General features: G+C 37.0%; 1 protein-coding gene and 1 non-coding gene across 2 annotated transcripts; both read right to left on the bottom strand.

Moving 5' to 3' along the window:
* Positions 1-45,656: 45,656 nt before the first annotated feature.
* Positions 45,657-82,006, bottom strand: LOC131161749 (probable BOI-related E3 ubiquitin-protein ligase 3). Its single transcript, XM_058117707.1, has 4 exons — positions 81,835-82,006; positions 81,629-81,729; positions 81,220-81,527; positions 45,657-46,416 (listed from the first exon to the last, which is right to left on the bottom strand). Exons 1-4 carry the CDS (start codon positions 81,954-81,956, stop codon positions 45,889-45,891), a joined length of 1,059 nt encoding a protein of 352 aa, XP_057973690.1. The 5' UTR covers positions 81,957-82,006; the 3' UTR covers positions 45,657-45,888.
* LOC131163158 (small nucleolar RNA R71) lies at positions 53,057-53,162 on the bottom strand. The gene has a single exon (XR_009138937.1). It is a non-coding gene; the product is annotated as a small nucleolar RNA R71 (small nucleolar RNA).
* Positions 82,007-144,179: the final 62,173 nt, after the last annotated feature.

Here is a 144,179-nt window from a genome sequence, read left to right as displayed (position 1 = left end):
ACACCATGAAGGTTAGTTCGGTAAGAATGCCCATGAAGAGTAGCTCAGCAAGAATGCTCATGACGAGCAGCTTGGCAGCTTGGCAAGAATGCCTGCCTATGAAGAGCAATTCGATAGCTTGGCAAGAACGCCCATGAAAAGAAGATCGGTAAGAATGCCCAGGAAGAGCTGCTCTGCAACTCGACAAGAATGCCCATGAAGAGTAGTTTAGAAGCTTGGCAAGAATGCCCATGAAGAGTAGCTCGACAAGAATGCCCATGAAAAGTAGCCCGGTAGCTTGGAAAGAATGCCCATGAAAAGGAGCTCGGCAGCTTGGCAAGAATGCCTATGAAAAGCAGCTCGACAAGAATGTCCATGAAGAGCAGCTTGGTAGCTCGGCAAGAATACCCATAACAAGCAGCTTGGTAGCTCAGCAAGAATGCCCACTGTTGGCCTAACATGGCTTACCAATCTTGTTTTGATAATAACAAATAAAAGGTAATTTAACATGCTTTGTTGAAAGTGATGATACTTTAGGAATCGAGTTTTTAAACTCAAGTTCAAGTAAACATGAAGCTCACTGCAAAGACTACAAAAAGGGAATAAAAGCTTAAAGAACACGAGAGCATGAAGTCTAAAAATGATTTGATGAAAGCTTAGAGAATTGAAGCTTAAAGGATAGTGGACTCAATCAAATGGAAAGCATGAAGACTCCAAGCTTAGAATGTGTTTAAAATCTTAAGAGAGTCTCTATGTAAGTACTTCATTCAAAAGATGATTTGATTGGATTTGAAACTCATTAGGAAAATCATTGACTTAGAGACCATATTTTGAAAAACCCTAGAAAATATTTTTCAAAAGTATTAAATTAATTTGGGGAAAGCAAAAGAGTAAAAAGAAGTTGGAAACAAAATGAAAAATCAATTTTTGGTCTGTCCAGGCAACTGACAAAGCTTACCCAGGTGACTGACATGAAAATAGACTGATTTTAAGAGATCCCAAGAGGACCCAGGCGATTGACTCATAATGACCCAGTCGACTAACTCCTTGCTGTCTTTGAAAGTCTCAGTGTTTTAATGATCTAGGCGACTGACTCCTTATTTCCAATCGACTGACTATTCGAGATTTCAAAATTTAAAACATAACGGGAAGTTTCCAAATTTGAGTTTTTGAATTCTAAACGTTATGAAAACTTAGGAAACACTCCAAGTCACTTGGGGAACACAAAATACTCTTGTTTAAACATCTATAAATACACCCCCCCCTAAGGCTAAGGATTCACGCACCAAGCAATACGCAGCAAACGAGCTCTCCAGCTCTCAAAACTCTCAAAGCTCTCTTGCTCTCAAATTCTTTGAAATTTTCTGCTGAGTTTTGCTATGAAACTCTCACAAATTCTAAGCATATTCTAAGTTCTTTCAATCAAGAAAGAAAGCTCATGGTGATATACTTTTAAGGCTTCAAATTCTTTCAATTATTATTTTGAATTGAAGTATATTGTAGTGCTTAATTGTTGTACTAATTAGCTCTTGTTGAGAGTGTCTTTGTACACCAAATTTGCTTTTATTTTTTTGTAGACGGTTTAGGTCTTTGAATCATTGTTGGACCAAGCGTGGGGTATCATTTGGAGAGGCGAACTCTAACCTATTGAACAAGAGATTGTAAGGCTGCTCCTGCCCGTCAAAGGAGTGTGTAAGGTTGCTCCAACCCGTAAAGAAGTGGTATGGTGGAATCCTTGGGTGTGTTTGCCTATGACAAGGACATATGCAAGTATAGTCAAACCTCGTAAAACTCGCGTCTTACTCTCTTCCCTACTCTCATTTAATGTTCAGCTCATATAAACTGCGTGGTTGGAATTTAATTTTTCTATTCATATAAACTAGCTACGTGGATTGGATTACAAATAAACTGAAAATTAATTTGACTTTGGGATTGCAGAAACCAAAAAGGGAGTACGTTGGTTGATCAATATTTATTGCGGAAACTATAAGGGAGCACGTTGACTGGTTAACACTCAAGACTCATTAATTGAAAGCTTATTTAAATTCTAAGTTTTTGGAAGAGTGTTGGAAATTTCAATTGTTCTTCATATTGAGAAATCAAATTTACTAATACAAAGTTTTTTTTTATCAACTACATTCTTAAACTTTACTTTGAGTTACTCAATTGCTGAATCTTGGAAGCAGTGCTGAATCCATTCTATATTTGTGGATTGTGTTTTGGTTATCTTGGTTGGATTGAATTAAAATGCTGAAAGGGATATTCAAATTGGTATGTTCATTTATAAAGGTTTATAATCAAGTAACTTTTCCATTGAACTTGTGTTTGTAAATCAACTTTGTATGTGCATTTGCTGAAATCGAAAAGAGTTAAGAAAAAGTAAATTAAAAAGGGTATAAAAAAATTTTAAAATCCTAATTCACCCCCCTCTTGGGAATACACCTTCCTTTTCATCCATAAAGAGCAGGTCGACAGCTTGGTAAGAAAGCCTATGAAGAGAAGCACGACAGATCGGCAGCTCGACAAGAATTCCCACGAAGAGCAACTCGGCATCTCCGTAAGAATGCCCATGATAAACAGCTCGGCAGCTCAGAAAGAATGCACATGAAGAGCAGCTCAGCAACTCGACAAGAATTCCCACGAAGAGCAGCTCAGAAGCTTGACAAGAATTCCCACAAAGAGTAGCTCGGCACAAATGCCCCACAATGAGTGGCTCGGTATAAATACCCCACGATGAGCGGCTCAACACAAATGCTCAAGGAAGGCCTGATTGGCATCATTGGCTCAGGTGAGTTGAAAAACCCGGCTTGGAAAATCAGCTCGGCAAAGTCGTGCATGCCTCCACCTCGGCTTGGACTAGTCGATGCCCCCTCGAGTTTGGCTCCGCAATGCCAGGAGCGCTGCAAGATGGGCTCAAGCAAGCCGAGCATGCCCCAAATCCAGTTTGACAAGCCGAATATAATGAAATAGCTGAAGAGGATGTTAAAAAAAAAAACACCCACGCAACGTTATTTCATATCAGGTCATCATCCGGATAAAATGATATCAGACTCCATAAAATCCCAACAAGAATAACTTTTGAACTTTGGAAACGAATTTCAAAATTTGAAACTAAAGGGGGGGGGTGCAATTGATATACCCAAAATATATCACCTACCTAGAAAAGACCAGAGCGCAGCATTAATGAGAGGATTTACTACCCAAGTCAACTGCCACACCGGAGCAATTGACGCCCGCCTTATAATGGCTAGAGCGATCCCCACCAACGGGGTAATAATGGGAGCGATTCACTCGTATGCCATAACTCACCAATAAATGACATATCACCCTCGGGTCAAACTCCTTCATTATAAATAGGGGTTCGAAGAAGAAGCTAAGGTTTCTCATTCAAAACCATACTTTACTGTTGCTTCATACCTCTCAAAGTTAATCCCTGACTTAGGCATCGGAGTGTTCCCCCAAAGTATACCCCAATCCTCCAAGTCTTGCTTCTTCTTTTTGTCCTTTTCAAGGGATCGAGATCGGAAGGTCCATTAGAGGTTCTTCAACTTTTTATCCTGCAATAGTTAGTCTCAATCCTCTTAATTTTCTATATATTTTAGAAACCCATTTGTCTCAATTTTACAGTGATGCAAAAGTGATTTTTATTGGAGTTGAGTATATGGGTGTGCTTCAATTGGAGGGAGATTCTCTTGTCTCATGTTGGTAGGGTAAAAATTTTTCCCCCATTTATATATATAATGCAAAATGAGAATAGATATCTTATAAATATAGACTAGCTAGAGAGTAAGGTTAAATGTGCTTATGGTCTCACCTTACGTGTGCACTAAATTTTAAATTTTTGAAATTTAGGTTGAATTATCAATGTAAAAATTTTAAAGTCGTTGGTTTAATGTGTAGCTTAATTATTAGTCATCATATGTTGTCGAATCTTGCAAATTTGACATTAATTAAGCACCTACTGCACCAATATTGAATTCAATTCTAGGACATGCTCTAATTTTCAATCGTTTGATTACAAAAAATTTTAAGTTCCCCTTTTAAGTTCTCAACAGTCAGAATTCTATTTTTAATTTCCAACCAGTAGAAGATACTAACAAGGGTGAAGATGTTCCACAGTTTGGTGGTAGGAATGAGGCAGTTAAAAGGGATTTTTTGATAGAGAATTTTGTAGAAACTAGTGACAGTGAAAATTTTGGAGGTATTTGGATCCCAAGAACAAGAATCATAGATTCCTCTTTTGACTGAATTTTTGTAGATCAATTTCAATAATCCAACAACATGATTCATCTCCTTCCCTCTAATCTGCCAATTAAAAACAATGTCCCAAAAGGGTTTATTGTTGGGGAAGCTCATAACTTCTGCTATTTTGGCTATTTTCTGAGACACCATAGAGTAAAGGTTCAGGTAAAGGTTTTGTAAGGTGTCCTTGGCAACCCATTTGTCTATCTAGAAGTTTTTTTTGCACCCGTATCCTACAAGAATTCTCATATGATCCCATATAACCAGATTGAGATTAAGGAATTTTTTCCAAAAGCTCCACTTAATGGATCCTGAAAGTGAAGGAGAATACCAACTAGGGATGCTAATTATGTACTTTATGCAAATCACCATTTTCCATAAACTGTTTTTGTTAGAATTGGTGTATTCCCAAAGAGGGGGGTGAATTGGAATTTTAAAATTTATCTTCTAGGTTAAGTGAAATACTCGTATAACACAACCTAGGGTCTTTCTATGTAATTCCAAATGCGCCAATAATATAATGTACGAAAATTTAAATCAAGCGCATCATTCACATCATAACATACATGTGCGGTAAATATAAAGTGCAAAAATATAAACAAAGACACGATATGTTATCGAGGTTCGGCCAACTATGTCTACGTCCCCGCCTCTAGCTCGCAAGCCCGAGGCTTTCACTAAAAGCTCACTTAACGGGTAGAGTGACACCGATTATAATCAGGTCAATTAGCACAGGGCTAACCTCAACCTTTACAACCAGGTCAATTAGCGGGGCTGATCTCAACCAACACGCCTTAACAGGATGGCGCACCTCGTTTTCCTAACCAGGTCTAAGTCAATCCAGGACTATTCCACAAGGCTAATCTCCCTCTTCAATCCCATGCTTGGAAATACAACTGTATGTTCACAATCAATGAAGTTGGTATAGTGATTATGCTTTCATGTAAAGCAGATATGTACCCAGTTACATGCAATCGCATACACCACCAATAAGATATAATGAGTAAGCTCGATGTGGTTTAATATATCTACTCTCAAAAATATATTTGCTATCGATGTAATCAGTGCATGAGAGTGCAAACCAGTATGATCTATGTATCACAAAATGTATTCAATATAAATGCTTAAACAAAGATATCAATCAATCCTCATATATTTCAACCAACAGATTTTCTCAATAGTATAAAGCTTAAGCAATGTATAAATTTGGTTTGCAAAAAGAAATTTAATCTTTGTATTCAAAAAAAGATATAACTCAATGACTATTGCCACACAAATTTTTAACACATAAACAAATATCTCTTCAAATATTTTTCAAGATAAAACACAATAGATATTTGAAAATGATTTTGAAAAGATTTTGCAACCAAAATAAAATACGAGCTTATTAAGATGTTGCAATGAAGGTACAATCTCAGAAGATCTAACAAAGTCTTCTTAGGATAGACTTATTAACAAAGTCCCCTAAGAATACTTAAGGGTTTGACTCTCAAGAAAAATCGTATCAATCAAGCCTAAAACAAATGAGAGCAAACCTTTAGAGTAAAACAACACTCAAATCACACATATGAAGAATTTTGGCAATGAGAGAAGGTAAGTATGAGTGTATGGAGTTTTGAAATGAGTATTATAGATTTTGGGAATTTCATAGAATTTTTCCTAATCAAAATTTATAATCTCATGCTAATTTTTCCAAATGAGGGGGTATTTATAGACTTCCCCTGAAATATAACCGTTAAGGACATGGTTGGAATAATTAGAAAAGATTTAATGATATTTAATTATTTTAACCCTATTTTAGTAAGTTAACCACGGTAAAAAAATAGGTCAAACCCGAGAGCACCGGTCGACTAGGACAAGTTCAATTGACTGAAGTTCTTGGGGTTCGGTCAACCAGGCCAAAAATGAACTACTGGTTTGGTCGACCGAACATGTATGTCCGAGGCAATTTTTCAATATTTTCGAGGTTCAGTCGACTAGGGTCATTTTGAACTAAACTGGTTAGTCGACCACACCGTTGGGTTCCACACGTGGGAACTCAATCGACCAGGTTGGTGGTACACAAAAATTTCTCGGTCGACCAAGAGATCAAAATGTTGACTTCCTAGGAGGTTCGATCGATCGGGGCCAAATGCACTACATAGTTCGGTCAATCGGACTGTGGTCAACTAGTTGACCCAAGCTAGGTTCGGTCGACCGGGGCCATTTGTACATAGATGTACGGTCAACCGAAAGTGCACATTTTGTACATTTCAATCTTGTTTAAACTTGCAATTCCCCTACCCAAATGAACAACATATATATGTGCATTAGTGAGTGTCATAGGGTCATTTTTAGGTCTTTTTGAAGACACCAAAAAAATTCGGCATCGATCGACCGTAATCCCTAAGATTTTTCTAAGGTCATTTTCATTTTGAACTTAATCCTTTTTTGTTTGAGCTTACCTATTGTATCATGCAGGTGGTGCATATGATTATTACAAACCAAGTCCTATTTACTATTATAAACCCTTTGAATGAAAGTGAAATAAAATACAACACTTAAATATTGGGTCTTCAACTTCACTCTCTCTTTGTGCTATCATCATGATCTGCCAATTTGAATACCTGCACATAACCTCAAACATGCATTAAATACAATGAGTATTTGTCATTATCAAAACTGAGCGTGTCCTATAAGGTCAACAGTTTTCTTCACTAGAAAATCTTCAAATCCATTTTCCTAGAAAAGTGTTATTCATGATATCCAAGCGTTTGATTCCAGGACCACCCTAACTTTTGGGTTGAGTCACTAAACTCTATCTAGCTAGGGGAAATTTGAAATTCTCATCAATTCCTTTCCAAAGGAAAATTCTTTGCAATCTTTCTAGAATAAAAACAACCCTCTTCTGGATAGGGAATCTAAGCACAAAAAACAAAAAAATTGAAAATGTCAAAAAATGGACTTTTGAAAAGTCGGTTTTTGACCTGCACGCATCACACAAAATTGTCTTCTTAAAATATATATTTCTTTTAAGAAATATATTAGGTCAAGGCTCATCAACTCGCTGACCCTTTACTTCTACACGTTTCATTCATAAAACTGGCGTGCTCTATCTTTCTTCTCTCTTGGTCTCCCTGTACGAGTCTCTCTGCTTTCTGAAACCCTAGCCCTCTTGATTTTCCCTCCTCTCTGTGGGAAGTTTCCTTACCATGGAATTCAACTTCCGCTCAAACTCTCAAGGCTTTCACCCCCCATGATCCCCCACAATACTCCGCAAGTTCTTGTTAGCACCGGAGGAGTCCAAAGGTGGACTTAATACACATGGGTGAACACCAACTTGACCCAAAAGTTTAAACCTATAGGGTCTTGGGGTATACTATACTCACTTTTTCTAATGTGGGACAAACTTCACAAGTGGAATTCTCAACAGTTCCAACAATTTCTTCATATAAATTGAAGCCCTGAGCTAGCTCGCTCGACATGTTTATTTTTTTTTTATTGAAATTACTTTTGACCTATGTTTATTTATTTTTTAAATAAATTTAAAACTATCAATAAAACATTACAATAAAATTTTTGTATTACGGATTTAAAATAAAAAAATTAACAATTTTTTTTATAAAAAAATAATAATGATAATTAAATTTATTAATTGTTAAAATTCAATTTACATTTTTACATATGCATGCAAATTTCTTTTTTCACTCCTGCAATTTATTTTGAATTTGTTGGGAGGAATTAAAGTTGGGTTACTTGTTTTTAGTTTATTGAATAATTATAAAAATATTACATTTTTTAAAAAAATTTTGTATTTTTTTTAAAAAAATATGTTTAATATTTCAAAATAAAAAATATATATGTTTAAATCCTCCCAAAAATTTTAAAAAAAAAAATTCTATTTTTTACCTATTTTTTTACTTCTCCTAAGCATTAAATGTCCGGCCCCGCACTCCCCTTCTCCTGCCGGTGCACTCTGTCGCCCACCTCCTTTTTTTTTTCCTTTGAATTATGGCTGACATGACATGATTCCTGACTTTTTTTAAAAAAAGAAAAAAGAAAAAACCTCAAATCGACTTTTGAAAAATCAGTTGGTTGGGTACATTTTGATATTTATTTCTCATTCCCTTCATATTTGTGTTTTTTGTTTTTTTTCTTTAATATTTTAGTAAAAAAAACTCTAGCTACATGTGTATTATATGTGTATATTATGTGCGTGTGTGAATGACTAAATTAAAATAAACATGATTAACTAAAAAAGCTATGGTCTCACGGAATGTCAATAAAATACATTGGAATGGTAAGTAGGTTTTTGTTGATTTTGGGGGGTAAAGGAATTGAAGAAGTCAAGAAGAAGAGAAAAGAGGAGGAGAAGAGGAGTGGGGGAACACAAAGGCTGTTGGATCACATGCACGCCACCTTTCTTTTTCGTCTTCTCTTCTCTTCTCTTCTTTTTATACCACCATCTCACCGTGGGGGTGGCGGTGGTGGTGGTGGTGGTGACTGCTGGTGGTGGTGGTGGCCGGCCGATAGATCAACGTGCAAAAGCATACGGAAAGGAAAGCAAAGGGTCCCATCCATGCATCAAGGCTGCTGCTGCTGCTGCTCCTCCTCAATCCAAGGGATTCCATCGATCTGATCTGATCTGATCGAGATCAAACCCATCAGGGCCCCACCCCCCTCTCCCCCTCCATCATTCTGGTTCATTTCATGTTCATGCATGGCTGGGCCCACCGACCTCTCACGTCCATTACTCCCAAAGCACCTCCTCTCTTAAAGCACCCCATTTTTTTTTTGAAAAAAATAAATTTATGAGTAATTGCATGGAGGGACGGAGTGGATGGACCCCGATTATTTATTTTTCATTGCGAAATTATTAATTAATTTGATTGGGTAATTAACTCCGAATCGGATCTCATCGAAATTTGGTGGGAATTATTTCGGATATGATATCGGATGGCGACCCGTTTATCATTAATTCCTCCTAGGGGAATGCAATGGATGGAGAACTACTGCATGTATATCATGCATGGAATCATTTGGTGGATCCGGGCTGTCCGGTATCCCGGGTTTTTCACTTCTCTCTTCTTTTTTTTTCCAAATTTATTTTTAAATTTAATTCAGCGCGCGCGCACACACACACACACATATATATATATATATATATATATATATATATATATAAAATTGATAATGATACAAATATTATTGGGATGCCAATATATGATATATGCCATGCCACCTAATTATCCACCCAGGGAAACCTTCCCTTTGCTTTTGGCCACCTCAATCATTTCAACCAGAAAGCTTTTAATGAATGTAGCAGTAGTACTATTGCCCATACAAATCGGGCTATAAGGGTAATTCTCACTCCGACGCTCCTATCTCCTTATATGATTAACATGCAGATGTCAGGGACCATAGTTTAATTTTATCAGAGGCCCTCTAAATCAATCACTGTTGAAATAAAATTTATATTAATTTTTTTTGCATTTTAAAATTTTAATTGTTTTTTTAAAATTATTTTTTTATAATTTTATATTTTAGAATTTTATATAATATTTTTACCCTTTTATTTATAATGTTATAATTTTAAATTCATGCATTTTCTTAATCGGTCCAAAATTGAAAGTGCACTCAACCTAGGCGAAGAAGGTGATACCATTTGAATGATTTTCAAACCTTAAACCTACAATATGATAGTTTCGTATCCCAATAATCGAAACATTGTCTTCTAAATTAAGAACTTAAATTCATGTTTTCATGTTAATTTGTGGTCCCTCAAAAGCACGCAAAGAGAAATTAATTTCATATTAATCGGTTTGCATATACAATAAAATGGGTTGGGAATAGAACATATAATAAATTAAAATAAAAATTTCACTACGAATATGAAGAACTTAAGTGATAAATTCCTATGTATTTAAACTTGTAGTAAGTTCATTAAAGGCCTATTGCCACCTATTTTTCTGTTTTTAAAAATATAGTAGGTAGAGACAAATAGTCTCTATAATTTCTTGTGTTTGACCATCCTTATCTCAAATAAATTATTCAGTAGAATTATTGCAATTGTCTTATGCTCCATTGTGCAGTGATTTTTTTTGTTAATTTAGTTTGTGATCAAGATCTCACATTGAACAAGCATTAGGGAGATCTTAACCATATAACGATGATTTCGGCTTCCTAAAAAATTCCTTTCGTTGAGGTTTATATTACACATTTCTTTAATTTCTTATAGTGAAAGTTACTTGTTACACATATTTTGCCAAAAAAAACATCATGGTACCAAAATTAATTCTAAATCAATTAACAATGCATTATTATTTTACCTTTGTAACTAATAATCCTAGTTTCATCTTATGCACATGATGCCTTTTTGGCATATGAATAATTACACTTGTCTTATTGGGTTGGCAAATCAAAGTGAAATTTATGTATTTACCAAAAATCATAAAAATTGATATTCATTAGCTTTTCTTACAAATATGTACATGTATTTACTTATTTATCCCTTAATAAAATGATTTCTGGATAATTGGATTTTTTTGTAATGATACAGCTTCAAAGACTATGACTTAATCATTTTAGTAGGGCATAAAAATAAAGGTGAGTGTTCTCTTGTATTTTTTCCTAATGTGGGAGGATGTTTTATCCTTGCTTTTTTCTGTAATCTTTTTTGGAGTTTCCAAGCATTTTGCTTGTTTTCTCCTTTGATAATGATATTACCTTTTCAAAAAAAAAAAATTTTAAAAATAAAAATAAAGGTGAGTGAAATGTAATATAAAATTATACTAAATTTTGTATAATAATATACAAATCAAAACCTAAGATTTAAGTCATTTGCACTTGAACACATCATATGAATTTACATATTATAAATTTTTCCATGATCGCCAAAATAAAAATATAAAAATTTCAATTTTGAGTTTAATCTAGGTTTAGATCGATGCTATTAAAATTGCAACGGTGCACATTTTTTAAAAATGAGATAGATATAGACTTCATATTCAAATTTTAGTGAGATCTTGAGATGGCTACCCATGGTCCATTGCCAACTAGCCTAGGACGAATCAAAAAGAAAAACAAAACCAAAAAAATTAAAACAAACAAATAAAAAAAGCAAGACAAAAATAAAAGAACAATTTTTTAATAAACATAAGAGGCAAACAAAGCAAAACAAAACAAGATCTTGGTTCTATTTGATAGAAGATGGAGATGGTCAAAGCCAAGAAGCTAGTCTTAGGAGAATCAAAAAGAAAAAAACAAAATAAACTAAGACCAAAAACACAAAGAAACAAAACAAAAATTGGAGATCTTCTATATTCTACATATGTTTAAACAAGGTGAGCTTTTTCTTGTCCTATAGTACTCCAAAACCAATTAAGTTTTTTTTTTTTGTCAATCGAAAAAGAAAACTAAAAAAATGACAATTTTTTTTCAAGTAGTGATGGACATTCCCGTAAGAGTCCCCATCCAATTATTACCTAACATGGCAATGGTATATATATATATGAGCAACAACTATTTCCCACTAACCCTTGATGAGCATTAGCAGCTAGCTGTTGAGGCCTTTTGGAAGTGAGTCTGAGCAGTAATAAGAAAGAAGAAACAAGAGAATGGGGAAAAAAGGAGATGAAGTTAAATTAGGGTTCTTTCTAGAACCGACAGCCATGTGCTCACAGTACTCACCTCTTTGGTTCAATATTTCTACAGAAGGTTAGCTAGCTAGGGTTTGTTCCTCCTACCTACCTAGCTAATCTTGCAACCTGGGATCCATGCATGCCAATATAAAAAAAATTTGCAAACATTTCCATCTTTCAAGGAAGAAGTATTAACATTCAATATCCACTTGTGAGTTATCTCACATATAAAAAGAGAGACAGTGAGTTGTTATGTGCATATATAGATGAAGTCCACATGTATGGTAAAAATTAGAGAAGGTAAGAATTGATTTTTGTTTGTATTATAGGCAAGCATTAAAAATTATTTCTCTTTACGCAATATAAGTGTATAGTATCAAATGTTGAAAATATTCAGTTGTAAGTTGTCCCTACTCCAAAAAAAAATGACTTGTATGCAAAGATGATTTGTGTAGATTACCCAACCCTAACAGTTAATTTAACTTTGTAATAATGGATATTTTACATAGCCAAACTTTTTATATGGTGAGGCTATGCAGATTTGAGAATTAATTAAATAGCCAAACTTTTTATATGGTGAGGCTATGCAGATTTGAGAATTAATTAAAAGAAGGCATAATCAAGGCCACTGTGCTCTCTATACAAAATTACAAAAAATGCATTTGTGTTGGGAACACAGCTTGCATCTAAGGAGCTAGGTCTCATATATACCGAGGTATGAGCTGGACCTATAACGTATTAGTCCAATTAAAAATGAAAATAACTTTTGTCAGAATATGTAAAATACACACACAGACACTGAAGAAAGAAGAAGAAGAAGCAATTGGAATCCAGTACATAATCCAGGGATGTACAACATTCTCCATGAAAAGCAAAGAGCCACGGAAAGAAAGAAATAATATATACTGTGGGAGAAGAGAATTGGGCAGATAAGACCCCACGAGAAAGAGAGAGAGAGAAGGAAAAATAGCTTTATAGGGAATAAGGAGGGAGGGGAGTGAGGATGATTGAACTGAAGTAAAGTCATTCTTCCTTAATTTGCATTTTAGTTATGTGAATATTGTGATAGAAAGGAAAGGGAGTGCTTTTCTTTCTTTTCTTTTCTTTTCTTTTTTTGTTTGGTTGAAAGGAAAAAGAAAAGAAAAGAGAAAAGAGAAAAGAGAAAAGAGAAAAGAAAGGTGGTGGGGTGGGAAGGAAAAGGGGATGACAAGACGGAGATCGGGTGGGGGTATGCGGTGGGAGGCGGAAGTGGAGGTGAAATAGATTGCAGATAGTAATAATCATGGGGGAAGCTTGTTCACTTTCCTCTTTGTCTTCCCTTTCCATGGCATGATTAGAAAAAAGTTGCACCAAAAAAAAAATAAAAGCATTCTCTCTCTCTCTCTACTTTTGTCCAAACTAAGCTTGTTTCCCAAGGCTTCTACCATACAAAACATGAATAATTAGAGCAGACAAGTTCAAGGTACTGATCACTATTATAATATAATGTAATTAGCTAGGCCACATTTCATCGGCTTTATGAATCACCAACTCCATTAACTGTTAGATTTAGTTTGAGTGAAATCCTAAAATAAGTTCCTAATACAAACTCTTTTTTATCTTTATAGTCAAAAAATTTTTAATTGTTATAATTAAAAAATATTAAATTTAAGATAATAAAATTTCATTGATTTTTTTTTCTTTTTATAGTTCAACTGTCTAATTGAATACAAAGAAGTCCACTAGTCGAGTTAATTTTATTACTTTAGTAATTTTTAATAGTCAATTTTTATAATATTTTCTAACAATAGCATTTTTTACGACTACATATTTTTTTTTAACTCATTTCTCTCATTAAAGTATATTTTCTCTTTTAGCAACATATATCTTATAGTAAATTTGAATAAGTTATTATAATATTATGCTTGTAAAATTTTTATTTTTATTTTTTTGGGAAGGTAAAAGAGAACATTAAGCACTAACATGAAATGAAGTAAAGGAACACCCAAACTACTGAGTTTTGGCTTAAATTTAGAGGGTATACACATGAACGATGTTACAACTTAGGGTCATAGTGCAATACGACTATATTTCATATATATTGTGTACGTTACAATATGTTAAAGTCATAGTACGTATATCATACGAGGGTATTTTGGGATTTCATATGGGACTATATATATATACACATTGTAGCCGAGAGTTGAAACTTGAAGGCAATTTTTCATTGATAGAGAAAATTGTGTAGGGACTCCGAGGAAGTAGACATATTGCTGAACCACATAAATTTGTATTCTTCTTATCCCTTTTGTTTTTTACTAATTTACGTATTTACTGTGTGGGTGCGCGCATATTCTTAGGGCATAATTTCTCAACAATTGGTATTAGAGCACTAGGTTCGTGCTTGTTTTTTTGTCTAGGGTTCGTGTCTATATCATAGCAAGGATGAGCAAGGTGAAGACTAGATTTGAAAAGTTTTGACGATAAAGGGAACTTCAACCTATGGCGGATGCGGGTAACCGATCTATTTGTTCAATAGAAGGTTTACAGGGCTCTGACATGAGAGAAACTGAAGAAGATGGATGATGACGATTGGATGGAACTAGAACAAATCGCCTTCAATACTATTCAATCTTGTTTGACAGATTATATTGTATTTGATGTTATGGAGGAGAAAATTGCCAAGGGTTTGTGGACGAAACTGGAGGATCTATATATGTCAAAGAGCAATACTAATAAATTGCTCTCGAAGAAGCCCTTGTTGTTCCTTCGTATGCCTAAGGATGGATATTTGAATTAGCATATGAATCAATTCAATTAGATTCGCAGCGATTTGCTCGAAGTGGATGTAAGGATTGAAGATGGAGTTAAAGTGTTGATATTGTTATCTTCTCTTCCTTCTTCATTTGAACACTTGGTTACGATACTTCTTTACTGGAAATCTACTCTAAGCTATGAAGAGGTTTCTAGGGTTCTTAAGTCAAATGATGCTAAGAAGTCTCAACAAATAGGACCATGAACCAAAGGGCTTGGTTGCCAATTAAGCTAGGTAGAGCATAAGAGAGGGAATCCAAAGAAAAGTACAAGCAAAGGGTCAGATCGAAGTTTAGATCAAGGACCAAGAATGTTGAATGTTTTAAGTGCAAATAGAAGGGGCACTATACACTACAAAAAAAAAAAAAAAAAACTAGTTTTTAGTGACAAAAGTATTAGTGACGGTTTGAATTTTGTCACTAAAAGTGCATATTAGTGACTATTTTTTAACGCCGTCACTAATAGTGTAAGTATTAGTGATGGTTCTAACAACCATCGCTAATATGGCACTTTTGGTGACGAAATTTAGACCTTCACTAAAAACCAGTTTTTCCGCTCAAACTATCACGGTGTCACCCATTATATTAGCGATATTTCTTAGGGTATTAGTGATGATTTAAAGGTGTCACTAAAAGGAACTTAGTAGTGACGGTTAATTAACCGTCACTAATGGTATTGTATTAGTAACGGTTCTATAAGCCGTTACTAATAATGCATGCTGATTGGGAAAAAGTGAACAATATTCGTGACGGTTCCTAAAAATCGTCCCTAATAATGCATTATTAGTAACGGTTCTTCCGAACCGTCACTAATAGTCTTGTACTAGTAACGGTTTGTAGAACCGTCACTAATAATACATTTGTTAACTGAAAAAAGTCAACAATATTAGTGACGGTTTATGAGAACCATCACTAATAGTTTTGTATCTGTAACAGTTTATGGAATCATCACTAATTATGCATTTGTTGACCGAGAAAAAGTCAACAATGTTAGTGACGGTGTATGAGAACCGTTAATAATAGTCTTGTATTAGTAACAATGTGCGAAACAGTCACTAATAATGCATTTGTTGATGAGAAAAAAGTTAATAATATTAGTGACGGTTTTATGAACCGTCACTAGTAGTCTATTATTAGTAACAGTTTTCAGAAACCGTCACAAATAAAGCATATGTTGACTGGTAAAAAGGGTAAGAATATTAGTGACGGTTTTATGAACCGTCACTTATACTATTTTCTTTATTAAAAATACATATAAAAAATTTTTAACTACTAGTGATGGTTTGTAAGAGTATTTAGTGACGCTTAGAAACCGTCACTAATACTCTAAAATGTTAAAAACCCTAACCCCGCACGGATTTCCTTGATTTTTGCCTTGAAACTTCTTTCCCTCCTTTCCTCGGCCTCCTCCTCCTCCTGGCGGGCGTCGTCTTTGGCCACCTTCCGTCATTCTTTCCTCTTCCTGCCACCGCCACCCCTGCTTGCATGAGCTGCTCCTGCCGCCGCTAAGCCTCCCTCCTCCCAAGTTCTTCTTCTTCTTCTTCCTCTTCTTCTGCAATTGGTTGTGTGTGTGTGTTCGTGTATGCGTGTGTGAGTGTGTGTGCGTGCATGTGTGTGTGTGTGTGTGACTCTGTGTGTGTGCGCGCACGCGCGCGCATTTATGTGTTGGGGGGATGCATGTGTGCAGTTTTCTGGTGGGAAGAATGGGTTTACCATTCCTCAAAAGTATCAAAAAATGATTCTTCAACAACAGCACATGAAAGGGGGAAAGTAAACAAATATTAGGAACAAAAAAGAAGGAAGGAAGGATTACTTCTGCATGCTCTTTATTTTTTACTACTCCCATTCATCGGAATCGGTTTTTCACCTTTTCTCAGGTAAATTCATGTTTCCCAATTTGCTTTTTATTCTTGTGGGAGTAATATATTGGGCTTTGTTGTCTGTTCCTAAACTGTTTTTTTTTTTTTTTGGGTGTTTTTGGGTCATCATGGGGCACATGCTTCCCATGTGCTTTCCAACTCAATTGCTTGCGCACAAACAAACTAAACCAACATACATGCCTATGCCCATGCCCATGCATGTGTGTTCTTATTTATTTATTTTTGGGATTAATATGCTTAACCCACGTTATATTATTTGTCCATGGTTCAAAAATAATCATCTCTATGAGTACGAAATTTGGTTCTTTAATTTTGATTTGTTTGGATTTAATTACATAAATTTTCAAGTTTTCGATTTCAATTTGAGTATATTTGGATAGAATTCAATATAATTTTGTACTCTGTTTTATTTAAAATTTCATGCAAATCTAAATTCAAAGCAGTTTCAAAACATTGGATTAACTCATACATAATTTAGGTTGTTTTTATTATTATTTGCTTGTGGTTCAAAAACATGCATTCATTTTTTAAAGTAAAGAATTTCAATCTTAAATTTTTTGTTTGTGAGGGTTTGCATGAATAGTAGCCAAACTCATAGTTTCTCAATTGCCTAATATTAAACTAATGTTGCATTTTAAAAAAAAAATTCTTTCGGCAATTATTATTGAGTTTTATTTGTTATATAGATATTGGTTTGGTTTGTTTAGTTTTGTTTATTCAGGGGTAATGGATAATTAACTTGAGCATTATTTTAATGTGACGCAACAAGTTGAAGTTGTGAGTGAAGATGGAGATGGATATGGAGATTATTATTTTTTTAATGTGACACAATAGTTTTCGTCCAAAGCTTTGTCTCGTTTACTAGTTGTTATTAATTTTTTTTAAAATTTTTAATTAATTCTAGTGTGGTAAAATATTGTCGTTCAATATTTTTTTACATTTGTGTTATAGTTATGTTGGATTTGCCATAGGATTATCCAATACTACATGTCTTCGCAAGTAAAATCTTGCATTGTGCAAAAAGGTTTCATAAATTTAATTTGGTCCAGTCTGCAGGCTAAATGTAATATAAAAAATCTATGGTAATATAGACTTAATGATGGATATCTAATTACTAAAATTTCTATAGTCATATGGTATACTTTGATACTTAAAAGAGTAAGCTTTGATAGAAACCACTATCTTATCTTGATCGTCAGTTCTTATACCCCGCGTGGTTTCCTTCTTTTCTTAAACCCCTTCTCCTGTACACATGCAATTCTTATCCCTTGCAAATTCAACAACAGTACCCTAAAATTTTCTATACAATTTTATACTAAATTTTTGTTCATATCTATGCAAATTCAAGTTATGTTGACTTTTTGAGTCCTATCTCGTTTTGATTATGACAAATACAAAGTATCTTACTTGTACACTGAACTTCTTGAACAAGTTCATTCTTAGCGTGCACTGATGGTAAGAACACGAGGAAGTAATACAGTCCATAAAGATCAAGCCTCATATGACTCTTGAAGAAGCAAAAGGAATGAAGACCACATTTTCTAATTGTAATTGCATTCAATTTTAATTGGGTTTGTAATATTATACGATTTGTAATAATGCATCTGCATGCATGATAGGACTTAATGCTCAAGATACAAAAGACCATAGACTGACCACTAGGACCCTAAAACCTTAACACAAAATGCTATAACTTATTCACACATGATTGAATAAGTTTAAGGTCAAAATCAGGGCTTAATTTAAAAGCCTAGACTTAGGTCCCCAACCATTTCATGAAAAATCTCCTATATCTTAAAAGTTATACATATGTGAACAAGGGGTGATTTTTAAACAAAATCAAGACCTAACTTAACTTTGATAAAGCTTCGGGCGACCAAACCTTGGCATTATAAATGCCTTGGTCGACTGAACCAACCTAAAGTCAAACTGTTGACTCGACTCGGGCGACCGACCCAGATTTGAACGTATCTTCCACAGTCAACCGAACCCTGGTCTTGACTTTTTCCAGCTTCAACGAGCACCCAAACTTTTAGTTCAAAATCACCTCAGGCAACCGAATTATGAGGTTTGGCAGACCAAACAGTTCACCGGGCGACCGAAACCATGAAGGGTTGGAAAATCGCCTAGCTCAACCAACCGTTCATTGCCCACGGTCAACCAAACACGAGAAATTTACTTTTCTCCTTGTGTCTGTTCGGTCGACCAACCCTAAGGGTCAGCAAACCGAAACTCTCAAGTTGCCTTATTTTTACAGCGGTTAATTGAGATTATTTTGGGTTAAACTTTAATTTAAAATTTTCAAAATACCCAATAGGTCCCTAGTGGTCATTTTTAGGGGGAATTATATATATACCCTTCATTTGCTTAGATTAGAAACTAATTAGCAAAGTGATTAATCAATTTTTCTCTCAAATTTTTTATACTCTCTTTGCTATATACTCCAACTTTTCAAACATAATTTCATATACTCTCTTACATACTTATTTGCACATATCATTTTGAAATAGAGAGTTCCTTTTTATTGTTCTCCAAACTTGCAAATCAATTACAAGGTGTAAGGAGATTTAATAGTGTTATTTTGCATCATTTCAAATCATTTTCTTGGCATTACTTTCACATATTCACACATATTTGAAAAATATTTTTGAGAGTCTTGCTTGATTGTTTATTCCCATTATATTTAGTATATAAATATTTGATTGGGAATAACTCGTTTTAGCTTCCTAGTCTTGGCATTTAAATTACAATAATTGAGAGTTTGCATACTTCATTTGAAAAATCTTTTGCAAGCATAAACCCTAAGTATATATTTGTTGTGATTATATTTGATAAAATATTTTTATGATACTTGATTAGGGTTTTGAGGTAAACTTGAATATTCCTTTGTTGAATATATTATTTTGAATTAAATATTCAATATCTCACTTGAGCATTAATTCCTTATCACACGTGAGTGTATTGAGCATATTGTAGTATACATCTACTTGTGTAAGAAGCAAATTTATTTATACGTAAATCTTTATATCCATTACATGTATTCCCGATGTGTGGTCAGAAGAGGGATACTAGCCCTATGAATAGTCTCGGACTTGCTCAGACCCGGTTAGGAGAGCACCGGACTAGTTCGAACTTGGTTAGAAGAACTAGGTGCACCATCTTGGTAAGGTATTGTAAACGGTGTCGCTCCACCCGCAAGTGAGTAACTAGTGGAATCCTCTTACTTGTGAGCTTGAGGCGGGGACGTAGGTAATATTGGCCGAACCTCGATAACATATTGTGTGTCTGCTTTTAATTTCCTGCACGTTATCTTCCTGTGCATTTATGTTATATTCAATATATTGTGAATACTGCGCATGATTTAATTTCTACAAATTATACTTATCTGCGTAATTAATATTCATTTAGACAGACCCTAGGTTGAGCTATACTGAATGTGGATTTGAATTAAACCTAGGAGAAAATTTTTTAAATACCCAATTCACCCTCCCCCTCCCCCTTCTTGGGAATACACCAATTCCAATATCATATGTAAAATAACCCATGGGAACAAGTCTTGCATCAAACGAGCCAACAGTTCCCAAGTTTGAACCGTGTAAGTGTGTGTGAGTGTGTGACTGTGACTCTGTGTGTGTGTGTGTGTGTGTGTGTGTGCGCCTTTGAGTGTGTGAAAGTGTGTGTGTGTGTGTGTGTGTGTGTGTGTGTGTGATATGTAAATTGATAATGATATTGAAGCAGAGGTATGTTATTGAAATTTCCATTTGTTATACATATCATTGAAATAGTTGCTCAATCTCTTCAATTGATTTATGTGCCTAATCATACATGGGTAAATTTTATTTTCATTTTCAATTATTAGATCTTTTGTAAAATCTCCATGGGTTAATTATTTATATAATTTTTTTATTTGTTAATAATTACATAAATATATTTATTAACAATATTAGTTTGTCTTGGGAGCATAGGATTGTTGGTGTTTAATTAAACCAAATTCAAATATCTCATATTATAAGACTATCGTTGCTACAGTCTTATATATTTGTTTGTCAATTGTACTCTATTTTATTATACCTTTTTATTGCTGGAGTCTTAAGAAATATTTTGTTGATGTTCATGATGTGTTTTTCATTCAAATTTTTGGTTTATATTTAGAAGGAATGATGCATTATTAACTAATTATAAATTTATTTGTTTTTGTGTTGTAAATTAAGAGTGCACTCATTTGTTGGTGTATGCTGCAATTTTAATATAAATAAGATAAAATATTCATTTTGTGCTTTCCAAAATACTGTAAATATTTACACAATACATCAAATTAAAAAATGTGAATATGAAAAGGATTGATAAAAGCATCTCAAGAGCAGGCGCATAAATTATACTAGGAAAGGTAACTAAGATGCATAACCTTTGGTGGAGTTAGTTATATGAATCATTTTCTGTCAATTCACATAATCAAGAACCTTTCCCTCATTTAGCTCAAGAACTATTATATCCTTTTTCATTACCTTATTCCAATTTATTTTAGGTCTACTTCTACCCTTCAACCCTTAAACCTTCACTAATACTCTAACTTTGTAAAACCTTAGAATCCGCGTTGATTTCCTTTTTTTTTCCCCAATCTCCCACCTCCCCCCTCCTTTCCCTCCTTCCTCCTGTCCTCCTCCCTCCTTTCTTTGCCTACGTGCATAGGTGGGTTGCTCGTGAAGATGATTACATTTCAGCAGGGTCAATAGGAGACTATCGTTATAGCAGTTGACAAATAAAAATAATTTCTAATATTAGCCAGGAAGCAAAATAGAATAGAAATAATGTTGTGGTTAACCTTGCTAGTGTGCTTGACACCACAAATGAGACTCTAGATGAGTTGAAGATAAAATACAACGAGCAACCCATATCCTTTTAAGTAGAATGCTTGAAAAGAAAGACCGTAACTAGTAATCTTATATTAGTGACAATTTTTACAACTGTCTCTAATAATGCATTTGCTGATGAGGAAAAAAGGTCAATAGGTTACCAAGTACAGATGACTCTTCTTTGCGTAGTCTCATCGAGAAAAAATTATCCTCTAACTTGACCTTTATAAGTCGATTCAAAATCCCTAAAGGGGTGCATTATTATTGATGATTTTTAAAATTGTCACTAATAATGTAAGTATTAGTGATAGTTTTTAAAATCTGTGTCATTAATAATGCACCGTTAACGAAAGAACAATCTGTGTTTGATTGGTTGAGTTTAGAGTATGGTCTTTCGTTAGGTGCTTGTGTGCCTGTGAGCTAGATGGAATAGGTTGTGTAGCGATGTATCTGCCACATCTGGTGCCTATGCAATTCGGAATGGATCAATAACTTCCGGACAAGGATGAATTCTTGTTTGTCCCGCCAAGATCATTCCAAGCAGGTGTTCCCATTAGGTACTACACTTGGTGGAAGAGTTATATGTTGACTCGAGCAAATGTAATGAAGTATGCGTTTATGAAGATGAGTAATCCTAATACTTACCTTCTAATCAAGCAAGAATGCACATGGTAGATTGTGATTCCTCTCCATCAAGGAATCCTAGCAATCCTAGTGAAGGATCTTCCAAGATCAAGGTAGATACGGTAAGTGAATGGAGCACTGGGGAGCATGATTTCCTTCCCGATATGGAGGATCAACCCAATGATGCAAGTGAAACTAATGTGAAATCAAAAGTGGCACCAATGGTTCCACCCGAAAAGAGTGAAAGCAGTTGTCATGACCCAGTCGCATGAATGGGTACTCTAAAACCGTCACTAATATAAGACTACTAGTGATGGTCTTTCTCTCCAAGCATTCTACTTAAGGAGACTATCTTCAACTTAAATTGATTAATCAACTTAATTAACAAATTAGATTTAAGTTTGATTGATTGATTGGTTTAAATTTGATTAGTTAATCAAATTCAAGTCAAGATTCAGAAACGGATCTATAAATAGAGATTTTAGAAGGGTAGAAGGACACAAACACACAGAGTTAGAAGCTGAAATCTAAAAAGAGTAAATAAATTATTTATTGAGAATTTTGAGAAGGAATTGTGATGATATAAAAGAATAGATGGAGAGCTTGAGGCTCAAAGGATAGAAGTAGAAAGGTTAAAGGAAAGGTACTTTAGAGGGCAGAATAGTTCAAGAAGACTCAAATAATATAAGGAATTGTAGAGTGAAGAATTCAAAACAGGTTCAAAGGAGAGAAGTATGTCCTTAAGTAGAATGCTTGAAGAGAAAGACCACCATTAGTAGTTTTATATTAGTGACGATTTTGGAGTACTCCTTGATGTGATTGGGTCATGACAACTAGTCTCACCCTTTCCAGGTGGAACCATTGGTGCCACTTTTGACTTCACATTAGTTTCACTTGCATCACTGGGTTGAACCTCTGTATCCAAAGGGAAATCTTCCTCCTCTTTGCTCCATTCACTTACCGTCTCTACCTTGATCTTGGAATGTCCTTCGTAAGGATTTCTAGGATTCCTCGATGCAGAGGAATCACAACCTTCCCTGTGCATTCTTGCATGATTAGATGGTGAAGTCTTAGGATTACTCATCTTTATAAACACATACTTCATTACATTTTCTCGAGTCAACATGTGACTCTTCCACCATTTGTAGTACCTAATGAAAACCCTTTCTTGGAATGATATTGGTAGGACAAGCAACAATTTAACCTTGTCTAGAAGTTATTGATCTGTTTCGAATTGAATATCCACCCCAAGTGGTAGATACTTTGCTACAAAACCTATTCCAACTAGCTCACAAGCACACAAGCACCTAATGAAAGACCGTAACTCGTTGTCTAAACTCAACCAATCAAGCACAGATTGTTCTTTTGTTAACATTGCATTATTAGTGGCAGTTTTAAGAATCGTCACAAATAATGCACCCCTTTGGGGATCTTGAATCGACTTATAAAGGTCAAGTTAGACGATAATTTCTTCTCAGTGAGATTGCGCACAGACAAATCCTCTAAACTTGGTAACCTATTGTGTAAGAACCCAACCCGAGGTATGTAGATTGAATAAATGAAAAAGGGTAAAAAGATAAATTTTGTAGGCTTCGTCGACGAAGCCATTGTTCTCGTCAACGAAGGCCCTCATACTCTTCGTCGCCAAAATTCAGAGTCTCGTCAACGAAGAGATACCAAACGTGTTGTAAAATATTAGAATAGGGTTCGTCGACGAAGGTGCCATCTCGTCGATGAGGTTGGCCGGGTCAAAGGGACCATAAATATCTGTTTCATTAGCTTCTTGGCTAAGTAAGCCAAAATTCTCTCTTTCTCTCTCTAGAACCAGCAGGATCTCTCTCTTTCTTCGATTCTTCGTTGTTCGTCGCTTGATTTGTCGATCTGACATTACCACGTAGATCAGAAGGAGAAGCTCTACGTTTTTAGCGGATCATAAAGTCGTTTTGGGGATTTTCGGGTTTTGACCCAAAACCGAGGTAAAGGTCTGATTTCAATTTCGTTTCAGAATATGTGTAATAGTAAGAATTGTAAGGAAGTATTGTTCTAGATTGTTTAGGTTTTGGTGTCTCGATTCATAGTTTTGGATTCATAGAGTTCGTAGTTTAGTATTCAGGAAAAGGTATGGGGATTCTGTTTATATCAGTTTATTTTTTAAATCAGGATCGATAAACTTGTAGTTTACGATCGTATGTATGTTTTGGCTACTTATTTGGGAAAATCTATCGGGTAAAAATGTGGGATTTTCGGGTTACAGTTTTTGGGAAAATTTAGGGGTTTCGGATATCATCTTTATTTTGTTGGAGAAATCATATATTGTATTAAAACTGTAGTATTGAGATGATCGCACCCATATTTGTATTAAACTGTATTCTTGAACTAAAAAATGATATGATTTTTTGTATACCCAAATAAGTGTGGAATGGACTGTTGTATGTAAAATGTTCCAGGTTTTGTAAAAATAGCTAGTGGTATCTAATTACTGTACGCTGATGAGTATAGGGACATGAGTTTCAAAATTGTTCCAAGTTTTGTGAAATCAGCTAGTGGCGACTAATTACCGTACGTTGAATCAGCTAGTGGCGGCGTACGCTGACGCCATGTCTTGGCTAATTACCGTGGGTGAGAGTGTTCAGCTCTATATCCGAGAGTGTGAAATATCACTTGTTCTTTCCAGCTAGTCACTGATGGGTGTGAGCCGTACTAGCAACGATATCGTTGTGAGGTTTCGGTTATTGCAGGGTATCGAGTGCTTGAGTGTGACGATACTAACCGCATGTTTGGTATCGTATGTACTGGGACAAATTTTTGAAAAATACTGTAACTGTATTGAACTATATGGAATTATATTGTATTGTATTGTATTGTGTTATGTTTTATGCTGAAATAACACTCGTATGTCACACACTGATATAACTTGTTTTCTTCCTTACTAAGAGGTGTCTCACCCCGAATATACAAATATTTTTTAATTCCTTCGGGTAGGCGAAACTAGCATCCTAGCGTCCGGAAGCGAGAGTGTCATTTAGCTACGTTTAGTACCTGTGTAAGTACGAGTTTTGTAACCGGGTTGTTATTGTTGGATTTTGTAGACACTCGGAGTATATATTGTATTTTGGGAACGTATATTCTAGTTCTATATAGACTCAGGTATGGTATGATGTAAGTATAGAAAGAACATTTTTCGCTGCGTATTTGATGAGTATAGATATGTATGTGAATGTGTATAGGATTCATGAGTACCCCACGGGGTCGAACCCTCATTTAGTATTGTATCATGTATGTTTAATTGATATAGAGACAGGTTAGGTTATTATATTCACACTTGGGACCCATCCGTGGGTTCGGGGGGTGACATATTGACCTTTTCTCCCCGTCAACAAATGCATTATTAGTGACAGCTGTAAAAACCATCACTAATATATGACTACTAGTGATGGTCTTTCTCTTCAAGAATTCTACTTAAAAGGACATTGGTTTCTCATTGTATTTTATCTTCATCTCATCCAAATTCTCATTTGTGGTGTCAAGCACACTGGCGAGGATAGCCACAACATTATTTATATCCTGTTTTACTTCCTGGATAATATCAGCAATTATTTTTATCTGTACACTACTATGAAAATTGAAATGCCCCGGTCCTTTATACGAACCCAGAGTGCTACTACAAAAACTCTGTTATACCTGTATCTGATAAGCATATATAAACAACCCGCCCTAAACAGGGACAAACGGGTGTAACTCAGACATATTTGTAATCATGCACAACGGAAAACATAAACATTCTCATTCGAGGTTCTATTAGACATATACCAGAGTCCTATCTGTATTTTTCAGTACATAAGATCCATGTTTGAAACATAAACATATTACATCCTCTTACATTCTACTAGGCTAACAACCCAGTCCTAATACAAAAAAAACTTACGTCTGCTAACAATACTATACGCGCCAAAGTCCCTCTAGAAGAACTAGGATCGACATCTTGTAGAACCTAAAATAGAGGTTGTAAGATTGGGGTGAGACACTTCTCAGTAAGGTGGAAGATATTACAATAGCACGTCACTACATGAGTTTATTCCAGTTAAAAAATAGTTGCACAGTATTACATACATAGTACAGTACTATCAGAGATATATAAACATAATACGACATCATTACAAGCGAGAGTCCTCGAGGTTAGGGTAGGGTACAGGCTCATACACTGTACGATTCCTTCCACACGGTACTCAACCCTGTGACTTTGCCCATTTCAGTTTTTAAATCATGTATATGAAAATTTAGGACAATGACCATCTTTGGAACTTTCAGTATTAAGCCTAATTACCCCGTGGCACGGATTGTGCACTGATAACTCTGATAGAGCCCTATTCGTGCAGGCACCGTCAAGCATCACAAATATAGTCTGGCTACCCCACCTGGTCTATTATTTCACCAGTGGCTCCATACACTCCCGCAAGCCAACTATCTCGATACCCACACTGATTCACATGTGTGGTTGCACTGTACCTCAGTCAGCAATGGAACCACGCCTCTTGCTATTTAAAGTCTCAGATAACCTGGAGTATCTTTCAACTCCTTCGGAGTGTCTTTCAACTTCTTTAGTAACAAGTTGTGGTCCCAATCAATCATATATACAATTTATAATAAAACATAACAACCTCTGCAGTTCCAGTATTTTCACAACCGTAATCATACTATCTTTCATGCATTTTTCTTTTCTGTCAGTGAGTGGTGTTAACCGGCACAAATGCTCTCAGTTCAACCTTTTTTACATTTTAAAGCTCGGTGATTAACCGGCACCTATTTTCAACATTTTCAGATAATAGAATGGAATTTCAGTTTTTACAGTTCATTCACAAATATAACAATTCAGTATGTTCCAGTTCATATCACATGTCACGTTCGTTTCGTCAAAAATTGCTTCAATCAGTGTATAATTTGAAAAATACCATTTGGACCGTAAATATGGGTATCAAGCAGTTCCTACCTTAGTTTTAAAGTAGTTTTAGAAAATTTGGAGTTCATATGCCAAAACCCCTATTTTTATCAAAAACCGTAAAACCGTAAGAAACAACATTTATACCCGATAAAATTTTACAGATAAGTAGTCAAAATGTACAGTAAGACATAAGCTATCTTTCTAGCGATTCAGTTTTCTAAAAATACTGATGTAAACAAATCTCCTTACTTTAATCCCAAAAATAGAAATACGAACGGATTGGTCCAAAACAACAACCCGGGATCCCTGAAACCTAAAAATCGAAGAACAATACTTCACTATAATCTCGACCACTATATAACTACTGAATTAGAAACAAAATCATATCCTTACCTCGATTTTAGGGAAAAACCCGAAAATCCTTAGATCGAAAATCTAATCCATTATAACTATAGAGATTCTCCTGCTAATCTACATAGTGATGTCGGATTGTTTATTCCCGCAATAGACGGCATGAAATCCTAGAGAGAGAGAGGGTTGGTTCGAGTTCTAGAGAGAGAGAGAGAAAAAATGGAATAACTTAGTAAAGAAGAAAAGGATATTCTATTTATAACTAGGTTGACCCAGCCAACCTCGTCAACGAGTCGAAGTTCTCATCAAGGAGCCGAAGAAGGTCGCTCATGGCCAAGTAAGTGACCTTGTTGACGAGCTTGAGATTTCAGAATCTCTGAGAATCCCCGGGTATCTTCTCGTCAACGGGTCTTTGCGTCTCATCGCCAAGCAACAGAAGAGACTTCGTCGACGAGAAAGGGAGCCTCGTCAACAAGCTATACTTTTTTATCCTTTTTAATTTCCCTTCTCATTTATTTATTTATTTATTGGATTCGGGTCCCTACAAAGATAGTCTCCTATTGACCCTGTTGAAATATAATCATCTTCACAAGCAACCCACCCATGCACGCAGGCAAAGAAAGGATGGAGGAGGACAAGAGGAAGGAGGAAAAGGAAGGGAAAGTCCAAACTGATTGAGGTTAGTACCGACACCTCCATCACAATGACTTGGACATGTCAGAGCTAACAGTGCCCAAAAACTCCTCCTAAGGAGCTTTTTTCCCACTTAGAAGCAAAGTTAGAATATAAACATAGTAAACTTAGTTCATTTTAAGCACCCAAATATCCAATTCAGGCATACGAGGTCCAAACTAAATGAGGTCAGTATCAACACATTCGTCACATTGACCTAGATGTGCCGAAGATAACGCTGCCCAAAAACTCCTTCCTAGGAGTTTTTTCCCCACTTAGAAGTAAAGTTTGAATACAAATAAATTTAGTAAACTTAGTTCATTTTAAGCACTCAGGTGTCCAAATTGGGCTTACAAGGTCCAAACCAAGTGTGGTTAATCCCGACACGTCCGTGACATTGAGCTTGACGTGTAGGAGTTGACAGTGCCCAAAAATTCCATGTCAACTGAAAATTATGCACTTAGAGGAGAACTTATTAAACTTAGTTGATTTTAACCACCAAGGGTCCAATTTGGGCATACGATATCCAAACTGAGTTGTGTCAGTCCCGACATGTCCGTCACATCAAACTGGACATTTCAAAGCTGACGGTGCCCAAAAACTCCTCCTTGGGAGCTTTTTCCCTACTTAGAAGTAAAGTCATAATACAAACAAACTTAGTAAACTTAGTTCATTTTAAGCACTTAGGAGTCCAAGTCGGGCATACGAGGTCCAAACCGAGTGTGGTCAGTCCCAACATGTCTGTGACATTGAGCTCAACGTGCTGGAGCTGATGGTGCCCAAAAATTCCATGTCAATTGAAAATTATGCGCTTAGAGGTGAACTTAGTAAACTTAATTGATTTTACCCACCCAAGTGTCCAATTTGGGCATATGAAGTCCATACTAAGTTGGGTCAGTCCCGACACATCTATCACATCGAAATGGATGTGTCGGATGTGACGGTGCCCAAAAACTCCTCACCGAGAGTTTTTCCCTACTTAGAAGTAAAGTTAGAATACAAACATACTAAACTTAGTTCATTTTAAGCACATATGGGTCCAATTTGGGCATACAAAGTTCAAACTGAATGGGGTCAGTCCCAACACATCTATCATATTGACTTGGACATATTGGAGCTAACAATGTCCAAAAACTCCTCCTCGGGAGCTTTTTCTCCACTTAGAAGTAAAGTTAGAATACAAACATAGTAATTAAACTTAGTTCATTTTAAGCATCCCAAGTGTCCAATTCAGACATACGAGTTCTAAACTGAATTGCGTCAATCCCGACACGTCCGTCACATTTACCTAGACGTGTCAGAGCTGACGGTGCCTAAAAACTCCTCCTCGGGAGCTTTTTCCACACTTAGAAGCAAAGTTAGAATACAAACAAACTTAATAAACTTAGTTCATTTTTAGCAGTACTTAACTTACACTTCAGGCATACGAGGTCCGAACTAAGTGGGGTGAATTCTGACTAATCAAACTTAGTTATGTGCAGTTGTATTATTTTTTTTTAACTATGTCTAAATGTCCAATCATTTTGCTATCAAATCATTTTTTAATTATAGTATATACATATATGTTTAAACATTGTATACTAATTTTTTGTATAATTATCATTTTGTAGGATTTGCGACTATCACAACACTATGACAATGTTAGGCACTATAGTCATATGCAAGCAACTTTTGAATTTTCATGTATTTTTTGTTATCTGAATAGAATTATTTATTTATTTTAATTTGAAGTTTTATTTTTATGTATTTGAATTTTGAACAATTTTAATTTTAATTTTAAATAAATTATTAATGTTTTAGTCATTTTGCTTTAATTTTATGTATGCTAAAATGTAATTACAAGTTTTTATAGGAATTTTCAAAAAAAATTAATTATTTCAAAGGATTAATGACGGTTTGAAAAAACATTACTAATAATAGCAGGAGGAAGTATTAGTGACAGTTTTTAAACCATCACTAAAAGACTAAGGCCATCACTATATAATCTACATTTTTTCAGCTCAAAATCGTCACTAAAACCCAAATATTAGTAACGGTTTTATAACCATCACTAATAGGCCATTATTGGTGACAGTTATTAAAACTGTCACTAAAAGGGGAGCATTAGTGACGGTTATTAGAACCGTTACTAATACTTGGGTTTTAGTGACGATTTCGAGCCAAGAACATGTAGATTTTATATTGACAGTCTACGGCTTTTAGTGACGATTTATGGATTTGTGACTAATATGTATTAGTCACCGCAGATCTAGCTAGTAATTTAAAACTGTCACTAATACTGATTGAACTATCACTAATAACCATTAGTGACGGTTTGGTATTATTAGTGACGGTTTCAAACAGTCACTAATAACCTTGTTTTTTTGTAGTGATAAGCGAGATTGTCCTCTTTAGAATAATGGGGAAGATAAGAAAGACAAACCTTCAAGCTCTACAAGTGTTGTGGCAGATAGTTCTGATGATGAAGAGCTATTGCATGTTGGTTCTTTTAGGTAATGATTCTTTTTAGGATACTTGGACTATAGATCCCAGTTGCTCCTTTCATTATTGTTCACATAGGGAGTGGTTTGATACCTACAAGGAATGTGATGGTAGGTTAGTAGTTCTTGGGGATGATTATCCTTGTCCTATAATTAGAGTTGGTACTATGAAAGTTAGAATGTTTAATGGCATTGTTAGAACATTACAAAATTTTATACATGTTCCAAAATTGTAAAAGAACTTTTTTTCTCTAGGTTACTTAGAAACGACTCTATTTAGGCTTTTAGAAACTCTTGGAAGTGGAAACCTAAAGGTGTCAAAGGAATCTATGGTTGTTATGAAGGGTAAACAATAAGTCAATAACAAATTGTATCAGCTAATAGGCAATACAGTTGTAGGTAGATCAGTAACCACTTCATTGGATATTGACATAGTTGACACCAAGTTCTTCATATACGCATGGGACATATAAGTGAGGGAGGTATGATGGAACTCTGTCAAAGAAAATTGCTAAAAGGGTTGAAGGAGTGCAAAGTCAATTTTTTTAGCTATTGTGTTTTGGGTAAGCTATGTACGTAGAGTAAAATTCAAGTTATATTCCCAAAAGAACAGAGGTATTCTGGATTATGTTCACAGTGATGTTTAGGGCCCTGTAAAGGTACCAGCTAGGAACGAAGCTCATTATTTTGTTAGTTTCATTAACAATTACTCTAGGAAGCTTTGGGTCTACTTTATGAAGGAAAAGTAAAAGGTATTTTCAAAATTCAAGTAGTGGAAGGCAAAGGTTAAGAAATAAATGGGGAAATCAGTGAAGTGTCTCAGATTAGATAATGGGATAGGGTACAAGTCTGAAATCGTCACTAAGTTGTCACTACTAAGTATTAGTGACGGTTTTCTAGTATTAGTGACGGTTTGAAACCGTCACTAAAGGGCTTATTTTTTTGTAGTGAAGGATCTCTTACCAAAGTGGTTGTAGACTAAAGGCCTTTTTTTTTGTAATGAAGGATCTCTTACCAAAGTGGTTGTAAAGGTTCATGTCTAAGATAAATTATTATAAAGGGAGCTTATTGCCACTAAATATGGCCTTCATCACAATAGTTAGGTCTACAAAGAAGTTTTTAAAGCTATGACACAAGTGTTTGGAAATTCACAAATGAGGGTGAGAATTTTTTTCTCTCTCACATTCATTTTAGTGAGGAAAATGAGCAGAATGTGCCTTTTTGGCATGACATTTGGTGAGGCGAATCCCAACTTAGCTCTTCATTCCCTTCCATTTATAAGCTTGCCTGCGATCAAGATGCCCTTACAAGCCAGTATCGAGAATGCACTAATCATGGGACCTTATGGAATTTTCCCCTAATTAGGAATGTTTATGATTGAGAGTGAAATTAAAATGTATTCCCAAAAGGGAGGTGAATTGGGTTATTAAAAATTAATTTGCAAGATTTTAATTTATATTAACCCTTATTTAATTTAACCTTCCACAATCACTCAATCAAAATATCTAAGCAACGACCTTACTATACCAATCGCGAATCCTAGATATGAATATAAATATAAAATCTAGTTTTGATTAATTCAGTTGAGCAATTTATCAAAATTTGATTTTCAACTAAAATTAATGATATTTTCAGATACAATTTCAATAATAGAAGTAGGTTTGTCTTAGTATATATATACTTCAATAGAATGATTAAACACCAACCCTTTTACCTCAACTTATTCACTCAAAGATTCAAAAATTTAAGCTATTCTGAATTTGTCATTCAACAACACAATCAGCAAACAACAAGTGTTCTTGATTCAACCAAAATCAATTTCCAATCATTCAGCAAATTCCTAATATACACCAAGTATCAATATTCAACTAGTTCTTAAAAATATGAAATCAAGCACGCAAGTTATATCTTGTAGAAATTAAAAAGCTTAAGGGAAGAAGAGCTGAACACCGTATTTTTTATAAGGTTCGGCTAGCAGCCTACATCCTTACCTCAAGCAACCCATTGTGAGGATTTCCTTTCCACTTTGTTACTAGGTGAATCAAGCCTCTCTTAGTTCAAGGTTGAGCCACCTCTCTAACGAGAATCTCGTTAGGCAACGATTCAAATACCCTAAATCGTCAAAACAAAAATAAGAAACAATTTTTGTTCGTACAATGGAATACTCTCATAATAGCATATTTGTACAAGTTAGTTTCACAATATACTTCAAAGAAATCAATAAAGAAGTAGAAGCTCAAGATAATATCACCAGTATTCTAATCAGAGAATGTGTATTTCGAGAGTTTGAATCAGAATTTCGTGTAAGATTTCAGTAAGAACACAGCAATTAGTTTAGAAAAACATTGAACAGTATAACTGAAAATTTTGAATTGTATGTATGTTGTGTGTTAACCTAATTTGCAAAAATATAAAGTATATATAGTGCAAAAAGGTTTCTTAATGTTTTTCCCAAGTTTTTTATAAGTTTGGGAACCAAATAATCAATTTCGGAAACAATATCAATGCTGTTAAAAGTTTAAAACATAGATGTCAGTTGACCGGACATGAGGGGTCAGTCGCCTGAACTCTTTTAAAATTAGCGTATTCTGAAAATTAGTACTAGGTCAGTCGACTAGTCATAAGAGGTCAGTCGTTTGTTCCTATACTGTTCGTTTAAAACCAAGGTCAGTAGAACATCAGTCGCCTGACAACCTGGCTACTCTTTGTTTTTCAAAGTTCGGTTCCAAAACTTTGCTTTTTACTTGAAAAAACTTATTTGAGACTTTATGAAAATATTTTCTATGATTAAAAATAGGTCTCTAAGTCAATGATATTTTCTAAGAGCTTCAATCATCAATATTGCAATTTGAAGTACTTACATGAGACTTTTACAAGATGAATCTATCTAAGTTCCTAAGTCTTCATGTGATGGAGCTTCTAATATCCTTCTGAGCTTTAAGCAAATCTTCAATAATCTTCATATCCCTCATGACTTGAAGCTTTATGTTCATCATGGCTCATAGCTTTAGGTGTAACTTTCATTCAATCTCTTTAAGTTTGCTCACTTGATTTCACAAAAACGCTTAAGCTCTGAAATTTAACTCAAACAAACATGTTAAGTAACATTTATTTCTTATCATCAAAACGAGATTAAACCTTATTAGGCCAACAATCTCCCCCTTTTTTATGATGACAAATAAGGAGCAAAAATGAGAAAGTCTTAATAAGGTTTCCCCTTACAATAAGCATATCCTTAACAAGTCATAACATGAATTGAAAATTTTTGAAAACTCATATCTGAATATATCAAGCTTTCAGCAATGTCAACATATATCATGGTATATCAATTATAACTCTCATAAGATATACTTCTCAAAAATCAGAATATTCAAATCATGTATTAAGCTAATATCATACCATCATGTTCAATATGCTCAATTCTCAATCTCAATTCTCAATTTTGCTATATGCATCTCCCCCTTTTGACTTCATCAAAAAGGATTAACAAAGAAGAAATAGCATGCATATCAACTGGGGACCAAAAGTTAGCATTCAATCTTCAAGAATAGGATCCAAATACAGCATGTAATTCTCAAGTTAATTATCCTTCACAATGTTCATTCCAGATATTCATCATTTAACATGTAAATGATATTTAATATAATCAGCATGCAAGATAAAATATCCAACATAAATAGTCAAAAAGAAGTAGCAGTCAAAATTAAATACCAGCCAAAATTATGAGTTTGCCATGATCCAATGGGAATAACACCTACAAGCTTGTGTCACAAGTTAACTTGCATTTCTTATAAAAATTTACATAAATAAAAATTTATTTATTTTATACAATAAATACATTTTTAACATGTGTAACGATGCTTATTTTAGGTGATAAATACTAAAAGTATTTTCCTCAAGTGCCGAATGAAAGGTAGCTATATTTGGAAATTAAGTTCCATAAAATAAGAGATTGGTTCCAAATTAAGTTCTCTTACTTGTCTGCTTAGAAGTCAAACTCCTTAGATATATTATTGTTATTGAAAATATAACAATCATATTCAAAGACAGCGACCCAAAATCAAAAATTCCACACATCTACGTTTCTAGCATGCTACTAAATTAATGGAGGAGAAAGTATCAATACTAAATTTTAGTGGTACACTAGAAAATGTGATCATGCCAACTCATGTAAAAGGACTAGGAGATCTCTAAAAAAGAGGCAAGCACGAATTCAAATGCACTTGGCATCTAGGGATATTTTTTGAGGGCAAATTTCTAAATGAATTAAATCACATTTTGTACATAGCGGAGCCTATCGAGCTTATTACGTTTATTAGGCTAGTATTTAAGAATATAGATTTTAAATTTTGAATTTAGATTGGTGTGAAATTTAAAAAAAAAAATTAATATATTTTATTTCAACTCACACGAATCTAAATTTAAAACCTAAAATTTATGTTCCAAATCCAATAAGAGCAGAGGACAAAGACAACTAAATAAAGGGTAGTGGAAAAGTGTCAAGCTTATTAGTTATTCTCACACTGATTATTTAATACCTTAAGATTTATATTAACTTAAAACGAAGAGCAACCTTCGAGGTTTCCCCAATCTTAATTTTAGCTATCATGATTTGTTGTCTGCATTATGCAACAATGTCCTGTTATTATTATCTGACAGATACCCTTGCAAGAATTAAGTTACTTGGGCATCAATATTCTATTATTATTATTATTGTTGTTGTTGTTGGTATTATTATTTTTTTCAAGGTTATGAATAGAATCTAACTATCTAAGACAATTTGTCTCTCCCAAGATATAAATACTCTCTTCGTTTGTTGGGAGTTCCTCATTCCTAATATATATATTCACTCTACATGTATTGAGCTTTTCAATATTATTTTAATAATTATATTTTTTTTACTCTCATATCCTTTGTCAATTGTTATTGTTTCTTATTTGTTATCTATTTATTTTGTCATTGCAGTGGATCTAAGTAAAGAGAGAGAAGAAGCTGAACAATTAGAAGTCACCTTTTAAAATCTTTTGATTAATGATTCGGGAGAAGCTTCTACAAACAATCATGACTAAATAAGTTTTTTTTTTTTTTTGTTGTTTGTAATCTTGTGGATTTTTATGGTTTTCATACTTTTTTTTTGAAGTTAAATTATGGAACTCATTTAAATTGAGTTTTGTATGTAAATATTTAACTATTATATTTTTAAAATTATGTTTTATTGTGGAACTTTAATATTTGATGCATGTATTATGCATAATGTATGAATTAAAAAAAATATGAATGATAAATGAACTTATTAAATATTTTACATTTAGCTTTATATGTAAATATGGTGGAACTCATTTAAGTTTAGCTTTGTATGTAAATATTTTATGCATGTGTTAATAGTATTATGCATATTTTTATAGGTATTTTTTTTAATTATACATTTTTTTAAAAATTATCAATTGAAGAGATGTATTATTTCTTTACATTTTATGTTATTTTTATTTAGATATTAATAAATAAAATGGAGTGTTTTTTTAATAAAAAAAATGTCATTTTATATGAAACTTTTTTAAAAAGAATTAAAATAAATTAATTATATTTTTTAAACGTGTAACCCATGACCCGCTCGTTTATTAGGGTTCGCATGTCTGTGACCCGTTTAATATTGATCCGATGACTCGACCCATTGGCGATCCGCTCGGACTCGACACGCGAACCCATTTCGCCACCCCTACATAGATGCAACCTTCAAAGATTCTCTCTAACTAAAGATGCAAAGATTTATCTCCCACATGCCGATAAAAAATTTGTCAAATGAAAATTAAAATTTTTCTCACATGTTGTTAGTCATAAATAAAAATTTCAAAACTTGATTTTAATTGGCATGTATTTAAATGTAACCCAATATACTTTTATATTATATATTATTTATATTTATCAAAATTTAAAATTAAATCCCAATTCAAGCTCCCAAATAGGTAATTAATCTCAACATTCAACATTTGTTGCCTACACAAAAAGGAAAAAATATTGGGTACCAACCATCTACTACTGTCAGTGTCCTTGACACAAAATTTTAATTACACAACAAACCATTACTCTTTGGTTCACACTATTTTGACATTTCCAAAATATCCTTTTATAATATTAAAATTTCAATCATAAATCTTATTACCTCTAGATCATTTACGCCTAGTGTAACGGTTTTAGACCTAACTTCAATGAGGTATTGTCTGTTTTAACCCACTAACCTCACAAATTTGTCCTATAAAAGGTGTTTCATATAGTTGGAATCCAATCCATCCTTATAAACCTGGCCAAAATCTGCATAGTATATATCTAATGTGGAATCGTTACATACTCTCTCGTTTGATTTCTGACGCACTCGTTACAATGGCTTACCATCAGAGTGGCTTATACCTCTTTGCAAAATCCACTCACATGATAGCAATACCCCCAGAGTGGCTCTAATACCAAATGTAATGGTTTTCGACCCAACTCTGGTGAAAAATTGTCCGTTTTAGCCCTCTAACATCACTGATTTATCCTATAAAAAACGTCACGTAGTTGGAGCCCAAACCTACTTTATAAGCCCAAGATCTCCCTTATAAATATATGACGAGGGACTGCGACATGCATGCTTAATCGTTTTGGCCTAGTAGCTTCATAGATTTGTCCTACAAAAAAACGTTTCACATAGTTGGAACCTAGATCATCCTTATAAGCCCAAAATCTCCCTAAAACACATCTAATGTGGGACCATGATATGCTCTCTTGTCCAATTTCTAACACCTTCTTCAAAATGGCTTACCTCTCTATGTAAGACCCAGCCACATAATAGTATCTCAGGGTAGCTCTAATACCAACTATAATGGTCTTAGACCTAACGCCAATGAAGTATTATCCATTTTGCCCCACTAATCTCATAAATTTATCCTATAAAAGACATCATATTAGTTGTAGCTCAAATCTAAACCTAATATCTCCCCAATACACATCCGATTCTGGACACTGGCACCTAACAAACTTATAATAATTTTTATTAAAGTTGGAAAAAGTAAACTCTAAAGAGTAAAAAAAAAAAAAAAAAAACAAATAATTTAAATTATAAAAACTATATAAAAAAAAAAATACCAAATGCACTAGTATCTCTAGTTTCCCCTTGCAAGACCTCAAGTATCACCTCTTGTCAATTTCAAAACCCTAAAAATAACACAAATTATAGGGACGCCCCAAGACCCAAAGGACGAGTTGGGTTATTCCCAACTAGGCTAGGCTTGGCCTCAACCTTAAATACCCAAAGGACCAGGCTCAGCTCGGGTTAGATAGAACTAAGTGGTTTCCTGTAAAATAAATAAATCCATTTTAAAGTTGGGTACTTCATTCTACAATCTATTTTTCGGTCTATATGTTTGCTTGCATAGCTAAAATATTAAGTCATCAAAATTGTTAGGTATGCACTATGGAAGATTTCACTAGTCCAGTACCTCATGGAATGTCTCAATAGCATTGAAGCCTCTGAAGAAATCAACTGTTGCCACATGACGCCACCACATTAGGACACAAGGGCCATTGAAGCATTAAAGCAGCCTAAGCAGAAACTCTTTTTATCATAGGACGACCAATGGATGTTGTCGCTAGATGATATCATGTGATCGGTTAAGACCCTGTGAAATTCAGTAGTTCAACCAAGCAAGCAAAGGATCTCAAGTTTCTCGCAATGGCATCCCAGTCGCCCCATGATTTGGGATGGACACTAGCTGTTGGGGGGGTACCGACAGGGAAAGGAAGATGCACCTGATAATTTTTAAGGATAATGGCAGGAAAAAATTTGGTATCACCCGTTTAATATCCTAGTCAACTACCTTAGCTGAAGGATCCAGGAACCCCTAATGACCCTTTCAGATTCACAGCATGCTTCCAGACACAGCAGCCAACAAATTCAAACATCCAATGTTGGGATACTGACAAACATATGCATCCCACCTAAATTCTGCCACATTAACAAATGGAAATACTGAATCAGCAGGCTAAGTTTTGTCATCCATAATGTACTTCAAAAACAAAAATAAAACCTTACACATGATACATCAATCCCCCCTCTGACTAAAGCGAATCACAAATCCATTGATGAGAATTACTCTAACTAAAAAATAAAACAAGACTTTTATTGTTCAATGTCTAAATAATAAAAGAATGTCGTAAGTTACACAGGAGAAGAAGATACGACAAGCATGGATGTTTTAATTCTAAACATTTTCAAGCCATCTAACTAAAACCAGTTTCTAGCTTCTGAAGATCATTAAACAGAAAACAGAGGCTTGGTTGACATCAAGATGGGTTATCATAAACCTGAACCCAGGTAATTCACAATCCTGCAGTGCACGCCTGTCCACAGAGAGCACAAACAAGAAAGAGGCAAGAACCAAAAACATGGGACTACCGAACCCTTGCTTCACAAGGCATCTCTGGAATTGAAATACTCCCACGGTTCTTGAAAAGAAATATAAGTCTTAAAAAGATTTATACCACAGAAACTGCTGACCTATATGCATGCAGCTGAATCTTAAGTAATGTTTGTTTCAAACATGACTTTCAGCTGCTATATACAATACTGAAACTCATAAAGCAGAAGACAGTTATATTTCTTGTGAGTCACTAATCCATCAGTTACAAACCAAATTAACCCTCTTACATCTTTGAATAGTTTTCGATCACCAAGATATGCGACAACATAAAATTTCAGAAAACAAAGATTAATTCTGGAAACTATGCAATAAAACAAGACAATCCTCCTATATCAAAGATTAATACTCATAATTGCTTTGCCAAGAGAGGAGCAAATAAGTAAACTAAAAAAGTCAAAACGGATATCAAATAGTCTGCAATTGAAACTGTTATTACAGAGTAAAATTTAAACACACATTCTCAAAACAAATCCCAATTGCTGGGTAATTTATAGAGATATGTCAATTACAGAGGCATCAACTAAAATAAATCAATGGCCATATCTTCTGACAGAGCCTAATAGCTAGTAAAGATTAAAATACAATCAAAAGAATCTGGTTTTTTAATACACTTTAGATAAGCTAGAACTCCGAGACTGCAGAGAATCATAACGATGAGTATAAAAAATACCAGGATCCCTTGTTCTTCCATCAAATAGTCTACTTTTTCCTAGATACTCAGGCTTATATTCCAAATATATAGATTTTCTAAAGGGGGGGTTTTGCTCATCTATCCCAATGAGCCGTCTATCAAATTGTTGCTAATTTGATGCAAAGTACAGAACCTTACCAGGGCTTGCCACAGCTACATTTGATCAACAAACAAAAAGGAGGATGCTTGAGCAGAAGCTCCAATACAGAAGCTAATACAAGCATTTTTCGGGAAATGTCATCAGATTTTAGCCCCAAAATGGTGTTTGCAACCTCAATCTAAAACATTACAGCTTTAAATACACTTTGTTCTCACAATTTCTATTGGTAGTGAACAATATTATAACAAGAACTTCGCCATTCAATTAGAGTTACTGAAATTTTACAGGGTCATACTTGCTTTAAAAGTTACTTTTGACTCTTATCAGGTACTTCGTCGGTCATGGTTGTGTTTAGAAGGTCCTTGATTGCCTACATTGGCTACAAAGTTCTGGTGAAAATATAATTGTGCACAGCATACGAGCACATACAATGCCTGCTTACTACTTTGAACTTTTCAACAATTGAATGAAAGGATACAACAACCAACAACAGATTGAGCAAAAGCCAACATATTGTTGAAGAGAAACCCACATGTGTACACGAACAGAGCTTGAACCTAGATGTATAGATTTATGTGAATCTCTGATAAGAGCAGAAATATATACAATAACCAACAGGAGGTGGACACCAGACATGACACCTCATGGTTCCAAGGCCTTGATCTCAGCTCATTTTACCACCAGGGTAAGGCCTCATTGGCTGGACTAATGTTGACCAGACTTGCTATTAATAACATTTTAAACTTCTAACATTAGCTTCAGTGTCACTACAATGCAATGGTATGCAACAAATGTCAACTTAATCTCTTGTTTGATTCAGGGGTTATTAATGCATTACATGCTCATTAATGACAGTAACATTCATAAGAACATAAATGACATGTCATTGCATTAACGGTCTTGGACTCAACTCTGGTGAGGTATTGTCCACTTTGGTCTACTAGACCACTCGCCTCACAGATTTGTCCTATAAAAGGCGCCTCACATAATTGGAACCCAAACCATCCTTATAAGCCTAAGATCTCCCTAGTACATCTAATGTGGGACCGTGACAAATTCTCCCGTCTGATCTCTGACGTCCTCATTAGAGTGGCTTACACCTTTGTGTAGGATCTACCTGCATGATAGTATCCTCAGGGTAGATCTGATACCAAATGCAACGATCTTGTACCCAACCCTGGTGAGGTATTGTGTCTGCTTTGGCCCACTGGCCTCACGGATTTTTCCTATAAAAGGTGTCTCACATTCTTGGAGTCCAAACCATCCTTATAAGCCCAAGGTCTCCCTAGAACACATTCGATGTGCGACCGTGACACTATAGTGCTACTACAATGCAATGATATGCAATAAATGTCAACTTTATCTCTAGTTTGATTTAGGGGTTATTAATGCAGTACATGCTCATTAATGACAATAACATTCATAAGAACATAAATGGCATGTCATTGCATTACAATTACTCAATTCACGAAGTATTCAGATATAATTTCACTATTATTGGCCACATCTAGCCAGCATTAAGCCCTATAAAAAGTTTTGACTTAACTAAAATTTCAAGCAAGAAGACAACAAAAGTTTTTCCTAAAGAAGGATACACCCCACTTCCACAACATGAATTCAAAACAAAGATCATAATAGAGATACGATTAAATGAGTTATTTATGCCTCCTCTTTCTATACATGTGCAGGTGTCATGGATGCTAGAGCTGGCTCCTCCTTTGGCCAATCCCATGCAGCTGACTAAGATAAGCAATCCCTATGTCATAGCCAGCCTTTTCTTTTTAACAAATAAGTCATCCCAGCAGGGGCGGGGAGGAATTTCATAAAATACGGTGTAGCAAAAAAGAAAAAGAATTCACCATCATGTAAGGAAAGATTACAAGCTTCTAGTAGATGATTACAAATGAGGTGGAGACCTTTTTTATGTTATCCATGCCAAACCACCTTCCCCAGGGTCTAGCCACCTCACCTTGTAATGGATGGCTAATATCAAAGCTCCCAAGAATAATCCCCAAATATTCCGCCCAGAGAAATATGCCAAATAATATTCCATCCAACAAATATGCCATTAAATGTTCCCCCTTTGTGTCAACTCACAAGAATACTCTAGCTGCATGTTTGATACGAATGAATGGGATGGAATCGGAGGGAATAGAATCACATTTATCACTTTTATTTCATCGTGTTTCCCATTTAAATTTTTATACCATTCCTTTTCTACCCATTTCATTTCACAAACCAAACATGATGTAGAAGTTTCACTTCTACATGGGGAAAAACCTAGATTACTATAGAAAAATCCATCCCTTGTACAAGCATTGTCAACACAAGCTGCCTACTTGTCATCTAGTCACCAATATGGTTCGCCATGTATGGCATGAGATCATCACTTGTATGCTTGGCGTTGACATTCTCCCTCACCCATTTTCGTAGCGCCCTTGTTGTGGCGCTTTGGAGATGTCTTTCTACATAAAATTCTCTTGCCTAGCTCCTTGCTTGTCCCTGCTCGCCCGCAGCCTTCCACATATATTCCCCAATAATTGAAGCAACAATATCGACATGGCATGGATACCCTTCCCCTTTTGTGTTGACATCTTCACTATACAAGCTCCCCTCATAGGAACACTAGTAGTCAACTTCTCAGCATAATCACAACCTTAGACTCGTCCAAAGAAATCTATCATGAACACAACCACATGAGTCATATCCACGATGGTGAAACCCATAGTGCCATTCCAATCACCAATGTAGAGTTTCTCCTTATGCAAAACCCCATGTATGGACACCCGCTCCAAATTCACAATTTCAAATACCTATCTTCCTTGGAGATTTGTAATCCCAAGCTCCTTGCTTCCATTGTCGGTGGCTCTTGTTTCAATCAATGGTTGGGTGGTTCACCCAATATGCCTCTCACCATGCCTCTCAAAGTCGCAACATCGTGCCTCTCACCTTGCCTCCCTTGTGCCTATAGTTTTGAGAGCTGAAGGATCCCATTCGTATGTGTTCTTCTATGATGCATTTGGCCTTGTTCTCCTCTTCCTCCAAATGAGACATCATGGCACTCAATTTGCTTCATTTGGGGGCATTCCCTTGTTATGAGCAACTCCTCACACAAACGCAACTAAATCCAACCCAATCCCTCCCTTGATTCTTACCCCTTGAACCTTTCTAGTGCTTTTCCCATCCAGTTAGGTGAGTGATTCCTTCCCCCATTACAATCATGCTTATTACCCCTTTTTTGAGGTCATTACCAATCAGCTAAATGATATGATGATGTGTTATCCATGAATGACTTGGCAACAATGGTGGCACTTCTGACATCTTGCACCCCCCCCCCCCCCTTTCACCCCCACAAACAAAAGCTGCAGCTTGATCTTTGCATGCGGTTGGAGTCCATCAATGAACTTGAAGAAGAGCTCCTCCTCGGAAACATTCACCGAAGTAAGGAGAATTCTTCATGTATTCCTGAATAGTTCCCCTTTGCTGCAACTCCTCCATCTGCTTTCCTCGCATACTAAGCAACATTTTTGGGGTAAAATTGCCACTTGTTTTCTCTTTTCAAATCTTACTAAGTATCAATTTTGCTCAAGCCCTTCGCAATATCTTCATGCATCCGTCCCACAATAGAGCAATTGTATCCATGAGATTAAGTGTGACTCTCTGCACCTTCCCCTTGTCATCCACCACCCAATGGCCTCAAAGTACTGCTCTATGTGCCTAGGAAGCTGTCCAAACCCTTTGCATCCCATGTGCTGCCATAAGGTTCTAGTTTTCGCACCTCCACCTTTGGAGTATATCAAGTATCAATTATCCCATTACCCACTGCAGTTAAGGATTTGATGTTAAAAAGTTGGAGAACTCTTTATTTGCCATAGAACAATACTTTCGTGCAATTAAAGCCAAATCAGAGGCGGCGAAAGTATCCGTGGCTACTATGTGCTTAAGTGTGGACATAAGTTGAAATGGCCTACCAAGTACAATGAGATACAAAATGGTTGGTGTATAAATGATACTACTTGACGAGAGAGCGCCCAATTCTTTCATGAGAATGCTGAGTATGCTAGATGTGAATTGCAAGATTTTAATAACATCAAAATAATCAGAAGATATGTTCAACAATTCTCTACTTTGATGTTTGATATTCAGGACATGTTAGATAAAGAGTAGTTCTATTTACTTGAAAGTTTGAAACCATGGGCAAGGGTTGAACTTCATATACAAAGAGTTCAAACTTGCATACCATACAAGTTGACGTGAAACACTTGATTGACTACACTGGAGAGAATTTATCCACACCTAAAAAGAGAGCCTCGTCAGGTGGAAACAACAGAAAGACTTTCAAAAAGAACAAACCCAAAAGTGGAGAGTAGACACCAACGCACCAACTTCAAAGGAAGCCTCCTCGTCTTAAGCTTTCAATACACATGCTGGTATAGGTAAGTTACTGGGTTCTTATATTGAGGCACTCATAGAGTTGTTGATTACCCTCACGAGTCATCACTCAATGTCGTTCAAGCTTCCGTTGCAGAGGGGACAAAAGGATAGGATAAGTATAAGAAAGAAACCCCAATTATGAATGCAATGTGGTTACTTAATACGTTGGAGAGGCAGACGAATGAACTTAAAGTTGCCCAAGCTAAAGGGTTAAATGTTTGTGAATCTACGAGTCAATGGGAAGAGCACTCATCCTATAGAAAACCTACCCACAGCTTTGTCCCATATGAGGAAGCGCAGAGACTCAACTTGAAGTTGAACACCTTCTACCATGTTATCTGAAAGGTATTCTTCGGATGGATAGGTGGGGTCTCGTTTTCGTTCGTCATTAATTCAACTCTAGAGTTTCTTTTGGTGTATTTTGTTTTTATTTTGGTTGTATTTATGTCTTTATCTTCTTTGTTAGTTATGTTTAGTTGTTTTGTCCTAATTTGGTTGGTTGCTAGTGTTGGTTTTTTTTTGGGAGGGTTTTTCTTTACTCTCCCTTTTGTTTTATCTTGTAACCACGGTATTCCTCCGCCAAAAGTGAGGGTATATTAATAAATAAATGGAGGAGCCGCCCTCTTTTGTAGAAGAAAAAAAAAAACTTGAAGTTGAACAAAAACACAGGAGCATGAAAGCAATTAATTCCGTAGCCCAACCTACACTAGGATATTTGTGAGACTTATAGGCTTGGGGAAGCCTACTACTGAGCATGTTGGGCTAGTTGACCAAAAACTTTTCGAGCCCCAAAATGCTTGAGCCAAATTGCTAGGTAGTAGGGTTGTCCAAGCTCATAAGCTGCATAAATATCCCCTCCACAACTAATGCGGCACTAGGATTCTAGGCAATGAGATCATCCCAAAGGCACAAACCTGCACATTCACACCTAAAAGCCTGATATTTTCAACACTACACTAATGCGGGACTAGGACTCTGGGCATTGTGATCATCCCAAAGGCACGAACCTGCACACTCACACCTAAAAGCCTGATATTTTCAACACTACACTAGCCACTCGCCCTTAATTTTATTTAATCCAGAAACAAAATCCCACAAATATCTTTCCTATATTCAAAACCACAAAAAAATAAATTAAAATAGAATCAGCCAATACATGTATAAAAGCAGAACCAGCCGAAAACACCTTAACTGTAGGAGAAATAAAAAATGACCACTGCACAATCTAAAAATTCCACACACTATTAAAACAATATACACACCAAATCAAAGGAATACAATTTCTGCACTAGTCAGATCATTTCATAGGAATCATCCCTAAGACAAAACCTGCACCTTCACACCTGAAAGCCTGATACTTTCACCACTAAACTAGCCACTAATCCTTAATTTTATTTAATCTTGGAACAAAATACCACAAAATCTTCCTTGATTCAAGATCGGAAAAAACAAATACAGAATCTGCTAATAGATGTATAAAAGCAGAACTAGCTTAAGGCACCTTCAGAGTAGAGATATAAAAAATTGACCATCATGCAATCTAGAAATTCCAGACACTACTAAACCAGTCTATATCAAACTAAAGAAATACAATTTACACCACTAATCAGATCATTCTCGTAAGTGATTAACAGAACATCTCACAATGCGCAATGCTAAAAATGTCGAGCATACAGAAATGATAAATAAGCAAAGAATAAATAAAAAAGCAACAGTAAACAAATTTTGACTACATTTCATATAACTCTAATATCACGTCAGAATGTTCCATCTATCCCTTTACAGGTAGACCTCCATGCCAGCTAATTTAGATGATTGACACAGGGGACAATAACTAAGCTTACTTTCACAATCTTTACACAGGCAAAGATGATGGCAAGGTATCAAAAGCATGCATACTTCATTGACCCTGCAGCACTTGCAAGTCATCAACTCTTTCATATCATTGGTTTCCTTGCAAAGCAAGTGGAAATCAACAGCACGGCCATTGCAGCAAGAAGCTGTATCATCCACCCCACTGTCCCCACACCCTTCTTTACTATCTCTACTCTGAGCATAGACTTGCTGGAGATTGAACTTCAGGGTCATGATCAGGTTTTCACTGTACTTGGCCTGCTGTTGCCAAGCACCAGCTTCCAAAGACAACTGTTCCGCTTGCTCTTCAAGCTCCATATTCTTTGTGTTCAAGGTCTCCACTTGAATTTCTTTCTCACGGAGTTTTTGAAGAACTTTTTCTTCCAGAAATGAGATAATTTGAAGTTGGCTGGGTTGAACCTTCTCTAAGACAGCCTGCCGCATTCGATCACCCTATTACAAGGAAAACAAGTAAGAAATAATTTAATAACAGAAACACTGCAATGCTGCTAATGAAAGCCAAAAATGTCAATTAAACAATGCAAAAAATAAATGAAATTACACAAAGAAAAGAGAAAAAGAGAATGTAATTGTTAATCATAAGATTTGCTTTCTGCTGAAGGAGTGGTAAACGGCCTAATCGGCCCTGAGTCGGCTAACCAAAAGAAGAGACTGTTTTTGGAGTTGTATAATCAGGAGGAAGATTTGATGAGACAGAAGTCCAGGATTGACTGGATAAGATTGGGTGACAGCAATAGCTTCTTCCATACCTTTGTTAAAGGGAAGTGTTTGAAAAGCCAGATCAAGTATATTCAAAATGAGAGAGATGATTCAGTAAAGGAGGATGAAGATATAACTACAGTTATCCTGCATTACTATGAGAACTTACTGGGAAGGGTTGATGATAATGTTTCAGACTGCAATATTGCTTATTTGAAAGAGACCATTGGTTTCACCTAGCAAAAGGAGCATAAGCAAAAGCTGAGTAAGGAGATAACAGGCAATGAGAACAAAGAAGTTATGTTTTATTTTGCAGATCAAAAGGCCCCAAGGTCTGATGGGTTCAATACAAAATTCTTTAAGTTGCGCTGGCCGATAGTTGGGGAGGATGTTGTTGAAGCAGTGCCCGTCATTTTTCAAGGAAAGGAAGATTTTGAACCACATCAACACTACTTTCATTACTCTGGTTCCTAAGGTTAAGAATCCTGCCAACATGAAAGATTTCAAACCCATTTCTTGCTGTAATCTTACTTACAAATGTATTACCAAGCTGATGGCAAATAGATTGCAGACTTGAATTGGCGATTTCGTGGGTTTGAATCAATTTGCTTTCATTAAAGGGAGGAGCATCAATGATAGCTTTCTCCTGGCACAAGAGCTGTTGAGCAAATATCATCTGAACTTAGGGACACCTAAAATGGCCCTTAAGGTCGATCTTATGAAGGCTTATGACTCTGTTAGCTGGAGGTTTTTCTTGCGGGTTTTGGAATGCCTAGATACCCCCTTGGAGATTGTTCAATGTATTGGGGAGTGTATTTGGTACTCAATTCTCACCAATGGGACTGCAAGGGGTTTCTTTACAGGGGAGTAAGGGTTAAGAGAGGGCGACCTTTTTATCCCCTTACCTGTTTGTTATGGTCATGGAGGTTTTCAGTATAATGTTGAGGAATGCCGGTGCTAATCATTTCCTCTCCTTCCATGCTAAGTGTGAGAAGATTCAGCTGGTAAATCTGTGTTTTGCTGATGATTTTTGATTTCTACCAAAGGGGACCCTATTTCTGCCAGATGAGTTAAGAGGCTTTTGGGTATTTTTTACGGGATGTCTGGGCTTTGTTGTAATGAAGCTAAATCTGCGGTTTTCTTTTCAAGGATTGATCATGCAGAGGTGGAGCAAATGACTACTTTGTTGGGCATTAAAAGGAGAATGTTACTAGTTCATTACCATGGCCTCCCTCTCAGCACAAAAAGGGAGTAAGGCTGATTGTCAAGTTCTAATTGAAAAGATTGGGGGCAAGCTTAATCACTAGGCCTACAAACTTCTCACCTATGCAGGTAGGCTTCAACTGCTGAAATCGGTACTACATAGTATCCTTTCTTTCTGGGCTGGAATGGTTAATTTTCCTTGTTCTGTCCTCAAGGAGGTTGAAAGGAAGTTTAATTGTTTCTTGTGGAAGGGCAATGATTAGAACTCCAAGGCATGTAAAGTCAGCTGGGGCAATGTTTGTAAGTCTGTTACAAAAGGAGGTCTTTTTCTGAAATCTCTTTCAGATTGGAAAACAACTGCAGTTATGAAGCTTTGCTGGTTTATTTGTAATTCTAAAGCCTTCTTATGGGTGATCTGGATACACACATAAAATCAAGGAAAAATTTTTTTGAGAGTTGCAGATCAGGCAATATGACTCTTGCTGCTGGAAAGAAATCTTGAACTGCAGGAAAGACATTATAAGAAAATCAAATGGAAGGTGGGAAATGGTAGCCCCATTCAGATCCTTTTTTATAACTGGCACCCTTGCAGCCCTTCAATTGATCACTACGGCTGCAAGCTGCAGTATGAGCTGGGATCCAGAAATACACCACTGTACAGAACTTTATCTCTAATTCCTCATCGAACTGGCCAAGGAGATCCGGGGGCTGCTCCGCAAACTTGATTCAGAAGGTAAGCTTTCACTCTCTTAGTAGTACTTCAGATAAACTAAGATGGGAAGGGGGTTTGAATGATGAGTTCAGTTTCAGATCAGCTTGGGAAACCATAAGACAGAGGGGGCAGACAGTGAGTTGGAGCAAAGTAGTCTGGTTTAAGCAAGCTCAACCGAGACATTCTTTTATCTGCTGGTTGGCAGCTTTGAACAGGCTTTCAACCAAGGACAAAATCCTTTCTTTGGAAAACATAACTAACAAAACTGTGTTCTATGTTAAGAACCATAGGGAGACTAGAAATCATCTATTTTTCCAATGTTCAGTCCAGAGGACTATTTTGGAAAAACTTTTGGAGGGCACCTCCTAGAATACCAGGAGCCATAATTGGGAGGATGTTCTAAACTGGATTGAAGGGATGCGTGGCGATGTGAGACAAAAGGTCAACACAATATGGGCAGCCACTGTATATTTTGTATGGAAACTCATGAATGAGGTAATCCTTAGAAGTAATGAGGGTTTCGATAGTTTGATTAACAAAACTATTATAGAAACTAGAAGATACAGGGTAGAGTAGCGGTGATGTAAAGTTTTGGGTCTGTGTTTGTATAGTTGCCCGTTTGGTTTATATGAAACTTTAACTTTTTCCAAAGGAAAATTTTGTTAATCATAAAAGGATAATGTAATCCAAGGGCATCACCATAAGTACCAAAGTGGAATACGAATCAAGTAAATTATTAAACCGTAAAATGACCTATTAATCATTATTGATAGAGAACTGCATTTGCCGCCTTCTAAACAGTCATATAAAAGGCCTAGATTTAAGAAATTAGGTATTTTATATTAGTTTCAAGACATCAATTTATTTAATTCAATAATTTTTAATTACTTTGGGGGTTAGTTAATGATTTTTTATTATTTTGGGGTTATTTTGTAATTTTATCTCTAGGGTTTCTTAGTCACCTATAAATACAGTCATGCGATGTAAGAATAAGGAACTTTTAAAAGATTAATTAAGTCTCATGTTTGTTGAGATTTTTGACTAAAGACAATGATCGGTCCCTCCTCTAATTACAATATGTATCAAATACATTCTAGTGACCATAAAACCCTTACTAAACCTCACTTACTAACATAACCCTTAACACACTAATAATACTAAATGACAGCTAACTATATTCTAATGTCCAAAATGCCCTTACTAACCCTTACTCGTTAAAATAACTTTTAACGCACTAATAATACTAAATGACAAATAACCATTAACACTCCCCCCTCAAGTTGGAGCTTAGATATCATATGCTACTAGCTTGTTACAAATAAATTTAACATGAGCAACCCCCACAAAGCTTTGGTAAACAAATCATCAAGCTACATATCAAACTTCACATTAGTGGTGGTAATGAGCTTCTGCACAAGTTTCTCCCGAACAAAGGGGCAATCAACTTCAATATGTTTTGTTTACTTATGGAAGACCGGGTTGGAGGCAATATGAAGAGTAGCTTGACTATCACACAACAACTCCATAGACCAAGAATGTGAAAAACCCAATTTTTCCAACATGTTTTTCAACAAAATAAGCTCACATGTAGTATGAACAATGGCCTCATGACTCAGCACTTGATCTGACTACTACAGTTGGTTTCTTACTCTTCCAAGAAACCAAGTTACCACCAACAAAGATACAATACCTAGTTGTAGATCTTCTGTTTGAAGGTGATCCAACCCAATCTACATCAGTATATCTCCTAAATATTAATGTGACCTTGGTCTCAAAATATAAGAGACCTCTCCCAGCTGCACCTTTAAGATATCTCAAGATGCGAATTACTGTTTCCCAATGACATGTCATGAGAGAATCTAGAAATTAACTCACAACACTTGTATTGAAAGACATGTCCAGCCAAGTGACTATAAGATAATTCAACTTTCCATCAAGTCTCCAATATCGTCCTACGTTAGGCAACAAATCACCCATATCCAACACTAACTTGCTATTAGGATTCACGACCGTATCAATTGGTTGAGTCTTATCCAAAAGATCAAGAATATGCTTCCTTTGTGATAAAAAAAATTCCCAAACAAGATATAGATACTTCTATACCCAAAAAGTATTTCAATGGTCCAAAATCTTTGGTCTAAAACCTAGTCTATATAAAATATTTCAGGCTCTGATATTGATGAGTCTCTAAAATGCATGATTTTAGACCCTCATTTACCTTTGTTTATTCTCACTGTATTATTTATTTACCCATTGTTATCATTATTCGGAGCTATGCAAGGTTTATTCGTCTTTTTAGGAAATACAGGTTAAAACCATGGAGTTGGGCATTTCGAGAAGCCAAAGGAGGATTTGGAGGACTCAAAGCTCAAGTCAGATGCTCGGTCAAGCTCCTGAAGCTTCAGATCATCAAGGGACAAGAAGATGGTGTGTGACCATGTGGTGTGACTAGCAGCATAGGGGGCGACTAAGTCTTTACTTGCAAATTCCAAGATTCAAACTGAGATCAAAATGCTGCAAGGTTCGACCAAGTCCTCGCCCAAGTGACTCTCCAAGGCGACCACATCGAGATATTGAGCCAAAACTAAGCACAGAATTACCGAGAGCCTCGACGAAGTGTTCGACCAAGAGACCTTAAGGGGCAACTATGTCGAGGTTTTGAAATTTCCTGAAGATCGAGATCCTGCAAGTCTTGACCATCAACTCGACCAGCAAGACCCTGGGGAGCAACACAGTCGAAGACATCGAAGATTCAAATTATTGATTTCCTACGAGTCTCGACCAGGGCGTACACAAGGGAAGCATGGGAGCAACTTGGTCAACAAGGACGATCTTCTACGCAATATTTGATGCAAACAACGAACTTTGTAAACCCTAGAGCCTATAAATAATCACTTCAAAGATGAGCTCTAGGTTCTTCTTTGGCCTCTCTTAGGTTAGTGACAGACTTAAGATATCATTAAGAGCCAAATTAGATTAGGAGTAGTGCAGATTTCTGGATTGTGCAAGGTGTATTCGACGGCCTATGACAATTTTTCCAGTGTATATTTCATGATCATTCAGTTGTATTTTCTGGCATTAGTGACAGACGTTCTGATTACAAAGGGATGATCTTTTCACATGCTTTCTCTTTACTACTTTCATTTACTACTTTCCTTTACCGCTTTCATTTATTGTTTGGATGGTGATGATGTTTAGAGACAAGATTAGCACCTTTATTGCTTCAGTCAGGTACACGTACTAGACTACAGTCTCCCATAGAGGTTCTCGTGATTGTTTATGATAGAGTATACTACAATTCCCGACCGTGCTCCGGATGGCTCATGCACCTTTACTACTCTATGCCATCAAACGGCTCCTTGGATTGTTTAGCCGGGTTTCGGTTAGTTTAGTACGGTAAACTCACTGAACTTAGATTACGCAAAACGACATCCTAAACTATACTCATGTCCAAACACTGCTTTGTAGGAGTAAGGTTAACTTAGATTTACTTGCTTTCTTTTACATGTTTTCCAATATTTGATAAAAAACAATTCAAAAATATCATCTTTTTACTATCTTTTACATAAGGCTATGATAAACTAGATTGGAAGTGGTTTGAGAATTGCGCTTTAAGTCCCTAAGGATCAACACCCGACTTCTCCACTTTCTACTGAAATTGGGATTGTTAGGTAGTATAAATTTTATCTTTACTAGTTAAGGACTCAAGCCTTGGCGAGCCTACCAAATTTTGGCGCCGTTGCCAGGGACTTGGCTACGGTTATAAGCCAACTTCCACTTAAGAGTATTGTTGCTTTGTGTTTTTTATTTGCTCTCCTTCTATTTTCATCTTTCTTTATTTATTTTCATTTTTGTTTGTTATCTCTGAAGTCTTGATTCTAGGTGCTTCAACTGTGTATGTTTGGTTTGCACTCTCGAGACCTAAGATAGTTCCTATAAATCCCAGATTGAAAGATCCCGTAGGTCCGTTAGGAAACTTACCTCCAATCCAAAGATCGCTGAGTGGTCTGAGCCAAATGTTATGGCCGAACGAAACCCACCAATTCCCTCCAAGCAACTCCCGGAACCCCAAGCTCCCCACCTACCCATGGTGGGAAAGCAACCACTTCTGCCGCTTAGGGACTACTTTATGCCTAACGCATGCACATCGCCATCCTGCATCCAGTTCCCAGATGTTTAGGCGGCACAATTCGAGATTAAGACTTCAATCATCTCGATGCTGCCCAACTTTCATGGGAAGTTGAGAACCCCATTGAAAATCCTTATCAGCATCTGGATGAGTTCTTGGAGATTTGCTCCACCATCCGTATACCTAATTTTAGTTACAACGTCCTTCTTCTTACATTCTCTCTGAAGGATAAGGCCAAATATTGGCTGACGTACTTAGAACCGAACTTGGTAACCAACTGGGCCACCATGTAGCATGAATTCCTTACTTCCCAATCGGGAAGACTAACCAGCTGCATAGGGCAATCACAAGTTTCACACAGACGGATGGAGAACTTTTCTTTGAGACATGAGAGCGCTTTAGGGACCTGCTTCGTAGATGCCCACATCATCAAGTTCTCAAGTGGCAATTAGTTCAAACATTTAACGAAGGGTTAGCTAAGAGGGATAGATCCATGGTAGACGCCTCGAGCGGAGCTACTTTCCTCACAAAGCACGAGAATGAAGCATGGATCCTCTTCGAGAATCTTGCCGACAATTCTCAGCAGCACATTGCTGCTGCTCGTAGACACTCCAATCCATCAATCTCTAAACCTAAGGGAGTTTACAAGTTGACCAGAAGCCAGGACCTAGCCCTTACCCTGCACGTCATATCTAAAAAACTAGACGAGTGCTTGTCCTTGAGACTGCAAACAATGGCGTGTGCAGAGGTTTGTGCAATTTGCTCTAACCCCTCCCATACATGCTAGAATTGCCCACATGCGCCTTCCCAACCTGAGCCTGTGCAAAAGGAAGTGAAAGTCACCCACAACTGGTATGATAGGCCGTCCAACAACCCTTACTCTAATACCTACAACCCTGGGTGGAAACAACATCCCAACTTCTCCTAGAGGCCACAAGCTCCAGGCTTTCAAAACCAAAAACCTCAAATATCTTCCAATGCAACATCCTCACACCCAAACCAAAACTGTCAAAATCCCTCCGTGCTCACCCTTCGACCATCTCCTTATCGGCAACTAACGTCTCAACCTAAATATGATCAAACTTTCCAAGAAACGGTGCTAAGAGCGGTCAAGGGCATTGAGACCGATAACTAGGTGGACAAGTAATTACTTTACTCTCACTCTCAATCTATTGCGAAGCTAGAAGCTTCTCTAGGCCAACTAGCTCTTTCTGTGAGCTGCAGAGATGAGAGTAAGATGTCAAATCAGCCTCCAGTGCATCCTAGAGGACCAGACACTGGACCATCATCGTGTAATGAGCAAGTCCGGGCAGTAATTACTTTGCGAAATGGTGGGGTGATAAACTCGAGGGTAAAAGAAAAGTCAAGCAAGGGTAAGGATGAGAAGATAATAGAGGTAGAACTTAATGCTGAATTATACTCCTCTAACTCGGTGAGCAATCCCGAAATTTCCATAGCCTCCAATAGAGAAACATTGCCACACTTTGCCTCTCCAGCACCATATCCTGCTGTCCTGCAGGCAAGTTCGAAATCTAAGAGGGAAGAAGTTGAAGATTCCATGATGAACACCTTTAGGAAAGCAAAGAATAATCTTTTCCTCTTATATGTTATCAAACAAATGTGTAATTACAAAAAGTTCCTCAAGGAGTTGTGCACTCAAAAGCGTAAATCCACGGTGCACCCGAATCAAGGAGTCAAACAAACCGAAATTGTAAGCTCAATTTCTCTGGGGTCTGCTCCTCTCAAGCTCAAGGACCACAGTGCCGCCACTGTCTCCTGTATAATAGGTGCATACGCTATTGATAGGACCCTTTTGGACAAAGGAGCAAGTGTGAACATACTACCCTACTCAGTTTATCAGAAAGTTGGTTTAGGAGATTTGCAGCCAACCACGGTCACGTTGCGTTTCCCTAATCAATCTCTTAAGCAACCCCGGGGTGTGATAGAAGATGTGGTAGTCAAGGTGAGAGATATCCATTACCTTGTCGATTTCATCATTTTAGATATGGAGTCTTCCCCAAATTCGATCTATGTCCTTCTAGGACGACCATTCCTAGCCACAGCCAATGCCTACATTCAATGTAGGACAGGGATTATAGACATATCATGGCACCACAAGCAACTGAGGCTGAATATATTTCATGCTCCCCAACATCCAATAAAAACTGTTCAAGCTGTGGATGAGGAGGTGATTGATAAAATTGTTGGAGACGCGTCTCTCTCAATTCTGTGGAGAGACCCGTTGGATTATGCATTTCAACCTGAAAACCCCCCCACCGCTAAACTAGAGGAAACCTTTTGAACAACTTCCGCCGAATCATGATCGGGTCCCTAGTTCTGAGAATAAGTTGGGCGCATGCAACTCCGAGAATGAGGAAAAGAAGAGAGAAATCAATCTTAACTTTGAACCAGGTTGAGTTTGACATGAGCTTAAGTGCGTCTGGCTGAAGACGATTAACTTAACGCTTTCGGGAGGCAACCCGATAATTTTTCTTTCCTTTTGTATCCTTAAGAGTGTACATTGTAGGGTAGCTTGAGTTTAGAATCTTTAGAGTAAGCTTTAGAAAAGTTAAGGGTTCAACTATAGGGGTGACTAGCGTACACAAGGACGACCTAGTCCAGTCCTCAATCTGTTCTGCAATTGGGAAATGCCGAGAGATTCGACCATGATCACAACCAGCACTCGGTTGGCGGGTGACCTAGTCGAAAGTTATGTTTTTCTGCTAAAATCCATCGGTGCAACCAAGGACGCATAGCACAAGGACTAGTGTGACATGGTCAAGAATTGTTTAAAAACCAAACTCACACCCGACTCTTTTTTTCTCGCCTCCTGTTTCTCTCTGGTCGCTTGCCCTCATCCTACTCCGTGCTTTTGACTATCAGGGCATCCCTGGGTTTCTCCCCATTATGCCTTCTCGATCACCATCTGGTGCTCCTTCCGCACACGGTCGTTCCACACATACTGATGCACCGCCACTTTCACCCCCTCCTTCGATTCCGCAACTATGGGCTGAACTCAGCCAGGTGCGTCAGGAATTTACACTCCTCCAATCCTTCATCCTTGAAACATATGCTGCATTACGGGAACCATTTTATCAGGTGTTCAGATGATCCTTGCTACCATTCCTCATATCGCCAATGAGGCCACCTTACACCGCTCTCAAGCAGCTATGACAGCCCCGTCGGTCCCTTATAGGGTACCACCATCTACCCGCACTTCGCCGGGACCACCCGCATTGGTTTCCAATGCCTTCGCGAGATTGGAGGGTGCTCCGCGCACTCATGCTGCAATTTCCGGTGATTTCGGTGACAGTGATTCCAGCAGGGCACCCGAGACCGATTAGGCTAGGGTGGGATGACCATTTCAGCTACTTTTTGTATGACCACCTTATGTGTTGTGTTGTTGTGGGCCTTGTGGCACACTTTTGACCTGTTCTTTTTGGCTTTCTCCACCATGTTTTTGAATTCCACTATAATGTAACCTCAGTTCAAAAGCAATGAAATGCATGGTGTTGTTGATCTTCTGGTTTTTTGTGCTACAGTGTATTTTTGCATGCATGCTATTTTGGGATTCTATAATATGCAGGTACACTGTTTGATATTACTAGAACCATGCACTGTCCTCTCCCATGCCCAGGTTTTGTCTTTCTTTCTACACTTCAATGAGAATACTGAAGTTCTAAGTTGGGGGTAGGGGGTGACACATTGCATGGCACATTTCATGCACAAAAATGATAAATCTTAAATTTTTGAAAAAATTTCCAGTGAACTATATCTGTCCAAGCCATGTTAACATATATATTACACCCTCTACATACACCTATATAACCTAATGTTACATGCATAGGCTTCTCAGTTACATGATTTTATGCTCACTAACAATGTAGTGAATTAGTTGTGTAAAATTCGCATAACATGGCCGATACCTTGATATTACTCCAGGTAGTTATACTAGCGGTTTGTTTGGGTTAATACTGCTATGTAAACTCTTGTATTTACATGGTACTTCATAAGGCTAAAAACATACTTACACGTGATTTGTAGCACTCATGGTCTTAAATTTCCACGAAACTGTCGAAATTTCCGATTTCCGTCACCTTCGAAATCGAAATGGCAGTCGATTTCCGTCTTGCATAATTTCCGTCGAAATCTCAACGAATCATCTGAAATTTATCGAAACCTCAAAATTTTAGCGAAATTTGTCGAAATTTATCGAAACCTCGAGAGTGAAGTGAAATTTCTCTTTTAATTTATTTTATTTATTTTATTGAAACAAAAGGTTATCACAAGTGCTTTTGAAATTATATGAAAAAATAAACTCATAGTAATATTTTATTTAACCATTCATGTCTAAATTATCAATATTTGTATAATAAATAATATTTAAATGATTTATGAATTTCATTTGCATTAACTGAATATGTTTAATGTACATTATCTTACAAACATGTTTGATATACATACTATTTTACAACTTTTCCACCTCATACAAAACATAGATGTATTCAATTTGTAATATATTAGTCTTAAAATTGTTATCCATTTCTAATGTTTCACAAAGAATTCCATGCTTTACTACTAGTTTCCGTTATTTTTTCAAATCGACATCGAAATGTCCGCACTTTTGGAGCTTCGAAATTTGGGTCGAAATCGAAATTTTAGACCTTGGTAGCACTTAGGGTTCTTTGAGAACACTAAGGGAACACTTGTGACGACTATGACACCTTGTGAGGTACCGTTAAGCCATTTGTTCATTTCTCGAGTTGCTAACATCAAACTCTGAGTTTATAAAACTCAACCTTCCTTCTTTTGCTGGATTTCTTTAGCCAACTAGTCTTTGCTTTTGCATTTGCTAGCCTAAAGGACATTAATTGGGGAGATATAGATCTAGGTCTTGTAGCTTACTCAAGACATGAAGGTTAAGCCACCTCTAGAGACAAACTTTTTCCATGGACTCTTGTTCGAGCTACATTCCCATTGGAGATATGAAGACAATATAAGAGTGTAATGATTGTCTTAACTGACCATGCAAAGAAAGAAAATGAAAAAGAAACAAAATTTTGAGCAGAGGAAATGAAAAAAAAAATATACACCTGCTCCAAGCAAATATAAAGAGGTCAAGTTAAGGACACGACACCACAATTCTACACGTATGAAGAATCTTCTGCTAACCAATGCACTTGCTGAATTCACACTTAGTCTTAGGAATAAGTCCATCTAAGGTGGTCTTAATTGAATGTGGTGAGTAAGTGAAAAGATGCTAAGGTGAAGGACCCGACACCTTAGTAAAGGCATGATTTCTTTCCTATAAGACTAGTCCACTCCATATTTTTAGCGTTAGTTCTTCAAATATGTGGAACGTTTGATCATGACACCCTTCCTCACATATGAGAGTGAACCCATTTTCTTGAGTGAATTTTGAGGGAATAAACCAGTGAGGCTAAGTCAAGACGACCGTTCTGTAGGTGTCCCAAGGCACTCTAAGTGAGACAAATCATATACCTTACACATGCCTTGTGAAGTGGCCTATTCATACCTGGAGTTACATGCTACTATTAACTCTGAAATATAATCATGGTTTGATTCTCTGTGAGTTGTGTCTTGAGATGGCTGTGTATTGTTGAGATTTGCATGATTGAATTGCTGCGGAGAGTGTGTATAGCAATCATGTATAAAGGAACCTATATGTAATAAGGTTATATCTCTGTATGTAAAAATGGTATGATTATGCTGCATGTGTTCTCATTTTTTGCTCACTGAGCTGGTGTTTGTGGGCACCGCCCTGGAAACCCTCACGAGACTAGAAATCGTTCACTAGGATCAACCTAGGGGTTTAAAGTTTTGTTGCATATGGTAAATGCAACTGTGTTTCCCACGAAAGAGGAGGTAGATAAGCTTGTAGAATTTTCTTAGATTTTGCTTTGCTCGAAGACTAGCAAAGTGTAAGTTAGGGATTGTGATGAGTCTGTAAAATGCATGATTTTAGACACTCATTTACCTTTGCTTATTTTCACTTTATTATTTATTTACCCATTGTTATCATTGTTCAAAGTTATGCAAGGTTTGTTCGTTTTTTCAAGAAATACAGGTTAAAACCATGGAGATAGGCATTATGAGAAACCAAGGGAGGATTTGGAGGACTCAAAGCTCAAATCAGATGCTCAGCAAAGCTCCTGAAGCTTCAGATCAACAAGGGACAATAAGACAGTGCGCGACCATGTGGTGCGACTAGCAGCATAGGGGGTGACTAAGTCCTTACTTGCAGATTCCAAGGTTCAGACTGAGATCAAAATGCTGCAAGGTTTGATCAAGTCCCCGCCCAAGTGACTCTCCAGGACGACCACGTCGAGATACTGAGTCAAAACTGAGAGCAAAATTACCGAGAGCCTCGACGAAGTGTTCGACGAAGAGATCTTAAGGGGCGACTATGTCGAGGTCCTGAGATTTCCTGAAGATCGAGATCCTGCAAGTCTCCACCATCTACTCGACCAGCAAGACCCTAAGGCGCGACGCAATCGAAGACATCAAAGATTCGAATTTCTGACGTCCCGCAAGTCTTGACCAGGGCGCACACAAGGGAAGCATGGGAGCGACTTGGTCAACAGCGACAATCTTCTGCGCAAGATTTGCTGCAAACTTTCCTAAATTATAAAACAAACCTTGTAAACCTTAGAGCCTATAAATAATCGCTTCGAAGATGAGCTCTGGATTCCTCTTTAGCCTCTCTTAGGTTAGTGACAGACTTAAGATGTCATTGAGAGCCAAATTAGATCAGGAGTAGTGTAGATTTCAGGACTGTGCAAGGTGCATTCGACGGTCTGTGACAACCAGTGGAGCTCTTGTGTTTTTCAGTGTATATTACATGATCGTTCAGTTGTATTTTCTGGCATTAGTGACAAACGTTCTGATTGCAAAGGGATGATCTTTTTAGATGCTTTCTGTCACACCCCGAACCCAGTAATAGGACCCGAGGGTGAATAAGTAACCTAATCCTGTCCTTGTATCATACAAATCACCAATGATACAGTACAATGAATAAGGGTCCGTCCCCGTGGGGTTTCCAAACACCCTATACACATTCACATATACCACGGGAACACAGCGGAAGATAAGTCTTTCTATACATGTACATTACCATACCAGAGTCTATACAACGGAATCTAACTCCACAAAATACAACACAAATCCGGGTGGTAGTCAAAACCCCCAAAAGACCACCTAGCATAAGCTTAGGATTCACCCAGGTACTTCTCGCAGTACACCAACACTACGCTCCTACACCAGGTAGCCCTAGTTACCCGAAGGACCTGAAAAATATGTACGTACAATAGGGATGAGACACCTCTCAGTAAGGGCAGATACGGGTTATATCGGGGTGTGGCATATGAGTGTTATCATGATACACAAAACATACACAGTTAAATGCAATTCCAATACAGTGCATACACGCACACACACATGATCAAGCAACCCAGTGTTGTCACACCCTTCGGCCCGAAGCCGGCTCACATTACACGGCGTCCCCGGCAAATCGCTAGTCCCAAACTCTCATGGTATCGTACCGGTACAACTGGTAGATCAACACCCTTCGGTGATCAGCCGGTAGGGCTCACGCCCTCGGATATAGAGCCGGACACTCTTGTTAAACATGGCCAGCGATTTCATAAGCCCTTGGATGTAGAGTCGGACACTCTTTCAGTACCTGGAACATTTCGGAACCCAGTTCCTATTGCATTTCCACAAGACACAACTATGCATGCTTATATAACCAAACAAACCACACCCATTTGGTAATCTAAAATCATGATTTTTCAAACACATACAGTTTAAACAAGTCAAGGCACGGCTATCCCTATAACATAATATATATATATATATATATATATATCACAATATATTTACAATTTTCTAACAAAACCACGGAAGCAACCCGTCGCCCCCTTTTTCCAAAACTGTAATCATGAAAAACTCATAGTTTTACCCGTTAGATCCCCTCAAATGAGTAACCAAAACGCACATAGGACCGTGAACCACAGTTCCACCGAGTCCGATTTCAAAAACAACCGACATAAATTGAATCCCCTTACCTTTTCCTGAATGACAAATCCTGAACTCCAAGGCCCCTAAACCGAAAACCGAGTTTCAAAGCCTACAACCCACAGTACAAAACTCGCTCACAACTCTGTTACCTACAAGACTACCAAATCAGAACTGAAAATCGAGCCTTACCTCTATTTTGGGCCAAAACCCAAGAATGCCCGAAACGAAAATCCAATCTGTAGAACTTGTACAGAATCCTTCCCTGGTCCTCGTGGTAACGTCAGATTCCCGATTCCCGCTACATACGGCGAAGAAATCTAGAGAGATAGAGTAGGTTAAGTTTCTAGAGAGATAAAGAGAGAATTTGAGTTTTCTTAACTAAGAAATAATTAAAATATCTAATTATAACCCTTTGATCCGGCCACTCCTCGTTGACGAGACTCTACACTTCGTCGCCGATAACTACAAAGAATTCGTCGACGAACTCTGGCTTCGTCGACGAAGCTTGCTTAATTACCAATTTACCCCTCTCTTAATTAATTAATTCCCTATATCACAGTTCGGGTTCTTACAACCTCCCCTCCTTACAGAAATTTCGTCCTCAAAATTTGCTATCTCTTATTCATAAACTCATTCATGAAATCAATTATACACTCGACTTTAGGAAGAAAACCGGCGACTACTATAACGCAGCCCAATCACAATATATACATACCCTCACTTATAGGGGTGGAACGTCCATCAGTTTGGGGGTGGAACGCAATACTGAAAGTAAGCTTCGTCCCCAATGCTTCCTGTAAGCTCGTCCAGAATTGAAAAGTAAACCTCAGGTTTCGATCTAATACAATGGACACCGGTACCCCGTGCATTCTAACTATCTCATACACGTACATATCTGCTAGCTTACTCAAAGGGTAGCTAACCTTCATCGGTAAAAAGTGAGCATATTTTGTCAGTCTGTCCACAATCACCCAAATAGCATTCTACCCGTGAAGTGCTGGCAGCAATCCAGTCACAAAATCCATAAAAATATGCTCTCATTTCCACTCCGGAATAGCTAAGGGTTGTAGCGGCCTGTCGGCCTCTGATGTTCAGCTTTCACCTGCTAACACGTTAGACACTACTTCACGAACTGAGCAATCTACCTCTTCATACCACTCCACCAGAAGATCTCGCGCAAATCGCAATACATCTTCGCACTACCTGGATGTACTGTATACAAGGAACGATGCGCTTCCTCCAGAATCATCCTTCTGATCTCATCGTTGTTCAAAACACATGGTCTGATCCCAAACCTCAACACACCTCCCCATGGTTTTAAATAAAGGCCACGACCATTACGTAATGTCGTTATGTAATGGTTTTTTGGGTTCTCGATATCGTTACACACTGCGAAATCGGTGGGGATAAAAATCACAGTCGTAAAGGCCGTTACGGACCGCAACTGTTACATAAAGGCCGCTACGGCCGTTACATAACCGCTATAGGAATATTACGCTAAAAAATTATTTTATATTTTACTTTTTCTTCTCACTTTTTCCCTCTCTTTCATATATCATTCTCAATATACCTAGTGGCAAAAGAGGGAAAAGATTATAATGAGGATGACAATGATACAAAATTTACTATTTCTTTAAATACTCACAATAGATGCATTAATTAACAATTTGAAAATACTAACTTGTAAGGAAAATATTTTATTTTGATAATATTAGTAATGTGATATTTATGTTCTATATTTTTCAACTTCAATCTTCTTTCTTTTCTAACTATTTTATATTTATATTATTCATGTCTTATGTGTCTAATGGATTAATGGAGTGTATAATGTATTTTGTTTTATCAATTGATTTAGCACACATAAGAATTTATCACAGATAAAAACAATGAGAAGTATAAATACGCACACACGTAATTTTTCTATCAATGGTGGTTTAAAACAAATGTAAACTTGTTGCCCTTCCCAAATAACTTAGTTACACGAACTAAAGGATCCAAAATATACTAAAACTCTTTTTAAGAAGGGCTAAAAGCTTAAAACATGCAAATACGCTGATATGCACAAGGGTGTACGTGCTTCAAAAAAAGTTCACGGCCGTTACACCCGCTTCCCGTTACACCCGTTACCGTTATGTTGCACTACCCGCTACCGCGATTTAAAACCATGCACCTCCCTCAGATATGTTAAATTCCCCAGCCAACTCCTGCCGCACTTTCTCCACAATCTCATCTAACTCCGCATCACTAATTTGCGCGACTTTAATACGCTCAAACAAAATCGGATGGATTACCAAACTAGCAATAAAGGCCTAATGATCACCAAATACCAACTCTAAACCCAGACTCTCCAGATCCTGTCTGATATGATGCTGAGCTACAACTGCAGATACTACTACATGATCTGACCTCCAACTCAAAGCATCGGCTACCACATTAGCTTTTCCCGAGTGATAACTGATGATGCAATCGTAGTTCTTAATCAGCTCAAGCCACCGTCTCTACCTCATATTTAACTCCTTCTGCGTGAAAAAGTACTTGACACTTTTGTAATCAGTGAAAATCTCGCATTGCACACCATACAAAAAGTGTCATCAAATCTTCAGTGCATATACAATAACAGCTAACTCCAGATCGTGCGTAGGGTAATTCTTCTCGTATTCCTTCAGTTGCCAAGAAGTATACGCTACTACTTTACCCTGCTGCATAAGCACACATCTCAAACCCTTCATAGAAACGTCACTATAAATCACAAAACTGTCATCCTCAGAAGGAATGGTCAAAACTAAGGCAGTAACCAACCAGTGCTTCAACTCCTGAAAGCACTGCTCGCAATCACCAGTCTACTCAAACTTCACCCCTTTCTTGGTCAATCGAGTCAGAGGCCCAGACAACTTAGAGAACCCTTCCATGAACCAACGATAATAACCATCCAATCCTAGAAAACTCTAAACCTCCTGCACACTCTTCGGCCTCACCCAGTCGACCACAGCTTCGATCTTGCTAGAATCAACTAATATACCATCACCAGTTACTACATGGCCTAAAAATGCCATCTGATTCAACCAGAATTCACACTTCTTTAGATTAGCATACAGCTTCTTCTCTCGCAAAATCTGTAATACTAACCTCAAATGGTTCTCATGCTCTTCCGTACTCCTCGAGTATACCAGAATATTATCAATAAAAACCACCACAAACCGGTCCAGGTACTCATGGAAAACCCTGTTCATAAGATCCATGAACACTGCCGGAGCATTCGTCAACCCAAACGGCATGACTAGAAACTCGTAGTGGCCGTATCTGGTACAGAAAGCAGTCTTCGCTACATCCTCAGATCTGACCCTCACCTGATGATATCCTAACCGTAGATCAATCTTCGAAAAGATATGCGTACCCTGCAACTAGTCAAAGAGATCATCAATACGAGGCAATGGGTAGCGATTCTTCACAGTTACCTTATTAATTTCACGGTAATCAATGCACACGCGCATCGACCCGTCCTTCTTCTTCACAAACAGTACTGAAGCTCCCCAGGACAAAACACTAGGTCGAATAAAACCCCTGTCTAATAATTCCTATAACTGTTCCTTCAACTCCCGAAGTTCTGCTGGAGTCATCCGGTATGGAGCTTTAGAGATCGGTGTCTTACCAGGCAACAACTCTATCGCGAACTCCACCTCACGATCCGGAGGTAAACCGGGTAAATCATCTGAAAACACATCCAAGAACTCGCAGACTACCCGAATATCCTCGAGCCTCAACTCATCCCGAGGTGGTTCTCTCACACAAGCCAAGTACCCCTGACATCCGTCCAAGAGTAATCTCCTCGCCTGCAATACTGATAGAATCTGTGGTGTCGAACGCACACACAATCCCACAAACTCGTACTCCTTCTCCCCAGGAGGTCTGAACACTACCACCTTCCTACGACAGTCGATCACAGCATATCTGGAGAATAACCAATTCATTCTCAATATAACATCAAACCCTGACATGTCGTATACTACAAAGTTTGCTGGTAGCAGCTTCCCCTGGATTACCACTGAACAATCCTCCAACATCCTCCTACAAAATGATATACCCCCAGATGGTGTGGCTACAGACAATTCCTCTTCCATGACTTGGGTCTCCACCCCACACAGTTTCACAAAATTAACAGATATAAAGGAGTGGGTCGCACCCGAATCAAATAAAATCACAGCTCTATTTAAAAGCAACATCATAGTACCTATCACCACATTTCCCGCATGCTCAGCATCCGCTAGAGTAAGCGAGTACACTCGTGCTAGAGCTGTGTTTGCCTGATACGTCCTCTGGGATACCAGATTACTTCCCCGATTTTTACTTGAAGAAGGCATACCCCTTTTTGGCGTGTGACAATCCCGAGCCATGTGACCTCACTGGCCACAATTGCAGCAGTTACCCCCAAACGGCTGGCAAATCACCGCTATGCCATCTGTGGCAACTGGTACAACGATCACCCGACTAACTCATCTGAGAACTCTGATGCTCGGTATTCTGACGATAACCCGAGCCCCTGTTCCTCTTCTTCCATGATCTCTAGCGAGATCCAGACTGAGAACCAGAAGGTACTGACCTCTTGTTTGGCTCCTAATCCACCTTATCCTCTCGAATACCGGTCTCGATCACGGTGGTCTTATCCACCAAAATTGAGAAGTCACGAATCTGAAGCATACCCACAAATCTACGGATGTCCTTCCTCAGGCCCTTCTCAAACCTTCGAGTCTTCTCGTACTCATTCAAGATCAAACACAGCACGAATCGGGATAGCTCTATGTACCGAGCTGCATATCCCTGCACTGTCATACTTCCCTGAGTTAGCGCAGAAAATTCATCTGCCTTAGCGTAACGTGTAGAAGCCGAGAAGTATCTGTCAAAGAACACCTCCTTAAAATGGCTCCACGTCATCTCCATAGGACCGGCCCTCTACTTCTCCAGCAGACTCACCGCAGTCCACCATCAACCTGCCTCCCCAGACAGCTAGAAGGTAGCATAAAGGACTCTCTGCCTATCTATGCAGTATAAGACCTCCGGAATCCTCTCGGTCTTCTCAACCCAGTCCTCTGCTATCATCAGGTCAGGTTCTCATGAGAACGTCGGAGGATGCATGCGTGTGAACCTCTCAATGGCGCACCCCGTAGACGTAGGAGAGCGTTCGCGTCTCCTGACACTCCGCCCGATCTCCCGCAAGACCTGCCTCGTCAATTCTTGAGGCACAGAAGGAGACTCATCACTCGCCGTCTCCTCAGAGCCACTCCCCAGGTCATTATCCTTGGGCTCCATTCTGAAAGCACAATAAGAATCTATCAATATCCCTACAACACATAGCGTTAACACAATCACCTACAACTAAACATGTTAACTACCACCTCACAGGTCCAGGTCTGTCCTATCACACCGACACAGAAGTCATCAATGGTTTGCCATGATTTTACTGAAATCGTCATTCCAAGAAAAACACGGAACACCGTCAATGAATCCCTGTATAGCAACAAAACAACCCTCGACCTACTCTACCCATTTTCCACATCCTATGCTCTGATATGTACACATAGCTACTCCTAACCAAGTCTACAAGACCTAACAACCTGGTTAGCTTTGATACGACGCTGTCACGGCCCCGAACCCAGTAATGGGACCCGAGGGTGAATAAGTAACATAATCTTGTCCTTGTATCATACAAATCACCAATGACACAGTACAATGAATGAGGGTCCGTCCCCGTGGGGTTCCCAAGCACCCTATACACATTCACATATACCACGGAAACACAACGGAAGATAAATTTTTCTATACATGTACAGTACCATACCAGAGTCTATACAAAGGAATTTTAACTCCACAAAATACAACACAAATCCGGGTGGCAGTCAAAACCCCCAAAAGACCACCCAGCATAAGCTTAGGACTTACCCAGGTACTTCCCGCAGTACACCAACACTACGCTCCTACACCAGATAGCTAGCACCAATTACCCGAAGGACCTGAAAAATATGTACATACAGCAAGGGTGAGACACCTCTCAGTAAGGGCAGATACAGGTTATATTGGTGTGTGACACATAAGTGTTATCATGATATACAAAACATACACAGTTAAATGCAATTCCAGTACAGTGCATACACGCGCACACACATGATCAAGCAACCCGGTGTCGTCACACTCTTCGGCCCGAAGCCAGCCCACATTACACAGCGTCCCCGGCACATCGCTAGTCCCAGATTCTCATGGCATCGTACCGGTACAACTGGTAGATCCACACCATTCGGTGATCAGTCGGTAAGGCTCACGCCCCCGAATATAAAGCCAGACACTCTTGCCAAACATGGCTAGCGATTTCATACGCCCTCAGATATAGAGCCAGACATTCTTTCAGTACCTGGAACATTTCGGAACCCAGTTCCTATTGCATTTCCACAAGACACAACTATGCATGCTTATATAACCAAACAAACCACACCCATTTGGTAATCTAAAATCATGATTTTCCAAACATATACAGTTTAAACAAGTCAAGGAACGGCTATCCCTATAACATAATATATATCACAATATATTTATGGTTTTCTAACAAAACTAGGAATGCAGCCCGTTGCCCCCTTTTCCCAACTGTAATCATGAAAAATTCATAGTTTTACCCGTTAGAGCCCCTCAAATGAGTAACCAAAACGCACATAGGACCGTGAACCACAGTTCCACCGAGTCCGATTTCAAAAAAAAACGACATAAACTGAATCACCTTACCTTTTCCCGAATGACAAATCCTGAACTCCAAGGCCCCTAAATTGAGAACCGAGTTCCAAAACCTACAACCCACAATACAAAACTCGCTCACAACTCTATTACCTACAAGATTATCGAATCAGAACTGAAAACCGAGCCTTACCTTTATTTTGGGACAAAACCCGAAAATGCCTGAAACGAAAATCCAATCCATAGAACTTGTAAAGAATCCTTCCCTGATCCTCGTGGTAACGTCGAATCCACGATTCCGCTACATACGGCGAAGAAATCTAAAGAGATAGAGAGTAGGTTGAGTTTCTAGAGAGATAGAGAAAGAATTTGAGCTTTCTTAGTTGAGAAGTAATGAAAATATCTATTTATAACCCTTTGACCCGGCCACTCCTCGTCAACGAGACTCTACACTTCGTCGCCAATAACTACAAAGACTTCGTCGACGAAGCTTGCTTAATTACCAATTTACCTCTCTCTTAATTAATTAATTCCCTATATCACGATTCGGGTTCTTACACTTTCTCTTTACTGCTTTCATTTACTAGTTTCCTTTACCGCTTTCATTTATTGTTTGGATGGTGATGATGTTTAGTGACAAGATTAGCACCTCTATTGCTTCAATCAGGTACACGTACTAGGCTACAGTCTCCCATAGAAGTTCTCGTAATCGCTTGTGATAGAGTATACTTCGGTTCCTAACCGTGCTCCGGACGGCACCGTAGTGTAGATTTCTGGACTGTGCAAGGTGTATTCGACGGTCTGTGACAACCAAAGGAGCTCTTGTGTTTTTCAGTGTATATTACATGATCGTTCAGTTGTATTTTCTATCGTTAGTGACAAGCATTCTGATTGCAAAGGGATGATCTTTTTACATGCTTTCTCTTTACTGCTTTCCTTTACCGCTTTCATTTATTGTTTGGATGGTGATGATGTTTAGTGACAAGATTAGCACCTCTATTGCTTCAGTCAGGTACACATACTAGGCTACAGTCTCCCATAGAAGTTCACGTGATCGTTTGTGATAGAGTATACTTCGGTTCCCGACCATGCTTCGGACGGCTGGTGCACCCTTGCTACTCTATGCCATCGAACGGCTCCTTGGATTGTTTAGCCAGGTTCTAGTTAATTTAGTACGGTAAACTCACTGAACTTAGATTACACAAAACAACATCCTAAACTATACTCATGTCTAAACACTACTTTGTAGGAGTAGGGTTAACTTAGATTTACTTGCTTTCTTTTACATGCTTTCTAGTAGTTGATAGAAAACAATTCAAAAATATCATCTTTTTACTTTCTTTTACATAAGGCTATAATAAACTAGATTGGAAGTGGTTTGATAAATGCGCTTTAAGTCCCTGAGGATCGACACTCGACTTCTTCACTTTCTACTGAACTTGGGATTGTTAGGTAGTATAAATTTTATCTTTGGTAGTTAAGGACCCAAGCCTTGGTGAGCCTACCAGATACCATGTTGAGATTTTTGGTAAAATGGATGACCTAACAAAATGATAGGTCTCTCCCCCTATTTACATTATATATCAAATACATGCTAATCACCATAATATACCTACTAACTCTCATTTATTAACATTACGCTAACACATTAATAATGCTAAAGGACTAAAATAAACATTAACACACTCTCTCTCTCTCTCTCTCTCTCTCTCTCTCACACACAGTAGTCTCTCTCTCCCACTTTGTCACATCTGGTTCTCTCCCTCCAACTTGCATCTCTTCTTCTTTCTTCTATCTTCTTCCTCTTCTTCTTTGCTTTCTCTTTCTATTCTCTATTTACTTTCTCTTCTCTTCTATTTCCTCTCTTTTATTTGTCTATTTTTCTATCTCTTCTCTCTCTATTACTGCCCTACATCAACTGGAATCATTGCATACTCTGTTCCAGCCACGTATAGCTCTGTTGTCACCACTGCAATAGCCCCTCCTTACAGTCCAGCCCATCTCCATCCCAGGCCATTTCATCATGGTTTTAAATAACGGCCGCGATCACTATGTAATGCCATTACATAATGGTTTTTTTGGATTACCGATGCCGTTACACACCGTGAAATCGGTGGGAAGATAAATCATGTATGTAGCGGTCATTACGAACCATGATCGTTACGTAAATTACGTAAAGGCTGCTATGGCCATTATGTAACCACTACAGGACTGTTACGCCAAATAATTTATTTTATTTTTTACTTTTTCTTCTCACTTTTTCCCTCTTTTCATAAATCATTCTCAAAATACCATGTGGCGGGAGGGGGAAAAGATTATAATGAGGATGGCAAAGATGCAAAATTTACTATTTTTTTAAAATATTCACAAGAGATGTATTAATTAACAATTTGAAAATATTAACTTGTTAGGAAAATATTTTATGTTGATAATATTAGTAATTTGATATTTATTCTTTCTTTTCTAATTATTTTATATTTGTATTATTCGTATGTCTTATGTGTCTAATAGATTAATGGAGTGTATAATGTATTTTGTTTTATTAATTAATTTAGCAAACATAAGAATTTATCACAAATAAGAACAATGAGAAGTATAAATACACACACACGCATAATTTTTTTATCAATGGTGGTTCAAAACAAATGTAAATTTGTTGCCCTTACCAAATAACTTACTTAGTCAAACTAAAGGATCCAAAATACACTAAAACTCTTTCTAAGAAGGGTAAAAAGCTTAAAACATGCAAGTAAGCTAATATGCACGAGGTTGTGCATGCTTGAAAAAAATTCAAGGCTATTACACCCTCCCGCTTCCCGTTATGTAACATCCGCTACTCCCGCTTCCCATTACACCCATTACCGTTACGTCACGCTGCCCGCTACAGCAATTTAAAATCATGCATTTCATCTACAAGTTCAATCCCCTCCAACCCAAAAGCATTACTTTTTTCAAAAAAAAAAAAAAACACAAAATGCCAGTTTAGTTGTGGGAAATGGATTTCATTTTTCATTTTAAATTTTCCCAAGAATTACAAAAAATAATAATAATAATAATAATAATAATAAACTTTTCTTCAATTTTGGGACATTTACATAGAAAATTAGCAAACAATAAAAAAACTTTGGTATTATTCACTCGCCTAAAATAGTTTTATTTTCCATTTCCAAATTTTCAAATAATTACAATAATGCCCCCTTGTTTTCCAATTTTCTAAATTTGAATGTTGGAAAACCGAAAACATCTTTTCCACTATGACAAAGCTCTTCACCTCGCTAAATCCTACAACTATAAAAAAACTCTCATCGTTGCAGTCGTTTGATCATAGCTAAAGCCCCTTTTGGTCTTCTCCACATTGCTGGCCCCTCCCAATCATGTTGTAATTCCTAGTAGCCCAAAGGCTAACATTCCTTACTAGGTAAGTCCCAAACAGCCCAAAGGCTGAAAATCTCCTAGCTAAGTCCCAACAACCCAAAGGCTGACACTCTGCCAAGTGGAGAGTGATCAAACAAAGGCTAAAAAAGAAGTACCCCCCTTCTCCCTATAAGAGAGAATTGTTTAGTGAGCTTTTGAACCATGGCCAAGCCACCACTGTAGCCAATTATATGGAACAATTTGAGGAATTGTTGCTTTAGAGTGGTATTGTAAAGCACATATATCATACAATCACTAGGCTAATTAATTCAAGAGGATACTACGAGAGCAATCAAGTCGTATTCACTTAAATTTTTGGCGGTAGACTACCAAAAATCCCTTGCCATATAAAGTACCTCAAAATTCCTTATAGGAGCGAGTCCCATCAATCCAATCCTTTCCTCGGACTAGGCTTATCATTCTCCAACCTTGAGTTGGGGCCCAGTCTACACTTGGAAAGAGTACTACTAGGTAGGCAAAACCCCATCTTCTCACTCATTCTGGTGGGTCTAACATTCATCAAGCTAGTACCTTATTTATGCAATGCCATCACTATGACGCTCAAAATCACTTATCCACTTGATATGCCCAATGGAAGGCTATTGACTTACCCAAACGAGTGAATTAGGCTTGTCAATGCTGCAAACTACTTTGGAGTTGAGGGCGAGTTAAAAGATGCTTTTGGTGGGGATGAATTAATATGGTGAAATGTGCTTTGTCCACCACTATGGACAATGTAAGATAGAAACAAACTCCTATACACATTTTCATTAAATGTGGCAGATGTTCATAGGAATAGGAAAAGGGGTTTTGTCCTTAAATTAGATTTTGAGAAAGCCTATGATAGAGTAAGTTGGAGCTTTTTGGGTAAGATTCCTGAGAGGAAGGATCTTGGTGAGCATTGATGTCAACGCATTAGGGGCTGCTTGTCTAATGTGTGATTCTCGGTAATTGTTAATGGCGAGCCAAATCTTAGTTTGGAGCTTCTAGGGGCACTATACAAGGTGACCCTTTATCCCCCTTTTTATTTGTCCTTGCAGCTAATGTGTTAAGCAAGATGGTGGATACGGCTAAGGAGAGGTGGTCGGTTAAAGGTCTAGAAGTACGGAGAGAGGGAGTGGTGGTTTCTCATCTTCAGTTTTCTAACATTGTTTTCTTCCTTGATGATCATAGCTGACCCTTAGGAGAATTTTGGGTATTCTTCAAATTTTTAAGACGGTGTCAGGCCTCAAAATTAATATAGAGAAGAATGGATCAGCGGCTTTGAATGTGCCCATGGAGTGAGAGGAAGGGCCACTAAAGTGGGGTGTGGAATTCTAGATTGGCCTATGTACTACCTAGAGGTCCCCTTGAGGGGTAAATCCTAGAGCAATGGATTTTTGGAATCCTATAGTAGGAAGGGTGACTTAAAGAGGTTAGACGGCTGAGGGAGCTCTTACTCTGTAATCACCTTGATCCAAGCTTTAGATCAGTAGATCTAAGCTGGACGAAGGAGACGAGGGGAAGAAGTAACAACTAGTGAAGAGAACCACAAAAAATGAAGCAGATTCGAGCAGATAAGGCGTCAGCAGCCGTAAAATGGTGTAACGGCCGTTATGGACCATAACGTTAGTGTAACGCCCATTACACGTTCCATAACGGCCGTTACAACTATGAATTTTTTGCTCACCACATTAGCGCCTGCAATAGTATCAGAGGCCTCATTTTCCGTTACGTAACAGTTGTTATGCTACGTAACGGCCGTTATTTAATACGATGGCGTAGAGTAATAAGAAGTAAGATTGGATTGGATGAGAATGGGTGGGATACCAAAGTTAGCATAAGATGTTCTTTGGATTTCCGTGGAGGTCCATTTCTTAGATTTATACTTCATTCCCTCTTCTTTTTCAATTAAGCCCCAAGCAAACTAGAGCTACATATTTCTTTCTTGGGGATTTGAGTAGCCCATTGGTTTCCTACAATCTCCATTTTAAGGGACCTCTTAATGATAGGGAGTTGGTGGAGCTATCTTCTCTATTATCTCTATCGAATGAGAGTAATCTTTCTATAGGGAGGGATGTTTGATCTTGGTATTTGTATCAATTGGGAGTGTTTTTCAATCCTTTTGAATTCTTGACTCAATCCATTTCCTCTTTCCCACTCCATCGTTTCATTTGGAAGGCTAAGGCTCCTACAAAAAATTACGAGGTTGTTTGGTATCACTATCAAAAATTAGAGGAATGAAAACCAAAAACCAAAAAACAAAAACTAAAAACTAGATTCAACAATGCAAATTAACACATTAAAAAAATTACTATAATAAAAATAAATTTTTTTACTATTGTTTTACTTAATTGTTCTACTTTCAAATTTTACTTTACAATAAAAATTTTATTGGACATGACAATTGAAAAATAGTAAAAGTATTTTGTAATTAAATTTATTATTATTTTTTGAAATTTATGTATAATTTTCTTTTAATTATATTTAAATTCATATGATCATTTAAATTTTATTTTAATTTAAAAGTATATATAAAATAAATATTTTAATCCAAAAAAATTATTTCCGGATATTAAACTTCTGGCAACAAGTTGCCAAAACAACTGAAAACCATAAAATCTGGTTTTCAGTTTTTTGGCAAACAGCCAAAAACTGGCAACATAAACAGAAAACTGACAACAAAAACAAATGCATTTTTATAATATGTTTTTTCACTGCGAAGAAACAGAAATAGATAGCAAAAAACAGCAATGATACCAAACAGGCCCTAAGATTTTCCCTTCATTGGTTGTGCTCAATAAAATTAATACTAATAACTTGCTAAAAATTACAAGACCTCTGTAGGCTCTCTCTACCAATGTATGTGTGCTTTGTTACAAAAATTTTGAGACAGCTTCTCATTTCTTTTGCACTGTGAATTTTCTTGGAGGATTTCGAATATGATTTTTGGTATTTCAGGAAAGCTAGGTTTGCCCTTCTTCGGTTGGAGACTTGTTAGCTATTTCTTTTATAGGGTTTGGTAGGAGATAGGATAAGCTGGTCCTATGATAGTGTGGAATACTTGCAGTTTTATAAGGGTTATGGTTGGAGCATAATATAAAGATATTCAATGAGAAGAAATTAAATTGAGAGCTGGTTTGGGATAAAATTCAGTATTCGGCCTCACTGTGATGTGCAAATTTGGGTCTTTTCAGAGGAATTAGTTTCCACGAGTTATATAGAGATTGGAGGAACATTTTAGCACATTGATCTTTTATTTTTTGGTATTTATTAGTGGTTTTTTTAATGGATTATTCCAGGCCTTTTTTGGGAGATGTCACATTATCCCTCGTATGAATTCTCTTCCTATTAATGAAATATTCTTTTGCTATAAAAAAATATAAAATAAAAAATCACCAAAGCTGGTCTAGGGAGATCGAACCTTAAGTAGAGCTAGACCCCACTCCTTTTAGAGTAAATTGGATAAACAAGACCAATAGAGGCGCCTTGTACCCATCCAAGTTGGATATTATGAAGACAGGGGTTTATTGTGATGTGGTACCTGTGGGTATGGTCCATGTTCACTTGGCGCATGTTGCTATATGACCTTGATGTAACAAAACATGGTCAAGAAACACTTGTGTTTAGGTACAAATACAAGAACATAATTTCGACCCCCGCAAGGCCCACAAACCAAAAGACCTTAAGTTTAGGAGCAATACAACCCCACATCCTTGCTAGGAAAAGTATCCAATACTTGATTGTAGGACTTTTGAGAGAGAAAAACAAGTGCGTCTTAGTAGTCATACCTAGAGAAATTTTGAGAGAGAGTTTAGAAAATAGGTGATCCTTAGTGGTCATTAGCTTAAGAAGATCCTATTAAGGTCATTTCCACTAGAGGTAGGAAAGTTGTTGGATGAATTCTCTAATGTAGTACTCAATGAGCTTCCTCGAGGGTTACCACCAATGCAAGACATTTAGCAAGCTACAGATTTTGTCCCACAGCCAGAATTGCCTAACTTGCCTTATTATATGATGAACCCAAAGCAGTGCTAAATTAAATAGGCAAGTAGAAAAGCTCCTTCAAAAAGGCTTTGTGAGGCATAGTCTCAATCCATGAGGATATGGTTGACATGCCAGCTAACTCAAGTAGGCCATCGATCTACATAGGGATTAGATTTGTATCAACCAAGAAATGAATAGAAAACTGCATTTAAGACCCAAAATAGCTTGTTTGATTAGCTAGGCATGCACTCTCGCCCCTCTAATGCTCCTAGAATTTTTATGAGGATGACGTATGTCTTACAACCATTCATAGGAAAACATCTCATGGTATTCTTTGATGATACCTTAGCATATAGTAGCTCTAGAGAGGAACAACTAGGTCATTTACCTCACATCTTCACCACTATTAGGGAAGCCAAATTGTATTCTAAAATACTTAAGTATACTTTCTTGCATATTGAAATGCACTTCTCACTACTTACGTATAGGAGCTGACCTAGACAAGATTAAAGCAATTAGAGAGTGACGCGTGTCTAAGAACATTTCCCATGATTGGAGTTTTCATGGCTTAGCTACTTTCTATGAGTGTTTCACTAGGGGTTGGTACTATAGTGTCTCCTATCACCAACTATCTTATGAAAGGAGAGTTTTGTGGGACCACTGAAACTACTAGGCTTTTGTTGAGATTAAGAAGAACATGACTCAAGCAGATGTACTTAGGCATCCTAATTTTAGTAAAGTCATTGAGGTTGCTTGTGATGCCTTCGGGTAGGCATAGGTAGTGTTTTGTGCCATGTTGAGACACCTAGTAGCATTCTTTAGTTAAAAACAATACGAGGTTAAACAAAAGTACTACACCTACTATAAAGAATTTTATGTCTTAGTTGGATCCCTTAACCATTGGAGATACTATTGTTACCTCAAGAATTTGTATTCTACTCTAATCATCGAGCATTGTGATGTTTGATCAAAAGAAATTGAGTTCTCCATATGCTAGGTGGGTGGAATTCACCTTTTTTCTTGAGCATGTATTAAGAATAATCTTTTTGGGACGAATAAATGATTTGTCCTCATTTTAAGAACATGGGATAATCTTTTTGAGAAGTAAGTAGTGGAAGTCATAAGAACTATGTTGATTTTGTTGTCTATGAAGGTATCCAACTGGATTGGCTCTCTTTGTTGGTTTAACTGGTGTCTTTGTTTTTACCTTTTTGTCTTTGCTTTTGTTTTTCTTTCCATTTTTTTTGGAATAATGTTTTATTCTCCATTTTTTACATTCCAAATCCTTCAATGAATCTTCTTCTTTTGCTATGAAAAAAAATGAAAGAAAAAAAAAATTTGTTGTTTATGAAGGTTATTTATTTAGTGGCACTAAATTATTTATCTGCGCACTTTGTTTCAAGATTTCATAGTTCAGGAATTGCATGCAGGTGGTTTAGACAGCCATTTAAGGATAGACAAGACTATTGCCCTCATTGGGGATAGGTTTTATTGGCCTTCATTAAAAAAGATGTTGCTAGGATGGTTTCCCAGTGTCACACTAGCCAATTAGCAAAAACTAGGAAGCAGAACACTAGGCTTTACACATCTCTTCCTTTGCCACACAATACCATGGTAAGAATTGAGTATGGATATTGTCCTAGGTTAGCCCAAATCAGCCCAAGGTCATGATTCTATTTTTTCGTTGCTCTCTAAGAGGACACAAATTATTTCTTGTCATAAGACTTATGATGCTTCACATGTCACCAAGCAATTCTTTAGAGGAGTTCTCAAATTATAAGGTTTTCATAGCTCTATAGTCTAATAAAGATGTAAAAAAGTGAAGAGGCAGCTTTTATTTTAGATTGACAAATTTTAGACACCGTGCTTGTGGCAAATGAGGTGGTTAAGCAGGTAAGGAGGGGAAGGAGGAGACTCTATTTAAGCTGGATTTCAAGAAAGCTTATGATATGGTAAACTAGGGCTTCTTGGATAAAGTAAAGTGGAGGAAAGGTTTTAGGGAGGTGTGAAGGAAGTCGATCAAAGGTTGCATGACCAACTTGTTAGTTATTGTCAACAACCAACCTAGAGAGTGATTTAGAGCTGCAAGGCAAGGGGATCTATTGTCGCCTTCTCTATTTACGCTGGTGGTGGACACCTCAAGTAGGATGCTCATATAAGCTCAAAGTTTGGGGTGATCAAAGGCCTCTATGTGGGGAGTGAGGAAATGGAGGTGTCCCATTTGCAATTTGTAGAAGATATCATGTTGTTTCTTGAGGACAATGTTGCCAAATTTCTTAAGGCCATTATCTTACTAAAATCTTAAAGATCTCAGGTTGAAAGATCAACTTGTTTAAAAGTGGGGTGGTTGGTGTCAATTTGGGAATTACGAATTTGGAAAGCTTCAAAACATTAAGGAGTCATGTTTACCTTGAGTAGCTGTTTTCTTATCTTGGTCTCCCTGTTGGAGGCAATCCAAACTCATTGGCCTTTTGGGACACTTTGATTGGGAGGGCGGATAGGATATCAGAGAGTCGGAAGAGGCTTTTGTCTCTTGGAGGTCATGTCACACCCATTACTATTTCACTTTCCAACATCCTTATATATTTTCTTTTCACTTTTTAGAGTGCCCTTGAATGTTGACAAGGCTTTAGAGAGGCCGATGTGTGATTTTCTCCTATCAAGTTCCAAGGAGAGTAACAGAGATCATCCGGTTAGTTTGGAGGTTGTTAGAAAACCAAAATCTGAAAGGGAACTAGGACTTGGCAACATATCCAAAAACATCTACCCATTGTGGAGGTTCTTTGGAAGTGGACTCCCTATGGCACAAAGTGATTAAAAGTAAATGTTGGCTCAATTGAAATAGGTGGGAAACTAGAGGAAATCATATTATTTCTCATGTGTCCCTTGAGGTTCGTGCCATAGATAGTGGGTGTATTCTTTCCTATCACTTTTTCAAAGTGGTTAATGGGAACAAGGTCCATTTCCAAGAGGACGTTTGGGTGGGTGAGCACGCACTAGAGGTTGGAGCTAAAAGTAACTCGGTTGTTTAAGCTTTCTTCTCTTCACATTGCACCTATGAGCTCTCTTTTTTTTCTTTTTTTTTGGCGGGGGGAGGAGAAGTGGGGATGCTCTCGTGACATTTTTCTTGAACTAGAGTTTGACAAGCTTACCACTTTGTTTCCCATGTTGGACTATTTTGTACCTTCCAAGAGAGGATGAGAGAGTTTGAGAATAATTCTTCAGGATTGTTCTCTTCAAAATCTTTTTTCTCACGTTTTTCCTCAAAGCAACATCATTTCGAAGGCCAAGGTTCACTTAGAGATTCAGACCTTCAACTAAGTTGTTACTCTTAATAGGATTAATTCGCGTGATATGTTACAAATAAGAAGGCCCTACATGTCTCTCAATCTTGACATGTACTTGATGTGTGGAAGTCCAACGCAACAAACATTCGCCCTTTTTCTACATTGTAAGGTGTCCTATCTTTGAAATGCTCTCTTCTCTTACCTCAAAGGAGCTTGGGTGGTGCCTTGGAGAGTGAGAAATCTCTTGTTCTAAGTTAATAGGGTTTTGGTCAAGCAAAAAGGGCTGTTTTTTCAGGAATAGTGCATTTTTTATTATCTTATGAGTTCTTTGGCTTGAGAAAAAGCAAGAGCTTTTAAGAGGCGCACAACTTGTCCCTGTTTACTATGGGATAGAGTGGTGTCCTTGGCCTCTTTAGACCTATCCTTTTGGTTTTGGGGTTTTTTTTTTGGGGGGGGGGGGGGGGGGGGGTGGGGTGTGTCCAATCTTCAAAGGAATTGGAGGGTAGCTCTATTGTGCTATTTTGGTTGTTGTTCATTGTTCTTCAAGTACACCATGTCCCCTTCCTATTGTAAGTTGTTTCGGCTCTTAATAAATTATTTGGCTTCTCTATGGTTTGTTGACTTCTGGTTGCTTTAAAAGAGCAAGCTTTCTAGAAATTCAACAAGATTGGAGAAATTTTTTGCTTTGATGTTTCAACGTATTTTTTTGTGTTTAAAGTTTCTTTCTTTTTATGGATTTTTCCAGAATTGCAATTGGGAGAAGACTTATTCTCTTTTTAATAAATTCTTCTCTTTCTAATGAAATCTCACCTAAAAAATTTAAAAATTAGAAATTAAAATAAATAAATAAAAGCTAACAAGAATTAAACATACTTATACCACCATAGAGCCGAATTTTGTTCCCTCTAAAATGCTAAACTTCTAGATCCTTCCCATAAATATCCTTCACATGGGTGGGGAAAATTCCATCCTTGCGTGTTTGCTTCTCATCCATTCCATCACTTTCAAAAATACTAACCCCCTCTCATCCTTCCATCGGAGTTAATGGCACATACGATTAATCTCCAAGCAAATCAGACGATTCATATTTTCATAAACATACCCATATTGTGCCCCATTTTCATCCAATAGCAATCCCCCCCCCCCCCCCCAAACCACAATCAAAGTCACCAAGGACACCACTGTCATTATTTGAGACCTCTCCCTAATTCTTTCTTTTCCTTACCCTTGCAAAACCCTCTCACTTGTATCACCCTTCTAAATATTTGGCATTTGGCTCTTCCCCTAATACTGATTTTCCTCTTACATCTCTGCTTAGAAATTTTTTCATTGATCCACCAAAATTAACTCACTTCTCTTCAAACTTTTTCTTCATTTCAACATCCATATCCATATGACTACCTGCCAATGGGCATAGACCTTTTGGCCCGTAAACTTATCGGATTTCCTTAGCACTATATTTTCCCCACAAAACAATTTTTTTCCCTTGAATCTCACCCAGACAGGCTCTTTGGTTCACCATAACCACCACCACCCTCCCCCCTTCATGAGCCACTGCTGAAGGCCCATTTGTAATTCTCTCCGTTATGCAAATTTCATCTCCAACAAGAAGTAAAAACATTAACCAAACTCCCTAAGTTGTCAGGGGCAAATCTGTAGCTGTTACCGCATTATTTCTTCAACACTAACAGAAATATTTACGAAACAGAAGTAGCTGCATGCTCCAGCTATAAAACAAGACTAAAATTGATCCCAGCACATTGCAAGGTAGGAATTGGAACTTGGGTCTGCTCTGGAGACAGACAAATGAGTATGTCATGTCCACGAGCTGCCCATAAAAAGGTTTTAGTGAACCCTGACTGGCTGACCATTAGCAGACATATCTTGTACAATCTAAAATGGTTAGGATTTCATATATGTTTGGGGATATTTGTTTATTTCATCAATTTTCAACTACTTTGTAGCTATAAGATGGTTTGGGATTTTAAATAAGTTTGGGAATATTTGCTTATTTCAGCAAATTTTAAATTACTTCAGCATTATTTTATCATTTTTTTCTTGTTTCGAGGATTTGTAATTTTAAAATCTTTAAGGTTTCGTAGTTGCCTAATAAAGGCTTATAATGTAAGAATAGGGAACTTTTGAAGAATTAATTGTCTCTCTCCCCCTCTCTCCCTCTCTCAACTGGCTACCTCCCTCCTCTTCCCCACCTATCTTCTTTCTCTCTCCCCTTGTTCCTTACTTTCTCTTCCTGTTCTATTCTATTCTCTTCGCTTCTCTATTTACTCCCTCTTTTTCCTATTTTATCTCTCCTCTTTCTCTGTTACTGTCCTAGTGCTGTACATCCAGACATCAATTATAAGCAATAGCAAGTAGCAAAGAAAAATATCCTCCTCAAGATGACATTAAAAAAAAAAAACAACAGATAATTTGAAATATCAGAGAAAACATAGTGCATATTTTTGACAGCTCATATAATTTTCTGTAACCTAGAAATATAAATTTATTGAGTACAAATCTCATAATCCTGAAATTTGTACATGCAATAAACTAGTTGTTCAACAACATATACTAGGAATACCTCATGCATTAAATTACAGTGTCAATGAATATCTGATGGAAATTGATTTGCTTTATTGTGCATTGTCATCATTTAGTGGGCAAATCCATCATCGTCATTGGACTACTGACGAAAGATGACAGTTAAAAAATATTAAGTCAATCTTACAAATAATCCTGGAACTGATGCCTAATGTATCAATTGTGAATTTAGTTGGTGTCTTATGAGATAAGCCCTTAAAAAAAATTAGCAATGCTGCGATCAACCTAATAAGCCAATTTTCAACCAAAGCTTATAAAAAAGGATTAAGTCATAGTTTTCTCAACCCAATTCAGATAAATCACATATTCACAATATCTCCAAAAGGAGTTAGCAAGTAAAACCCAACATATAAAATACACACTGCCACGAATTAGCAGGTAACCATCAAATACGCAAAAAGACGTGCACTAATAAACATGCAAAATAGTAAACTAACAAACAAGCACAAGTCTTTATAAGGAAATCGGACCTCAGTTTTGAGAAATCTATCAACCTCAGCATCCTGCCGCCGTAATTCGCGATCAATATCATCACCAATAAGAGCGAGCAATGGGGAATCGCCAGATGAAGTCATGCGGCTATTGTCGAGAGAGAGCCCTAACCCAGTTGAGACCGATCCCACTTGCAGAAAATCAAGGGACGATATCTGGGAATTGTTCTCCAAAAAATCCTGTTCCTTCAGCTTCTTCTTCTTTGGCTCTAAAGTGCAATAACTCCACAACATGTCGCCGCCCCCATCGCCGGCAACCGAACCGGGAGCTAACCCGACCACATGAACTAGAACAACGACAAACACGAACATAAAAAGCCATAAAATAAATTTCTAAATTAAATTATTAAAGAAAAAAAAGACAAAACGGTGGAAACGTGCTTCTTACAAGGAGGTACATAAGGAGGAGGATGAGACTGATCTGGGATATTAATGGTGTTGAAGTAGGCGAGAGGCGGCGAAATCGAACCATCGATTGGATATAAATTTCTGCAAGAACAAACAAGGTGGAAAATTTTTGAGTGAATACGAAATTGAAGACGAAAGGGTTTTCAAAATAACAATCTCTCTTTTCTTCTTCTTCCGGAAGATTACATGGAGGGTTTTGATTGTTGTTGTTGTTGTTGTTGCTGTTGTGGTTGTTGTTGTTGATGTTGCTGCTGCTGTTGAAGGTGGTGGTGGTGGTGGTGATGGTGGTGGTGGTGGTGGAAAGCCATGGCGACGGCCAACCGGCGAGAGAGAGAACTTGTGCCTGTAAAATATACAAAAGCAAGTTGGGCCGATGAGGAATATATTTTGTCTCTCTCCGGTTTTCTGGTTGCCCCTCGTAATATCGTGGATTTACTGATTAGTCCCTCATTTTGTGCAAAGTAATCTTTAAGGTCCTCGAATCGCGTCTGCTGTTGGTTCTAATTTGTTTTGACTGGGTGGTCGGTGACCAATTTCTCTCAAGCTCTTAATTCTTATTAAATAAAAAGAATTATCGTTATAAAAGAGGGAGGAAGAACTAAATTAATAAAAGATCAATACATATTCTTCTTTCTTCCCTTCTTTGGACCTCCATGAAGTTGTAAAAGGTAATCTTCTACTCCCACTATTATGTTGGTGCATATGTGTACGCCTCTCCGTCAAGCTCTTTTAGGTGAGATAGGATTTTAACCCACACAACAATATTTACTAGAAAGGAAAATATTTAGAGAGAGAGAGATGTCTTTGAACAAACTAGAACTTCTATTAATTTTTCCTCTTTGAACAATAGGGTCGGAGCGGATTCCTGTTTTCAAGAGATAAGCACAACCTCGCTTTCTTCTTGATTTGACTTTAAGTAAAAGTAAAAAAGAAAATATTCTTTCTTTAAAAAAGGTAAAGCTACTTTAAAAAAGAAAAGAAAAAGTAAAGGGATAGCACATCATGTTTGCTGACTCACTTTTAAAAAGACAAGACAAATGGAATCTCCTTTAATAAAGCTGATATAACCCTTTAAATCACCCATTCGACGAGACCTAAATATGACACCATTCTGGATGAGTATCTGATATTACCCTACCGATTAGTCCGATCAGTCTAGCCTGGAATTTGATGAAATTCTGGACTATCATTTAGACTGTACAACTGACAAAGATCCTATCTATTTTCAAAGATCTTTTAGGGCATTGGTGATTTCTTCATCTTTGTCCTTTCTTGCTAGTTCTTCTAAGACTAGCTGGAGATCACTCTTCATTGCTTGTGTTTATGAAAAATGACATTCTCAGACTCTGATTTGATTTACCACCTTTCTTGCCTCAATTGCATATTCAGCTAAATTGGCTTCTTCAAATCGTTGGAGATATTTTCCCTCTATAGCAATAAGGGTTTCAAAATTTGCAAAAAACACACAATCCAAAGCAGACTTTGCTTCAAGGAGATAGATTCCCCATAGATTCTGAACTAACTCATAGAACTTCCTATGTTTCTAGAAATCATCCCAATCTTGTTCTTCTTTTTGAAAATCTGAAACCTATCCATCTTTTCAATCCTCTGGAAAAAGGTTCCAAAGTAGAATTTTTCCTGTCTTTAATTCAATTGGTTCTATGTATTCTGTCCACTATAACCTTCTTGGATTAGTGAAGTTTAATACATATTTTACCAATACTGGTAGAAAATTAAAGGCTTGTCATGTTTTACTGAAACCAAATAATTAGACATCTCCTAGCCTTAAGGCTTTCTGAACTGCAATTAGATTCTTAAGGTTTAAGCTTTTAGGAATGTGTAATTTTGGAATACACAGTCCACATTTTATCCAATACTACTTTAATTCAGGGAACTCTGAAATACCAATTATCGCTCTAGTAGTAAACTTATATTTTTTAAGTTGTATATCCATTTCTAGTTTCAGGATAATTTGCTGATGAATGAGTGCTGTCATATTTTCCTTGTTGATTATTGTGTAGTTGTCTGAAATAATTGCCTCAAATTCTTAAATTATTTCAACTACTTCCCTAAACCTGATAAAGAATTCATTGTTTGCTGGACTTACTAGTTCTACTAGCAATCCTTCCAACGATCTCCTCTTATCTTTTGAAATCTCTAGAGTATTTCCCAGAAAGTCTTCAATACAGAGATCTACTTCTTTAACCTTGCTAGTTTCTAAGTAGTCTTCATCCTCACTAATTAAATTACATTCTTGTTTTTCTTTGATTGTCACTACTTCTTCCCTTTTAGTCTTTCAAACTTTAGGGTTCTAGGTACATTATGTGTTGTAATGCCCATACTGGCTACAAATAAAACCCTGAATATAACTTTTATCTTTTTTCACCTCCTTACTACTTTTCGCTACTTTGTGAATAGACTTTTCTCTTTTCATGAGAAGTACTACCTCTTCCCCTTCTTCTTTCTTCCCTCCTAGAAGCTGAAGGAAGATACTTCTTTTCCTTAACAAATTTTACAACCTGACAATCTGCTGGTTTGTGCATTTGTTGACAAAGAATGCATCTAATCTGACTGCTATCGCTAGCCATTGAATCTGCAAGCATTTATATATCTTGTTAGACAGTCTGCAATAATATTTTCTTTACCCTTTATATATTCTACTGAAAAAGATTAATATTACAATTCATTCCTCCATCTAACTAATCTAGCCTACGTAAATCGTGTCAATTTAATTTCCATGAAATTCTTAACATAGGAACTATCTGTCCTGACGATAAAATGTTTTCCTAAAAACAATTCATTACTATGAATGATTGTTACTACAGCAAGAAGTTCTTTTTCGTGTATAGGATAGTTTAGTTCTGAACTACTAAAACATCCACTCCAATATCTACTAAGATGTTCAGTTTTATCAATCTTTTTGATTTTTAAAACACATCTCCATGCTGTATTGGATGCATCCATTTCAAGAATTATTTATGATTCAAACCCATCTGGGTAATCTAACTTGAGTAGATTCTAAATCTCCTTCTTGAGGGTTTTGATTACTTCAGTGACCTCCTTCTCCCATTTCCATGGTTTCTTACTAGAAACTTTTTCTTGTATGGGATACGATTTTCCTGCAAGATTCTGGATAAACCTTATTGCATAATTTAGAACTCCTAGAAAGCTTTGGCACTGCTTTCTATCTGCAAGTTCATCTGGAAATTGCAATAACTTTTCTGCTATATTCGGCTGGAGCTCCTCTCCACTTCCTTGGATTTTTAAGCCCCAAGAAATCAATATGGGATTTCACTCATATGATTTTTATTTCTAAAAGAACCATTCCTTCTCTTATGAACACCTCAGCCACCTGCTTAAGGTGTTTATAATGCTCCTCTAAATTTCTACCGAAGACAAGGACATCATCGATATAGATTGCCACAAACTATGACATCCCTTCGAATGCTCTATCCATTCTTCTTTGGAAAATTCTTGGAGTGTTTTTTAATCTAAATGGCATAACTATCAATTCATACAATCCTATTGGGGTTGTAAAAGCTATGAGACCAATGGCTTATTCTTTGACCTTAATCTGCCAGTATCTTGACTTAAGATCAAACTTAGAATAAACCGTTGGTTGCTCTCTTTAAATCCTGTTCCTTAAGGATTCTTGATTTAGGAGATTATAACCATCATCCTTGGTGGCCTTGTTTAATTCCCTTTAATCAATAACCATCCTGGTCTGACCTCTAACCTTTTCAGCATGATTCATAACCATATAGGTTGCACTCCTGCACTAACTTTGGCTATGTCAATAAGTCTCAATTTTTAATAATTTTGGAATTTGCTTTTCAAATTCCTCTATCATTAACTTAGGATAAGCGATCCCTCTACTACGAATAATCGTGTCTGGATCCTGAAGAGCAATGTTAGCCTCATGCATAGCTTTCTGCCATAATGTTTGAGGATTATCTGACCAATTTTTTGAAAGCATAGCCTTGACTTCTTCAATCTGGCTATTACCTTCTATTGTTTTGCTAACACTCAAGATTTATCCTTCTACCAAAATTTTCCGTTCATCAAGCTTCTCTTGATCAACTTGAATATCCTTTTTCTCTTCCCTTTCTATCATTACTTGGCTTCTGCCAGTCCTGATAGAAGACAAAGTAGGAATAAAATAGTTGTCTAATATAATCCCTTCTGAAAATACCATAAAAGGATGGTATCTTTTAAGGATTAAATTTCCTAGGAGAAAATCATTTGGTGACTCTGGAATTAAGCAAAGTATTTGCTCCTTAAATACTTTACCATTTAGAGTTATCTGGACATTTATTGCTATTTCTCCAAAAGACCATAGAATGACTATAGGAATCCCTCAAGTAATTAGGTTAATAACTCACACTAATAGGGATTTAACTTGGATCTTTATTTGGTCCAAATATGGTTTGTGGACAATTTCAGTCGACCAAACCTTGGCAATGTAAAATCCCTTAGTCGACTGAACTGGGTGGAAGTCAACATTTTGACTTCACTCGGTCGACTGTATCCTTTTGAGCTTATGCAATCTATCATGCATGTCATGCAATTATATTACAGACCAAATTAAAAACTAAAAACAATACAATGAAAATCTTCTTCTTCTTCTTTTGCTTTTCAAATTCCCATAGATTATGTAAGGAGTATATGCTCTTTAATGTCTTTCTAGCAACCATGTTACTTTCATGTGTGTGTCTTGAATGATTAACCTATTCAAGTACTTAGGCACACACATTAGTAACTTGCGGTTTGTTATTATCAAAACCAGGGATCGGACTCAAAAAGTCAACAATCTTCCCTTTTTTGATGATGATAAACATGCATAAGAACCTATATCCACTATCAGCATGCAATTCACATCACTGCATCCACCATGCAGGAGACATTCAAGACAAGCATGCATTCAGTAGTTCAAACAACAGTTCATAAAAATAAACTATCCATTAAATAATATATTCACTTTTACAAGCAATGGACAGTGACATTCAGCTTAACTAAATGGATGATTATTTGTAATGTCTTCTTTTGTGATATGCTTGTGTTGCATTGTCTATACTTTTACATGGTGCATATTGTGTCTTTCATGTGTGTGTCTTGATGATTAAGTTGTTCAAGTACTTAGGCACACACATTAGTAACTTGCGGTTTGTCATTATCAAAATTAGGGATCGAACTCAAAAAGTCAACAATCTCCCCCTTTTTGATAATGATAAACACGCATGAGAACCTATATCCACTATCAACATGCAATTCACATCACTGCATTCGCCATGCAGGAGGCATTCAAGACAAGCATGCATTCAGTAGTTCAAACAACAGTTCATAAAAATAAACTATCCATTAAATAATATATTCACTTTTACAAGCAATGGATAGTGACATTCAGCTTAACTAAATGCATGATTATTTGTAATGTCTTCTTTTGTGATATGCTTGTGTTGTATTGTCTATACTTTTACATTGTGCATATTGTTAGGAGGAGCCTCTTCTGGCTATATCCATTTTGCTTTTATGTGTTTGTCATCATAAAAAAGGAGGAGATTGTTGGCTTTTTGAGTCTAATATCTGTTTTGATATTGACAAACACAAGTGTCTTATGTGTGTACTTAGTGCTTGAACAGGTCATAATTCTAGACACACATAAGGGACGGGAAGTGGATGCCAAGCCAAGACTTAAAGTGCATAAAACTTGGCGTATTCCATACAGTCTTTAGAGCAAAAGAAGAAGACATATTTGATTTGTATTTGCAATGCATTTAAGTTTTATTATTTTGGTCTGTAATAATGCATGCATGCATGATATATCTAAATGTTCAACCAAAAACCTTTTTCATAAAAAATAAAATCAAATAAAGGTTTTGGAACATCCTTAGGTGACTCGTTCGACCGACGTTGGATTTTTGGGTTTAATTAAAAGCCCAGTCGACCGAATCCTTGGCAGTATAAATGCCTCAGTACTGAACAGATCAGAAGTCAACATGTTGACTTCGCTCGGTCGTCTATTCTATTTTGAACATATCTTCCTCGTTCGACCGAACTCACACATGTCTAACCCCCAATAACTTAATTGACCAAACTTATAGTTTATTTTGGTCACGGTCGACCGAACCATATGAGCGGTCAACCGAACCTAAGCCACGGTCGACCGAATCCATGAAGGGGTTCAAAATCACCTTAAGATGATCGACCAAATCTATAGTTCAAAATTGACACGGTCAACCGAACCTTGAATATGGTCGACCGAACCTCTTGGGTTGGAAATTTTTTAAATAGTTAAAATGTCATTAACTTTTAATTAAACTTTTCCAAAATACCGAGTGTGTCCCCAATGGTCATAATTTCCGAAAAATCTATAAATACCCCCTTATAACTCTAGATTAGCAACTTTGATTAACTTCCAAATCCTGTCAAATTATTTTGTTAATCAAAGTTCCCCTGAACCATTTTTATTGCAAAAATCTTTTCTTTAGGGCAAATTTTTCATACTCTCCAAACCCTATTTGATTCTTTCATTGAAAATTTTTTTTTTTAAGAGAGTATTTTTATTGGGCATTTATTTTTGGAGTGTGTTTATTGCAAAAATGTTTTGAGCATAAATCCTATCTTCTCCAAACAATATTATTGCAAATCTTCATTGGAGAAAATATTTGTTTTACATTTGATCTTTTAAGCTCTTATTGCATGTTTCATATAACATCAAAGATCTCATATATTAGTTTTTGCAAAAATATTTTTAGAGCAAACCTTAGGTTCTCCGGTGTATTTGAAAAATATTTTTAGGAGAATATTTTATTAGGGTTCAAATCTTTGGAACATTTTAGCATATATATCTTTCTTCAAAGATTAGAATATTTATTTTGAAAAACACCCTTTCTCTATTGAGTATAAATCATATCATAAGAGAGAGCATATATTTGAGTTTAAACGTGTATATCTTTGCTTGTATTTTCAGAAGTACTATTATGTACAAAAATGATTTTTATTGTATCAGTTGGGTTCAGCCCGAAATTGAACTAGGGAGTCTCAGCCCTATAAGTGAGACCGGTTCAGTTCAACCCAAAAATTGAACTAGGGAGTCTCAGCCCCGTAATTGAGACAAGTTGGGCTCAGTCTTGTAATTGAGTTGGGGTTTACCTCGCCCCGTAAGGAGATGTTGTAACGGCTTCTGCTCTACCCGTTTAAATGAGCAAGTTTAGTGGAATCCTTGGGGAGTATGCCCAAGGCGAGAACGTAGGCTGGTTTGGCCGAACCTTGATAACAAATATCGTGTGTCTATCTCTCCCTATCTCATTTACTTTCTACACTTTAATTTCAGTATGTGTATGCTTGTTCATGTTTTGTTATAACCATATTGCATGCACACAAAATTAATTTAAATGAGATATGTAGCACACGTGTATGTATGCACACATTACTCACTTACTTTACATACATGTTTTATTTTGAATGGGATATGAGATGTGGTGAATTGGCGTAATTGTTTAAATTAGCAAAAAATTTTAAATGTCTAATTCACACCCTCTTTTTCCAACAGTAATGCATTGTTACCTACTATAACTTGAAGATTTGTTGATTCCTAATTCACTTCTGGAAATTTGATTCGTGTACACGATCAAATACATCTAGTGTCTATAAGGGCTATACATTCTATCCTGCTAATAGAAATGTTTACAAGTGTTGCCCATTCTTCGATTTTAGCACTTAAAATGGATGTTCCCATATATGCTACTTGGGATTGGTCTTCTTCCTCATCTACGTAGATAGGAATTCTCCTGGTTCTCTGACTAACTATCCTCCTACTTCTTGATGATCTTAATTCAGAAGGTCCAGATCCTTCTGACCTTACTTGTGAATTAATTTCTTCATCTCTGGATACACTCGCTATACTAGGAGTGTAATCACTTAAAGGTTCTGTTATTATCAATCTATTTGCCTCTTGTCGTACTGACTTTAGTGATAGATTTTTTAATCTTTCTTCTGTTCTTGGGGTTACCCATATCTGGGGCCAACTTAGTGCTCTTGGACTTACAACTTTTGGTTGCAATCCCCTGACCGAGTCAGTTTGATTCGTTTTGAAGAGTTGAGTGAATCTACTAACTCCCCTTCTAAGAGCTGGCTTCCCCGTGTCATAGAACTTTAAATATAATCTGGCAATAAGTTTAATGCACCTCCTATCTAGGCTACATTTTAACATATTCTGCCAGTCCCTTGTGTTAACTTTGATCTGCAGAGTTTTCTTCACACTTTTATCTTGAAGATCATGTAAATTTGGTATTACTTTTATCCAGGCTACTCTTGAATATAAGTTAGCCCTTGCTCCTCCTAGTAAGGACCTACCAAAATTACCAATGCTTCCGTCCATTACTACAACAAGAATAGGAAGATCTTGCCCTTTTCTTACTAATGGATCTATCCCAACCTGGATGATTCCATAGTGGACATATCTTGCCTTCTTATCCATGGCTCTCTGAACTTCTTATGTAGTGAGTAAAGGAACTATGAATGTTCCTGCATCTGTGCTAGATACCTCTACAGTTACCTCTTTTTTGATAACCTTTACAGTCTCTTTGTAAGGTATCCATGAGATTTGATATGCTTCGGCCCCATTGGCTTGAGGCATTCTTCATTCTTGGCAATCCCTACTCTTTGAAGGGATTTAAGTTTCTGCAGTTTGCACTAGATCCTCTTCTTCTCCTGTTAGAGAAATTAGTTTCAGTGCTTTATCTACTACTCTCATCATGGCTAATCTTAATTGACTTAGCTTACGATGAAATGGAGATTGATCTAAGACTTCTTATTCTGATTCATCTTCCTCAGATTCTGAGTACTCTGAAAAAATAGAGTAAACACTGTCATTATCTGAGTCAATTTCTTCTCCCCAAATTGGTTCATAAAAATGCTCTGAAGAGTTCTCCATCAAAATACTCTTGAGGCTACCCTTTCTTTTCTCTACTTTGGGGCAGTCATTAGTCTTGTGACCTTTCTTACCATAAAACCAACAACAATTACACTCTGAAAGAGATTTTCCCTATGGGCATATCTTCCATATTTCTTCTTGAAAGATTCCTTAACATCCTTTTTAACCCTATTAGGTCTCAGGTATCTCTTTCCTAGAGCTTTAGGTTCTTTCCTAGAACTGCTCACTTTTCCATATCTTTTCCAAGATTTCCTTCTTGGTTTCCTTATATGGCATTGACTTCCTATACAACTAGATTCTACCTTTTTTTTGGTTTCTAACTATTCTTTGGTCACATCCATATCTACCTGCAACCCCACTTGTCATAGGGCTGCATGCTGTATTCATGAATGACATACTTCTTACATCCTGTAAGACATGCCTCTGCATGTAGTAAAGCCTTATCATCTGCCTTACTGTTTCTGCTCCTACTCCGAGAGTATCTAACACTTCTGTCTCTCTCTCTAATCTTTGTTTTACAGCTTAGGCTACCAATCCTGGCCAACCGCCTGGTAGTTTCTGCACAAAGACCTCTTTGCCATAGGCTAGGTCCTCAGGGCCTAATTGATAATATCAGTGTTGAAACTCACAAAGGTATTCTTCAAAATAACACATATCACAAATTTGAATTTTTGTGATTGCCATTCTAGCTTTCTCCACTAATTCATCTCCCCTATCCACTAGCGAATATCCTACAAACTCCTATTTGAGGAAATCTGCTATAATGGCGATTACTTCATCTGGGGCTTTGATAGTGTTTAAGATTATTGCACTCACATCCGAGTTTCTCTGCAATATTTCCCAAAAATTTCTAGCATTTCCACTCAGGGTAGATATTGCAAACTTATAAGCTCGCTCTACGTTCCAAGTTTCCATACCATGACTTACGATATTGTATCTAACATCCATAGCCCAATCATCTATTGCGACTGCGGGATCCTTTTCGCAGTCTAACCTAAGTATTGTCCCATTCTAGGGTACTCCTAAAATACTTTTCTTAGGTCTGAATTCTTATTGAATTCTTCCTGGATAATTTAAAGCAGCATCCTGTTGTTTAATTATTGTCTGGAGCATTGAAAGATAACTTCTTTCGCTCCCATGGTTTTGGCTCATGTCTTAAGGGTTGCCATATTGGCTTTGCATCCCAAGATGAGACTTCACGAAAACTTACTGGTACTATTTCCCTTGGATATGATTGTCCTGCTCCTGCAACTCCACCTCTTGCAGATCCTCTACTAGTTTTAGCAAGAATTACCTCTGCATTAGCCAATTTTCTAGATCTGAGGTTTTCTACCTCATTAAGCCTATTTTTACCTTCTCTTGGATCTTTGATACTTCATCTTTTGTCCATTTTTCTTTGAGTAACAACTTATTCAACTCATCCTGAGCTTTTGGAATATCTTTTGTTATGTCTGACAAGACTTTCGTTTCATCAATGTCTTTAAAAGCACTTTGAACTTCCTGTTCTTGTGCATCCTCATAGTCTTTTGCAACATATCTTCCTGATATACTGCTTCTGATTTGAGATGATTGAGGCTCTTCTCCCTTACTGAGAGCTTGTATTTTGTCTTCTTAACTCCTTATTATCTTCCTTATTCTATTGGTGATAGAATGTTTGTCACTCATTTTTCTAGATAGATAAGGTCCTGACGGTTGGATTCTTTTCCTCGGGTCTTGTGGAGTGCTTCTAATTGCCACTCACACTGTCTGATCCTGGACTGATAGAGCCTAATTTGCTCTTCAATCTCTGCAAGGAGTCTTTCTACCCTTGCTTTAATTTTCCTTAGTTCAACTATCTAAGGATCTGAGTCAAAATTAGCTTTTAGATAAGACAATTGATGATACTTCTCGAGTCAAACCTCACTAATTGCTCTCTCGTACCATTGTACTCAAGAATTCAATTTAGCTCTTTGATAATATAACCCTTTCTTGTCTACCATTCAGGCTCTAATACCAATTAGGATATGTCATATGTGCAGGTCTAGAATTGTCTTTTTTAATTTTTAATTTTTTTAAGTAATTATAGAACGCATGTTATTTTTATTAATTTTTCAATTTTTTGTATAAGTTTTGAAAAATAATAAAATAATGCGATATTTATACAATTTTTCAAAAAATTAAAATAAAAATTATTTTCTAACTTTAAATTTCCTTCAATTTTAAGTCGGAAGGTTGGCAATTCGTTTTATGTTCTTAGCAACTTATAAGTAGAACTTTAATTTGTCAAATTTTATGTCCATTTATTGAGTATGTGAGTATAACAAGTTGGTCGTACAAACCATTTATGAAATTTAAAAAAAATTAAATTATTTATCAAATTATGTGCGGGCCAAATCAACACGATATTGAATTATTTGTTAGAAGAAGAAGAAGAAGAATTATAACAATGATCGTCATTAGTTTATTTTTTTATTTTCAAATTGAATAACTAAAAATAGACCACCTTTTTTGGTGAATAATTAATGTGTGTGCATGAGAGAACACTTAAACTTTTGCCAACCATTCTTAATAGATTGGGTCATGTCTAGTTTCATTACTAAAGTTAGTTATTCTTATAGATCAATTAATTAATGTTATCATTCATGTCAACTCAACTTTATTTCCTTTCCTAAATCAAGTGCTATAAACTCATTGAACTATGTAGGTTAATCTTTCCATTGATTCAATTTAGTCATTATTATTTTGTTTGTATTCATTCGATTGACTTAACATGAATAGTTCAATAAAACACAGGTAACACAGGTACTTTTAAGTTTTTCAAAAGAAAAATGTGAATTAAGAAAATGTCGAGATTTCAATGGTAAATTTTTATTTTTTTTCTTTTTATTTCAAGTAGCAACAACATTTTAGAGTCATTGCATACTGAATTTGAAGGCTAAGTCTTCATTTTATTTTTTATTTCTTTTTGCAATAATCAATATAGTATACAAAAGTTCTATCTCAAACAGTTTATTTTGTATTGACTTGAGTGAAATGCACATGTTCTTATAAATTGTTTAAAGAGACAACTAAACTCACAATTTTACAAAACTATAAAAAATGGGCAAAATTTTGTTATGTAAGTGTATGACCATTCCTAATACAATACAAAGGATATATAAAATTTCAAGTAATATAAATCATTTTGCAAATAATGTTTTGACTTATAAAAGAAAGATAAACTATAATTAAAATAATTAACTTCCATCAAATTTGAATCAAACTATAATGCTATTCAAATAAACTATAAATTTGATCGTCATTAAGAAGATAAATATTAAAAATAAAATCATTGATTGAAAAGAATTTTTCATGTAGTAGGAGTCAAATTTGTTTAGATTTAATAATTACTTGCTAAATAAATGGTGGCTATAAAAAATATTAGTAAGTATAACCCAAATTTTATCAATAACTAACTAGTGATGTATAAAGGAATGGTGCCACGAAATTACTAAGTTATACATCTTGTAATGCCCTGACTTTTTGAACCATTTTTTTTTTCATATTATTACTCTAATAACACTCTAATACCATAATACTCAGTCAAAGTCAACCTGAACCCTTAAGTATTGGGGATTTACCTTTTTACACACATATTACCTAAGTAGCGGAACCAAAATACACTTTACATATATACAATACTAGAGTTTCACTGTTTCTACATATACATAAATATATACCCCAAAAACCCATCATGAGTTTCACCCGACTACTTACCCTACAATTGGGTAGTACCTACGAACTCCTCTATCACGGAGCTCACTCCACTCGTCTGTCGAGATTTCCTAAAATATTTGTAATGTTAGGGTGAGACATCTCTCAGTAAGTGAAATAGACTAATATCAGTGTGTGGCAATGTGAGTATTAACATAATATAAACATATACTACAAATAATGTAACTGTAATACATACATATCTTAAGTTGTAACTGATATCATATGAGAATCTTTACTTTTAAACATACTATATCATAATGAATTTTCATATCTTAAAAATCATCTGTTAAATCTTTATTTTACTGAAATTATACCCTGGATGTAAAACTGTGTATTATGACTCCACCTCTCATGATCCGGGTTAAGCGGCCAGTAGGTTGGACTTAACGCTAGCTGGCCTACCAGGTTAAGTCAAACATAACATAACTATGCATGATTGCCCACCCAACCTAGCCTGCCCATCCTACTACATTGTCAAACCTCTAACGAGTTAGTAACGCAGAGGGTATCCTACTACATCACCTACACTTCCGAGCTAATCGACCATCGACCCACACTTCCTGAATAATGTGGTTGCACTGTCGGCTATACCCTAACTAGTTCGCCTAGCCTTCTCACTGACAACCTCTGGGGGTCAGCACTCAGTGGGTATCCAACTACACTGATCTGATTAACTAGCTACGGTATCGTGCTCTTAATATACGTAACCATCTGGGTTCTGTTACTAGATAATACATTTCACATAATATATTTCTGTTCGTAAATAGCATTTTCATATTTATGTAATAAAATCTGGCTTTTACATATTTTTTGAATAAAAACTGTCATTTCATAATTTCTGAATAAATCATCAAAATGAAACTAATCATGGTATTTGCACCAGCTAACATATCTCAACATCTGCGCCGGCTATCATTTCATAATATACTGGAAATATCTCTAACATCTGTACTATTTATGATTTTCTGAAAATTACTAAAAAACCATACATATTCTTTGAAATAATAATATTTCTAACGTACTGATATTACATTAAATTTATACTCATGCCACGCGAGTGAGTTCTACTATGTATTATACTATAACATGCTATAAAATCTTTTTTCTCTGTTTAATACCAGTATTCCCAAAACTACATTAATTCAAAAATAAATTTCTGAAAGTACCTGACTTAATTTATTCTCTTACCTGATTCCTGCGAAGCCTGTTAAAAGCCCTGAATCACGCCTATGATGTTCCAAACTCCAAACCCTGAAATCACATTCACCCTAGTTCACTTAACTCAAACCCAGTATATTAACATCTAATACATTTTCTGGGTTCCATAATTCCAAATAAGCACATAAACCCTAAAATTGCTTACTTACCTTGGTGGCCTAATTAGGTTTTTCAATCTTGTTTTGATGATAACAAATGAAGGATGTTTTAACATGTGCTGTTGAGTAATGTGCTTTTAGGTAAAAGGACTCTAAAGGTTGATAAATTAAAAGCTCTCTAAAGGTTGATAAATTAAAAGCTCAATGTTAATCTAGTGGAAGCTCTTCAGAATATCAAAGGCAATGGACGACAAATGAAGAAGTTAAGGGCAAGCAAACCCAAAGTCAAAAGTGAACCTCAAGAGGTTGAAGAAGGTTAAAGGACCTACTGATTTAAGGAGATCATAATTAGAAGGACTGTTGTAAGTACTTCTAAAACCAAATGCCATTTAGATATGTGAAGCTCTTATAAATCAAAAGAAATTAAGAAACACCTTGTTAAAAAAGCTTAAAATATATATTTAAAATCAAAGCAACAAAAGTCTTAAAGGAAGGAAATTTTTCAAAAATAATAAAAAAAAAAAAGGCAGGCACCTGACAGACGACTGACAAAATTTGAGTGTTTTAAACTGAAGACAGTGTTTAGGCAGACGACAGCCAGTGTTCTAGGTTTAAAATTTAACCATGATAGATGACTGCCTATATTTTGGCACATGACTGCCAACATTCTGAATTTCAAATTTAACCATGGCAGATGACTGCCATGTCGTGGCAGACGACTACCACGAGGAGCAAATTTTAGATCTTAAACAGGAAATTCTTTTTTAAAATTTTGAATTTTAAAATTAAGTCAACATTTTTTTTTTTCAAATATTACCTAACTTGATAGGGATATTGATCTTTGAAAAAACATATAAATACCTCATTGGGTAATGAAAAATTTTGAATTTTAAAATTAAGTCAACAATTCTTTTTCAAATATTACCTAACTTGATGGGGATATTGATCTTTGAAAAAGCATATAAATACCTCCTTGGGTAATGAAAAATTTTGAATTTTAAATTAAGTCAACAAATTTTTTTTTTCAAATATTACCTAACTCGATGGGGACATTGATCTTTGAAAAAACATATAAATACCTCCTTGGGTAATGAAAAATTTTGAAATTCAAAATTAAGTCAACATTTTTTTTTTCAAATATTACCTAACTTGATGAGGACATTGATCTTTGAAAAAGCCTATAAATACCACCTTAGGTAATGAAAAATATACATAAGATAGAATACAAAAAAGAGAGATTAATAAGTCTTTTGCTGAAACTCTTCTTGTGCTGAAATTCTCCTTGAGCTCCATCTACCCACATCATTTTGTTGGAGAGAAATAAATTCTCCTTGAGTTCAATTTGCTCACATTTTTTTTGGAGAGGAATTCTACCATTTTGGTAGATTGAAAATATCAAAGTTCGGATCCGGGTTACAATTCAATTTTTTTTTAAGAACCATCGATGGCTTCTAAAACTTTAGAGCTTCATATATTCTATTTTACTTTGGTTTTTAGATGTATAATTTAGATCTCAATTTGTACAACCTGCTCTAAATTTTGAAAGTATTTTTTGTACGCAGATTTATATTCCATCTTCTTGTACTTTGAATGGTTCAAAGGATTGATTGGATCATTGGACCAAACACATGCTAGTGCTTGGAGAGGTTTTTCTCTTCCTTAAAAAAGGGTAAATTATGTAAAGTTTCTTGTTCCACTTGGAAGGAACAAGATTTAGTTAACTCCTTAGGTGGTTGACCTAAGGCGAGGACGTAGGCTGGGGTAAGCCGAACCTCGTAAAAAGTGGTGGTGTTAATATCTTTTCCTTACATTCCTTTTAATTTCAACAACAATATAACTTGCGTGAATGTTTTAATACTTGAAATCATAAACAAATACTTATTAGAATTTAAGTAAACCCAAAAAGGCCTAATTTGTTCTTGGGCTTGTGGAAATCAAAAGGGAGTACGTTGGTTAATTGATCTCTTACGAAAACCAAAAGGAAGTATGTTGATTGGTTAACACCTAAAACTTGTTAGCTGAAAGGTTTAATTAAGTTATGATATTGAAAAGGTGTTTGGTTGTCATTGCAATATTCAAATTCATAAATCAACAACAAGAATTGAACATTCATTTGCAGGACCTTTAAATATTCCAAATTGATTTCTTGTCTTGTGGTTGTTGTGTGTGAATGGTAAATTAATTGATTGTGTTTATTGATTAAAGGGAAATAGGAGTCAGTGTGTATTGTCTAATTAACGAAAACATGAGAAAACCTTAAGACATTGTAAAAAGAGACAAGAACTCATAAAGAGAATCAAAGAAAATTTTTAATAAACCCAATTCACCCCCCCTCTTGGAACTACACCTTAGGTTTCATACCCTGATTTTGGGATGGTACCCAAGATACTCAAATCAACATTCTGCTCTGGCTAAGTTGTAGAAAATCTCCCCGTGATCATCGCAGCAACTTCTAATCGTCAAAACGGGGAGAATTAGAGCTGAATCAGAGGAGAGAAGGAGGGAGGGCTGAATTCTAGTGAGAGAAACTAGTAAGAAGGCTGAAACCCTCGCCAAAATGTGATTTTTGTGTATTTATAGATGAATGACCACGTGACTTCATCGACGAGACACATGGACTCATCGACGAACCGAAGAAGGGAGTTCGTCGACGAACCCATGAACCTTGTCGCCAAACCTGAAAGTTCTTAAACCCTGTTCTCTGTATCTCTTCGTCGACGAGACACGTGTCCTCGTTGACAAGTCAAAGAAGGTAGTTCGTCGACAAGCTAAGGGCACTCGTCGCTCATTGATGAAGCCTTGTAGTTTTCCCTTAAAAATTTTGTTTCCTTTATTAATTTTATAATTTAAAATTTTCGGGTCTCTACATTCTCTTCTCCTTTTAAAAATTTTGTCCTCAAAATTTGCTATCTATGCTATACACCATTCTCTGAGGAAACATTTGCTACTTATTTTATTAATTACCCTCACTTATGGTGGAGGAATACCGTTGTTACATTTATGGTTTTGAGAGATTACAATAACCAACCAAAAATTCTCCCAAAACCAACCCAAAATAGAAAATTTTATTACATATTACTGATTAACCTGCACAAAAACAAAATCTCTTTACTAACATGATTTCTTACCTGAACAGATGTGGGTACTTTTGTCGTATCTCCTCCTCTAGCTCCCACAACGCATCCTCTCTACATGATTCCTCCACAGTACTTTTACTAATGGAATTTTCTTGGTGTGCAACTTTTGTTCCTTTCTATCTAGAATTTGCACTGGTGTTTTCTCATATGCTAAAGTATCTCTAAGCTCTATCTCCTCGTAACTGATCACGTGGAATGGATCTGGGATGTATTTCCTCAACATGTAAACATGGAATACGTCATGAATCCTGGATGAACTGGTGATAAAGTTAGGTAGGCAACTGAACCCACTCTCTCAAGTATCTCGAATGGGCCAATAAACCTAGGGCTCAGCTAACCCTTCTTCCCAAACCTCATAGCTCCTCTTAGCGGTGCTACTCTAAAAAAATACCCGATCTCCCACATCAAACTCCAACTTCTGGCGGTGAGTATCTGCGTAACTTTTCTGCCGACTTTGAGCTATACTAATTCGGTCTTTAATAAGTCAAACTTTACTATACGCCTGCTGCACCAACTCTGGCCCCAAAACTCACCTTTCACCTACTTCATCCTAGTATTGCAGAGAACAACATCTCCTATCATATAATGCCTTGTAAGGTGTCATCCCGATGCTAGCCTAATAGTTGTTGTTATACGCGAACTCAATTAGCGGCATATATTGGGTCCAACTACCCCCAAAATCCAACATGTATGCTCGGAGCATATCTTCTAGTATCTGGATTGTCCTTTCTGTCTACCTATTTGTTTGAGGATGAAATGTCGTGCTAAAGGATATCTGAGACCCCAAAGCTTCCAGTAAATTCCTCCAAAATCTTGACGTGAATTGTGGGTTTCGATACGATACTATAGATACCGGCACACCATGAGATCGAACTATCTCTTGAATATATAATTCCGCTAGCTTGCTAATGGAATAGTTGACTTTAATAGGAAGAAAATGAGTAGTCTTTGTCAGCCGGTCTACAATCACCGAAATGACATTTTGTCCATGTTACGCCGGTGGTAACCCTGTAACAAAATCCATGGAGATATGATCCCACTTCTACTAAGGAATATGGAGTGACTACAACTGTCCTACCGGTCTCTGGTGCTTAGCCTTCACCTGCTGGCACGTCAAACACTGCTCCACAAACTTAGTTATCTCCCTCTTCATACCGCTCCACCAAAATATCTTCCAGAGGTCCTGGTACATCTTAGTGCTTCGAGGGTGTACTGTGTAAAAAGATCTATGTGCCTCCTTTAGGATGGCCCTTTTAATTTTAGCATCTGCAGGTACGCACAGCCTGGTACGGAACCTCAGAGCTCCATCATCTGAAATATTAAAGTCCTCTCCCTATTCGCTCTACACTTTATCTATCAGTTCTTCCAATTTCAGATCATTCCTTTGAGTAGCTTTAATCCTCTCTTGCAGGGTAGGCTATAGTACTAAGTTAGCAATAAATGCCTAGTGCTCACCCTCTACCAGCTCCACACTAAGCCTCAAATGATCTTCGTGTTCTTCAAAACTCTTCGAGTAGACTAGTATATCATCAATAAAAACAACAACAAACTGATCTAAGTACTGGTGGAACATCCGATTCATCAAATCCATAAACGCTGCGGGTGCATTAGTCAGACCAAATGGCATAACTAGAAATTCATAGTGGTCATATCTGGTCCTGAATGCCATTTTTGGAATATCCTCTACTTTAATTTTCACCCAGTGATATCTCAACCGAAGGTCAATCTTGGAGTAAACCTAGGTCCCCTGGAGCTGATCAAATAAATCATCAATTCTGGGAGGAGGATATTTATTCTTGACTGTTACTTTATTTATCTCTCTATAATCAATGCACATCCTCATAGTCTCGTCTTTCTTCTTCACGAACAGGACTGGTGCTCCCCAAGGCGACACACTAGGTCTGATAAACCCTTTATCTAACAACTCTTGCAACTGATCTTTCAACTCCTTTAACTTGGCCGGGGCCATCCTGTAAGGTGCCTTAGATATCAATGTTGTTCCTGGAAGTAAATTCACGGCAAACTCAATCTCCTTATTTGGTGGTAAGCTAGGTAACTCTTCTAGAAATACATCAGAAAATTCCTTGATTACCGGGATATCAGCAAGTTTCAATTCTTCCTCTGACATCTCTTTTATATAAGCTGCATACCCCTGACAACCATCCTAAAGTAGCCTCTTGACTTGAATAGCTGACGCTAACTGTGGTGAGACACGTACATGCGATTCCACAAATCTAAATTCCTGCTCTCCCGGGGGTCTGAAGATTACCTCTTTTTGATGGCAATCAATGCTGACGTAGTTAGCTGTCACTCAATCCATACCCAATATCATATCGAATCCCTACATGTCTAATACCACAAGATCGGCTAGTAGTATTTTCTCCTGAATGCTCACTGGATAGTTTTTAATTACCCTTCTACATCTCACTATGGATCCAGTTGGTGTGGCTACTGACAAATCAGTATCTAACAACCGTGTCTCAACTCCAGTCGTCTTGGCACACCCTAACGACATGAACGAATGGGTGGCATCTGAGTCAAATTGTAAGGACCTACCTATTTTACTGTAATAATTTTTTTTCCATAATAAAATTTAATATAATACTCTTGATATCCTGTTCAATTGATAACATATAATCAACCTAAACCTATGGGTATCAGGGATATACTTGAAATACATCTCTGATACCTATGCAGCGATAAACGTAAAAATCATATACATACCAAATCATCCAATCAACATAATACCAGAGTTTTACTATAACTATTATATACATACACATATCCCAATATAACCAAAAAGTGCCCAAGGATCACAACCCAAAAATCCATCAGACCCTAGCATAACAACTTACCCTTCTCACAGGGTAGGACAGTCAACCTCTAACATTGCGGAGCTCTATCTGCTCTTCTATTTGGAGCTCCTGAAATGTTTATATAGTTAGGGTGAGACACCTTTCAGTAAGGGAAATAAACTAACATCAGTGTGTGGCAACATAAGTATTTTCCTGTTATATATATATATATAGCAGTACATAAAACATATTTGACAAAACCGTCAATATCATATCTAGATAAAACATAATTTATAATAATATGAAGTAACATACTGAGTTTCTAAATATGAAATCATTATATATAATTGTACATGAAATAACACCCTGGATGGATAACTGGTTGGTGTCATGTCTTACCCCCACATGACTAGGTTGTGCGCCTCGAAGGCGGGACCTAGCAATGGTTGGCCAACCATACTAGATCAACATAAGTCTGTAAGTACAATGGGTCTGCCCCTCCTAGTCCAGATGCTAGAGGGACGCTTGCACTACAATAAAACTACATCAACTACCGATCTCCCACTGCCCTTTACGACAAGTGGTAATACTAACATATACATGATCGTGATCATATAGCGACGGTATTGTGCTTCCTAAAAGCCTAAACCAAGTCATCCGGGTTTTGATAACATATATTAAATCTCAAATAACAATACATAGCTGTTTCATAATAACATTTGTCAAAATAATATTTTCATGTATCTTTGCATATCATGATGTATAAACCATGGCCCTTACGTCGGGATTTGTATTTTTTGAAACACGACCCTTACACCGACATAATAAAACATGAAAACCATGATCCTTACGCCTTCATAGCATATCATATAAAAACCCCAGCCCTTACGCCGTCATATCACATAGAACCACGACCTTTACGCCTACATATCATATCATGTAAAATCATAAACCTTATGCCAACATATATTTAACATACATAGTTTGAAATCTCTGTACTGTTTCAATCTCGTATCATTTTTAATATTTTTGTTAGCTTTGGTGTATTCCCAAGAGCGAGGTGAATTGAAATTTTAAACTTCTTCCTAGGTTTAACTAGGCATTTGCAGTATTACACAACCTAGGGTCTGTCTACCCAAATGTGCAGATAAGTATAATATGCGAAATCTAAATCATGCGCATCATTCACACTATAACATACACGTGCAGTAAATATAAAGTGTGGAAATATAAACAGACACACAATATGTTATCGGGGTTCGCCAATACTACCTATGTCCTCGCCTTGGCTACACCAGCACAAGGATTCCACTACTGCTCATTAATGGGTGGAGCGGCACCGGTTACAACCAAGTCAATTAACAGGGCTGACCTCAACCAACACACCTTACTAGGATGGAACACCTAACTTTCCTAACCGGGTCTAAGCCAGTCCGAGACTATTCCGCAAGGCTAGTCTCCCTCTTCAGGCCCACGCTTGGAATACAATCAATATAAAATTTTGGTACAAATAAATGCTTCTTATACAAGCAGATATGTACCACTACGCACAATATAATCAATGCACATCAATGATGTAAGAACTATAAGCTCGGTGCTCTACATGTGCAATCAACACTCAAGGATGTATAATCTCAAATATGCGCAGAGTGTTCGAACAAGCTAATCTTTGACAGCAAAGTATATTAAATCTCAATATTAGATTAGTGTTTCAAAGATACTAGCAATGATATTCAAACGAACTCAAAAAATATTTTCTCAAATGTATTTAGCACAAGAGTTGTTTGAAATCTAGTTTTGTAAAATATTTTACACACAAAAATAAAGTTATAGGAATCTTGCAATGACAATGCAAAGATCCTTAAGATTATGAGTTTATCCCAACACAAGATTTTATCAATAAAAATCTGTGGGATAAACTATGTTAAACTCCCCAAAATCAATATCAAATATTCAAGTAAGATAATAGGAGTATTAGCAATACCTAATAAGCACTAGCACAATTTGTAAACTCTCACAATGCTAAGATGTGTCAAGGGAATGAATATATGAGAGTATTTGGAGTGGAATAGGCAAAAATAGGCTTTTTGAGATTGAGAGGATTTTTCACTAATTATATTGCTAATCTCTCCTTAATTTTGCAAATGAGCCCTTATATATAGAGAATGACAAAATTATAACCGTTGGGGGACACATAGGGCATTCTTAAATTTGTTAAAAAAAGTTTAGCAAAATTAACCGTGTTTAACCCTTTAACCTCAGTAAAAATATTAATAAACCCGAGAGGATTTAGGTGGCTGAACTTTAGTTTGGTCGCCCGAATAGACCCTTAGAGAAATTTATAAAAAATGGTTTGGGTGCCCGAGTTTGGGACCGGGTGGCTAAACTAAAGTCAGTACCATATGGTGCAAGATTTGGGTGCTCGGTTCAAGGGTCGGTAGCCCGAACTGGTTAGTTCAGTCACCCGAGGCCATAATGAACGTGAATGTTCGGCAGCCCGAATCGTTGAGAAGTCCCTTTTAGAGGGTTCGAGCGCCCAAGGGAGATAGGAACATTTTGTGTTCGATCACCCGAGAGCTGGTCAAATTGTTGACTTCTCAATAGTTGGGGCGCCCGAGGTGATTTGTTCACCTCAGGTTCGGTTGCCTAACCTCTCTCAATTTTTGCAATTAAGCCCAATTTCACTTCAATTAATTCCCCTGATAATATATGTGATTATAGGGACAATATTAAGTGTTGTGTAAGGACCTAGGGTCATTTCTAAGGTCTTTTGAGGACACCGAAAAAATTTGCGTTGGTCGACCTCCATAAGGTCTTTCTATGGTTTGTGTATGACATTTTTGAGCTTACAGATCCTACATGCATGATATACAGTGATTATTACAGACCTTTAAAATGAAATTATTATAGACCCAAAATATATTAAAACAAATAATGAATATGTCGGGTCTTCACTTTTTTGGTTGCTGCATGCCATTATATGAATTTGCTAATAAGAACCTGCACACAAACTTGACAACTATTAAATACTAGAGTATTTATCATTATCAAAACTGGGACATGACCAATAGGGTCAACAATTTTCTTGAAAACCATAACCACACGATGATTCTAAAAACATAATATTCTAATATTACATAAAATCATATAATTTCATACTCATGCCACACAAAAATGAATATTGTTCCATTTGTAAATTTTACACAAAATCATAATCTCTACTAAACTGTATTAAAATTGTTTTCCAGTTAACAACAGTATTTCCAAACCCAGTTCTATAACATACATACATAATTTTCTTGAAAATAAAATCTGAATATTAATAAATAATTTCATGAAAATACTGACTTAGTTTATCCCGTTACCTAACTTATAGAAAAGCCCACAATTTACTCCAGAATTACACTTGTGTGTTTCCCAGTTCAACACCCTGAAATTGCATTTCCCCCAACAAAACTTCAGCATAAACCCATCTAATACCTTTCCTCAATCCAGAAATACCAAATATCTTAATAAATATTAAAATAATCAACTTACCCAAAATTTGGGATGGTTCCCAAGTTAGCCTAACGAACAAATCACTCTAGCAGATTTGTAAAGAATCTTCCTAGGAGTAACGTGGTGGCTTCGGATCGTCGAATTGGCGAAGAACAGGGCCGAATTTCTAGAGGGAAGGGGGAGAGAGTCATAGGAGAGAGAGAGAGAGAGAGAGAGAGAGAGAGAGAGAGAGAGAAAGAGAGAGAGAGAGAGAGATTTTGTAAATTTTTCGTAGCAAAAATGAGTTTTTGAGCTTATATAGAAAGCTTGTCCACATGGCCTCGTTAATGAGTCAATGAAGAGAGCTCGTCGATGAACACCTTCTCCTCATCGACGAGTTTTAGGGTTTGAAAACAGTCATTTCGGCAACTTCTCGTCGACGAGATACATGTCCCCGTCGACGAGCCCAAGAACCCTGCTCGCCGACAAGCACTTCTTCACTCGTTGATGAGATCCTGCTGAAATTCTTTAAGAAAATTCATTTTTCTCTCCTTCTCTTATTAAATTGTTATAATTCTTCGGGTCTCTACATTCTCTCTTCCTTATAAAAATTTCGTCCTCGAAATTTACTATCTATATTAACACCATCATTTAAAGAAAATGGGCTACTTATTTTATTACTTACCCTCACTTGTGGCAGAGGAATACCATGGTTACATTCAAGGCTTTGGGAGATTACGTATACACATAAAATAAAATTCTACCACAACCAAAATACTATCTACTACTAGAAAATTATTACATCTAACTAACCTGCACAAAAGAAATTATACATATTCACTAGTAACTTTTCGTAATCACTACTTATCCTTGCTGAAGAGATACGGGTACTTCTGTCGTATCTGCTTCTCGAGTTCCCATGAAGCTTCATTTATCGCATGATTTCTCCATAGGGCTTTTACTAAAGGAATCTTCTTATTTGGTAATTCCTGTTCTTTCCTGTCCAGAATCTGCACTAGAGTTTCTTCATAAGCCAAAGTATCACTGAGTTCTAACTCGGTATAATTGAAGACATGGTAGGGGTTTGGGATGTATTTCCTTAACAAGGAAACATGGAATACGTCGTGAATTCTAAATAAAGCTGGTGGTAAAGCTAGCCAATAAGCCACTAACCCCATTATTTCAAGTATCTCGAAAGGACAAATGAACCTAGGGCTCAACTTACCCTTCCTCCCAAACCTCACAATTCCCTTCAATGGCGCTATCTTAAAAAATACATGGTCCCTAACTTCAAATTCCAACTTTCGGTGGCAAGTGTCAGCATAGCTCTTCTGACGGCTTTGAGATGCACTAATCCTGTCTCTGATGAGCCGAACTTTATCATATGCCTATTGCACTAGCTATGGCCCCACCACTCGCCTTTCACCTATCTCATCCCAGTATAGAGGAGAACAACACTTCCTACTATAAAACGCCTCATAAGGTGTCATGTCGATGCTGACCTGATAACTGTTATTATATGCAAACTCTACTAGTGGCATATACTGGGTCCAACTACCCCCAAAATCCAGCACGCACGCCCGCATCATATCTTCTAATATCTGAATCACTCTTTCAGTCTAGCCATCTGTCTAAGGATGAAATGCCATGCTGAAAGATAACTGAGACCCCAGAGCCTACTGCAAGCTTTTCCAAAATTGTGATGTAAAACGTGGGTCTTGGTCTAATACTATAGACACTGGCACACCATGTGATCATACTATCTCCTGAATATATAATTCCGCCAGTTTGTCTATGGAGTAGTTGACTTTAATAGGAATGAAGTGAGTGGTCTTCGTCAATCTATCAACGACCACCCAAATAGCATTCTAACCATGTAGTGCCGATGGTAAACCCGTCATAAAGTCCATAGATACATGATCCCACTTCCACTTTGAGATGTAAAGTGGCTGCAACTGGCGCGCCGACTTTTGGTGTTCAGCCTTTACCTGCTAGCATGTCAGACACTGCTGCACAAACTTGGCAATTTCCCTCTTCATGTCGTTCCACTAGTAAGACTCTCGTAGATCCCTATACATTTTAGTACTACCTGGATGAACCGTGTACAAGGATTTGTGAGCCTCCTCTAAGATTGTCCTTCTGATGTCTAGATCTGCAAGCACGCACAACCTGGACGGAACCTCAAGGTCCTGTCATCAGAAATACTAAATTCATCTCCCTGTCCATCCTGCACCTTAGCTATTAGCTCTGCTAATTCTGCGTCATCTCTTTGAATTGTCTTAATCCTTTCCTGTAGAGTAGGCTGCACTACCAAGTTGATAATAAATGCCTGAGGATTACTCTCTAACTTTTTCAATTGTTGGGGGGCATAAGCTACAACCTCACCATGCTGCATCAATACACAACCAAACCCTTTCAAAGACGCGTCACTGTAAATGACATAACCATCACCCCCTGACGGAAGGATCAACATTAGTGCAGTGACAAGCCTTTGTTTCAATTCCTAAAAACTCTGCTCACAATCCTCATCACATTTAAACCTAACATTCTTACTGGTCAGTCGCATGAGAGGTCCTAATAAAGTTGAAAACCCCTCTACAAATCGACGGTAATAACCTGCATGTCCCAAGAAACTCCTAATTTCCTGAACGTTCCTCGACTTTTCCCAATTCAACATTATCTTAATCTTGCTGGGATCCACTAAAATACCGTCCCTTGAAATAACATGCCTTAGAAATGCCACTTTCTCCAACCAAAATTCACATTTACTAAACTTGACATACAATCTCTTTTCCCTGAGCATTTGAAATACTAGCCATAAATGCGTCTCATGCTCCTCAAAACTCTTTGAGTAGACCAGTATATCATCAATGAAAACTATAACAAATTGGTCTAAATACTAGTGAAAGACTCTATTCATCAAGTCCATGAATACATTAGGAGCATTCGTCAGACCAAAAGGCATAACAAGGAATTCATAATGCCCATATTTAGTCCTGAAAGCTATGTTCGAAACATCTTCTGCTTTTACTTTCACATGGTGGTAGCGTGATCTAATGTCAATCTTGGAATAGATTTGCATACCCTGAAACTAATCAAATAAATCATATATACGGGGTATAGGATACGTGTTCTTGATTGTCATCTTATTAATTTCCTTGTAAGCTATACACATCCTCATAAACCTGTCCTTCTTTTTTACAAATAACACTGGAGCTCCCCATGGTGATACACTGGGTTGAATAAAATCCTTATCTAGTAAGTCTTGCAACTGATCCTTTAGCTCTCCCAACTCTCCTGGAGCCATTCTATAAGGAGCTTTAGAGATCGGTGCCGTCCTAGGAAGTAGATCAAGAGCAAAATCTACCTCGCGGTCGGGAGGTAACCCAGGTAGATCTTTTAGAAAAACATCTAGAAACTGCTTAATCATTGGTGTATTGCCCAACTTCAATTCATTCTCTGACACCTCCTTTACAAAGGCCATAAACCTCTGACAACCATCTAGGAGTAATCTTCTTGCCTATATGACTGATACTAATTGGGGCGGGGATTGCACACACGACCCTATGAACTTGAATTCTGGTCTTCCCAGAGATCTGAATATTACTTCTTTCAAATGATAGTCTATACTTACGTAATTGGCTGCCAACCAGTCCATACCAAAAATTACATCGAACCCATGCATGTCCAATACTATCAAATCAGTTGGCAAGAATTTTCCCTGAATATCAATTAGACAGCCTCGGAGCACTCTAGTACACCTCACTACTGACCTTGTTGGTGTAGTTACTAATAGTTTGGTGTCTAACAACTTTGTTGTTGGCCTAGCTAGGCTTACAACTCTTGATTTTGATGATAACAAAGTAAGGTTATCTAATGTGTTTCCAAGTGATATTATTTCAAGCAAAGATGATTTCAGTAATAAAAAGGAAAATTCCAAAAGCTCAAACTTCAAATGCCATATCTTGAAAGCTCACAAGGATCAAGGAACAAGGAAAGCCTTACATGAATGCAAGTGATCCATAATGAAAGCTTAGAGAAGTCTAAAAGATCCAAGATCAGCGACAAAAAGAACTCAAAGCAAAGAAGTGTCAAAATTGTTTTTAGAACAAGCTTTGTAAGTACTTCAAGTTGATTCAAGTATAAATATTCATTTTGAAGCTCATTAGGCAAAGACACTAAGAGACCTTAGTTTTAAGACTTGGAACTTATTTTTCAAGGAAAACCGAATTGAGATTCTAAGTCAAAATAAAAAAAGGAGAGAGAAATAAAAAAGGTTTTGAAATGAGAAACATCTACTTGGCAGACAACTGTCTGTCTATGGACAGACGACTAACATAATAAAGGAACTTAAACAAGTAGGCAGAAACATGACAGATGAGTATCAGGTACTTGACAGACGACTGTCAGTGACAAATAAGACGACTGCGTAGGTTTTGCCAGCCGATTGCCACTCTTTTGTATGTTGTTAAAAACTTGGTTGTTCAGTGACAGACGACTGCCACCCTGATGACAGGCGACTGCCACCTTACTGTTTGAGAAATATATACTTGAAATGCATGGACAGACAACTGCGAAAGAGCACATAGTCGTCTGGCTCGCGGCAGATTTTAAAACACTCAATGGATATATTTTTGAAATATCAATTACTTGAGGCCCAAATTAATATAAAACTTGGGCCTTACTACAAGTAAACTTGGGGAACAAGCTAGAAACCTTTCTACATCTATAAATACCCTCAAGTTACATTGATTTGCACACCAAGAAATCAATTGACCAATCAAACTCTCTCTCAAGCATTCTGAAATTCTAAAAGTTCTTTGTTGCTCACAACATCCACGAAGTTCTCTAAAGTCTTGTTGGTTTTCTTACTGAAATTTGTGCTACAATTGTTAATTCTTTCTTCTATTGAAACAATCCCACAGTGAAAAATCTCTAGAGCTTAAATCTGAATTTCTTATTGTGAATTTTATTGAAGTACATTGTTTTTAATCTATACTAATCAGCTCTTTGAGGAGCGAATTCTTGTACGTCTTATTTCAAATCTTTTTAGTAGATTAATAGACGGTTCGAGGGTTGAATTGTTGAACCAAACAAGGGAATATTATTTGGAGAAGGTGGACTCTAGCCTTAACCAAGGAGTTTTGTAATCGGTATTGTTCCACCTGGTAAAGGAACGGTGATAGTGAAACCTTTGGTGGTTTTGTCAGGGGCGAGGACGTAGGCTGTGTTGAAGCCGAACCTCTTAAAATCTTGTGTTCTTCTCTCTCTTCCCTACTCTTTAATTTTTAGCAAAGATTATAAATTGCATGGATGCTCTATAAAACTCTAAATTCTAAGTGTTTGGTTGTTAAATAGACTGGAAGGTAATTTGTTTTGGTTTGATCAGCATTGATTGCGAAAACCGAAAGGGACTACGTTGGTTGATCATCCTTAACTTATTAAACTGAAAGTTTATTTTAAAGCTGAACATTGGGAAGAAGTGTGTTTGTAAATATTGACACAAGGCTTATACACATTCAGCAAATTTTACATATTGATACAGGATTATTATTACCAAAATTAAGTGGTTGATTATTTTGTTTTGATTGTGATAACTTTGAATCCATTTTGTGATTGTGTTTGAGCGTTGACTATTGTTATAACACGAAAGTATTAAAAAAAAGGGAATCAAATTTTTAAATCCCAATCCACCCCCCTCTTGGGAAAGCTATTCCAATTTCATGTGTTTCTGCCTCACATAATCTAATACGTCCTATAGACACAAACGAGTGTGTGGCTCCTGAATCAAACAATACAATAACTTTAAATGAAAGCATGTTAATCATACCTGTCACCACATCGCTAGTTATCTCAGCATCTCCAAGCGTCAAAGCATAGACCCTCGCTAGAGCTACATTCCTCTGCTGGCCTCCATAGGGCGCCTGATAGCCTCCCGGTACGGTCTGGGAGCAGGAGCGATGCTAGGTGGTGTAGGGCAATCTCGCACCAGATGTCGCTGCCTATCGCAGTGATAGCAGAGGGCCCTCCCCACTTGACACTCTCCCAAGTGTCTCTTTCCACAAGTCTGATAGATAGGAAAATTCTGCACCACCTGAAACTCACGACCTCTAGTTTCCTGCCTTTGTCCTCTACCATAGTTTCATCTCCTCCACTGACCCTACCTAGATCCTTGCTAGAAGCCTGAAAGTGTAGATCTCTTCTTTTGTCCCTACTTCTTTGCATCCATCCGCTCACCAGCCTCAGCCAATGCTGCCCTATCAACTAACTCAACAAAGTCCTGTGTCTTCAACACTACTACTCGCTTGTATATTCCATGCCTCAATCCTCTTTCAAATTGTTTTGCCTTCTTTACTTCTTTAGGAGCAATATACAGAGCGAATTGGGATAGCTCTATAAACCTCACCGCATGCTGCCGGACCGACTGCTGTCCCTGCTTCAAATTCAGGAACTCTTCCACTTTAACTTCCTTGATAGTGGCTGGGAAATATCTGTCAAAGAATAATTCTTTAAATTGGTCTCATGTCATAACTATCGGTATCATCCTCCACTGCTTCAGAAGTTTCACAGCAGTCCACCACCTCTCAGCCTCCCCTATCAGTTTATAGGGGGTAAAGAGGACCTTCTGCTCCTCCGTACACTATAATACCGCTAACACCTTTTCAATCTCCTACATCTAATTTTTGGCGGTTACAGGATCAACTCCTTTTGAAAATGCTAGAGGATTCAGCTTGGTAAATTTCTCTATCGTGCACCCATGGCCTGCAGACGGGTCTCCCTGCTCTCTAAAGCTCCTAGCGATCTCAACCATGACCTGCTAAGCCAAATTGCATAGTACCGCATCAAAATCAGTCTCACCTACACTCGAGGGCCCTGCACCCTCACTACTGCTCGCATGGGCACTACCTCCTCTAGGGTTCATCTTGTAAAGACAAATAACATGGCTCAAGGACCCTATTCTTATAATTTATGAGTCTAACAAAAACTTTCCTATCTTGACATCCTTATCTTATTTCAAGATCTAGTCCTACACTATAGAAACACAACCCGACAATAGTTTACTATGGTTTTCCTGAAATCGTTACCCAAGGAAAAACACAGAGACCACCATGAAAGTCCTGCCTCTAAACTGTAAAATAACACTTCAAATCCTTTTCCTATACTCTGGTATTGTATCTAGAGTCTACAGAACCTAGCAACCTAGGCTCTGATACCAAACTGTAACGACCTACCTATTTTACCGTAATCATTTTTTTTCCATAATAACATTTAATATAATACTCTTGATATCTTGTTCAACTAATAACACATAATCAACCTAGACCTATGGGTATCAGGGATATACTTGAAATACATCTCTGATACCTAAGCAGCGATAAACGTAAAAATCATATACATACCAAATCATCCAATCAACATAATACCAGAGTTTTACTATAACTATTATATACATACACATATCCCAATATAACCAAAAGGTGCCCAAGGATCACAACCCAAAAATCCATCAGACCCTAGCATAACAACTTACCCTTCTGACAGGGTAGGACAGTTAACTTCTAACACTACAGAGCTTTATCCGCTTTTCTATCTGGAGCTCTTGAAATATTGATATAGCTGGAGTGAGATCCCTCTCAGTAAGGGAAATAAACTAACATCAGTGTGTGACAACATGAGTATTTTCATGTTATACATATATATAACAGTACATAAAACATATTTGACAAAACCTTCAGTATCATATCTGGATAAAACATAATTTCTAATAACATGGAATAACATAACATGAAATCATCATTTATAATTGTACATGAAATAACACTCTGGATGGATAGTTAGCTGGTGTCATGTCTTACCCCCACATGACTAGGTTGTGTGGCCCGAAGGCGAGACCTAGCAATGGTTGGCCGATCACACTAGATCAACATAAGTCTGTAAGTACGATGGGTCTACCCCTCCTGGTCTGGATGCCAGAGGGATGCCTGCACTACCATAAAATTACATCGACTGCCAATCTCCCATTGCCCTTTACGACAAGTGGTAGCACTAACATATACATGATCGTGATCATATAGATACAGTACCATGCTTCTTGAAAGCCTAAACCAAACCATCTAGGTTTTGATAACATATAGTAAATCTCGAATAATGATACATAGCTGTTTCATAATAACATTTGTCAAAATAATATTTTCATGTATTTTTGCATATCATGATGTATAAACCACGACCCTTACATGGGCATAGAATATCATATAAAACCCCGGCCCTTACGCCGACATATCATATAAAACCATGACCCTTATGCCAGTATATCATATCATGTAAAATCACAGCCCTTACGCCAACATATATTTAACATACATAGTTTGAAATCTCTGTACTATTTCAATATCACACTTTAAACATATATCCGATATCGTTTTTAATATTTTCCTGAAAACTATAACAACATGCTAATTCTAAAAACATAATATTATGATATTACATAAAATCATATAATTTCATACTAATGCCACACATAAACGAATATTGTTCCATTCGTAAATTTTACACAAAATCATAATCCTTGCTAAACTGTATTAAAATTGTTTTCCTGTTAACAACAATATTTCCAAACTCAGTTTTATAACATACATACATAATTTCCTTGAAAATAAAAGCTAAATATTAATAAATAATTTCATGAAAATACTGACTTAGTTTATCCCCTTACTTGACTTATAGAAAAGCCCACAATTTACTCCAGAATTACGCCTATGTGTTTCCCAGTTCAACACCCTGAAATTACATTTCCCCCAACAAAACTTCAGCATAAACCCATCTAATACCTTTCCTCAACCAAGAAATACCAAATACCTTAATAAATATTAAAATAATCAACTTACCCAAATTTTGGGATGGTTCCCAAGTTAGAAACCTTATCCACGTGACCTTGTCGACGAGTCACATTTCCTCGTCGACGAGTCAAAAAAGGGAGTTCATCGATGAACACCTTCTCCTTGTCGATGAATTTTACGGTTTGAAAATAGTACTTTCGATTACTTCTCATTGACGAGACGCATGTCCCCATCGATGAGCCCAAGAACCCTGCTCGTTGTTGAGCACTTCTTCACTCGTTGACGAGACCCTACTAAAATTCTTTAAGAAAATTCATTTTTCTATCATTCTCTTATTATTTAATTATTATAATTCTTTGGGTCTCTACACAAATAACACAATAGCTTTATATGATAAAACTATAATCATACTTGTCACAACGTCGCCTGCAGCCTTAACATCTCCCGGGGTTAATGCATAGACCCTTGTCGGAGCTGTGTTCCTCTGTTGGGTGCCACCCCTGGGTGCCTAGATATTCCCTCCAAATGGTCTGGGAGAGGGAGCAGTACCATACTGCATATGACAGTCCTGTGCTACATGACCCGGTCCACCACATCGGTAGCATACGTTCCTCCCTGCTCAACATTCTCCCCTATGTCTTTTTCCACATGTAGGATAAACTTGATATGCATGCTTGTACTGAGCCTCCTGTCTCCTTCCTCGAAGCTCTGCCATATCTATCTCCCCTCCAAGGGCTTCAGATGGACCCTGCCTGGAATCCCGGAGGTGTGGGTTTCTTTCTCTGACTTGGCATCCCCACCTCTAGCTGTTCTCCTCTGCTATTGTGGCCCTATCCACTAATTTGGAGAAATCCTACATCTTTAAAACTGCCACCTATCGATGGATATTATGCCTCAAACCCCTCTTAAACATTCTCGCCTTCTTAACCTCATCTGGAACGATGTAGGGAGTGAAGCGTAATAGCTCGATAAACTTTACTGCATATTGTGGAACCGTCAGTTAACCCTGTGTCAGATTTAAGAAATCTTCTATCTTAGCTTCTTTAATGGTAGGAGGAAAATAATGATCAATGAACATTTCCTTAAATCAGTTCCATGACATGGACACTGGTACAAGTCTCTATTCCTCAAGTAATTTCGTAGTTGTCCACCATCTCTCAGCTGCATCTGTCAACTTATACGTGGTATAGAGGACCCTCTGCTCATCAATGCAGTGAAGCACCGTCAATATTTTCTCTATCTCTTGCATCCAGTTTTCAGCCACTGTAGGATCAACTCTTCTTGAAAACGTCGGTGGATTCATTTTGGAGAACTTCTCTATAGTGCTGCCCTACTTTGCTGCTGTTCCTCCCTACTCCCTAGAGCTCTGTGCAATCTCAGCCAGAACCTGCTGAGCTACACTACACAGAACTGCATCTGAATCACCACCACACGCACCAGATGGGCCTGCACCATCATCACCACTGGCGTAAGCACTGCTACCTCTAGGCTCCATCCTAAAAAGAAATAAACATAGTCTGAGGACCCTATTTGCATAACATAACTAACATATTTATCTCACTGAAATCTCATTTCATCAATTTAATCTAACGTCCTTATTCTTCAACTTAAGATTCAATCTAGCAATTAAGAAACACAACCAAACAATAGTTTACTATGACTTTCCTAAAATTGTCACCCCAGAAAAACATAGAAACCACTACGAAAATCCTACTTCCTGATTACGAAACAAAACCATAAATACTCACCTTAATTTTCCCAGCATTTAATCTCTAAATTCTTAATCTATTCCTATACGTTGGTATTGTTTCCGCTGTGCACTAAAGTCTATAGAACCTAGCAACTTAGGCTCTGATACCAAAATGTAATGTCCTAAACAATTTTTTTTTTTTCATATTGTTACTCTAATAACACTTTGATACCATAATACTCAGTCAAAGTCAACCCGGACCCATAAATATCATGGATTTACTTGTTTACACACATATTACCTAAGCAACGAAACCAAAATACACTTTACATATATACAATACCAGATTTTCACTGTTTCTACATATACACAAATATATACCTCAAAAACCCATCATGAGTCTGACCTAGCCTGTAACTGGGTAGTACTTATGAACTCCTCTATCACGGAGCTCGCTCCACTCGTCTGTCGATATTTCCTGAAATCTTTGTAATGCTAGGGTGAGACACCTCTCTATACGGGAAATAGAATAATATCAGTGTATGACAATGTGAGTATTAACATACTATAAACATATACTGCAAATAATGTAACGATAATATATACATATCTTAAGATGTAACTGATATCATATGAGAATCTCTACTTTTAAACATACTATATTATAATGAATTTTCATATCTTAAAAATCATCTATTAAATCTGTATTTTACTGAAATTATACCCTGAATGTAAATCTGTGTATCATGACTCCACCCCTCATGATCCGAGTTGTCCGGCCTGTAGGCTAGACTTAACGCTGACTGACCTACCAGGTTAAGTCAAACATAACATAACTATGCGCAATTGCCCACCCATCCTGGCCTGCCCATCCTACTATACTGTCAAACCTCTAATGAGTCAGTAATGCAGAGGGTATCCTACTACACTGCCTACACTTCTGGGCTAATTGGCCACCGACCGACACTTCCTAAATAGTGTGGTTGCACTGTTGGCTATACCCTAACTGGTTTGCCCAGCCTACTCACCGACAACCTCTGGAGTTAGCACTCAATGGGTATCCTACTACACCAATCTGATTAACTAGCTATGGTAGCGTGTTTTTAATATACGTAACCATCTGGGTTCTGTTACTAGATAATACATTTCACATAATATATTTCTTTTTGTAAATAAAATTTTCATATTTATGTAATAAAATATGGCTTTTAAATATTTTTTGAATGAAAACTGTCATTTTATAATTTCTAAATAAATCATCATAATGAAATTGATCACAGCATCTGCGTTGGCTAACATATCTTAGCATCTGCGTCGGCTAACATATCTCGGCATCTGCGTCGGCTATCATTTCATAATATACTGGAAATATCTCTAACATCTATACCATCTATGATCTTTTGAAAATTACTAAAAAACCATACATATTCTTTGAAATTATAATATTTCTAAACATACTGATATTACATTAAATTTATACTCTTGCCACACGAGTGAGTTCTACTCTATATTATACTATAACATGCTATAAAAACTGTTTTCTTTATTCAATACCAGTATTCCTAATACTACATTAATTCAAAAAATAATTTCTGAAAATGTCTGACTTAATCTATTCCTTTACCCGATTCCTGCGAAGCCTGTTAAAAGCCCTGAATCACGCCTATGACGTTCCAAACTCCAAACCCTGAAATTACATTCACCCCAGTTCACTCAACTCAAATCCCAATATATTAACATCTAATACATTTTCTGGGTTCCATAATTCCAAATAAGCACATAAACCCAAAAATTACTTTGTTAGCTTGATTTTGGGATGGTGCCCAAGATACTCAAATCAACATTTTGCTCTGGTTAAGTTATAGAGAATCTTCCTGGGATCATCGTTGCAACTTCTGATTGTCGAAATGGGTAGAATCGGAGCTGAAGCGGAGGAAAGAAGGAGGGAGGGCCGAATTATATAGAGAGAAACAGATAAGAAAACTGAAACCCTTACTGAAATGTGATTTTTAAGTATTTATAGATGAATGGCCATGTGGCTTTGTCGATGAGACACATGGACTTGTCGACGAACCGAAGAAGGGAGTTGGTCGATGAACCCATGAACCTCGTCGCCGAACCTGAAAGTTCTGAAACCCTACTCTCTGTATCTCTTTGTCGACGAGACACGTGTCCTCGTTGACGGGTCAAAGAAGGCAGTTCGTCAACAAGCTCAGGGCACTCGTCGACAAAGCCTTGTAGTTTCCCCTTAAAAATTTATTTTCCTTTATTAATTTCATAATTTAAATTTTCCGGGTCTCTACACATCTCTTGATACTATGATAGTTGTGGCGGGGCTCTCAAAAAATTTATTATGTTTTGCCCAAATAAAATAGAAAAACAAGTTGCATGTTTTTTTGGTTGAAACGATACAATTATACTCTCTCTAAATTTAAGGAGGTGGATTGTTTGAATATATATATATATAACTTGTAAAATTTAAGGTGAATTAAAGGGGTTTGTGCAAAAATTACTGAAGAAAAAAATCGTCTAGGGATGATAGGAAGTTAAGATCATGGAAGTTATAAGACATTTAAAAAATTTTTGAAATAAAATATAATTTATTGAATTATTTATACATCTATGATTTCTAAATATTTTAATTAAAATATAATTTGTAAATTAAAGATATTTTAGAAAGGATGATTGAATTTTTAAAAATATTTTTTTTGCTAAGTGAATTGAAAAATATTGAAAATCATTTAGAGTTCCTTTAATTAATAGAAAATATTAACGCAAAAATTAGACTATACTTCAATATTTATACATTAAAACTTGATTACACAAGTGTAATACAAAGAATTAGTATTTTTTTTCTAAAAAATTTTAAACTGCATGTACAAAATTGACTTTTGTCTTACATGTATAGAAAAATATTAAAATTTAATTATCTCTAATGCTATAAAAGAGATTCTCCCTTTGGTGTCATCTTTAAAAAATGTCAAATTTATTTCAATAACTATCCCATTATTATTTCAAAATACTACTTTCACTACCCACAACTATCCTAAAATGCCCTTATACTTATGTCAAATTTATCCCTATAAATATTTATAATTATACCAAATATCCTTATATCTATTTATGCCTATCTCAAAATGTCATTATATTGTTTAATTTTTTTATTATTTTCTTTATAAAAAATTATCCCTTGAGTCTCATCTTTCATAAATGCCAAATTTTTTTTAATAACTACCCATGCTACCCGCAACTATCCCAAAATGTCGTTATAATTATGTCAAATTTATCCTTATAATTATTCACAGTTGTACCAAAACATCCCTATAACTATTTACAACTATCCCAAAATGTTGTTATACTATTTCATATTTTACTATTTTCTTTATAAAAAACTCTAATACTAAAGGGGATTCAGTCTTTTGTGTCATCTTTCAAAAATATCAAATTTATTCCAATAATTACCCATAATTATTCCAAAATACTCTTTTAACTACCCACAACTATCCCAAAATGTCCTTATTGTGTCAAATTTATCCTTATAACTACTCATAATTGTACCAAAATATTCTTATAACTATTTATAACTATCCCAAAATATTCTTATATTGCTTAATGGAGAGTTGTGGAGCATGCTAGGGGTGTGCAATTGGCTAGTTCAGCCAATTCGGTCAATTAACCAAATTAACTGAAAAGATTCGGTTAACTATTCATCATAACCGAATCGACTGAACTACCCTTCTTACCTAAACCTTACCCGATTAAACCTAATTTTTGGTTAATTCGGTTAATCGAATTTAGTTGAATCGAATTACAATTAATTATGGGGGAAAAATATGATTGTATGCTTTCAAAATTCAACTTAATAATTTTCAAAAACCATTTCTATTACGTCCATGGTATCTTTTTATAAAACTTATTTTAGTGTAGCTACTAAACAACAACCAGTGTTCACATGAATCACACAAAATTCAAAACAATACTAAAATATACTTGAAAATTTTCATCAAACCAGGATAACAAATATTAAAGTAGCTAGAAACAAAATATTAGCACAAAATTCACAAATCACAACTACCAGTTCTTAAGTTATCCATATGCAACAAAGATTAATTTTACAGAATGCAGAAATGGTATAAATTTAAATCTAATGACTTTTAACAACGTGAGACTTTGAGTTTGAGAGACACTTAGGCGATGACCATAGTGAGGCCTAAAGCGACGGTCACGGGCTCACGGTGAGGGCTAGGGCAACAGCATGGCGATACGGCTAGGGCAACGACAAGGGGCCAAGGGCGAAGCAACTCAAACTCTCGAAGGGTGGAGGCTTTCTAACGACCTGCCTATTTTATCATAATTTTTTTTTTCTCACATACATAAATATCATTCTTAATAATAACTCTGATACCAATATAAAAAAATTAACCTGAACCCGTGGGTGCCAGGAATGCACCTAATATACACAACGGACACCTAAACAACGGAAAACATAGATTACATTCTCAACAAACAGTATCAGAGTTTCACTAAAATCCATAACATTTCTGTAAATATAAATATACAATCCTCCAAAAGACCAAAAGGAAAAACTAGGATGATAAACCAAAAACCTTCTCACTCTAGTTTACTAACTCAGCCTCCTACCGAGGTAGTATGAACTACCTCTACTGACGTGGAGCTCGGTCCGCCTGTCTATCTAGATTCCCTGAAATGTTTTGTAAGCTAGGGTGAGACACCTCTCAGTAAGGGAAATAAACTAATATCAGTTGTGTGACGGTATGAGTATATTCGTACTATAATAGATAGACAATGCGTAACACATGTCTGGATAAAAATTGGTGATATAATACCGGATAAAACATACATAATCATGATCATGCTAAATCATACTGAATTTTAGTTATTATAAAATCATCTTCTATAATTGATAGTACTAAAATATTATCTAGGATGGATAACTAGCTGATGTCGTGCATTACCCTCCATGACTAGGTTGTGCAGCTCGATGGCGGAACCTGATAATGGCTGGTCGATCATTGCCAAGTCAAATGTGTCTGTAAGTATGATGGGCCCGCCCCACCCTGGTTCAGATTGCCAGGGGGACATCTACAACACTACACTGAAGCCACATCGACTATCCATCTCCCTCGCTCTCTACTGGCAAGTGTGGTAGCACTAATCTAAACTAAACTGAATAGCTACGATACCTAGTCTTGAATACTAATCTAAACTAAACCATTCGGGTTCTGATAACATATAGTATGTTTATATATACTGATTTAACATGAAACTAGATTGATAGCATTTTTCTGAATTCTGACATATTATACATAACCACGGTCTTGTGCCGAAAATATACATAATTACGGCCTTGCGCCGGCTATCAATCACGACCTTGTGCCAAGCATATTATAACATATGGAACTGAAATTTATACTGTTTATCATAAAATTTTGAAACCATAATTTCCTGTATTATTTATGGTTTTCTTGGAAAACTGTTGTAAACATGCTTTTACTGAAAATTTGACATAATATAATATTCATAAAATGATACTCATGCCACACTGTTTTAAATAGTATTAAAACTGAATACCTAAGCTGAATATATTTTTGATTAAATATTTTAAAACTATTTTCTTGTTCAATAGCAGTATTCCCAAATATTCTGATATAACATACATAATTACTGTAAATACATGCTGTTTTAAAATAATAAATTTTCATAAAAATAAACTAACTTAATTTATCCCATTACCTGACTACTGAGAAGCCCACAAATTTAATTAAACCTGCACTTGTGATGTTCCCAGCTCAACACCCTAAAATTCACATTTTACCCCAGCAAAACTTCAATATTATTTCATCTACTACACCTCCTCAGTCCAGAAATACCAAATACCTTAGAAAATTTAAAATAATTAACTTACCCAAACTTTGGGATGGTGCCCAAGTTGGCCTAACCAACGATCTACTCCAGGAGATATGAAGAGAATCTTCCCAAGTGTGACGTCTCGAACCTACGGTGGGTTCCAGGTGTGATATAGTAACCTAACCTATCTCTGTATCAATTAAAACATACTTGATACTAAGCTAAATGAGGATCCGACCCCATGGGGTTCACGTACACCCCATACACATTCACATACATATTCATACTTATCAAATACACAATGAAAATATTCCTTCTATACATACATCATACCATACCAGAGTCTATACATAGCTAGAATATACGTTCCCAAAATACATTACATACTCCGGGTGTCTACAAAACCCAATAATGACAACCTGGTTACAAAACCTGTATTTACACAGGTACTAAATGTAGCCAACCGACACCCACGCTTTCAAATGCTAGGATGCTAGTTTCGGCTACCCGAAGGACTTGAAAAACATTTGTATATTTGGGGTGAGACACATCTCAGTAAGGAAGAAAGCGAGTTATATTAGTGTGTGACATACAAGTGTTAGTTCAACGTAAAACATAACACAATACAGTTCCAGTATTTTCACAATTCAGTTCTAGTACATACGATACCAAATATACGATCAGTGTCGTCACACTCAAGCAACTGATACCCTGCAATAATCGAATCCTAATAGCGATATCATGCTAATACGGTGTTCACTCACTCCCATTGGTGACCAGTTAGAACAAACAGGTGATATTTCACACCCTCGGATATAGAGCCGGACACTCTCGCCCACAGTAATTTGCCGAGACATGGTGGCAGCATACGGTAATTAGCCGCCCCTAGTTGCTTTACAAAACCTGGAATAATTTTGGAAGTCATGTTCCTATACTCATCAGCGTATGATAATTAGCTGCCCTAACTTTTTTACAAACCTTGGAACATTTTACATACAACATTTCATTCCACACTTATTTGAGCATACACAAATCATATCGTTTTCAGTTCGAGAAATATAGTTTAATCCAAATACAGGCATTGTCATCTCAATACTAACATTTTATACCACATATGATTTTCCAATAGAAATAGAGATGATACTCGAAACCCCAAATTTTTCTCAAAAACTGTAACCCGAAAATCCTGTATTTTTACCCGATAAATTTTCCCAAATAAGTAACCAAAACATACATACAATTGTAAACTACAGATTTATCGATCCCGATTTAAAAAATAACTGATATAAACAGAATCCCCTTACCTTTTCCCGAATACCAAAATACAAACTCTATGGCTCCAAAACTATGAACCATGTTCCCAAAACCTAAACATCCAAGAACTATACTTCACTATAATTCTTACTACTACATATATTCGGAAACGAAACTGAAATCGAACCCTTACCTCATTTTTGGATCAAAACTCGAAAATCCCCAAAATGGATTTCTGATATGCTAAAAACGTAGAGATTCTCATCCTGATCAACCTGGTAACATCGGATCGTTAATTCCAATAATTGACGACTTGAAATCCTAGAGAGAGAGAGAGAGAGAGAGAGAAAGAGAGAGAGACGTTTCGAGTTCTAGAGAGAGAGATAGAGAGATTTTAGCTTACTTAGCCATGAAGCAATGAAGGAGGATATTTATAGCCCCTTTGACCCGACCAACCTCGTTAACGAAACGGTGTCTTCGTTGACGAATCATCCACACATTTTGTCGACGAACTAACTCCTTTAGCAATGAACCCTATTCCAATATTTTACAATATGTTCAGTATCTCTTCGTTGACGAGGCTCTGAATTTCGGCGACGAAGAGTATGAAGGCCTTCGTCAACGAGAACAATAAATTCATTGACGAAGGCTGCAAAATTTACCTTTCTACCATTTTGTTATTTATTCGATCTACATCTCAAAGGTCGGGTTCTTACAACCTCCCCTCCTTACAAAAATTTCATCCTCGAAATTTGTAATCTCTTATCTACCAACTCAACTACATACCCAAACGTATACCCGACTCTAGGAAGACACGATGACCACCCACATAGCAGCCCCGTCCCAAATACATACATACCCTCACTTTTGGCGGAGGAATAACGTGGTTACATACATACCATCTCGAGAGTTCACAAAATTACAAAACTCTCCTAGAGACTAACCACACAGCGTTACTACAATAGCATAATGTTACATACATACATACCCATACCGATCCTGCTACCCAAAACTACTACTTAGAGCAACTGCAGATATTTTTGGTGTATCTCCGTCTCTAACTTCCAAGAAGTTTCCTCAATTGCGTGATTTTGCCACAGTACCTTCACTAACGGTATCTCTTTGCTACGCAGCTTCTGAACTTTATGGTCCATAATCTGAACGGGTACTCCTCATATGCCAAAGCATCCCCAATCTCTAACGATTTGTAACTGATCACATGCAATGGATCCGGCATGTACCTTCTCAACATGGATACGTGGAACACATCATGGATCCTCGAAAGCACTAGGGGTAGTGCACTTTTGTAGGCCACCAGACCCACTCGTTCCAGTATCTCGAATGGTCCGATATACCTCAAGCTCAGCTTGTCCTTCTTCCCGAATCTCATCACCCCTTTCATAGGAGTGATTCTCAGAAATATCTTACCCCTAACCTCGAATTCCAACTCATGATGGCAAACATCCGTGTAACTCTTCTGCCGACTCTAAGCTAATTTAATCCTATCCCTGATCAATCTTACCTTCTTAGAAGCCTGCTGTACGAGTTAGGGACCCACTACTTGTCATTCACCAACCTCATCCCAATACAAAGGAGACCGACACTTCTAACCATACAATGCCTCAAACAGTGTCATCCCGATACTAGCCTGGAAGCTGTTGTTATAGGCAAACTTTACTAACGGTAGAAATTGAATCCAACTACCACCGAAGTCTAATACACAAGCAAGCCCGTAACATATCCTCCAAGATCTGTATCATCCTCTCTGACTGTCCATCTATTTGGGGGTGGAACGTTGTACTGAAAGTAAGCTTCGTCCCTAGTGCTTCCTGTAAGCTCTTCTAGAATCGAGAAGTAAATCTCGGATCTCAATCTGAAACAATGGACATTGGTACCCCATACATTCTAACTATCTCATGTATGTACAAATCTGCTAGCCTACTTAAAGAGTAGCTAACCTTCATCGATACAAAGTGAGCAGATTTAGTTAACCTGTCCATGATTACCCAGATTGCATTCTGCCCGTGAAGCGCTGGTGGTAACCTGGTGACAAAGTCCATGGATATATGCTCCCATTTCCACTCCGAGATACTCAATGGTTGCAATGACCCTCTCGGCCTTTGATGTTCAACCTTTACTTGATGACATGTTAGATAGTGCTCCACAAATCGAGCAATCTCCCATTTCATACCACTCCACCAAAAGGACTCACGCAAATCCTGATACATCTTCGTACTACCCGGATGTACCATATACAAAGAACGATGCACCTCCTCCAGAATCGTCCTCTTTATCCCCTCGTCGTTTGGAAAACATATAGCCTGGTCCCAAACCTCAGTACACCTCCCTTAGAGAGGTTAAAATCTGCAGCCAACCCTTGCTGCACTTTTTCTACAATCTCGACTAACTCCACATCATTAGCCTGCGTGGCTTTAATCCTCTTAAATAATGTCGGCTGGATTACCAAGCTAGTAATGAAAGCTTGATGATTACCATCCACCAACTCTATGCCAAGACTTTCTATATCATATTTGATATAATGCTGACCTACCACTGCAGATACTGATGCGCGCTCTGACTTCTGACTCAATGCATCAGTTACCACATCAGCCTTCCCCGGATGATAGCTAATAGTGCAATCGTAGTCCTTGATCAATTCAAGCCACCTTCTCTGCCTTATGTTCAACTCCTTCTGTATGAAAAAGTATCTAAGGCTCTTATGGTCCATTAAGATCTCATACTGTTCGAGTACAAATAGTGTCTCCAAATCATCAATGCATATACTACTGCCACCAACTCTAGATTGTGTGTGGGGTAATTCTTCTCGTACTCCTTGAGCTTCCGAGAAGCATATGCAATTACCTTCCCCTGTTGCATCAACACACATCCCAAACCCTTTAGCGATGCGTCGTTGTAAATCACAAAACCACCGTCCCCAAATGGGATGGTTAAAATAGGAGTAGTGATCAGTCGATGTTTCAACTCCTAGAAACTCTGCTCGCACTCATCAGTCCAATCAAATCTCACACCCTTCCACGTCAACCATGTTAGAGGGCCAGATAACTTAGAGAATCCTTCCACAAACCGTCGGTAATACTTAGCCAGTCCTAGGAAACTTTGAACATCCTGCACACTCTTCGGTTTCACCCAGTCAACCACTGCTTTTATCTTACTAGGATCAACTAAGATACCACCCTTCGACACAACATAGCCTAAAAACATGACCTAATTCAGCCAGAACCTGCATTTCTTCAGCTTAGCATACAACTTCTTTTCCTGTAGTGCCTGAAGTACCAACCTCAGATAGTTTTCATGCTCTTCTGAACTCCTAGAGTATATAAGAATGTCGTCAATGAATACCATTACGAACTGATCCAGATATTCATGAAAAACCTTGTTCATTAGGTCCATAAATACCACTGGAGCGTTAGTTATCCCAAATGGCATGACCAGAAACTCGTAGTGACCATATCTGGTTTGGAAAGTAATTTTCGCAACATCCTCCGTCCTAACCATCACGTGATGATACCTTGACCATAGATCCATCTTCGAAAAGACCTATGTTCCCTGCAGTTGGTCAAACAGATAATCTATACGAGGCAATGGGTATCAGTTCCTCACTATTACCTTGTTGATCTCATGGTAATCAATGCACATTTGCATTAACCCGTCCTTCTTATTCACGAAAAATATTGGAGCTCCCCAGGGCAAAACACTAGGTTTGATAAAGCCCTTATCCAGTAGTTCCTGCAACTGTTCCTTTAACTCTCTAAGTTTAACTAGAGCCATCCGGTATGGAGCTTTAGAAATCGGTGCCTTGCCTGGAAGTAACTCAATAGCGAACTCCACCTCACAATAAGGAGGTAAACCGGGTAAGTCTTCCTGGAATACATTTAGAAATTCATTAACCACTTGGATATCTTCAAGTTTCAGATCATCTCGAGGTGATTCCTTCACGCAAGCTAAGTACCCCTGACAACCCTCAAAGAGTAACCTTCTCGCTTGTATAGTCGATAGAATTTGTAGAGTCGAACGCACACATGACCCCACAAACTCATACTTTTGCTCCCCAGGAGGTCTGAACACCACTACCTTCCTACGAACATCAATCACCGCATAACTAGAGAATAACTAGTCCATCCCCAGTATGATGTCAAATCCGCACATGTCATACACTACCAAGTTCCCCCGTAGCAGCCTTCGCTGAATAACCATTGGGTAGTTTCCTAACATCTTACTATAGATCGTTATACTCCTAGTTGGTGTAGCCATAGACAACAATTCATCCATTACTTGGGTTTCAACCCCAGTCAGTTTCACAAAACTAGCAGATACAAACAAATGAGTTGCTCCCGAATAAAATAAAACAACAACTCTATTTGAAAGTAATAACATGGTACCTGTCACCATGTTCCCAGTGTGTTCCGCATCTACTGGAGTAAGAGAGTACACCCTTGCCAAAGTTGTGTTTGCTTGATAGTTCCCCCAAGGTATATGATTACTTCCACGATTTTGGCTCTGTATAGGTATATCACTCCTCTGTGCCTGACAGTTTCAGGATATGTGGCCTGGTTTGCCAAAATTGTAGCAGTTACCCCAGAACAGCTGGCAATCACCATCATGCCATTTACGACACTTGGTGCATGGTGCGGAGGATGGATACCCCTGTGAACCTTGCCGTTTGGTATTCTGACAATAACCCAAACTATAGTTCTTCTTCTTCTTCTTCCACTATCCTTATCGAGGACCAGTCTGAGAACCAGAAGATACTGGCCTCTTCCTCTGTTCCTGTACCCCCTCATCCCCCTGGAGATTAGTCTCAATTATGGTGGCTTTATCCACCAAAATAGAAAACTCTCGAATTTGCAGCATACCCACAAGCCTGCGGATGTCCTTCATCAGACCCTTCTTGAACCTCTGAACCTTCTCATACTTGTTCGAGATCAAATACGACGGGAAACGAGATAGCTCAATATATTTGGAAACATATCTCTACACCGTCAAGGTTCCCTGAGTCAGGCTCGAGAACTCATTAGCCTTCACGTCACGAGTGGAAGCCAGGAAGTATCTCTTAAAAAGTACCTCCTTGAAGTGGCTCCAAGTCATATAAAATGGACCAGCTCTCTTGTGATGACCCAAAAATATATATATATATATATATGATTAAAGTACAATAATAATAAAATAATAAAAATAGTCATTAAGTTAATATCAATACAGAAGTGTTTTTCTGTAGGATCCTTGATTCCATGTTTGATGCCTAAGAAAGACCTTGTCTTAGCGAGTGCTCAGAGACTATTGCAGCTCAGTCGCTCCCTGGAGGTCGGCCTAGTCAAAATGGAATTTCATAGGATAAACAGGATAGACACTGTTTGTACACGTAAATAAGTATATATACATAAAATAGTGTTTTGACAGACATAATTTATAGAAATACATAATAAGATGATAATAATATAGGTATCATATGTAGGGCCCAAGAGACTATGTGGGGTCCACATGAGTCCCGGAGCCACAAGACACTGTTTATATACGTAAATAAATACACAAAATAATGTTTTGACTGATATAATTTGTAGAAATATATGATAAAATAATAATAATATAGGTATCCTATGCAGGGCCCACAAGACTGTGTGGGGCCCACATGAGTCCCGAAGCCGTATGGAGGTTTACACGAGTCTCAAAGCTATGTAGGATGCATAAAATCATATGAGAGTTATTCGAGTGACGTAGGATCCATTTGGGTCTCGAAGTTGTGTGGGGCCCACAAGACCATGTGGGGCCCACATGAGTTTTTAAAATTCAAATTTAATTCTTATTCAAAAAATAAAATAAAGAAATACTAAAAATAGTTTAAAAGTAATAACAATGATAATAATATTGATAATAATGATTAAGAAAAATAATGAAATAGTAAAATAATTAATTAACTAATTGATTAATTAGGTAAGTAATTAATTAAAAAAAAAATTATTTAATGGGAATGGTGGCAAGCACTCTCACATGGTCTCCATCCCCATCCCATACTCAACCCATACCTTGCCCATTCTTTAATTTTTAAAAATTATAATTTCACCCATCTCCCCACACTTTTATAAATTTCATTCTTTCCCCAAAATTTTCCTATAAATAGGGAGCTCTCAACCTTCATTTTTCACAACAATTTTTCAAGGAAGAGAAGGATTAGTGAGTGAAAGAAATTGTGGTGGAGAGAGAATTTTTAAATAAATTCTCAATCACCCACTCTTTCCGATCTCATATCTTAAAGATAGTTATTGTGTTCGTAGCACACGGTAAAAGAAGAAGGTAAGTAAATTTTGATTATGTTAGTTTCTTTTTATTTTAAATTCATACCCGAATTTATTTTGTACGTAAATTTTAATTATGTTACTTAGTTCCACAAAATTTTCATGAGTTTATTTTTACGCATATTTAATTATACCAGTTCTATCTTTAATATACTTGCATCTATTTTTAGGTTAAGAAATGTTCCAATCCCCTCGGGTAAATTTTCAGCATTTCTTTCTATTCAAAAATAAAATTATATATATTTTTAACACAAAAATTGTGTGGCATGAGTTTATTTCTACGTTGCATTTTTATGAAAATATGAGTGAAGATGAGATTTTCACGATATTATTTTTAAATTGCATAAATTATAATAAGATGATTTTAAAACCCCTTATGGCAACGAAAGTTCAAAGTTACAGATGCTCGGTACCGCAGCTTAAAGTTTATACGGATCAGAGTGCACCCACACTGTTTACAGAGTGGTTATTTATGTTAGTGGATTTCTCCTGAGTGCACACCTGGTTCCGGACCAGGACTTAATAAGTAAAATCTCACTTAAAGTTTACGTACATTGATTTAGTTTGGTCGGCCAGCCAGCTAAGTCCAGTCTTCGGACCGCACAACCCAGTCATGGGGGTAAACATGACTTACGGCAAACAGGCCTAAGGGTGGTTTTTACAATATATGTTTATACATATTTAATTATGTGTACAAAGTTACTGATAATTTGAAGGAAAAGTATAAGTTTACGTGAAAAGGATCATTTTGGTGCTTATATGACGCTCTAAGGAAAATGTATAAGGAAAAGTATATGTATGTTTATCATTAAATATTTTTACAGTTTTAAAGTTAAAAGTTTAATTTAGCAGTTATAGTATATGATTTAAAAATTTACTGTTGAAATTGATGACAAAAGTTTTATGCAGAAATTGTTAAATTTATGTTTATTCTAAAAGCAATCTTGAAGTTATAGTATTCATTATTGTTTTACGAAATTCTTTAAAAACTCATTTTGGCCACACACTAATAATAATCTTATTTACTTACTGAGCGTCGTCTCATCCCAATCATATTTTATTTCAGATAACTCTGAAGGACATGTCGGGAATCAGGCTTAGCAAGCATGCGGGTGGGGATTAGAAAAAATAAAGATTGATTAGAAATATTAGTATGGTTTCAGATATTTATGTTTGTGTAATTTTCCTTCTTTTGAAATAAATAATTGTAATATGGATAATTAGCGCTCTGGTTTCATAAAAATTGAGTTTATTTTGCTTCCGCTGTAAATGAGTAGTAAAAAGTTAATATCCCAGACCCCTCGGGGTCGGGGTGTTACATCTCTGCTTCTCAAGTAGACTCACAGTCGTCCACCATCTTTCCTCTTCTCCTGCCAGCTGAAAGGTAGAATAGAGAACCTTCTTCTAGTCAGTGCAGTGCAGAACTTCCAATATCTTCTCGGTCTTCTGCACCTAGTTCTCTACTACTATCGGATCGGGTCCTCCCGTAAACATCGGAGGGTGTATGTGGGTGAACCTATCTATGGTATAACCCATGGCAGTTGGAGAGTGCTCATGTCTCCTAACACTACCCTTGATCTCCCGTATAACCTACCTCGTCAAACCCCGAGGCACAGATGGAGGCTTGTCACTCATAGTCCCCTCGAAACCATTATCCAAGTTGTTATCCTTGGGCTTCATTATGAAAATAGGATAGGAATCGGTTAGAATTTCTATATCATTCACAGTTAACACAGTAATTGAAAACTAATCATGTTAACTGCAACTCTCATGGGTCCAGGTCGGTCCTACTGACTCACTCGAAAAATGAGCAACTCGAAAGCTATCCCAAGTATAGGAGTTCTGTTGTGTAATATTAAGCCCAAGGGCTAGATCGTCTCCTCAGGGAATGCGTTTAATCTTAGATTTTACGTTCTTCCAATCAAAATTAAATTGCACTGAACTCGGTTCAGATTCGGGTTTTCAAGATGGTTCAATTTCACTTTTGATGAATTAAATGACACGTAATTTAAAACTCTAAACTAACATTCACTAAATAAAAGAAAACAAGAATAGAAACCCTACGTCTACTTAAAGAAACATTGGGACACGCGTTAATAAAAACTGAAAACCTAAAACATGGAACTAAAACATGCAAGAATGGAAACTCTATTCTACCTAAGGAAACATCGAAACACGCACTAATTAAAAATGGTAACATTAATCATGGAATTAAAGCACATAATGGAAACTCAATCACACACACACATTAAAAATCGAAACTTTAACAAAAATCAAGAACTCGAACCAAAATAAAAGAACACAAACAAAAACCTAAATTTAAATGCTATCGAAACACAATAAAAATGCAAACTTTGATAAATCTAACCCTAATTAAGCTGAGCTTCAAAAAGAACCAAAAATTAAAAACATTCGCAATTCAAAATTTCAAATAACCTAAAGAAAATTAATACTTAACAATTATCCGACTAACACAATATTCAAATTCAAAACTTTAAATAATCTTCAAAAGATAACATTTAACACTTATGCAACTAACCAAAAATTATATAAAAAGAAAGAAAAGATGAGAGAAAGAGAAAAAGAAAAGCCATGAAAGCTTTAGGCCGTGGCAGCAGGGTGCTATGCTATGGACTGTGCAGTAGCTCGTGGAGGCTCACGGATGGTTTGTTGATTCACGTACAGCAGAGAGGCTGGAGGTTGGGCAAGAGAAAGCAGAGAAATTGGAGAGAAGAGAAGAAGGAGAGCAGGGAAAAATAAGAGAGAAGAGACAAGGAGCAAAGCAGAATTGAAAAGAACAAATAAAACAAACTAAAGAAGAAGAAGAAAAAGAAGAAGAAGGAGAAGAGGAGAATGGGGAGCCATGGGGGCTGCCTATGCAGGAAGAGAAAGAGAAGGGTTAAATAGGATAGGGGGGGAAAGCCCTAGACCCAAATAGGAAACCCGAATTGCTATATTTTTTTTATTTTTTTTCATTCTCTGTTCATCGCAAATCTGACTCTTTTGGAGCCCGTATCTCACAAAACTTAAAACACAAAAGTTGTAGATAATCCTTTCCTCTTTCTCCAAAAATTTGAATCGTCTCGATCGGAGCTCAGACGGAAAAGTTATGTACAAAATACGAACAAGTGTCGGTTTTGATTCCCGGGAATTTTCCTGCGACAAAAAATTACCAAAATCTCATAAATAGTGCAATAAAGTTCAAGAATGATGATTTTTGGCATTTTATTAAAATATAGAATAAATTTGGACATTTAATTGAAAATATAAATGGTAAAACCCGGGTTAAACGTCCAATTACGTAGTTTCGGCGCGTAATCACCTACCACACTGGCATGAAACCATTAATGGTTTGCCGTGATTTAATTTAAATCGCCATTCCAAGAAAAAAACAGAAAATCGCCAATGAGTCCCCATCAAGTAAGAAAACAACGTTCGACCAACTCTACCCATTGCTTACATCCTATACTCTGGTATGTACACATAGTTATGCCTAACCAAGTCTACAAGACCTAACAACCTGGTTAGCTCTGATACCAAGTTGTCACGCCCCAAACCTGCTGATGGGTCCAAGGTGTGAATTTAGTAACCTAACCTGTTTCTGTATCAATTAAAACATACATGATACTAATCTGAATGAAGGTCTGACCCCGTGGGGTACACGTACACCCTATACACATTCACATACATATCACTTATCAAATACGTAGCGGAAATATTCTTTCTCTACTTACATCATACCATACCAGAATCTATACATAGCTAGAATACATGTTCCCAAAATACAATACATACTCCAGATGTCTACAAAACCCAATAATGACAACCCAGTTACAAAAGCCGTACTTACACAGGTACTAAACGAAGCTAACCAATACCCACACTTCCAAATGCTAGGATGCTAGTTTCAGCTACCCAAAGGAGCTGAAAAACATTTGTATATTTGAGGTGAGACACCTCTCAGTAAGGAAGAAAACAAGTTATATTAGTGTGTGGGATACAAGTGTTATTTCAACGCAAAACATAGCACAATACAATTCCAGTATTTTCATAATTCAGTTCCAGTACATACGATACCAAATATATGATCAGTGTCGTCACACTCAAGCAACTGATGCCCTGTAACAACCAAAACCTCACAGTGATATCATGCTAATACAATGTCCACTCACACCCATCGATGACCAACTGAAACAAACATGTGATATTTCACACCCTCGAATATAAAGCCGGTTACTCTCGCCCACAGTAATTAGCTGAGACATGACTGCAGCGTACGATAATTAGCCGCCCCTAGCCGCTTTACAAAACCTGGAACAATTTTGGAACTCATGTTCCTATACTCATCAGTGTATGGTAATTAGCTGCCCCTAGCTGTTTTACAAATCCTGGAACATTTTACATACAACATTTCATTCCACACTTATTTGAGCATACACAAATCATATTGTTTTCAGTTCAAAAAATACAGTTTAATATAAATACAGGTACGGTCATCTCAATACTAACATTTTATACCACATATGATTTTCTAATAGAAATAGAGATAATACCCAAAACCCCCAATTTTTCCCAAAAACTGTAACCCGAAAATCTCGCATTTTTACCCGATAGATGAAACCAAATAAGTAACCAAAACATACATACGATCATAAACTGCAAATTCACTGATCTCGATTTCAAAAATAATTGATATAATCGAAATCCCCTTACCTTTTCCCAAATACTAAAATATGAACTCTACGACTCCAAAACTATGAATCGAGTTCCCAAAACCTAAACCTATACTTCACTATAATTCTTACTACTACATATATTCAAAAATGAAACTGAAATTGGACCCTTACCTCATTTTTGGGTCAAAACCTAAAAATCTCCGAAACGAATTTCTGATCCGCTAAAAATGTAGAGATTCTCTTTCTGATCCACGTGGTAACATCAGATTGTTGATTCCTGTAATTGACAGCCTGAAATCCTAGAGAGAGAGAGAGAGAGAGAGAGAGAGAGAGAGAGAGAGAGAGAGAGAGAGAGAGAGAGAGATTTTAGCTTACTTAGACATGAAGCAATGAAGGAGGATATTTATAGCCCCTTTGACCTGGCCAACCTCGTCAATGAAACGGCGCCTTCGTCGACGAATCATCCACACTTTTCGTCGACGAACCAACTCCTTCAGCGATGAACCCTATTCTGATATTTTACAATACGTTCGGTATCTCTTCGTCGACGAGGCTCTGAATTTCAGCTATAAAATTTACCTTTTTACCCTTTTGTTATTTATTCGATCTACATTTCTCGGGTCGGGTTCTTGCACCAAGAGTAGTGTGGTAGCTTCAAATCGTCGAACCAGTGTAAAATGAGGCCAGATTTCTAGAAAGAAGGAGAGGGAGATGAAGTTAGAGAGAGAGAGAGAGAGTGAGAGCAATTTTGCATGTTCCTCTCATAGAAAAAGAGTTCTTGGCCTTTTGTAGAGTGCCTGTCCACGTGGCCTCGTTGACGAGCCACGTCACCTTGTCGATGAGTCCAAGAAGGAGTTTTGTTGACGAACGCTTACCCCTCATCGATGAAATTCAGGCCCTAGGAAACAATCTCTCGGTAAGTTCTCGTCAAAAAGCTTGTTCTTGCTGAACTTCTCCTTTTAAAATTTTCTTTCTTTTCTCTCCTTTATTATTTAATTGATATAATTCACTGGGTCTTTACATTCTCCCCTCCTTATAAAATTTTCGTCCTCAAATTTTACTATTTGTATTGATGCCATCCTTTAAATAAAAAAATAACTACTTATTTAATTACTTACCCTCACTTGTGGTGGAGGAATATCGTTGTTACATTCAGGGTCCTGGGAAATTACAAATACATAAACTAAAATTCTCTCAAAACCAAAATACTACCAAAAGATTATTACATGTTCTAATTAACCTGCAAAAGGGGCGTTACATACTTATTTGCATATTTTCCTATTTACTATTGAACCCCACTAAATAAATGTGGGTATTTCAATCGTATCTGCTCCTCGAGCTCCCATGAAACTTCTTCTACTGTATGATTTCTCCACAGGACTTTTACTAAAGGAATCTTCTTATTGTGCAACTCCTGATCTTTCCTGTCCAGAATCTGCACTAGTACCTCCTTATACGCCAAAGTATCCCTGAGCTCTAACTCACCATAACTGATCACATGGGAGGGGTCTAGGATGTATTTCCTTAATATGGAAACGTGGAATACGTCGTGTACTCTAGACAAAACGGGTGGTAAGGCTAGCTTGTAGGCAACTGACCCCACTCTCTCAAGGATTTCAAACGGGCCAATAAACCTAGGGCTAAGCTTACCCTTCCTTCCAAATCTCATAACTCCCTTTAATGGAGCTATTTTAAGAAATACGTGATCTCCCATATCAAATTTCAATTTCCTTCAGCGAGTATCAGTGTAACTCTTCTGCCAACTCTAAGCTGCACTGATCCTATATCTGATCAGCTGAACTTTATCATATGCTTACTGCACTAGCTTTGGCCCCACAATTCCCCGCTCACCCATCTCATCCCAGTATAATAGGGAACGACACGTTCTTCCACACAACGTTTTATAAGGTGTTGTCCTGATGTTGGCCTGATAGCTATTATTGTATGCAAACTCCACCAGTGGCATATACTGGGTCCAACTACCCCCAAACTCTAGCACGCAAGCCCGTAACATATCTTCAAGAATCTGGATCATCCTCTCAGTTTGCCTATGTGTCTGAGGATGAAAGGTCGTGCTGAAGGATAACTGAGACCCCAGAGCCTCCTGCAAGCTCTTCCAAAATCGTGACATAAAACATGAGTCTTAGTCTGATACTATAGACACTAGCACACCATGAGAACAGACTATCTCCTGAACATAAATATCTGCCAGTTTGTCCATGGAGTAGTTGATTTTAATGGGAAGGAAATGGACGGTCTTTGTTAGACAATCCATGATCACCCAAATTGCATTTTGCCCATACAATGTCGACGGTAGCTCGTAACAAAATCCATAGATATGTGATTCTACTTCCACTCTAGAATGAAAAGTGGTTGCAACTGACCCGCCGGTCTTTGGTGTTCAGCCTTAACCTACTGGCACGTCAAGAACTGTGCTACAAATTCGGCAATCTCTCTTTCCATGCTGTTCCACTAGAAAAATTCCCGAAGGTCCCTATACATTTTCATACTGCCAGGATGAACCGTGTTTAGAGATCTATGAGCCTCTTCTAAAATCGTTCTCCTGATATTAGCATCTGCAGGCAGACATAATCTGGTGCAAAACCTCAAAGCTCCGTCATTCGAAATACTGAACTCCTCTCCCTAACCCCCCCTGTACTTTGGCTATTACCTCTGCTAATTTTGGGCCCTCTTTCTGAGCAGCTTTAATCCTTTCCTGTAATGTAAGCTACACCACATAGCTGCTAGTACTGGTCCCACTGATTTCCCGCTCAGAGCATCAGCTATCACGTTTGCTTTCCTTGGGTGGTAACTGATAGTGTAGCCATAATCTTTAATATTCTCCAACCACCTCCTTTCTCTTATGTTCAGCTTATTTTGAGTGAAAATGTAATTCAAACTTTTGTGATCAGAGAAATCTCGCATCTCTCATCGTACAAGTAATGCCTCCAAATCTTTAACGCGTGTACCACTACAGCCAATTCCAGATCATGGGTAGGGTAGTTATTTTCATACTCTTTCAACTGTCGGGAGGCATAAGCTACAACCCTACCATGCTACATCAATACACAGCCGAACCCTTTCAAAGACGCGTCACTGTAAATTACATAGCCATCACCCCTCGATGGAATCATCAGTACTGGTGCAGTGACGAGTCACTGCTTTAATTCGTGGAAGCTCTGCTCACATTCATCATCCTATACAAATCTGACATTCTTCCTGGCCAGTCGCGTCAAAGGCCCTGATAGTCCTGAGAATCCCTCTACAAACCGATGGTAATATCCCATCAGTTCCAAGAGACTCTCGATCTCCTAAACGTTCTTCGGCCTTTCCCAATTTACTACTAGCTCAATCTTGCTGGGATCCACTGAAATTCCATCCCCTGATATAACATGTCTCAGAAATGCAACTTTCTTTAGCCAGTATTCACATTTACTAAACTTGGCGTAAAACTTCTTTTCTCTAAGCTTCTGTAGTACCTGTCTCAAGTGCATCTTCTGCTCCTTAAAACTCCTCGAATAGACCAGTATGTCATCAATGAAAATTACAATGAACTGGTCCAAATAATGATGAAAAACTCTATTCATCAAGTCCATGAACACAACAGGAGCGTTCGTCAATTCGAATGACATGACTAGAAACTCATAGTGGCTATACTGAGTCCGAAACGCTGTCTTGGAGATGTCCTTTGCTCTAACTTTCACCTAATGGTACCCAGAGCACAGATCAATCTTCGAATACACTTGCATACCTTGAAGCTGATCAAATAAATCGTCTATATGGGATAAAGGATACCTGTTCTTGGTTGTCACCTTATTAATTTCCCTGTATTCTATACACATCCTCATGGACCCATCTTTCTTCTTTACAAATAACACTGGAGCTCCCCATGGTGATACACTGGGCCGAATAAAACCCTTATCCAGCAAGTCTTGCAACTGATTCTTTAGCTCTCCCTGTAGACACTCCATTTTTACCCAGGCCCAACATATGCATTACTATTATTATTATTATTATTATTATTATTATTATTTTCTGTATTATTATTATTTTTCATTAGTATTATTAATAGTACTTTATTATTATTATTATTATTTATTATTTTCATTATTATTTTTATTATTTTTATTATTATTATTATCATTAGTATTTTTTTTTTTACTATTTTTACTATTATCTTATTCATTATTATTATTTTTCATTAGTATTATTATTATTACTTTTATTTTTATTTCTATTTATATTGTTTATTATTATTATTATTATTATTATTTATTATTTTCATTGTTATTGACATTATTTTTAATTATTATTATTATTAGTATGTTTACCTTTATTATTACTATTATTATTATTGTTTTATTTATTTATTTATCTTTGTTATTACTATTATTATTGTTATTATTTATTTCGGTTATTATTATTATTATTATTATTATTGTTATTATTTTGTTGTCACTATTATTTTTAGTATCTTTATTATCATTATTATTATTACTATTATTTATTTATCTTATTATTATTATTATTATTATTATTATTATTATTATTATTATTATTATTGTTATTATTTTGTTGTCACTATTATTTTTAGTATCTTTATTATCATTATTATTATTACTATTATTTATTTATCTTATTATTATTATTATTATTATTATTATTATTTTCTGTATTATTATTATTATTATTAGTTATTTTTGTCATTACTATTATATATATTATTACCATAAAATATGAAGGGAATAAAAATGAAAAAGGGAAGGAGAAGAAGGAATTACTATTATATATATTATTACCATAAAATATGAAGGGAATAAAAATGAAAAAGGAAAGGAGAAGAAGGAATTTTTAGGGTTGAAATTTTATAAAAGGGGGGGCGCACAGCGCAGTAGAGGAGACACCCGGCGCTGCACCGCCACAGCCACAGCCGGAGAAATAAAAAAAATCCCTGCTTCTTCTTCTTCTGCTTCCCAACCTCCAGAGCTCCAGCTCACCTGCCCTCTCTCTGATTCCGAGGGTGCCCCACGACCAACCTCACTCAACAGCCGCCTCCCCGCAAGCCTTCCAGCTCCATCCGCTTCCATCACAGCAGCCGCAACCCCCTCTGCATCATCCCGGCTGTCTCCGCTGCTGCTCCAACAAAACCAGCATAGCCGAGAGCTGCGACCACCCTCCAGCCATCCCTCTGTAGCTGAGCACCACAGCTGCAGCCGAGGACCTCCAACCGCTGCAACACTCCGGCCACCTGCTAGGCCCAGCACAGCCACCAGCCAGAGACCTTCGGCAACGCCCCTCGGAACAGCAACCACCAGTCGCCCTCGCCGTCACCATCAACCTTCACGACTAGCCAGGAAAGCCGCGAGCCAGCACCACAGTAGCCCAGCACTCCGGTGACCTCCCCTTCCAGATTCCTCCGAACGCAACCCCCAAGATCTCCGGCCATCAGTTCCTCACGGTTGTAGTCACAGTGCTCTCCAAGGTAAAATTTTCATGTGATTATCAGGGGAGTAGCTGTATTATTATTATGTATATAGATTTACATTCTATATTATTTCTGCTGTCATATACATATTGCAGGGTTATTATATTATACTGGTTAGTTTTTGTTTTGTTAATTTTGTGTATATATTTTATCATTGTTTATGGGGCTATTATTATCATATGGTATTATCATTTAACATGTATAGTTTTTATTTATTATTATTATTATTGTTGTTGTATAACATGTCGTATATATTTTAATATCTAACATATATGGGTTTTCTTTCGCTTTTGTTATTGTTGTTATATTTAATATATGCATACTCATATTAGTATTTTAACACATTTAGTATCAGTATTTTAGAACTTTGACATATTCACATACAAGGGTATCGATTATTAGGTCGAGTTTGACATTTTAGTATATATTAGGTAAGTTACTATTATATTTAGTGTGATAATGCATAGAATATTCGCATGGTAAGGGTTATATTGATGGGGCATATAATTTAATGTTTAAAATGTATTTTTAGGGTGTGTTCGTTATTCGTTGTATTTATTGAGATAAGGTTTATGTTATAAGATTTTATCATGATGGCATTTATATTGTAAAATTTGTATTATCTTAATATGTATTCTTAGGGTTTGGATTGACATCTTGTTGTGGTTCTTATGTGTAAGATATTTTAGTCATACTTATATTGTGTGTTAACTTTATATTATATCATTAGTATTTTATAATTTTGGTCATGTTAGAATTTTTAGTAAATTAGTTGCAGTATATGTGGTATTTTAGAACTATAGTTGTGTGTGTTTTTAATATTCTAGAATGTTAGTAATATTAGGTATTTAATAACTTAGGATTTATAAGTAACATCGTGCATATAATTTAGTATTTTAGGTAATTTTTAACATAGCATCTTGAGTAATACTATATATTTATTATTATTATGATACTTTTAGTATGTTAATTATTATGGTAAGTTTAATATTTTAGGAAATATTTTTGGTGTTTTGGTATCATGCTATTATATGGTATGTTTAGTATATATAGCATTATAGTAATTTATTACGTATTATATTTGTGGATATTTATTATTGTTAACATCGTGTTTATGTTTATTATGGTATGTTTAAGTATTTTTGTTTATAACACACGTGTAGTATTTTAATATTATGGTATGCTCCTTATCTTAGTCTATATTATATGTTTATATTCTATTATTATTGGGATGTTAGATGTTTTAGCTTCTATTATATACATTGATTAGTACATATTATGGTATCCTAATACTCTAGTTTATTATTATTTCATTTATTTATTTATTAATTTATTATGTTTAAATTATTATATTTATTATCCAAAACCTCCCAAACTAGTATTTTCATACTTAGGAAAACCCGTAAAATTTCTAAAATTTGGGAGCGTATTTTATAAAGTATTTTTGATTTTTAATCCCTATGATTTTATTGCGGGGGTATGAGCCTTCGGGCATCACGTACCCTAAGCTATGAGGGAACATATACATGTATATATATATTTATTTATTTATTTATTTTTTTACATGTATTTATAAATTCATAAAAGGAGTAATTTAAATAATTATTAGATTAACTTAGGGATAATTTCAAATTAATTAGGTACCGTTCGTAAGAACGGGCGCGTAGGGGGTGCTCGTACCTTCCCCTCGTGTAACCGAACTCCCGGCCCCAACTCTGGTAATGTAGACCGATTCTATCCCTAACGGGGTAGTAATCATGTGTTCTAACCGCACTAAAGGTTAGTGGCGACTCCGATATCCATGTTTTTCCATGAAAATATTAAATTGATTTTAAATCTCGCCGCCCAGGGCACACGCGCTCCCGGGACGTCGCGACAGCCTGGCGACTCCGCTGGGGACTTAGAGAGTCGAGCCATTAATTAATTGAAAATTGTCCCAAGTTTAAATTTAATAAATCTTTTAATTACTCCTTGTTGTAAAATATAGTAATTCGTAAATAAACCTGATTAATTGTAAATATTTGCTTCCATAAATTACAAATACCTTACTTAATTAAAAATATTTTGTTTTTTAATTTGTGAACATTGATTGTAAAAATATTTGTTTCCAAATAGTTGAATTAACGCATATTAATTGTAAGATATTTTGACTAAGTGTCATAATTAGAGATATTTGGTATATTAATCGTAAAATTTTGTTTCCTTAGTTCTTTTGTTTCAAAATTTTTTGTGAATAAACATATTAATTGCATATATGGTGTTTCCTTATTTTTTGAAATATATATATATATATCTATATATATATAATTATTAATGGTAGCTATCTTGTTTCTATATGTTATGCATGTGAATAAATGTGGGATAGTGGGATTAAATTAAAATTGAATTCACACACTTCACGCCATACAGAGCTTTACCTGCTTAAGATTAGATCGGGGGAATAGCATTTGTCCCTTCGTAGCTTAGCTGATGGGACCAGCGAACCACCCGACTCAATGCGAGTTGTGTCGGAACCCATGGTGGGGGAGGCTGAAATTCAAAATTGGGCACCTTTTGTCAATAGAATAGAGCTACCCACACGTTACTTGTCCATAGTTTTCCCTTAAACTAGGATCGAGCATGAACAACCCTATATAGGTGTACCTACCCTAGGTTGGGACAGGAGCCACAATCCTTCTCCATGCCTCGTGTGTGTATATATGTTGGGGATACTTGTATTATTAGCATGCCATCCCATTCGGCCTTATTTTCCTACTTAGCTAGTATTCAGACACCGTCCGTCTGAGCCCCAGGCCCTCTCCTTTCAACCTGACCACTGGCCCAAAACTCTTTTCCCATATGGGTCGGCCTCCCCCTTTTCAACCCTATTCGGGCCCAATTTTTTGAGAAAAAACCCGTATGGCCCCCCCCTTTTCCTCACCCACACCCCCAATTGGCCCAGCCCCAATTTTCCAAAAGGGGTCAACCCCGTTTTCCACCCGGGTCTTTGGCCCTATTACCCTAAAAATCTGGGCAATATTTTCTCCCCATCTCCGCCCCCATACTCCTTTTCACCCCTAGGGCTGCCCATCATGCAATTATCTGAAGCCCAATTTTATCTATTGAGGCCCCCGTGCCACTTGCAGTCCACAAGCCCATATTGAACCAATTAGTGGGTTGATAACTAGGGTCAACCCCCCCCCTCAAGATCATCTTGCCCCCTTCCTAGCATCGAGGGTTACAGGACCCTTCCGTCCACCAAAAAGAATGATTTGACGAGCAGAATTGAATGCAATTGTGGGCCCTCCAGGATTGTCGTAATCTTGGAAATTTCATTAGTGGACCTTTTCCTAGCTGCTCGTTAGGTACTTTGCATCCATGCTTTCATGAATAATTTCAGCACAAAGGTGCATTACATGTTATATCCTATTTGTATATCTTTTCGCCCTAGTACTCCCATGAATAACATACTACTCGCATTCCCATGTCATGCCTTCACTCCTATGCATTCACATATCTCATAATCATGCATCCTTGCTCCATTGCATACAACATGCCGGGCCCCACTCATCTCCGATAAGTTGGTAGTCACTCTACGTTTCTGCTTGCATTCTATGCCCTGTTGCTCCACCTCTTGCATCCCCTATCGGATCCCATTACTTTCCCAAGGTTTCTGGACGCGCTCAGATCAGTTATGGAGGACACTTTGTTTATCAGGAACCTGCGTCGTAGTCCAGTTCTCTTCGAAACAACAAAGAGTGGGGAGACGCTTGAATGCAGCATCAACCGTGGATTACGCCAAAGTGTGCGTATCTACTCGGTCTCCCCTCCCGGGAGGACTACACACACTATCTGGAAGGATTGGACCCGCAACGCCGTTTGGACTTCTCACCAGTTATATGGCCATATCGGTTTTCCTGTTACACCTAACGGTGCATCTTCAGCTGGTGAAGGCATTGGTGGCCGTTCTGGCCTCCTCCGTCCCCATGTTTGAGCATAGATGGAACGACATGAGTTCCTACCACTTGAAGCGTACTTATCGCTCTGCATTGATGACACGGCGATCCCCCTAACCGCACTTCTGTGCCTGATTCCAGGATTTCCTTAGCACGGGAGTTGTATAACCTTGCTGGGGTCAAGATTCAACGAACGGCAGGGGAAAGCGAAAGGATCACTTGGAAATGCTTGAAGGAGTTGTTGGAAGAGGAGAAAGGTGAAGAGGTTCAGATACATTTGTTCGCACTGGCCATATATGGCCTAATTATATTTCCCAAAGAACTAGGGACCATTGATAGATCTACTATTTCTTTCGTGGCGCAAGTAAAAAATGGGGCTAATCCGGTTCCTGGGATTTTGGCAGAAACCTTTCGATCTCTTAACAAATGCAGGAGCAAGGGTCAGGAGCGACTAAAATGTTGCGTATCATTACTCTATGTTTGGTTTGCCAGTCACCTGCCAAGTAACCAAGGGGGGTATCGTAACACCTTTTCAGCTCTTCGAATCCCCTTAGCCGAGTTCGAAGAGGCTCAGCAGAATATTCAAAGGAGCAAGGCTAACTGGAATGAAAAATTACATAAACTGAGGGAGTTGGGATTAGTTTGGCAAGCGCCATGGATGAACCATTCCAACATGATGTATCGATGTGGAAACTTCCCGTGGGTCTCGTTATTAGGTCCATGGGGAGGAATAGCATATGCTCCTTTGTTGGCAAGAAGGCAAGTGGGAGCGTCTCAGTTTGTGCCTATGACTCACAGATTAGCCGACTCGGACTTCGCATACGAAGTAGGAGACACTCAAGATCAAATTAGAAAGTTCATGGTGGCTTGGAAACATGTGCACCTAATAGGTCCAGGTGATGGAATTACCACAGTCCAAGGAAATTATGAAGTATGGTTGGAAAACCGAGTAAACCCCCGACTCAAAAGAATCCCAGAAGTTGTTATTGAGCATGTTAAATCACCAAGCGCGTGCATACAATTGAAGCCACAAGGGGATCCATGCCCAGTAGAAAAGGGAGATGCAAGAGCATAAGT

This window comes from Malania oleifera, chromosome 8 (assembly GCF_029873635.1).
Source record: "Malania oleifera isolate guangnan ecotype guangnan chromosome 8, ASM2987363v1, whole genome shotgun sequence".
Lineage (NCBI taxonomy): Eukaryota > Viridiplantae > Streptophyta > Magnoliopsida > Santalales > Ximeniaceae > Malania > Malania oleifera.
This window is presented reverse-complemented; position numbering and strand designations above follow the sequence as displayed.

Coding starts and splice junctions, on each gene's coding strand:
- LOC131161749 (XM_058117707.1), bottom strand. CDS start 81,956: ATGGCTTTCCACCACCACCACCACCATCACCACCACCACCACCACCTT. Junction 81,528..81,628: donor TCCTCCTTATGTACCTCCTT/GTAAGAAGCACG, acceptor TCGTTGTTCTAG/TTCATGTGGTCGGGTTAGCT. Junction 46,417..81,219: donor ATAGATTTCTCAAAACTGAG/GTCCGATTTCCT, acceptor TCCTTGTAATAG/GGTGATCGAATGCGGCAGGC.